This window comes from Typopeltis vanoorti, chromosome 3 (assembly GCF_054136105.1).
Source record: "Typopeltis vanoorti isolate ZY-2024b chromosome 3, IOZ_Tvanoo_1.0, whole genome shotgun sequence".
In the NCBI taxonomy this organism is placed as follows: domain Eukaryota; kingdom Metazoa; phylum Arthropoda; class Arachnida; order Uropygi; family Thelyphonidae; genus Typopeltis; species Typopeltis vanoorti.
This window is the reverse complement of record NC_143551.1, coordinates 85,347,744-85,491,922: the sequence shown is the minus strand read 5'-3', so window position 1 is coordinate 85,491,922 and position 144,179 is coordinate 85,347,744. Positions and strand designations below refer to the sequence as shown.

Here is a 144,179-nt window from a genome sequence, read left to right as displayed (position 1 = left end):
TCAGTTATCTGAGATGACTTCAATGAAATGGATAAGAAACAACACAAATTTATGCCGTACAAATATATCAGGTAGTTCTTCCTTTCATCATAAGGTGGCACCACAAATGTTTATTAAAATGTGATACAAGAATTTTTGTGAATCTATTTTAATCATGGACAACCGGGTATCGTACGGGAGAATGTTGGCCTCATATTATTCAACATTATTAAAAATCGAATCTCACCTTTCTTTTTTTTTTTTTTTTTTGTTGTTGTTGTATGAAAAAGGTCTCCAACGTTTCGTCAACGTTCCAGGATACGTAAACTATAATCAGAATACTTATAGTCCTTATAAGGACTGGCTTAAAGGGACGAAGCAAGAATACTTTTCATGTTCCCCGTTATCTGTAGAGGACAGTGTAGGGATAAGGTGTTATTGAGCTATTAAAGCTCTGATTATGGCAAGAGGGTAACAGCAATAGCCGAGCCTCAGTTAGAACTTCATTGGTGACAGCATTGCCATCCATTACCCTTCAAGGGTATTAATCATCCAGGTCAGTCCCATACCCCAGCATTGCCATTCTTATAAGGACTGGCTTAAAGGGGCGAAGCAAGAATGCTTTTCATCTTTCCCGTTATCTGTAGAGGACAATGTAGGGATAAGGTGTTATTGAGCTATTAAAGCTCTGATCATGGCAAGAGGGTACTTCATTGGCCACAGCATTGACATCCATTACCATCCGAGGGTATTAATCGCCGCATCTCACAGTCGATTAATTAATAATCGAATTTTTTGAGCATTGCCATCCTTATATAGGATGGCAATGCTCAAAAAATTCGATATTCTTGATTATAAAGGGTGTTCTATGAATTTCATTATTTTATCGCTTAATATTTGTAAGATGCTATATTATTTAAATTAACATTCTTAATTAACGAATTTTAAAGAATAATTAACGAAAATTTAAAAAAAAACGATATTAATTAATTTAATTATCATCCTGCGGATGTATTAAGCCTTCTTTACAAAAGAAATTTTAAGTATCCAATTCATTGAAGCCTTTTTATCATGTCCTCCCGCAGGAAGAGGTTAATATAATAATTAAACACTATCGTGCATGTATTTAAAAATTATCTTGTGCAACACATAATGATTCTAAAATATCCAGATCCCGAGGATAAAATCACAGCGCGTGCACACACACACACACACACACACACACTACAAAAAAATAAAAAAATAAAAATAAATAACAATAAAGCAATACAATATAAACGTAAGTACAATGGATGTAACTTATGAGTGAATAAATGCTTTCTAACACATACGTTTTCAAAATTATTAAAAATTATTTAAAAAAAATAAAATTAATTGATAACTTTGAAATAAAATTTTAAAAAATTAATTATTTCTCAAATTTTTAAAATTTTACAATACCAACACTAATGTTTTTAATGTAATTAATTGTTATACTTTAATATAAGGACTGTGTGAATTGGACAAATGGACGAGTTCAAAAGAAGAGAATGGTGTACCAATGAAGTTTAACTTCATTGGTACACCATTGAATAAGAATAGTATAGCCCCCCCCCGTCGATCCTGTCATCTGCTTTGCTACGTACCGGGACTCTGGGTATAGTAGTGGAGGCCAGCATCCCGAAAAGGACGTTAGCAAAAGCTCTGATGGATGCTGTTGGAGCTGAGAAGATTTTCGGCTTTACCCCGTATGGAGAAGGTCGATACCAAGTGGTAGTGAAAGATGCTGCCACAAGGGAGAAACTACTGCAAGGGTTAGATTGCCAAGGAAAGAGAGTGTTTCCATTTATAGTAGGCAGTATTCAGAAGACCTTAAAAATGAATAGAATCCCCCTAGAATACCTAGAGGAAGGGAACGACGTAATTAAAACAACATTCTCGAAATGGGGAATAGTAAGAGATGTCAAAGTGGCAAATGATCCAGATTTCCCAAATTGGAAGTCTGGAGAAGTCACCGCAGTAATCGAAATGAAGGCAGAAGTGCCAAATTTGTTTGTCATAGGATCGGCCAGGGTAATGGTCAATTACTCTGGTGTGAAGAAGCAATGCTTCCGATGTGGATCCTTCGACAATCTCGGAGCAAACTGCCCAAAACTTAGATGCAACAAGCCATGTTGCAACAAGCCATGCATTGGACAAATGTCAAATGGCTTGCCTAAAATGCGGATCCAAGGACCACAAAGTTAACACCTACCCGTATAGAACCTATGCAGAAAAGATGGGAGGTACTATCACGCCTGCCATGCAATCATCATCAGAAAACGAAAAAAATACAAACCAAGAAGATTTTCCAACCCTGAAGGAAAATGACAATACTGAACCCATAATGGTAACTCCAACAGAAGAAGGCGAAGCTACCAATGCGAACCCAGATATAGCCAATCCAGAGAATATAGAAGAAAACGAAGCAGAGGAGATGAAGGCAAACCCCAACACTTCGAAACGGCCATTAAGCCCACAGGAAGAGGAGTTAACTAAAACAAAAACAGCTAAAGCTTCGGAGTCCTCCCACCAAGAATTTCCCCAAGCAAAAGCAGGGCAAACTCTAACGTTCCTAATAAAAGACATCCCTGAGATCCCAGCCAAATTTAAACAAGCAATGGAGAGAATGGGGGAACCAGTACTCCTCCTCACAGGTAAACACAGTCCCAAGGTCGTAAGCGCCAAATGGGGCGACCTCTTCATAGAGGATATAAGAGAAATTAATCCAGAGGAGATACGGGGAACTCTGGATATAGAGGAAGAGGTGGAAATGGCCTTCATCACAGCTCTCCGTATGCTAGACCTGAACCGGTGAAGCAAGGTGGCCGATCAGATCTTAATAGCCCACAACAAACGGAAGTAAAGAGAATCTACTGTTGCTTTTCCTTTCAGTTCACAGAGAAGGGGGGTGGAGCTGAGAACCCGAGCAGCGAAGGCTTACAGCGAGGCGGTGCAGCTCCTTGTGAGCTGCATCACTCGGGCCAGATCCTTCCCCCACCTCTAAGTTTACCTTTTCCATTTCTTTGCTTTCTCTGTACTTCATGTTATTGTTTTTTTGTTACGTTTCCTTTTTAGGATTTTTCCTTTTTTTTTTTCAAAGTGAAAAATCAACGACCGTTTTAGAAACGCCCCTGGGGAGGCAAACAGCTAAAACAGGTCAACTGAGGCCTCTTTTACCTACTCTACCACTATGCACTCTATCTTTATTTCTTCTCCTACTATCTGCTGACTCTCAGCCTATCTTACTCTACAGGCCGATGATGAAGATTTGTTGAACTCACAAAATATATTTAACTGAGGTTCGGCTATTGCTGTTACCCCCTTGGACGCAGAGATTCGAAAGTTTGAGTTCGCTCTCTTAAGGTTTTTCCCTTAAGGGAGCAATTTGAGTCTCCGGAGAAAGTGCTCTCCGGCACGGCCCGCTGAGGGGCTTTGTCGGTGAATGCTTTTCTTCGGAATATGAGCGGTTCTGCTCGGTGGTGGTGTGTGGGTGGAAGGCCATCACTGAGTGGAACCAACGCTGAGTTGGACGGTCTTTCGACCACTATTGAGTGGTCTAGGGAACGTCTTAATTTTTAGAGATTGGCTTTACTTATGTATCACCGTGAGATGCGGCGATTAATTTGGAGGGTAATGGATGGCAATGCTGTAGCCAATGAAGTTCTAACTGAGGCGCGGCTATTTCTGTTACATTCCTGCCATGATCAGAGCATTAATAGCTCATTAACCTTATCCCTACACTGTCCTCTACAGATAACGGGGAAGATGAAAAGCATTCTTGCTTCGCCCCTTTAAGCCAGTCCTTATAAGGACTAAGGATGGCAATGCTGTAGTCAATGCAGTTCTAACTGAGGCTTGGCTATTGCTGTTACCTTCTTGCTATGATCAGAGCTTTAATAGCTCAATAACACCTTATCCCTACACTGGCCTCTATAGATAATGGGGAAGATGAAAAGCATTCTTGCTTCGTCCCTTTAAGCCAGTCCTTATAAGGACTGTGAATTATCAATTATTTGCGATTGGACCTGTTGCCACTAACTTTGTGTGGTATGCTTTCAAGAGCATTGCAAAGGAATTTATGAAAGAGTTGACTGCACATTCTACAGACTGGCCATAAAATAACTTTCACTCTTTGGAGGCATCTGTAGCTAAAGCCAATAAACGGAATGAGACCAAATTTTATACAGAGACTTTTTGAAGGCATGGGGAGGGGAGATGATTTTCTGCAAAAAAAAAAAAAAAAAAAAAAAAATTCAGTACCAAAATTCGTCGATAGGGGAAATTTTGGCGCTGACGGAGCCGAAAACAAGCAGATAATTACATTAAAGGCAGATAAAATGGAATAATAACATTTTGACAGTGTAAGCGACAGCCGCGTCACGAATTCCAGCTGGTTCCGAACTTGCATGTCTCGAAAGAGAACATAAAACGGGCTGTTTTGAACATCGAATCCGACTCCTTACGCTCAGCTGTAGAGCATGTCGCACACTGGATGCAATTTGTTGTACACAAGAAAGGTCAGCACATTGAAAATCGTGTATGTGGTCCAGGGGATCCTGATTCTGATGAATCAAGCATTATTTCCTGTGAGTTCAATCACTACATTAATTTCTGTGTCTCTCGCAAGTTGTTGTTTTAGTTGAATTATTATTATTCTTATTATCATTGTAACGCGCCACATATCCAGCTGGAATGAGTGACGCGGCTGTCGCTTACACCGTCGAAATGTTATTAATTCCATTTTATCTGTCTTTATTGTAATTATCCGCTTGTTTTAGGCTCCGCCAGCGCCAAAATTTCCCTGTCGGCGACTTTTGGTACTAAATCTGTTTTTCTTGTTCTAAATCTAAATCTTCAAAAGTCTCTGTATAAAATTTGATCTCATTCCGTTTATTGGTTTTAGCTACAGATGCCTCCAAAGAGGGAAAGTTATTTTATGGCCAACCTATATATATATATAGAGAGAGACAGAGAGACAGAGAGAGGAATATATATATATATATATATACATGTATATATTCCTCACATTACATCTCGCACTGTAAGCTGACTCCAGTAGCCTTGCAATCCTTGACAGCGTTCCTTAGTTGTGTGAAATTAAGTAATTACACGTGTAGGATCACGCGAATAAGAATCAAGGCATCAATGACCTGTATATTTAACCTTTATCTCCTCTTTTCTTTTTGAATTCTAAACCGGAACTGATGAATGACTCAATTTCCGGTTTTGGAGACAACTTTTCGAATTTGATCTTTCGATTCTCGTCGACGATTTTGAAAGAAGCGAGTTTGTACCCTGTGGTTAGAGTATCCCTTTAGGTAAGGAGCGAAACACGCACCAAAGTGACTGACCCATTGCTTCATGCTTCAGTCTCCTTGTGAGAACTTCTAGCTTGTGGCAGTGTCCAGTAAATCGGCTGCTCTGACAACAGTAATCGATCATTATTATAGCTACCAGTGAAACTGAAACCTCTCTCTATGTGTGTGTGTGTGTGTGGTACAATGGCACAAGAACTCAAGGAAGGTTTTTTTTTTTTTTTTTTGTAGCGTAATCAAAATTAACCACGGGAACTTGTTATTAAGAAGTGAAAACTGTCTTTATTTCGTTTTCTCTCTCTCTCTACATAAATTACCGACAGATGGCGCCTGTTGCATCATAACGATAAACCTTTTGTGGCATTCAAAGTTTCATGAATTTAATTTTTTTAATAAACCCAAGTAGTGTTTTGCATTATAATAAAAATAATAGATTAAATACTAAGGTTTTTTGTTCCCAAGTTACTACGTTATAATTCAAGTAACGTTAAGTTCCATCAACCCCTTGAGTATACCAAAAAAAAAAAAAAAAAAATTCAGGAGATCCCCTTTTAACCATGAACTCCCATTATTTGACCTTTGAACCACACCCGACGCTACCATTAAAATCTTCAGTTATATAGAGTTATATAGGCATCCCTGCAGATCTCATGCGTGTCCAGAAAATACGCGTATGTATGTGTGCGTGCGTGTGTGTAGTCATTTGTGGCCACCGAAGAAAACCTTTGTCTCCAACACGTTTCTTAGCTTTGCCTTCTAATCCTTCCATTTGTACGTAATACTCCCGTAGCGCGCGCGCGACTGAGTCCGGAAACTTTGGTGCGCATGCGTCGATTACACAGTACTGACCGTCAATAATGAACGCCATGACAGTGATTGATGATCCACAGCGGAACGCCGTCGTCTAGTCTTGCGGCCGGTATTGAGAGTGAATACACACCAGCGGACGCAGATGTCTTAGTTTGCAGGGTGACTTCCGACAGCTCGCGCACATCATCGCGTTTATGAATTAGGAGAGATATGGAAGGGATGGAGAGAGAGAGAGAGAGAGAGAGAGAGAGAGATAGAAGGGGGGTTGAAAGGAACGTGCATATATTCGGTAAATCATAGTTTTGTTTAGGTCTTTGTCTCTTGTGCAGCGGTGCACCTTGGGAATAATAGCGTAGGCGAAATGTAACCTAGGTTCACCTGCATGAGTTCCTCCCCCCCCCCATCTACTTCCTAATTTTTCATTAAAATACGTGTGTGTGACCTCCCTGTCAGTCAGAGAATCACGGATAAGGTGGTAGAAATATTGAATCCAGGTATACTGGAATGCATATCAGAGCGATAGAAAAAAAAAAAATACTCCCCTCGAGGCTTATCAAATTTCTCCCCCTCTCGGCATGGTTTATAAATCCCCTTGGTAAAATACTTCACGATTGGTGGATAGAAATCGTAGATACAACATTTTTATCTCGCCAAAGTTTAAAAAAAAAAAAAGAAATAAGAATAAAACCCATGAGTGAAACACACGCTTGTAGTATACTAAGGTGCATTTGTTTCTAACTCGGAGAAAACAAAGGTATTTGTTGCTCTTCCCCCCCCCCCCCTCTTAAAGTCACATATGATCTGTTTCATCGTTCAATAATGGACCAACACACTACTGTTTCATTGGGTAGTAACTTTCCAACGCATTCTCTAAAATCCTTTCTGAATGTTTGGGATCATGGATATATAAACAAGATTAAATAGCATCTCTATAAAGTGTGTGGCTCGTTACCATAGCAACACACTAGCAGATAGGCATTTCTGGTTTCTCTTTTATACAATGCCATCTAGTCGGTAGAGGGACGAATCTGTAGCTTTATGTCATTTAATCTTACTGGTGTTTTGACAAAAAAAAAAAAAAAAAAAACTTATTCATCAGAATGGAATGTCTAAATTTATCATTTAAACTGTTCATACATCGCTGCATGTACTTTTTTTTTTCTTTTCTTTTTTGCGACATTCTTTAGCTATTGCCTGTTTTACATACCAGTAAAGCAGTTGAATCCCCCCCCCGTTTTGTTGACAACAACAGAGCACGCGCATACATTAGCATTTTACTTTATAACGAATAACAATCAAACATTTGCATGACCCAACAATGAATCATCTCCATAACAAAAGGAATTGTGGTAAAATAATTATTGTCAAAGGAAGCCGCTAAATATTTACATTACACCAAATAGATTTAAAGCCGTGCATACTTTGGTCTTTCGTACTGTTTATCAACTCGACTGAGGTCATGTTGGTCTTAGTTCTCAGACTTCAACTGAGGCCTATCTGGAGTGATCTATGCACCGATTTAAATCAACAGCACATTCGCAGTGTTTATTGTCAAGACACTTGCTAAGACAGGTAATTATTCATGTGTTGGTCAAACTTCCTCGGTACGTGCTAGCCCCTTTATCCTGAGGGTTATATCGTGTTGGCCGCAACTCGTAGATCAAACTCTAGCAAAGGCAGCGCTATGCTAATCAGATAGTTTGAATTTCGACCAAATCTTCTCATACAAATATAGAAGTATGGAGAAATACCTTTAATCTTAATCAATCTTAATCTTATTAGCTCCTTAGCAATTCATTTAAACTTTATTTTACAGTTGACATTTAATTATTTATTATATTATATATATCTATATATTTATTTTATTAAAATATTATATTTATATACTTATATAATTATTTATTATATTATATATTTTTATTTTATTAAAATTTTTAAACTTATATTTAAAAATATTTATATTTAAACTTATATTTTATTAAAATATTATATTTATATACGTATATTATTAGTTCTTAAAAGAACTGGGCGATGGACTGAGTCCTTGACTCTTTATCCCGTCATCTGAATGAAGAATATCTCCGTGGATGGGGTGTTATTGAGCTAAAAGCTCCAGTCGTGGCTGGGTAACGGCAATAGCCGAGCCTCAGCATTGCCATTTGTTACCCTGGAAGTCATCATTGAATTCACTTACATTATCAGGGTCCTTATCCTTATAAGGACTGGCTTAAAGGGGCGAAGCAAGAATGCTTTTCATCTTCCCCGTTATCTGTAGAGAACAGTATAGGGATAAGGTGTTATTGAGCTATTAAAGCTCTGATCATGGCAGGAGGGTAACAGCAATAGCCGAGCCTCAGTGATAACTTCTTTGGCTATATAGCATTGCCATCCATTACCCTCCAGGAGTATGGTGTTCGAGGCTTTCCTTCAACCTACGTTATCAGGGTTGACAATTGACAATTGACATTTATGTCTTTAAGGGTGAAGCAAGATGCTTTTCATATTCCCCGCTATCTGTCGTGGTTACAGTGAGGGTAAAATTTACGAGCAGTTTGCTCGCCCTGAATGGGCATGGAGATTATGCATCGTTATAGGAGGCTAATATAGTTTTTGGTCTTCTATATTTGAATATGTCCGTTGGCTCATATGCTGCAGCTTGTTGAATCAAATCATTGGGGTGTGTGGACGTCTTTAGAAAAAACTTGGAAGCTAAGGATTGTAGATAAGAGAGAATATATGGAATATTTGTGTCTCTATGGAGCTGGCTGTTTCTAACATACCACGGGGCGTTCAGAATCATTCTCAAGCACTTGTTCTGCACACGCTGAATCTTGATAATGTTAGCGTTAGAGGTGTGGCTCCAGGCTGGAGAGGCATAGGTGATTATGGGACGAATCGTCATCTGGTAAAGTTGCAATTTGATTCTGTTGCTGAGCTTGCTATTTCTATTAATTAGCGGGTAAATCTGAGCTATGGCTTTAGATGCTTTTGCACATGCAGACTTGATATGTTGGTTGAAAGATAGCTTTTTGTCGAGAATTACACCCAGGTAATTTGTTTCTGTCTGCCAGGGAATTTTAGTATTGAATAGTAACACATCTCCTGCAGGAGACATTGGCCTTTTTGAGAAAAGAACCGCTGAGCTTTTCAGGGGGTTGACTTCCAATCTCCACCTAGAGAACCAACCCTCCAGCTTTAGAATGTTTTCTTGAAGCTTTCTAGTAACGAAGTGGGGTCTGAGGGATCTGGTTAGTATTGCCGTATCGTCCGCATACAGCGCTAAAATGGAAGTCATCGGATTGTGAGGGATGTCTGACATGTATACAGAAAACAGCAATGGAGCCAGTAGAGATCCCTGTGGCACTCCAGCAAAGATATGGCGCTGGGACGATATAGAACCGTTAATTTTAACTTGCATTGATCTATTCTGAAGATATGAACGGATTAGATGAACCATTTTTAGTGAGATGCCGGCTGAGTTATCAGGGTTCCTTATTCCTTATAAGGACTGGCTTAAAGGGGCGAAGCAAGAATGCTTTTCATCTTCCCCGTTATCTGTAGAGGACAGTGTATGGATAAGGTGTTATTGAGCATTTAAAGCTCTGATCATGGCAGGAGGGTAACAGCAATAGCCGAGCCTCAGATAGAACTTCATTGGCTACAGCATTGCCATCCATTACCCTCCAAGGATATTGGATTGAATGTGGTCCTGACCCGTTATCAGGGTTGCAATATACATATGTATATATATATAATATTTATTATAAATAAATTGGTGTTAGAATTAAAATTTAGAAATTAGGTGAATTTTGAAATATATTTTTAAAATTTTTATTTTATTAATTTCTTTATTTCATTTTTTAAAATTATTTTTAAATTAATATATTTTTATGAAATTTAAAAATTTTAAATGATTAAAAACGAACACAATAAATATCATTTCACAAAACTTACATCATTCATTTTAATTTTATTGTAAAACGAAAATATTAAAACAAAAAACGTGGAATAAATTCCAAGTTTATTTTCGTATAATTTTTATTCTCTGAATACGGAAAAGCTTAAGTTAACCAGTTTTCATTTGGTAGACCACAGTTTCAAGGTTTCGCATACATCGGCGATCTTGCATTGCTTTTTTCTCACAATATTTGTATCTGGTCAAGGCTTCTCACACAAGGTTATATTTATCTAATTTAAGTGAAATAACTAGCAAGTCAGTTATTGCGCTGTATATCAGCAAGGTTTTTCCTGCTATCAATGCTTCTATGACTTGGTTATTCGAGCATGCAATCATTAAACCCGCCTTCCTTCGGAAAAATAAAAATAAAAATAGAATAAAACAATAGCCACACCACCTAAACTTATGGAAGGTTCTGAATGGTTGTTTTGCATATGACGTAGTCCACGTGACTATATGTAATCAAATATTTATAAATACATTGAAGCTATAGTATAAGGAATAAAATTAATAAGATTAAATTAAAAAAAAAAACAACGAAAGAAATTTCTTTATCGGATTATAACCAGTGAAACGGGTTTTTTTTTCGGATTATTATGGTATTATTTTATTATTTTGTCTTCCCTGTTTCATTCTCACACTCCCACATGATTACATAAGTGCTGCCATCTATTGATAAAGATAATATTTATATTGCTTGATTAAAAAGCATTCGAAGGACAATTCTTCTCAATTCGCCGATTTCCCAATAATTTGATTGTGGAGGAAATCACGAAAATCTTGTTTTGATTGTACGTACGTTTAAAGAACATGTTTTTTAATGTTCAGTCGCACAAACGAAGATTCATAATTTAAATGTATTTGTCTATTACGTCAACCTTATTATTTACTTAAAAAATGCTGAATGGCATGAGATTAAAGTTAAGAAATATAAAATTGCACTTGAATTTTGAATATTTTCTTTTAATTCCTTTCGATGTGTAAAAATAAATGTACTGTTTTATTAGAGAAAGTTACAATTTCCCCTTCCCCCCCTTCAATCTGCTTATTAACCTTATTTTATATATAAAGTTTCGTTTATTTGAAATGGGTATGATATTAAGAATAATTCTTTCACTTTTCTAAGAAATATTAATGTAACTTATATTATTTAATTATTTTAAAATTTATTGCTTGTAATATTCAATAATATTTTTTAAAATAAAAAGAAATAGAATATACCTTTAAAAATTCTATGTCATGTTTATACAATTACTTTTATCAAAGACGTCTGGGTGTTACTTTGTGGAAAGTGATAATCAGTTAAAGTTTTGTTATGTAAAAATTCAATTAACGATATCGTGAAGTTTGGTTTCAACAGAGAAGAAATAAATGGCTTTTTTATGATGATTTATTTTTCGTATACTTTAGGCCAATGTGCCAAGAATATACTTTAGGCCAATGTGCCAAGAATAGTCAATTTATGCTGAAGGAGAGAAACAAATAAAGGATGTACATCGGTCACCAACACAAGAAATCACGTGCTTTATAAGTAATTTTTTCCAACTGTTGTACAATATTCTAATTTTCCGACGTAGAATAATAAACACTCATCCCACAAAACGCATTGATTACCCTAATATCGGAATGGATTCTCCTTCTGACATGCTCAGAAGGTTAGGATTACTCTAATGTCGGAAGGTCTCACACATCTGTGGGCGTACAGTACTTTTAGAATAATGAATATTAAGAGTGGTTTCATTTTTTTTTACTAATAAAAGTAGGTAATGAATATTTTTAGTACTAAGTATAGTATACATTTTTACGTGAATTTCAAAACTATATTTTTTATATATTAAGCGCCTCCGTAGCGCAATTGGAAGAACGACGGCACATTGCGCCCTTCGATTGGAATAGGCCTAAGTTCGATTCTCGTCGCGACGGGAGGAATCTTTATCTGGTCGATTTCAATCGAAGGTGAGTTAGCCGATCTCATATGGAGGTAGCAGGGTTTTTTCTCCCGGAAACTCGGGTTTTTCATCCCGCATACATACAAATCGGCCCATCAGAACACACGCAATTTACAGACAAAAATTACTAGTTGTGGTGGTGTTGGAAGTGGGCGGTAGATGGCGTTGATGGAGATGATTCGTAGTAGAGGTTAGGTGTAGAGAGAATTGTAGATGTCCTCCCACGATGAGTCTTCGGACTCCTTGGAGGTATCAGGAATAATAATAATAATAATAATAATAATAATAATAATAATAATAATAATAATAATAATAATAATATATTTTATGCCTTGTTGTCTGCTTTGCAAAAGAAAACTTGTTTGACATCAAGGGAAAAAAAAAAAAAGCAAATACTGTTGGTGAGCACAATAGAAGGCGTTGTGTGTAGTAGTACCTTCATGTGTTGATGGAGGATTAAGTAGTGGAGACAATGGATTCCTGGAGTGGAGAGTGTTCCCGCGATGAGTCCCTTGGGCTCCATGGAGGTGTCACGTGATAATAATACTTTACATCGGAAGTTACAGTGAATTTACTTTAGTGCCAAAATACAACTACTTATTATGAAGCGGTCGCAAATATTACCTGCACTAACTTAAACAAAAAAAATCAGGATAATTGGTCGAGGATTACATTTTGAAGCTGCTTTAATATTATGGAAAATTCAACAGCTGATGATATATAACTGGTTCGAAAAAAGTTGTGAATTAATATTGGTCCTACTACATTTCCTTTCGCCATTGGTTAAAGAAAATATTACACGTTTTTCACATATGCAATATCACTTATTGGAGGTCTGTTTTATAGGCTTAGAATTAAAATAAAAATAGATGTCATTACTTTTGCAGACCACGGTAGACCAAAGAAAATATTTCTTTGTTCTCGTTTTTTTTTTTTTTTTTTTTGCTAGATGGATGACGCAAAAAATGCTTTTCATCTTCCCCGTTACTGTACAAGAAAATGTATGGATGGGGTAATATAGGGCTATGAGCTCTGATCATGGCAGAAGGATAACAGCAATAGCCTCCCCTCAGTTAAAACTTCATTGGCTACAGCGTTGCCATCTATTACCCTCCCTGGATACCTATTTTAGTCGCCTCGTACGACATGCATGGGCTACAGTGGGGTTGGTATCCTACGAGTGGCGGAAAAACCGTCCAACTCAGCGTTGGTTCCACTCAGTGACGGGCCCCTCCGGAGAACACCCCCCCAGAAACTCAAAATGCTCTCTCAGGGCAAACCCCCCCCACCACCACTGGGAGCAAAATTCCGGAAGAAACCTAAGAGAGCGAAACTCTGCGTCCCATTTTAGTCGCCTTTTACGACATGCATGGGCTACAGTAGCGCTATTCTTATCCCGGCCACCACACGGGGTTGTTGTTCTCGTAATTTTTTTGGAACTTGGAACTCTTAACTGTGTTTATTTTTTGGTGTGGGAAAATATGTTTAAAATGCTTAAACAATTTTCAAGGAATTAAATAAGTCAACTATTTATGTTAAGATTTATCACTAGAATTCTAAGATTTTTCGAAATTTACAATTAAGAACTTAGGCATCTTAAATCTTATTATATATAGTTTTGAATTTACGGACGAAGCAATTCAGGCTATGACGTTAGTGGGTTATTTTATAATTGCGTGTATTCTTCTGGCCAGTGTGCGGGACGAAAGATCGTTTCTATTAAAATTCACTCCCTAAAAGTCGTTGCTTATCCACAAACTACAATTCGAATTCATTGCGAAAGTTGTGTGTATTCTGTGGCGCCATCTGGTATGAATAATTTAAACTATTTTCGTTATTCTTTATATCCATAACAAAAAGACAGAATGCAGAATAATGAAGGAGTAGGGTAAGGAATAGTGTTAATATATGCTGAGAATTGTCTAGAGAGGATCTAAATTACGAATAAAATTATGGGTTTTTACCATGTTATGTTTGATCTCTAGAGCAAAGTTTCGATTATTTAGCTATTAACCTATCCATAATATTAATGTTCGATTTTTTTTTTTTTTGCAATCCCTTTATGAGTTGAATTCATATAAAAAACTCAAAATTAGCGAAGAACACGAATGCTTGTTATAGTGTACAACACCGAATTACATTCAAACAAATGTCCGTTGCTCCATCTGGTGGCAAGCAAAAAGAGGAACTGAAAATATTCTCTCCATATTTAAATATAATTTAAAGTTTAGATTGTACAGCATTCCTTAGATTAAGAACCGCATACTTGGATAAATATGCTTACATATTTATCATATTTATTTATAAAATGTGTCACTTCACAACTATTTTAGCTGAAGGTGAATTGGTTACGTAATATGTAGATGAAGCTGATGAAAACTCACCATCAGCAGGCAAACGCATCCATGGTTCACAACACTCCGAAAATAGGTTTATTGGACAAGGTGTGAAGCGCCCTTTCGTGATGCGTCTAGTACTTATACTGTACATATATATTATGCCATCTTATATATGTATAAGTTGTTCGTAATGCAATGGAATTATTAAGGTAAAAATTAAGTAAGAAAAAACTTAAGCTTTTTCTGAAGGATTATTTTAATTTTCTTTTCTTTTTCTTTTCTTTATTTTGTATTTTCTTTTTCCTTTTTAAGGTTTTCGCTTTTCAAGTTATTTAATATTCCTTTAGTTGTTCAGTAGATGGCGCCACAGCACAACTTCAGAGCATTACTTGTCAATTAGCTTTTTTTTTCATGCAGAATATTAGTTAGCAGAATTAACCATGTGAAAAATCATACAAAGTGCATCGAATGAATGTGCCCATTGCTAAAAAAAAGTTATCTGATGTTATAATGCGATACGAGTAACAATATTTAGAGTAGTTTTTTTTTCTTTTTTTCGATTTTTAGTAGAGATATCAGAAGTTTTTTTCGTTTACAATATCATTTATTGAATTTTTTTCAAACAATTTATAAAATTTTCTAATCTAAAATCATGCGAAACATTTATATTCTTTCTTTCACATTTTTGACTTACTCCCGGTAAAATGAAATGATGTTTCTTTATTTCACCAGATGGAGCCACAATCAGTTGATTAGCGTGTGAATCAGTCGTTTAATTTTTGAAGTCGTAAAGCTTTTTCCCTCCATTCTGAGGAAGCTTTTACCCGCGGTATTTTAGTCCCGTATGTGCGTGTGAGCGTGTGTAAAAACTTGTTGCTCAGAATAATGCGAAGAAAGCTTTTTTTCATCTAATTTTTAATTATCCTTAGTCGTAATATTTAGCTGATAATTTTTTTTTAATAGCTCGCGCTCCATTCTTGCACTCTATTCTTTTTAACTTTTTTGTAAGGTAATTTGAAAAGAAATACAAAGGCGGTTTGAAATTAATTAATAGAAATATAATACGAAATTAATAAAGCATGGAAAAAACAAAAACGAATACTTGCTACAACATTACTAAATAAGGTAATACGAAAGTAATAATAAATATAAAATTAGTGATAACATGAAAAAACTAATTTTAATAATATTTTGTTTATTTTTATTAATTTTTAAGCTAATTTAATAAAAAAAATTAAAAAGAAATTTAATATTTTAATTTTTAAATAAATTTTAAAAGCTATTCTTTTATTACATTAATGTAATACTGTCTTTAACAATACAGTTTTTTTCTTTTTAGGATACTATAAGTAATACTATGAGCCATTAGATGGCGCCACTAGTGGCATTTTATTTCTTATATCAGTGCTTCCCAAACTTCTGGATGTCAAGAAAAATTAAAATATTTCACGGCCCCCCTCGAAAAAAAATCGTAAGATAGACATATATTATTATAAGATAGACATATATTATTATAATATTTATTGTATTTATATTCAATACAAAGCGTACACAGCGAATATTGCAAAAATCAAATGCATATATTACATTTTTAGCATCTTACATATTTGACATGGCGCATTATCTCATATTTTTATTTAGATAGATAGATAGATATATTGTTATTGTACATTTGCAGCACAAGCACATGAAACGGAAAACGAGTAGTAATAAAGAAAGAATTAAAAACATAAAAGTTTAATAACAATTTAATGTGATGGATGTGTTTCAATACTGCTACACAAAAAGTCAATATCAGGTGAAATATTTGAAACTGCAATTCTTAGATTTCTGCTTTGAAATCAAACTTATATGAATAAGCATACATTTACTAATATTTATTAAGCGCCGAAATACGCAGGAAGCAAAATTTGTGAACCAACACCAATGTGTGATTTTTTTCCCGTTAAAATATAAAAAATAACAAAATAAATAAATAATGAATAAAAATTAAATACGTTTCTTTTAAGATAAAAAAAATCTACTTAGTCTTAAAACATTTTAAATTTCTTTTCATTATTTCACGGTCCCCCCCAACAAAACCTACGGACCCCAAGGGGGCCGCGGCCCACAGTTCGGGAAGCGCTGTCTTATATGTCAAAAAAGTCTGAATTTGAATGCAAAACTCCTTGCAATATAAGCTTCCCATAACATTTCACTTTTCAAAGTGTTCATTTATTTCCAGTTCCTTTTTCTTTTTTTTTCATAATTTTCGTTTCATGAATTTTATTTTTATTTAGTAAATAACTCAACTTTTTTTTTTTTTTGCATTCAATTTTCTTGGTGCGCAGTGTTTCTTGATGGATAGTAGCAGTTGTGTATAGATGGAAAATTAAATAGTAGACGGTGGGTTCTGTAATGTGTTGCGTTGTGGAGTGTCCGCGATGAGTTCGTCCTTGGAGGTTACATAATCCTCGTTGTCGTCTTCTATCGTAACTGACCACTGTCATCAACAACCACAACAACAAAAACAACGATTATTATCTGATATTATTATTATAGAATGACTCGGGCCTGAGAGCAGCCATTGACAAGAGCTGAGTTCGATTTACAATTCTCTGACAAGTTACAGTTGATTAAATATATTTCTGTATTTATTATGGATTAATTGTAATATTTTAAATACGCCATTAATTTTCGATTGACTTTGTTCAGGTACCACTCTCCCCCATATGAAATTAGAGTTTGTTTGTTTGTTCTCCAGGAAAGTTAAATTTTTCGTCCCTCAAAAGAGGCAAACCTGTCTGTGAACACACATATATCTACAGACATACTAAGTGCGAGATGGAAGTGATTAGAGAACTTCGCCATCTTATCTTTCTCCTGCACGTATAGTGAAACATATCTGCTATCCAACTAATACACTGTGGGGTTGTACCTATGGCTGGATTCGAAATTGTTGCAAACATTCAGTCTTTAGGTGGAAGATGAATTTCATCACCCAATCTGAGACCACTGTCCGCTTATTGGAGGCTTGCAGTGAACCTTTTTTGAATTGCCTACAACAGTGTGTTGTACTGCAACACACTGTTGCAGGCAATAATATATTGTGTTAGGGTTAGGAATCACAATGGCGACACTTGTCTGCCACACTCTCCTCATCAAATGCCGCTTAGCATCGTTGTTAGTTTGGGCGGGCTGACGATAGAGACTGACCTTCCCTCTGTCGCCACAAGATAAAACTAAAACGATTCGCCTAATCTCTTTGACAATAAAAGGCGTTAGGGATTTATTATGATTATAAAAAATTCTTGCCCTACCTACAGTGCGAATGTACTATAGGTTTGCAAACAACCTTTCGTGGGTGGAAGTCACATAAAAAATGGGAAAGACTAGGTTCAAATCCTTTTTCTTAAAGTATTTTACGAAGTTGTAAAGTATATTTGTGGACAAGGCAATCGGAAAGACGGCTTTCGAGTGGGTTTTCCAAGTTCGAGAGAAGGCAGATAGTCTCGACTATTCCAAGCATTTAGAGGATTTTCATTTTAGTTTTAGCTGGTTAAATTTTGACTTAGGTGTCCTAGAGTGTTTAAGAGATAGTCTGCCAATGAAGGGAGGTATTTTGGTTAAGAAACATGTGAAGAAAAAAAAAAAAAAAAAATATATATATATATATATATATATTTTTTTTTTTTTAAAGGAAATACTAAAGTATAGAGTCAAAAGGCTTCAATTTGATATAAGTAACATATGAAGATGGAGGATATTATGGATCCATTTAGATTTTATAGCCAAATTTAGAAAGAAACTTAAAGCTTTCGAAAATTATCACATTGCCTATGAAATGTTCGTTTTATAAAATATGGATGGATCCTTAATATGATCCATCTGAACGCAATGAAATTTCTTGAAATCCTTACCGATGCTTAAATTCATGTCAGTATTTTTATTTATTTTTTTAATGTGAATCTCATTCAAGAAAGGTTGTAAAAATAATCAGGGCGGGCTCACACCAGGAGATAAAATTTATCTCCCATCTAAAAGGTGCTTTAACTTAGCAGTTTTTTTTTTGGGGGGGGGGTATAAGTACAGTATTTTGAATTTTTACTGCTGTTTATATTCTTCCTTCCTCTTTTCTGTGAATATAACTTATTTTAACAAAATAATTTGCATATATACGTAGTCGTTGGTATATAAGATTCACCTAGTAGCTCTATATTTAAGATTTTTTCCATCTTACCATAACATTTTCTTCTTTAACTCTGCAATCGCAAGCTTTTCTCTTATGTGGCTTAATTCGCTTCAGAATTACTAGTTATTCTGAAGCATATTTAATATCGCAAATAAAAACAACAGCATAAACAAAGCAAAACAGCAAATAAGATCATAGCTGCTTTATTTAATGGAAATGAACTTTTGTGTGAAAAATAACTTGCAGGCTGGTTTAAGGAATATCTGTGATATTTTGTATTTTTATAGCTTTGAACTTTTAGGTTTATGATTATTGAACATCCTTCCAATCTGAGTGCGGAAGAAGTAAAATTAATATTTTGATACTTTTTTCCCTTCCAGTCCATATATACTTCAGATTGAGAGGGAAGTTTACCACCCACTACTTTAAAAGAATGATTCTTCTCAACGAAGTATATTATAAACTGCAATATTCTAATATGATAAACAAAATATGCTTTTATTGGCATAAATTAATAAATTACTAAATTAGCCGCTTCAATTCATCTTGAAGAAAATTAACTTCTCCACTCTTTTCGAGCATTAGTAAACAAAATGCATGTTTACAATCACATCGCTTCACGATGTGAAGTAATTCTACAGCGTTGATTTCATTCTCAAATGAACAATCATATCGCTTGGAATTCTTCAGCAATAATATTTTAACATTGTTGATTTCATTCTGCAATGAACAATCATGTCGTTTGGAATTCTTCAACAATGATATTTTGGCATTGTTGATTTCATTCTGAAATGAACAATCACATCGCTTGGAATTCTTCAACAATAATATTTTAACATTGTTGATTTCATTCTGCAATGAACAATCATGTCGTTTGGAATTCTTCAACAATGATATTTTGGCATTGTTGATTTCATTCTGAAATGAACAATCACATCGCTTGGAATTCTTCAACAATAATATTTTAACATTGTTGATTTCATTCTCAAATGAACAATCATGTCGTTCGGAATTCTTCAACAATGATATTTTGGCATTGTTGATTTCATTCTGAAATGAACAATCATATCGCTTGGAATTCTTCAGCAATAATATTTTAACATTGTTGATTTCATTCTGAAATGAACAATCACATCGCTTGGAATTCTTCAACAATAATATTTTAACATTGTTGATTTCCTCCTGAAATGAATAATCATATCGCTTGGAATTCTTCTGCAATAATATTTTAACATTGTTGATTTCATTCTCAAATGAACAATCATATCGCTTGGAATTCTTCAGCAATAATATTTTAACATTGTTGATTTCATTCTGCAATGAACAATCATGTCGTTTGGAATTCTTCAACAATGATATTTTGGCATTGTTGATTTCATTCTGAAATGAACAATCACATCGCTTGGAATTCTTCAACAATAATATTTTAACATTGTTGATTTCATTCTCAAATGAACAATCATGTCGTTCGGAATTCTTCAACAATGATATTTTGGCATTGTTGATTTCATTCTGAAATGAACAATCATATCGCTTGGAATTCTTCAGCAATAATATTTTAACATTGTTGATTTCATTCTGAAATGAACAATCATATCACTTGGAATTCTTTAGCAATAATATTTTAACATTGTTGATTTCATTCTGAAATGAGTAATCATATCGCTTGGAATTCTTCAGCAATAATATTTTAACATTGTTGATTTCATTCTGCAATGAACAATCATGTCGTTTGGAATTCTTCAACAATGATATTTTGGCATTGTTGATTTCATTCTGAAATGAACAATCACATCGCTTGGAATTCTTCAACAATAATATTTTAACATTGTTGATTTCATTCTCAAATGAACAATCATGTCGTTCGGAATTCTTCAACAATGATATTTTGGCATTGTTGATTTCATTCTGAAATGAACAATCATATCGCTTGGAATTCTTCAGCAATAATATTTTAACATTGTTTACTTCATTCTGAAATGAACAATCATATCGCTTGGAATTCTTTAGCAATAATATTTTAACATTGTTGATTTCATTCTGAAATGAGTAATCATATCGCTTGGAATTCTTCAGCAATAATATTTTAACATTGTTGATTTCATCCTGAAATGAATAATCATATCGCTTGGAATTCTTCAGCAATAATATTTTAACATTGTTGATTTCATTCTGAAATGAACAATCATATTGCTTGGAATTCTTCAGCAATAATATTTTAACATTGTTTATTTCACTCTGAAATGAACAATCATATCGCTTGGAATTCTTTAGCAATAATATTTTAACATTGTTGATTTCATTCTGAAATGAACAATCATGTCGTTTGGAATTCTTCAACAATGATAATTTGGCATTGTTGATTTCATTCTGAAATGAACAATCACATCGCTTGGAATTCTTCAACAATAATATTTTAACATTGTTGATTTCATCCTGAAATGAATAATCATATCGCTTGGAATTCTTCAGCAATAATATTTTAACATTGTTGATTTCATTCTGAAATGAACAATCATATTGCTTGGAATTCTTCAGCAATAATATTTTAACATTGTTTATTTCACTCTGAAATGAACAATCATATCGCTTGGAATTCTTTAGCAATAATATTTTAACATTGTTGATTTCATTCTGAAATGAACAATCATGTCGTTTGGAATTCTTCAACAATGATAATTTGGCATTGTTGATTTCATTCTGAAATGAACAATCACATCGGTTGGAATTCTTCAACAATAATATTTTAACATTGTTGATTTCATTCTCAAATGAACAATCATGTCGTTTGGAATTCTTCAACAATGATATTTTGGCATTGTTGATTTCATTCTGAAATGAACAATCATATCGCTTGGAATTCTTTAGCAATAATATTTTAACATTGTTGATTTCATTCTGAAATGAGTAATCATATCGCTTGGAATTCTTCAGCAATAATATTTTAACATTGTTGATTTCATTCTGAAATGAATAATCGTATCGCTTGGAATTCTTCAGCAATAATATTTTAACATTGTTGATTTCATTCTGAAATGAACAATCACATCGCTTGGAATTTTTCAACAATAATATTTTAACATTGTTGATTTCATTCTGAAATGAGTAATCATATCGCTTGGAATTCTTCAGCAATAATATTTTAACATTGTTGATTTCATTCTGAAATGAACAATCATGTCGTTTGGAATTCTTCAGCAATGATATTTTGGCATTGTTGATTTCATTCTGAAATGAACAATCATATCGCTTGGAATTCTTCAGCAATAATATTTTAATATTGTATCGCTTGGAATTCTTCAACAATGATATTTTGGCATTGTTGATTTCATTCTGAAATGAACAATCATATCGCTTGGAATTCTTCAGCAATAATATTTTAACATTGTTGATTTCATTCTGAAATGAACAATCACATCGCTTGGAATTTTTCAACAATAATATTTTAACATTGTTGATTTCATTCTGAAATGAGTAATCATATCGCTTGGAATTCTTCAGCAATAATATTTTAACATTGTTGATTTCATTCTGAAATGAACAATCATGTCGTTTGGAATTCTTCAGCAATGATATTTTGGCATTGTTGATTTCATTCTGAAATGAACAATCATATCGCTTGGAATTCTTCAGCAATAATATTTTAATATTGTATCGCTTGGAATTCTTCAACAATGATATTTTGGCATTGTTGATTTCATTCTGAAATGAACAATCATATCGCTTGGAATTCTTCAGCAATAATATTTTAATATTGTATCGCTTGGAATTCTTCAACAATGATATTTTGGCATTGTTGATTTCATTCTGAAATGAACAATCATATCGATAAATTATTCTTCAACGTGGTCAGAATTTGTCAAGAAAAGGGTCTTCTTGACAATTGTCCTAATTCTGTGTTGTTTGCTCTCCCTCGCTCCAGATGTTCTATCTTGATTAGTTGATAGTCCCATGTTCATCTTCATCTTCCTTCACTTGTTAGGCCAAATAACTTTGCTTTATAGAAATGTAATTACTGCTCTGAATTACTACGCCTATTCTTTGAACGTTTTCGTTGTTCTGTTTTTTAAGAATGAAAAATCGGAGTTTCTGGAAAGAAAACCCCCTTTCACCACCGTATGAAACTGATTAACTCACCTCCAGTTGAAAAGCCCCGAGAAAGTTTCTTCGCGTCTAATTCAAGTCGCTTCATCTACGGATTACTTCACATTTCAATGGGTAGAAAATCCTACCCAAGATGAATCTGTGTGTTTTTGAAGTTAGTAACACATGTAAGAGCCTCCGTAGCTCATTTGGATTAGAAAAGTCCATTGGTTGTAAAAATCCCCTTCTGGTTCGAATCCCGTCTACGAGGCGAGGAACCTGTATCAGATGTTCTCAATTAAATTTGAATTAGGTGCCCTCATATGAGGTGGAGGGTTTTTCCTTCCGACAACTCGGGTTTTTCGTCCCTCAAAGAAGGCAAATCGGTTGAAGAACACACGCAATATGCAGATATTGGACAGCTGGGGGAATAAGGAGTAACCAATCTATTCCATCAGATTTGGTTTTGAATATTTGCATGGTAAAGTGCAGGTCTACGCATAAGCGTAAATCAGAAAGAAAGGAAGAAACTTAAGTAGCCACATCAAAGTGGCTTTTTTCTTGTAACACTTGTTGAGCGTTTTAATTGTTATGTATTTATGTGTAATGAGAAATAAACCCAATGCCTACTTCATAGCGGTTATAATTAAGATGATTACAGAAGCTATCAATAGAAAAGAAGACCGAACATTTAGAAATAGATAAATACGTGCAATGGAAAACTGTTGAATAAATATCACGATTTATTTCATAGAAAGTTTAAAATTATATTTACTAGGATTTAAGTTTTTTATTTTTTTATTTTTATGTGACTCCCATCCCCGAAAGTCCTTTGGAAAACAAATCGTTTTCAACCCCTTCAAACCTGCGAAAAATTGGTGATTGTGGTTTCACACACGGGAGATGACATTTATCTAAAGACATTCACAAACACCCATGTCTACTGTGGGACTGAAACTCAGTGGCGCACCCAGGGAAGGGGCCCTCCCCCCCCAAAAAAAAAGAAAAAGAAAAAAACACTAGAAAAATTTCAAATAATCTTTTCCTAATTAAAATTCGGTTTTTTTTTTTTTAAATTTATGTTGTGTCTTCTATTTCTATGCTACTTATGAATTAGCGGTCACATAAGGTAGGAATACCCCATAACTCTCGGGAATCGCGGCCACTGTGAACACAAGACGAACGAAGTAGTGCTCGGGCGGACTGAGCGCTACTTCGTTTGCTCGAGCCGGGCCAGTGGAGATCACGGGTATCATGTATTGACGATCACTGCAGGTGTTCAGTCATAGGTCGTATGCAATGTAATGTGCATTCTCAAATCGTCTAATCAACTCCCCCCACCCCAAGATTAAATCATGAGTGCGCTACTGCTGAAACCTATAACTAGGGGATGGAGAGCATATACGGTAATCACGAGCGATACTTTGAAATACTACATTCGAAGAAAGAACGCGGCGACCTAAAGATATTCTCAGCGAGTGATCTATTTAATATTATTTGAGCAAGTTATCATAGTTCGTAATTTTTGGTATGAGATGCCTTTCTGATGATCGGTGATTAATGTGAAGAATTGCTGTTCAGAAGAAAATTAGGAATGGCTAAAACAACAGTCAGAGACTTGTCTAAAACCTGGAAGGATGGATCTATCTCCATGGGAACAAAGCTGAGGATTTTGGATGCAGTTGTTTTTCCAACAGCGACTTATGGATGTGAGACTTGGGACCTAAAGAAGTCAGATAGGAACAGGAAAGCTGCTTTTGGGATGTGGTGTTACAGAAGGCTGTTGAGGATATCATACACTGAAAGGCGAACAAACGGGTGGGTGCAAGAAAGGATCGGAAGAACTTTAAGGCTCCTTAAGGATATTGACAGAAGAAAGTTAAAAATATTTTGAACACATTCAAAGAATGGAAGGAGGATTTCTCAGAACAGTAATAGAAGGTAAAGTTCCTGGAAAAAGAGGAAGGGCAGACCGTCAATGAGATGGATGGCGTGTGTGGAGTGACTCTTCAGAGAGTTGAAGCCTCCAGAAAAGCACGCAACAGGACCACTTGGAGAGGACTAGTGTGGGACATCACCGAGCATCGGAGTGACCATACAACATCTGTGGATGTCCAATAATGAATAAATGGATGGATAAATAGCTGATTTTATTGAACAAAGTTTTAATTTAATTTCATTAAATTAAATTATTATTATTATTAATTGCCTTCTCCATTTTTGTGTGCTTGCGTGTATTCTCAGACCGATTATTCTGTTTTGCTCGCAACTTTTGCAAGAGAAAATGCCACCATCTTCATATCAGATCAGCCAACTGCATTTCAAGTGAAAAATTCTAGACAATAAATATTCTTCATACCATCATTATTATCAGATTCAAACCCTTGGCATTTTCTAGTTAAAAAGGCACGTCGTCTTTCCAACTATTACAAGCAACATCCGTCCATACGCACCCCTTCCCGCCCTCTCCATTCCAACGGTACAATCAGAGAACAGGCACTTCAATACCGTTGTATAGAATATCGACTGATGTTATTTGTTTTACCATATCCAATTTCTACGCATGCGCATAATGTCACTTATTTGTACGTTACAGGTACAGTAATCCCTCGATTAATGCGCCCCCGATTAGTGCGTCATTTTTTTTCTATACCCAAATTGGATTAGTGCGTCTATATACATCTTAAAATTTAATGCTACAGATTTTTAAAATTTCTATCTATACATTTTTTATGGCTGACCATTTTAAAAAATCACTCACTAGAATGAAATAATTTAGTTACCGATTTAAAACATTTTTTGCAAAGTCATTTTTAATGGCCTACTACACTACTTCCATGTACGCTATATATAATATGTTCCAAATTTTTGCTCCAAAATTAATGTCGTCTGCTAATTACATAGCATTTTCCTGATCATATCTCGTACCTCCTTTGCAATTATTTTCCTTCCATTTTTTTTTATTTGAAAATATTTTCCCAACCTTTCATCATGAGTAAAAGAATTAGTGAGCAAAAAATTGAAAATGTGAAAATGATTCGAAAAGTGATCTCACTGGAAAAAAAACTTGAAATAATAAAGAAAGTGAACAAAGCGAGTCCAGAGCAAAGATAAGACAAGAACACAAAAATGGGTGAATCAACTATAAGAGCAATTTTAAGCAAAGCTGCTGAATACAAAGTATTATAATGATTGAATTGGAGAGACTTCTTTGTACATGGATCGAAGATTGTAACCAAAAACGGATCCTGCTAAGAACTGACCTTATTAAATCAAAAGCATTAAGTCTCTTCGCAACCTAAAAAAGAAAGGGCTATCAATGATGGAAAAGAAGAATTCAACGTTAGTGCTAGGTGGTTTGAGAAATAGCCTACATAATGTTCTAAATCACAGGCGAAGCTGCAAGTGCCGATATGGAGATGGCCGCAAATTACCCAGAGATTTGAAGAAAATTGTATAAGAAGGTGGCTATTGTGACCAATAAATAAATATTTAATGTCGATGAAACTAGCCTTTTTTTTGGAAGCCAATGCCTTCCAAGACTTTTCTGGCTAAATCAGAGAAATCTCAGCCTGGTTAAAAAGTCGCAAAGTTGAATAAAATTGCTGCTAGCAATATGCGATCCATTTGGAAGCACATTCTTCCACATTGTGCAAATGATTTTAGAGGCTTTTCAAATCAATCTAAGTTAATTAAATCTCATTCTGAGAAACTGAGTGATTCCGACCTGCTAAATTTAGATGCACAGCGGGAAGATTCTGAAGAATAAGAAGAAAATTTAATCACTGACAAACCCAAAGATATTTCACAGAAACAAATTTAAAATATTTTTCGTGCAACCGAAACTTTTAAGTAGCAGTGCTTAGAGACTGGCCCTTGTGAAGAGAGAGAGAAGCAGGAAAATTTGCAGAAGAGGCAGTTGTATGAAAAAAAGAAACAGAATGCCCGCCAGAATAATAGATTTATATTTTGAATATGTTTTATTGCCTTTCAGCTTCATAGTTTTCCTTTAACTAGGCCCTTAGACATACCCTAATTCTTTTATAAAAAAATCAAGGGTAAAAAAAGAAATTTGAGGAACGAATTATACTTTTTTCCATAGGTTATTATACTCGATTAGTGCGTTTTCGATTAATGCGCCTGTTTTAAAGAACGCATTAAGCGCATTAATCGAGGGATTGCTGTAATTTCATAAATTGCACAACACAATTTTTAAGTTTTACTATACCCCTTCGTGTTGTTACGACGTGCCATTTATAATCAAATGATGAACTCTTTACACACACACATACACTTCGACTTTCTTTTCGAAACATAAATTACGAAACATTTCGTAATTTATGGACGATCCCCTAAGAGCAATCGCTGTGGCATATATGACTAATAGCTACCAAACTACTGTAATTGACTTGAGAAATTGCAATTATTTTCTGTATACAGCTGTTTTAGCAGTTTTATTGAATCTTGGCATACTTCATTCTCTGGTAGAAAATATTCAACAAACCACGCAATCTGCTATAACACGATATGAATGATAGAAATCCCACTAGTGTGCAATCCCTAATTGTATTTAACTTGTTACGGACAGCGCAAGCCAATCCAAGAATATCATTAATTCCCGGAGTGCGAGGTAGTTAATGTGCCAACGACACACACACACACACTACTTAATATTCCATTGAAGATTCCTAAATTGGATAAAATATTCCCAAAGCAACGAAATTTGAAAACTACTCGAACTTTGGGCAGTGAAATTCATTACGTTAGCGTAATACATTGTATGTTAACAGAGATTAATGGTGGGTATTCCAGTATCCATTAATCATGAACTGGTCTGTAATTATAGGGTGCACTATACTCCCAATCTCTGCTTCGTCTTGCTCCTCATCGATATGTGCGGAGGATCTCACCTCCAGTGCAGATAACGGTGATAACATCGAGTAAGAATATCCCATGACCACATTCCGAGATATTGACAGAAATAAGTGCTTAAAATTGTTTGTTAAATAAACAGTCCTTCATTAATGCCACGATTCAGTGACTCGGTAATTTACTAATTTTTCTCAGTAAACAAATTCTCTGTCGTGCAGCCTGAGTTTAGATTGGCATGCTTGCATCAATCTTTTGAATACTAAAGACTTGTCGATTCATTGACAGATTTTTTTTATGCATTTTCTATAATTTATTTGATGCCGTTAATTCCCGAGAAAATGCGCGCGAATGCGATAAAAAATCTTTATCGTTGAGAATGCTTTTGTTTCACGTGATTCTTATTGAAACTGACTGCATAGTGTTAATTTCGTTATTGTTGACTTCATATCGAAATGGACAATCATACACGATGGAATTCTTCAACAATATTTTTTTAACATATTGATTTCTTTCTGAAATGAACAATCACATTGCTTGGAATTCTTCAATAATGATATTTTAACATTGTTGATTTCATTGTGAAATGAACAATCACATCGCTTGGAATTTTCAACAATAATATTTTAGCATTGTTGATTTCATTCTAAAATAAACAATCACTTGGAATTGCTTGGAATTCTTCAATAATGATATTTTCACATTTTTGATTTCACTCTGAAATGAAGAATTAAATCCTTGGAATTCTTCAATAATAATGTTTTAACAGTGTTGATTTCATTCTGAAATGAACAGTCATATCGCTTGGAATTTTTCAACAATAATATTTTAACATTGTTGATTTCATTCTGAAATGAACAATCATATGAACAATGACATTTTAGCATTGTTCATAATGAAATGGCCAACAAAATCGTGATTGGAATTATTCGCTTCAGCAATGATATTTTAACAATGAATTGCAATATATTTTTCTTTTTTTTAAATTAATTTTATTATAAAACATTATATTTTTTCTAACGAGTAATTGAAGAGCACGAAAAAACCGTGCAGACGAGTAAAAAATATTTTTTTATTTATATTCCTCTCAACCAATATTAGTTGGGTCAAGATGAGCAACACTTCATTTGTCTTGCGTGCTTTTCACGGTGCATTTCAAATCGAGTTCTGCTTTAGGCAGGTTAATTATTAGCTCTAATTAAGCAAGGATAATTAATTACCTACAGGACACTGAATACAAATACCATGTAATCGAATAGTTTCCTGTTATTTTTGGATGGAAACAGCTGTTCTAAAGATAGTTATCGAACATCTTTTAAGGAATCTAAATTTCACGATACTGCAATATACACTAAAATGATAAAAGTTTCTCTTTTTTTTTTTTAAATTTCTATTTTCATTTTATTGCTATTGTTGCTAACTTAACCACCAGATGGCGGTAATGAAGATAATGGTTTTTGTTCTTTCTATACATCTGTACAGGAATCGTAGGAAATTTTTGTCTCCGAAATTTCAACGTAACTACATAAAAAAATAAAGTGAAAAGAATAGCATGCTTTAATGTTGTACTATAATTAATATCATATTCGCCAACGAATGAGTATTTTATTTATTTAAAACAATATATTGTATATGTATATATATTTTTTTTTATTTCTTTACAATGATAGGATCTTATAAGAATCAGAAACACCATCAACTTACAACGTAGTTTATCCCTCAACTTAATTTTATAAAGCATTATTACTACTAATATGAAACACTGTTACAAATCTTTTTTAAACTCTTCTCCAAAATTTGTATAATACGATATGAAAGAAGCGGCTTTTGTATGCAAAAGAAAAATCTCATTGATAAAAGAAAGGGGGGGGGGTAATCTGAGGAATTTTAGTGGAAAGGGGTTAGTTAAATTTAACCGATGCAGGTAAAGCCACGAAGCGAATGCATTGTCTCAATATATTTTGACAGCCGATTTGTCTGTTCTATGGGAGGAAAACTAACCGCCTACGTCTGAGATTGGCTAACTCAGCTTGGCTCGCAAACGTTAAGAAAATGTTCATGACAGTCTCAGTAAGATTCAGATCGATGTATTTCCAACCAAATGACTTATAGTGTTCATTCGGCTATGTCATGGAGATAATTCATGCAGTTTATAGTTTAATAAATGTTGAGGAGCTCATGCCATACTATGAAAGTGCTTATCCTCCATTGGATGTTACAGTTAAATAACTTCAGGTACAATGAAGTAAAAATTATCCGTCCGATTGATTCATTTTGTCTTTTAAATGCCATATTTAAGTAAAAAAAAAAAAAAAAAAAAAAAAAAAAACAGATCGATGTTTTGAATAGTTTTTAAAAGAAAAGAAAAATGCGAAGGATATAACAAGAAAACAAAGCATTCTTTGCATTTCTGTCGTGTACCAGGAATTTCTCGGTTATTATAACCTGGCATGGTATTTGTGGTGTGGTGGGACGTTATTACTTGTGACTCAAGCGACGCTCACTGGTAGAAGAACAGGCCCAACACACCAATAGGGCTGCATTTGTTAGAGGTTTTTGCCAAAGCAACTCACGTAGTCCACCACTGACCACATACATAAGAACAGCATTGTTGTGTATGGAGGGGGGGGGGGAAGAAAAACCGGGTGGAGAATGAGACCGGGCGGGGGGGGGGGGGGGTTAGACCTATTACAGCTGTGAGCACGGGCTGTTACAGCTGTGAGCACCGACTCATCTGCTTTTATTGCTGGTCGTGTACAAAGAAGACAAGCCACTATTGATTTTGAACAAGATTTATGCAATCATCGCTACACAAGCAGGGAGTTGAGACACGTTCTCATAAATAGCCCCTGTGTATGCTCCGATCCGAGGGTGGATCACTGGGCATTCCACGACGGGGTTTTAGTGGGGAAGCAATTACAGCACGCGGCGACAGCCACTGCGTTTATTACCGACCTGGTGAGTCAGTGAGAAAGGATGCAAGTGTGTTACTCCCCTTGCATATTGAGACTGCCTCGACCGAGGCAAATGGCGCCCGACATGCTGATATTCTAATATTTAAACCGTGCTTCCGTATAGTTGTCGAGTTCCTATCCCTCCCCCCTCGTAACTCTGTTCTTATCTAGCTCCCCCCCCATCTCTCTCTCCACCTCCTCTGGTGATCAGGAAATGTATGAGATATGTAGAAGCCCGCCCCCTTACAATGGTGACATTGTGTGTGTTTATATAGCCTCCGAGTGACGTTAAGGAAAAAGGTAATTGTCGCTGATGGAACACAACATGCACACCGAACGCGATCCTTCAACAGGGTTAAAGGTCATTTGCGGTGCAAATAAAAAGCACGCATCTTGGAGGAGGAAAAATAAGATACTGTAAAGATGAGAGAGATGAGTAGAAATTAAAAAAAAAAGGAAATGTATAATCATTAAGGAAAAGAAATAATTAGAGAATAAAAATAGAAAGAATGAAGAATAAATCGAAATATAGCAACGAAAAATGGAGAGATGTTCAATTTTGATGGTTGTTATTTACAAATATTAAACAGAAAACGTCACAAATGTGTCAGAATGTAACTTGACTAAGTATTGTATAATTACATTGATTGCGTCAAAATTATGTCACTAAATAATCCCAAAAAGAGGAATATTGCATTTCAAAATCAATTAAATTAATGTATCTTGTAAATATCATACAGAATTTGAGTATTTTATTTATTATTATTAATTTTTTACGGATTATTATTTTTTATTTTTTTTTTGAAAGGCGACGATAAATAAATAGAAACATTAAAACACTTCCGGTTTGTCCTGATAGGAAGTTTCCTCCAGCTATTCAACAGTTTACTACTGTTAATTGTAGCCTGGCTTGCTGTTAATGGTTACGTGAATAGCCGGGAAGGATAGTAATCACATGGTAAGCGAAGTGTTAATAGCAATATTTTCCAGTCGTCAGACTTGTCCTAGTAATTTATAAATGCTTAATGAACTCACTAAAATTACTCACAATAAGGCAACCACCTTTATCAACAAAGTTCTTTGAAATATAAACAGTGGGCAATGTCTTCGAGTTTTCTAAAATAACAGATTTTTTTTTTTTTAAATATTTAAACAGCAAATAATTTTTTATTTAAGCAAAGTGGATATTAGAGCCAGCATTATTTCAATATTATTTTTTAGTAATTAATTTTTTTTTTATCGTTTGCAATAACGCTGTTGTACAATAAAATAACCTAGATTGTTGTACAATAACATAGATATTAGGCCTAACATTTTTATGCCGTATTTATTTTTATCCACACGTGCTTCCATTTCAGTTAGTGGCGCTGCTGCATGCGAATGTTGTCAAGGTAACCAAAAGTTTAATATGCGATTTCATTAGGCGTCTGCCACTAGACTCCGATAAATTCCGTGCAGAATTATTTTTGCATGTTTTCCGTTTATTTTTCATTAAGTGCTACTTTAAAAGTCAAGAGTTTAATTTATGCGTTTATTACATCTTCCGTTAGTTACCGGGCACTGTTTAAAGCGTAAAATCCTTTTATTACGTGACTGGTAACATTGAAAAGGTTGTAAAGTTGGTAAGAATACTTATATATATAAAAAACATAAAATAAAATAAAATAAAAAAACAGCTACTTGTGGTTAAAATTTTGTTTGAGTAGTGGTTTTTAATTAATTGTCTACAAAAAGAATGTAATTATATTAATAATTGAAAATATTAAGGAAAATTCTATATTCTTTGTTATTTCTTATAATATATTAGCTAAGATCGAAGTGCAGTGAAATGCGGCACATATATAAAAATTATTTAAAAGTGTTTTAATGTTTAAATTTAAAATCAAGTTCAGAAAACTTTATGTCGAGTTTTTTTTTTTTTTTTTTTTTTTGAGTCCTTTTAAGGACTTCCAGGTTAACGAATTGCAATGCTGTAGCCAAAGAAGTTTTAACTGAGGCTCGGCTATTGCCGTTACCCAGCCATGACTAGAGCTTTTAGCTCAATAACACCCCATCCACACAGATTTTCTTCATTCAGATGAAGGGATAAGAGTCAAGGACTCAGTCCATCTCCCAGTTCTTTTAAGAACTTTATGTTGATTTCCCGTGTGGTGGCCGGGAAAGAATAACCCTAATGTAAATCCATGCATGTCGTAAGAGGCGACTAAAACTGACGCTGAGTTTCGAGAGTTAGCTCTCTCAGGTTTCTTCCGGAATTTTTCTCCCGGTGAGGGGGGGGGGGAGCTTATTTCTGGGGAGCTGCCCTCGGAGAGCATTTTGAGTCTCTGGGGAAGGTGTTCTCCGGCGTGGCCCGTGAGGGGCTTCGTCAGTGGACGCTTTTCCCTGGAATATGAGCGGTTCTGCTCGGTGGTGGTGGTGGGGGGGCGTCACTGAGTAAAGCCAACGCTGAGTTGGACGATCTTTCGGCCACTATTGAGTGGTCTAGGGATCGTTCTAATTTTTATATAGGGCTTTACTTACTGTACGTATCAGCCCCAATGTAGCTGATGCATGTCGTACGACGTGACTAAAATGGGCATCCTGAGAAGGTAATGGATGGCAATGCTGTAGCCAATGAAGCTCTAACTGAGGCTTGGATATTGCTGTTACCTTCTTGCCATGATCAGAGCTTTAATAGCTCAATAACACCTTATCCTTACACTGTCCGCTACAGATATAACGGGGAAGATAAAAAGCATTCTTGCTTCGCCCCTTTAAGCCGGTCCTTATAAGGACTTTATGTCGATTATTTTGGGTATTTATGTATCTGTCATTTTCCCTGAGATTTCTTCGGATTCAAATCTAATAAAATAAAAATCTCCTGGGGTCTATCAGTACAGGAATAAATCTCGGAGGACGATTATACAACCAAAGATTAGTTGGAATTTCGATGGCATAATTAAGGACATGGGATCATTATATTATTCCTGTTTGTTGCATGTATGCTCTGGCAGCTTTGTCTATCCTGCAGGACGAAAAACCAGACTTTCTGAGAGGGGAAAAACTTTACCGCCTTTGTATGAGACCAGTTAACTCACCATCATTTGAAAATTCCCGATAAAGGTTCTGCGTGCCTTAGACAGAATCCGAACTGGAATCTTTCGCAGATTACGTGGAAAGATCGTAGGTCACATGTCGCCATTCGATAAGATAAGCTGATTTGCCACACAACAGACATCAGCTTCAAGGATGAAAGATTTACTCGATTTAAAAAAAAAAAAAAAAAAACGTGTAGACCTAGTATTGCAAAAGACTAACTAGTACTGCTTAAAACATAAGACAGTCCACATCCACTTTTTCATGTATAGTACCGTGTTTGCTATTAAACAGAATTAGATATTTCAGTTGATACCTCTGACAGAATAATGGATTTATTCACAAAACAGTATTTTGTTGTTTCTCTATATAATAAAACCGTATGAAGAAGAGACATGCGGCTTTCAGTTGTACAGGAACTGAGTTCAATTCTGGTCATGAAACGAAGAATCTTTATATCTGTTTTACATCTGAAGGTGGAGTTAGCCAGTCTGAATTGCTAGCTGAATAAAATATCGGAACAGTTATCAGTAGGATGGGCCTTATAGAAGTAGAGCTAAAGTGTGCTTAGAAAGCCGGTAAGATGGAGAAATAATGTTAGTGTGTGTCTGTCAGCATTCCTTATTATAGCTATAATCAAGCCGAGAGAAGTTCATACAATTCAGGCGATATTATTATTTTAATTATTATAACCGGAACTTTCAATATTTGGCAGGCAATTTTTTTTACGGTCAATGCAATAAGACATTTTTTTTTATTAAAGAAAATATGATATATCGAATATCCATTGTCTCCCCCATTAAGTTGAGTTTTCACAATAAAAATGCCCCTTCCATAAGATTCACTGTTGCGTAGCTGGGCTAATGTTAAAGTGTGCACGAGGCATGTAATTGTATAGCTGAGATTCAATAAAACTGTTTAACAATGGTATGTGGAATCATTGTTGGGTACTGTGGAAAAATTCTTCGTTGTGATGTGGTTTTTCAATACACATAAAGAGACCATTGTCATGCTAAAATACAATCAAAAATCCGGAGGTGGAGCCAACCGAATTCTTCTGTCAAAATTCATTCCAGTTACTGAAGCTCGTTTAATTTCACTCACCGAAATGTCTTATCAACGTGTTGTAAGATTGAGGATGATAAAAGAAGTTACTTAAGTGGCTTATTTTCTGATCTAGCCTGAGTGTATTGTTACCGTTGAGCAGCATTATAATCTAGTCTTTTCTTATTCTTGCTTCGTATTTCATCATCTTCAACTGCCCCTTTATATTTGTATAATGAGTCGTATTTGTTCTGCGGCAGGTGAATCTTTCTCCGCCACTTTTTTTTCTTTGTTATTCTACTTTGTTACTTTCATTATAAACAAAGGATGTAACAGATAACTTTTCTTCGTTACTATGGGGACGAGATGGACTTTAAATGAGGTGCATATTTTTGGGTGGTGGTGGAAAGTGTAATCCCCGTGTTGGAAACCCAGGTAGTAATTAAAGAGGGTGTCTAAAAGCATGTCTGCCGCAACCTTTTGTATCGACCGTACGAAGTCGGTCGGTAGGAGGCGGGAGGATTGCCGAAGGCCACCAGAGAGAGAGAGAGAGAGAGAGAGAGCTTGTGTACCAGTGGAGGGATTGCAATGAATTGCCCAATATCGTTATTCGAGAGATTAATCGTGGACGGGGGAACACAATATTTCTCATGCCTGCTTTACCTGAGTATCAAATCCTCGTAAGTGACAAGGGTGATGTTTTTACTCGAGCTGCTGCGAAGATTTTTTTTTTTGGGGGGGGAGAGGAGGATTGGAAGGAGCGGGGAACTTCCCCGTTTAAAGGAAAACCCTCTCTTCTTTGGTGGCCCAAAATGTGTCTAACGCCATTTACTAATTTTTTTTTAAGTAAAAAAGGAAATAAAGTTTCCTTCTTTTTCTGTCTCTCTTACTGTGAACTTTGTCCTTCTTGCTTTCTGGCTAATGTACCGTGGAGGCGAGAATTCTGACGCGTGTTATTGTGAGATGCACACACCTGTTCTATTACTTCCCTCCTCTACGTTTTTTTTTTTTCTTCTTCTTTTTTCCCTCTTCCTTTGGACTAGTTGGCGTGACCAGATGTCATTTGCTGCTTCACAACAAGTCTGCGGATCAACGGTGTGCAACGTTGGATGCCAGGTTTACCTGCTCTCTTTCTACCCCCCCCCCCCCACGTCTTTTTTTTTTACTCGTGTTCGAAGATTTTTATCACTGGCTTAGCTGTAAAACGAGTCTCGTAATGGGATGGTACTTACCGAAGTCGGGAAAGATGAAGGGCGGGGGGAAGAGTTAGCAGATTACTGTTCATTAGGCCAAGTCTTGCTGATAAGATGATTCAAACTGTTTCTTTTCTTCCCCCCCCCCCCACAAAAATTGTTTTCTTTAACCTCTTGGCACAAATCGTACTTCCAGAAGAGCATTGTGGAAATAAAATAATTCTTATACAAATAAAGTACTATTATAGCATCATCGTTTGGAACAAGAGTATACACAAACGACATTCTGTGTTTTTGATAATAAAATAACTTTATTTTAAGTACACACACACACACACTTGAATGTGAGTTTTCTTTGTTTGAGACAGATGTGAAGTCACACTAGGTGTAGCTGACGTGCTAGTGTCATCATCATCAAATTACTGATATTCATATCCTGGGGGAATGGACGACATATGATAGTATTACATGAAAAGATTATAGTTATATTGGAGTCCGAGTTCTTTTCAGTGCTCTTGAAAAGAGTAAACAAAGAAGCAAATCGCTTCCTTAAGACATCAGGCAATATTGGAAATAATAGTTTGGCAAATTGACTTTTAATTGTATTCGAAATCATAAAGGAAGAGGAGGGGGGAACACACACACACACAGAGAGAGAGATGGGATAGGAGTATGGATAGAACTGGCAACCAAGGTTGCGTTTTGTTCTTGCTGACATCATTGTGTATTACTTGCTAAATTGCTTTTTTTTTCTTCACCTCATAATTTCGTATTAACGCGATGAAGGACGTCGTTTTTTTTTTTAAATAAAATGTTTTGCTTGATAGCTTGATAAAGATGCGAGGTCATGCATTTGGTGAGATGAAAAATGTGTTTCCAAGAAGGGAAACCCTATCACCGCCGTATAAGACAGTAAGACATAACGAATGCTGCTATACACAACATTCAAAGGCTCTGCACCCAATTTTCTCAGACTTTTTTTCTTCTTCCCCACACCAAAAATGTCGGTCTTCTCAGATACAAGCCTGGATCTAATTCTGTTGTATACAGTGGATCTATTTAGCCGTAGTTTCTCAAAAATCCACTAGGTGGTAGATGATGTCGCTATATAATCATCACAGCTTATCAATATGACTTCATAAATGCTCTCAAACCAAAGAGAAAAGTATAGACCCAATAAGATACCTCACGTTCCTTATTTTCTAATTATTATTGTTTTGTTAATTTGAGTCAAATGTAGGAAAAGTTTTAAGCGCGCAATGACTGTTTCTACAGAATAAAATAACGGCACGTGCATTGGTCTTAGCTATTGTATGGATTTTAACATCGCTACGTTGAAAAAACCAATTGGAAAGACCCGAATTCCAAATGTGTCTAGGACACGAAGAATTTTATGTTTTTCGAGAAAAGGTGAGTTAGCCGGTCTCATGCGGTGGGTGAAGGATTTTTTTCTCCTGTCATCCCGTACAAAATAGTGTATGAGTGTATGGGTGTTCTGATAAGCCAATCGGAAGAACGCATGCAAGTGACAAATCAAAATTAAACTGGGCCTGTGTATGGAAGTAAAATAGCAACAGAAATGCTTGATATAATTAAAGAAATTTCAAGCGATCTTTAATAATATGCTAGAGAGAGAGAGAGAGAGAGAGAGAGAGTGAACCAGAATATACAAACAAAACATACGCATTATATAAGATAGGCGAAGTTGGACTAAAATAATCATGAATCAAACAAACTTTCTTAAAGCGAACTATACAGGCCATTAAATTAAGTTTTAAGAATATTTTCATTGAGAATTCGTTTCGTTCGTTTGTTAAGAATCTTGTTTCTGAAGATCTATCCAAAAGACTTGTTTGTGTTGTTAATATTTGTCATCTTGTTACCAAAAAAGTTGCTCATACATTGCGAGTGTACTTGCCTCCAAATAGTCCATCAGTTGCTGTTCATGTTTGTTATTTTTTACCTGAGTAGTTTTAACTTAGCAACAATGCTAATTATAGATATATAAATAAGATACTATTAAGACCAGCGTAATGATAAATGTTATTTGGATAGATTAGTCCACCATGGATTCTCCCTCTGGACAACGACTGCTCATGAAAAAAAAAAAAAAAAAAAAGGAAAAATCGAATGTTGAGGATGTACTAGGAAAGACCCCTTCTTTATGATCCTATTCGGTCTTCTCTCCTACTTGAGCACAGTTTTCAGCGTAGCGTATAGTTTCAAGGGCTCGTCCTCTGAGGGACGTATATTCGGTCCACTCTAGCTACGTTCCTAATTGAGAATGGGAGACACTAAACAAGCAGTGCCGTATCTACCCCATCATTAGAAACCCTCTGAACGTGTAATTTGCCGCCAAGGCGTGCGACTTCCGCTTGTGCCAGACACTCGGTGCGAAGGGAGGCAAGCATTATTAACTATCCCTAGCCTCAAGAAAACCGCTGCTATATCCTAAAGCGCTTTGTTGTTCGCCTTAAATGCGGGTGTGAGTAGCTTCTCTATTTCTCACGCAGCTTACAATAGCGGACGGATAATTACAAAAACCTTCGAGTCGATCATGTTTGTCTCCTGCCGTCATTTTGCTGCAGTTCTTCAAAACAATCGTATGTCACGAACAAATGCGATTTCCAATACACTCGATGAAGGATCCGACAAAATATCGAAACGATTGTGGATCTACTTTTTTTGAGCGGAAGAATACTTATCGCATTCTTTGTAGGCATGACCCATTGTAGATAATCTTCTGCTACTAATGTTTCTTATCGTGCATCAGTTTTTTTTTTACAAGTCTTTTGAGGAAAAAAAATGTCTGGATTGACATGCTGATGAGGACTAATATTGATAAAAGAGTTTTGATTGAGAGTATACTAAAAATGAGCTTACGAAAGACATTGAACGTATTCAAAACACTAATTATCTAAACCAGGATTGTACTTTAAGGGGCCAGGGCTTTGTATGAGTGGGGGGAAGGCGGGAAAATTGATAACACGGATCATATACTGAATACATTGTCTACCAAAACTAAGTCATTTCATGGATTCCGGAATATTTTAAATGCTTGATTGTATTTTATGGCAGATAACAAAAAATATTATCTGGATGTACAAAAATAAATAAAATAAAATAAATAATAGCACAGTCATTCACCCTGATCGGTTCTGTGGTCTGTGTTGATTTTATGCAACTACCGTAAAAATAGGGTCAAACATGCAATTAAGGAGGTCATAGGAAAAACAAGAACCAGTATAACAAACAGATGCCATCCTACTTTTGGTCTCTCATTCTTTTTTTTTTTTTTTTTTTTAATAAATCAAAGGAAAAACACGTTTTCATTCCCTCTGGTTACAGAAAATAATCTTCTACTATTACTATGCAGATTAAAGTACATTTAAAAAATGAGCTGATGTCCCAGAATATAAAATTATCGGAACTTTAATTTGTAAAAACAACTTGAATCAGGAATCAAGAAGCAAATTTAAAAAGTACTGCAATCAAGTGTCTAATACATCGCGAGTTTAAAGACCAAATTATTACATTGAAATAAATTTGGAATTTTTTCATTCAACAAAACGGTTATAAAATTTTCGATTTATTTATGAATGTAAAGATGCTCGTCCTAATATAACGAACTGATAATATTGCCCAAGTAAAGACTGTAGGAGACTAACCTCTCCCATCTTTTTCATTAAGACTTATAATAAATGGAAAAGCTTTGAATACGAATGCTAATACGCTTGGGGGAAATCAAATGATAATATTATTGATTTGTATCCGACTCTATAAACAACGGACTTTTATTTTGACCAAGGCCGTCAACATTTCTCTCCGGGTACTCCGAATATCTTTCGGGCACGAGTCAACAAACCGGAAATGCATTTATCCCTTAAAATAATACTTAACCCGTTACACACTATTCGATTTTTCATCCCAGATATCAACATTTCTTAGGCTAAAGACTGTGTTCAAGTTTTTTTTTTTTTTTTTTTTTGTACCGAGTCTCAGGTTACTCCACGGTTATTAAGCCGGACAGAACCCGGTTACCACAAAGCAAACAACGACATCCACACGAACATTTCACTCCGGGTTCTAAAAGAGAGAAAAACTGGATGTCTCTGTTGCAAGTCATTCTTCAAGGCAGTGAGTGCAGCACCTTTCCATTTTTGTCATACAACGCTTCGTTAAACTTCACCGCATCTATTCATTACCTCGGAGAGCTTTCAATAGATGCATTAGTGGTGTGCGATGTCCAAAGTTTCCTAACAGGGTACAGCTTTTGCCGCACACACGCGGTATTCACTGAGCAGTTTCCGCTGTTCGTGTGTATTTCGACTTCGGAAGGTGGTGCTTCATACTTATCCTCCTCCTCCACCACCTCCTCCTTCTACCCCCCCCCTCACGATGAAATAGCGTAGCGCTAGTTTTCAGACATCTATTCAGCATCTACTGACCGCGAGGCATGCAGTGTAAACCTCCTCCAAGTCTAAAGAATTCATTCTGGTCCATTAGATTTTACGTCATTAATATCGCTTGTGTCAGCCACACTGTTTCTACCGCCCTTTTGGAGGCCTGCTCTCTCTCTCTCTCTCTCTCTCTCTCACCGAGAAAGGTTAGATCCTTGCTTGCCTTCAGGGCCTCAAGATTGGAGTCTTACAGACGTCTGTACTTTTCTGGGAGATCGTTTGATGCTATGTGACGTTTTTGACTATTCGCAAAAGGGGGAACTGGAAATAAAAAAAAAAGTTTTTTTTTTATAGTTATCAAAAGAAGGGAGTTTATAATATTACCTTTACTGAGAGTGGTGGTTTTATAGAAATAGAGTTTTACTTCATGTAGGAAACTTGTTTGGGAGTTTGCTGCTTTCAGGAAACAAATAAAAAAAAAAAAGTAAAGCTAAAGACGAACAATACAAAGCATCAGATAGAACGAAAGAAAGAAAGAATAAAAACTTGATAATAATACAACTTATAAGTTTGACGTACCTTGTGTATGGTTTCAGTAATGATTATTTCTACTTTATTTCCAGTTTCCAAATGAAGTTTTGTCCTGCGTATAGGACAATATTGTTTTATAAAATCGCTAGAACAAAATCATCTTCTACATAGGACAAAACTTTAAACTGTTTTATATGTAGGACAAAAATTTTGTACTGCATATAAAAGTTTGTCCTATATATATAAACGCAAAATCACTTTAGAGGACAATTTTTTTGCTCCTAGAAGAAAATTTAATTTTTTTATATGTAGGACAAAATTCATTGTGCTGCGTTTAAAACAGTTTTTTCCATTCACAGGGAAAAAAATTCGTTTACATAAGACAAAACTGTAAATGTCTATATACGCAGAAAAAATGTTCTTGTGCCATATAGAACAGCTTTGTTCAGATTCTATAACAGAAAATTACTGCATAGGACAAAATTTTCCTCTACGTAGAAAAACTTTAATTTTTCTATATATAGGACAAAATTTATTGCACTGTGTATATTTTTTGCTTTACATAGGACAGAACTAAACGTTTTCTGTATTCAGAGCAGAATTTCTTGTACCGAGTACAGAACAGTTTTGTTCGGATTCTATAAGACAAATATTACTGCATAGGACAAAATTTTGTCTAGATACTTCTGTAAACACCATCGTTATTGGCAAATGGAAAAAAATCCCGAATGTTCAACAATATATCTTTAACTTTCCAAAAAATGCCCCTTATTGAAGTAACACCCCTCAATTCTAAACATCTGTTAGGTGGCTTTTTTTTGTCTAAATTTTTCTGGACGACCTTGGACGTTTGCGATATCAAGTTTAGTTGTGCATAATATACATTAACAGCACACACACCCAGGGTTACTGAGGACTCATGACTGTAATTCATAACCTCAACTGCAGGTTACGTCAGTAGATAACGACCAATAAGCTAGGATTATTGACGTCTGCTTAAAGCAATGAAATGATTTGTTTCTAAAGACGTCACTTATACCTTCCTGTAAAAACGGACGTCAATTCCTAATACGATACTTGATCAAGTTGTCCATAGATGGCGCTATCGAACACGTGGGAAGGTATCAAATTTCACGAGCGAGAAATTGTCGCTTATTATAGCATTTTGGGCTTTTTTTTTGTGACGTGTTTTTTTTTTTTAAAGGAGAGGGGGGGGGTTGGTTTATTTCATATCGTGGAAGCTAACGCCGTAGGGTGACAAAGAAGGGGGGGGGGATAAAACGTCTGTCAGCGCGTTTAGTAGGATACGTGACTGTCTCTCTAATAACGGTCGACAGACAGCTGTTCCCGTAGCGGGTCAGGTAAAAATGGGTTCGCAAGGAGTGCCGAGTGTAATAGTATTTGTAGGCCGTCATAATCAGAATTGGTGCCCAGAGGTTGAGTGCTATTAAGTCACGCGTCTTTGTCCCAACGACCAGCCTCCAGACCCCATTCACTAGCTTAGACAAGCGGATTCTCGACTTCTGTGTTCTACCAACAAGGAAAACTAATGACTACGTACGTAAATCATGTTTTCAGCTACACCTTACTTGTCACTTATCAACGTGCCCTTCACTAAGGGAATGGGAGTTATTAAACGTTCGAAAAACGAAAGGACAGGTGTCACTAGGTACGTTCTTTTCACCTCGCTTAAATTGCCTAAAATTCGATTCTGGCAAACGAATTCCGATAGAAAACGGTGGGTAATGGTAGCAATCCTCCCCCCCTAATCTCCCTCCTCAACCTTCCCTCTCGTAGAGCATTAATAAGTAGGGAAGATAAATCACATTAATTTATTTAAGGGTAGAACAAGAATGACGCAAGGGTTGCATACCAGAGGTCCCCGGCCATCATATTCCATTAATTCGTGTAAGGGATGAAGAGAATTATAAATAACGGCTACAGAATGAGTTCAAGAAGATCCGACAGGCGGATGAAGGAAGATATATATACGTTGTTCCTAAGCAAATGGCTTTGATAGTCGGGCTTTGGGTGGTCCTGAATAAAAGGGGTGGGCATGGTTAAGAGTCAAAGTAATAAAACTGCTCTTGTTACACTCTGCTTATTAAAGGCACGCATTTGTCAACCAACCATTCGCATAAAGAACAAGCAACAGTTTCACCTTCGAAGAGTTCTCATTTCTCTTGTAAGATGCCTCAAGGATATGTTCGTGTTGCATAAAAGATGGGTGTAGGGAAACTAAAAGGCGTCTGTGCACGCCGTATTCGAATGTATGAATTAATATTTCTGCTTTTTAATGTTTCGTTTAAAATCATTGGGTGGAAAAAATAAATGTCTGGCAGTTTAAGTAAGCGTGGTATCTGATTGGTTAGATTTTTGAAAACTACCCAATAGTTGTATATTTCACGAGACAGTCGAAAAATAAATGAGCAGTTTGCACGTGTCGATAGCAGCATTGTTAGAAATATTCAAATATTTGAAAACTACAAAAATGCAGTTTAAATAATGGTGATATCTAATTAACGACTTCTGAAATCTACCCAATGTGTTGTTGTCTATTTCTCGAGTGAGATTAATAAATAAACTACAAGTTATTATTTGTCGGTATCGGCATTGTTAGAAATATTGAAACAATTGAAATCTTATGTAATGAACAACAATCGTTATCACACATTATTCAAGATAACTGGAAATTCACCCAACACAGTCTTCTTTTTTTTTTTTTTTTACTTCTGCTCTAGTCACCAATACAAATATCTTCATTGGATAGTAGGACTCACACAAGTAAGGAAAAACACTGACCTAAATATAGCAACAATTCACGACAAGAATAGAAATGAATCGAACGCAGTTTGCTATCGAATTATACCTTCGGCTTACTTCAAAATGTTCCACGAAAAACTGCAAACATGTTTAAAATGACACCGATCCTTGGAGGCGGAGGAAACGGCATGTAGCGTATGAGTCAGGCATTTAAGTGCCCTCACTTGCAATCTGTCTTCGTGTAGAGACAGTTGTGTACAAAGCCAACAGTTCTTTTCTCTTTCCCCTGCGGTATTTCTTTTTTTTTTCCTGTCAGGAGGCTTAAGGCAGTTTAACTTTGAAGTTCCAAGCATTCCCTACATAATTTGTGTCTGCCATGGCATAACTGTTTGAGAACAAAGGCTCTACATGCATGGATCTTGTTGATAGACAAGCTTTATGCAAACCGTTTGTCGGGGTTAGTCACAGCAGCGCTATTATCCGAGTGCTCTTGAGAGAGAGAGAGAGTACAAATATCTAAAATGATCCTTTAAGAATCTATTAATCCCTGTAGTTGTATTCTCCCCAGTCAACAATCCTAATGTTAATTACCTTCAAATGCCTACAAAGCTTGTTTGTCGTCTGTTCTGTCAACAATGAATTCCCCTTCTGGTAATAACAATGGGACTTTTTTGACACTTGTGACGTAACAAAAGTTTATTATTACGTAGATATCAGTCTGATTTATCTTTTTTTTTTTAATCTGTTTTTTTTTAATGCAAATATTTGTTCATTTCTTCTGAGAAATGTACAAATACAAGAATTTGTTATTCTTCCAATTTAAATCGGAGAAATGTATAAATATTTGTACATTTCTCCGATAACTGTTTCTTTCCTGTTATTCTTCCAATTTAAATACAAGTATTTGTACATTTCTCAGAGAAATGTACAAATACAAGAATTTGTTATTCTTCCAATGTAAATCGGAGAAATGTACAAATATCTGTACATTTCTCCGATAACTGTTTCTTGTTATTCTTCCAATATCTATGCCTGAAAAAAATGCATAAAATATCATTGGAACTATTTTTAATCATAAAAAAAATGTCTTAGGTGATATTTTTTATATCTAGTGAGACAGCATAATACTCAAAGTTGAGAATTTTTCTGAGGACAAAAAGTCATAATAAGAGCTCTTTAAAACATCAACAGTATGTCTCAACGTCTTTTTTCTTTCTCTCTTTCTTTCTTTTACCATGCAGTATGAATGGGTTAGTTAAACTAATTACAAAATAGCCCAGTCAACGATCTGCTAACGTTGTCGCCAGATAGCAATCGACAACCATCTCCATGGCAACGAACAACAAGAAAACAAAAGTTCACATGTGAATTGTGGGTGATGATAAAAATATAAACAGATAAAATGAAATAAAACAAGCACTTCATCGCAACGTTATGGTACGGGTACATGCGTTTGGAACACGTACTTACGGATAAAGAAACAGGTTCCGTTCTGTTGACTTTAACCCTGAAACACTGCCATATTTAAACGATCTAAAGAAGCCTTGTACACGTGTTTATTCTGTGGAGGTTGGAAATGTCAATAAAGTTTGTATGCGCGTTGCAAACACTCCAATACAACCCGTATTATTTTGAAATTAGCCTCCGTTTTGGAGTATGCATTTCCTAACCTACTTTGGATATCATGCGTGAAGAAAAAATTTAATTTAATTAAAAAAAAAAAAAAAAAAGACGAATTATGACTTTTAAAAATTGTATTGCAGCGTTCAACCTTTGTTATGAATATTTAATCTATGCATTTTAAATTGGTGTTTCAAGATAAAAATAGCACTTCTTTAGTAACTATTCAAGACTGTATTATTTTTATTTGTTTATTTTTTAATACAATTTATTGCTCAAATTATATGGACTTAGCATGGACTTAACGTACTCCGACAAAGAAGTATCATCACATCGAACTATGTAAATTGTTTCAACTAAATACTGGAATTTGTAACAATTATGACAATTGAGATACTTTTAAACGCAAAAAAAAAAAAAAAAAAAAAGACCAAACAACAACAATTAACTGACTGAAGTTGTGTATTTCAACAAATTGATTCAATGTTACTAGGCAACAGTTAATTAACATTTAACAATTATGACATTTCACTTATGAAATAGATCTCTGTTTTGAAATATATTGTTTCGATTTAAACAATTCTTATATAATTTGTGATACGAATCACATTTCTTTTTTGCGATTAGACATTCTTAGAAGCTCAGAAAAACAATGTTTTATTATCCGAATGATATGTCCACATTACTAAACCGGGCTTAAACAAAATTAATGCTTCCATATGTTGGAATTATCAAATATTTGGCTAGCCAAATCGATCAATCGTTAATTATAAGTTATCTCTAGTCTGGTAAAGGGAATTCAGGTGGTTTTTGGGTATGATTATTTTAATTCTACGTACTTTGAACACGCCTTCTGTTTCAACACTAGGAAAAGTTGTCATCCCTTTCGGGTATCTAAGCACAATATAAGTAAACAGTTGCAGTGGTAATTATAGCTTTGTGTGTTGCCCCGAACACTATATGAGAACACAGTTCACGAACCCCCTAGACCAAGGCCTTTAAATGACTTCCCGCCTCTATCGTAAACCCCTACTTAGTCAGACAGGTGAGGTGATCTTCCTATAGCTCCTCTGCTTCTTTCAGACGCTCACTAGGCCCCCCCCCCTCTTCGCTCCCCCCTAAACTGTAAGTAGCAGAAGACACAGGACCCTCCGAACGCCGACTATGGTTCTATCTAGCCAATCAGAAGAGAATACTGGCTTTTGCGGTTGTCGTAAAAACTCTCGGGGTGTTCCCATTCGCTCTCCTGGCGTCGACGGCAGACCATCGGAGGCTGCGCTTCTGGTGCGCTTTGCTTAATGCTTATACCTGGTTTACAGGAGGGTAGCGTGTTAGTTTCGCTCGTGTGATGTTTACCGGATATGTCCTTTGTTGCTTATCGTAACCGTGATTTTTTACCTCGCTACCGTTTGTACAAATGTTTCTAAGGGACTGTTGAAGATTGCTTACAAATGTTTGTTTTGTGAAGAATGTCTTTATTAATGAGTAAACTGAGCTGCTTTTCAAAAGTTTTTCATTTCAATAGGTTCCTGGAAGCAATGTCCTGAGTTCTAGCCAGTGATGAGTGCAGTAGGGAGAATCACAACTCGTCTTAGTGTCATCCCTATCATTCTGAAGATATTTTAACCCTCCGGTAGACCACAGTGATGATCTGTCCTTTCGTTCAATGGGTCAACACCAAAAGAATCTCTCTGTCCAGTTTCACTTGAGTTGTCTTCAGGAATGAATCCGATAGAAAGTTGACAATGTCCATGATATACGAAGTCGTAGATGGATTGTAAGACTGTGTCCAGTACTGACTGTAGAGCATTTAGACGCTGACAGAAGTGTACAAAAGAGACAGCAGAGCGGCTACTTTCTGTATTTTGTGTGTGTGTGTGTCCAGTATCTTCAAACTCCAAAAACCACCGGCGACTCTCCCCCATGGAACACTCATGAAATTTGGACGATGACGGCTGTTGACGGAACCCAAAGGTACACCCGACTAGTCGTCGGCTGTGGCGCTGTCGTAATGTGGCTCGCAGTTCTGATTCTCCAATGCAGTCGGACGTCGGCTCTTGGTAACTGGATGTAAGTACTTTTTTGTATTTTTTAATTTTTTTTTTTGTATTCCATGACAGCACTGTTTTTATGTGGGTTTTCTGACTTCTTCCCTGCCCTTCTCCCGAGAACTGTCTAGACATGTGCAGACATCAAATGAAGCGATGACATACGTCGAGTAATTTGTGGAACTCCGGTGATGTACCACCACCAGTCGTCCATCTCATCTGTTACCTAGAAGTGGATGGCACTGTTCCACTGACATAAGCAATCATCCAGGGTGTTATTTAAGTTCAAAAACCTCGCACTCTTTCGTGGATAAGCAACACATTCATTAGCCCCCCCCCCCCCTCCTTGTGCTTTTTTTTTTTTTTAATTTTTTTTTGGTGTGTGTGTGTGTGTGTGTGTGTGTGTGCGCGCGCGTGACTATTTTTAGAGAACTTTTTCGTATTTACTTCCGCTTGTCTGTAGCTTCTTTAATGTTGGGAATTGGACACTATCCCGTTTCCTATTGTCTAGGGACAGAACTAAAACAACAACCGAAAAAAAAATCTTTCTCGGTAACTTTTTTATTTTTTTTTTTATTTTTTTTTTTTACAAGTGCAGAAATAGATGGCAGGACTTAAATAAAAGAAATGAGAAACATCAAATCGAAAGACAAATAAATATGGGGGGGAGAACGATAGATATAGTAGGGAAACACAAATTTAAAATGCGGGGAAACGTTCTTTACAGGGTGTGATGACAACACTTTTGTCATTCCTATATACTTTTGTAATACGCATAGATTTTTCCTTAATATTCAGAATTATTTTCGTTTTTAATTTATCTTTTTTACAGTCGTTAACGATCCAGTACAAGTCCCCCATTATTCTTGTACGCAATTGTTTTTAAAATCTTTTAAATGACGATTTAATTGGTGTGGTTCAAGTACCTACCATAAACGAACCGCACCCTTGTGTTTACGGGGGTTACCTTATTGCACATTGGCCCAAGAGAAGCTACCGATATAGACACATGTCAAATCGGAAAGGCTGTCAACCTTCCCAACAGCGTAGAAGACCCTGGTGTAATTGCTTTCCATTCTATGTCTTGTCTTCTACCTACGCAACGGTCTGAAAAACAACTGGATTAGTTCTTTGCACGTGTTTGGAATTCTTACCTTAGCACTAGAATCCCTTCGGTGTTATTTATGGGATTGGAAAAGCGCCCATCGTATTCATTTTTTATTTTTAGGTGGGCATTTTTCCGAGAATGTCTGAAACACGAGCTTCATAGTAGTCTTAAAATGGAATTAATACTTCCCGAATATGTAACCTTATTACAGTAACGCTGCTATGTCATCACAGGTATTTTATTTGCTCAACTTATTCTTTATTCTGTACTATGTTCTATGAATTGTGGATTATTTTCGGTGACTTGACACATCTGTCTGCAGTTCTTGGTTAGATTTCTGCTATGTCTGTTGTGCTTGTCTGCAGTGTTGACATCCTGATTTGGTTCTGACATCTAAAATGTTATTCTAGTCATTTCACTCCATTTCGTTGTGAGTAGTGTTAATTGTTATTATATTTAAGTTTGGATTCAAGCCAGAAACTTTTTAAAGAATTCTCTTATCGTGTGTTTATTATTACCAGATACTTTATTCTATACCTGGTTTTAACATTATTCTAATTGCATACAGAAGAAGTACATTCTTTCCGATATCCACGATCGCCAGTTATTCTATAGGCAGAATGTCTGAATCAATATCACACTCAAGAGAAGACTCCAGTTTAAGATGGACTGTTTACCGTAAATCATGCAACTATTGATCGGAATGACCCAGAAAAAGTTAAGAGAAAACGATAATTGGGATAAGAAACAAATTTTTCGTTTTTATCGCTGGATATAAAGCAGTTTTAATCCATCATTTGGGGAACGAAGTTGGCCTTAATGTCGTACGTTGAGAAACCCATGAAATGGAAATCGACAATCGGTAGCCACCTCCAACCACTTCTCAGCAGATTTAATACTCCCAGAATACGATGTAAATGCCAAATAAACAAAAGAAACAGAAATCTATAAGTTCCCACTTGAAATGTTGTTAAGGTCGTAATGGCATTTCTAATAAAAGTCTAGCTGCAATTGATTTCATATAAAATTACTTAAAAGGACGACTTGTGCAAATAATGCTCAAGGTATTGCACTCATCACGTTCCACTTCTCTATCCTCCTCTAGTTTAGGTTGACAAAGGAGATCTAAAGAATTTCTTGAAGAGCTGGCAAAACAGGTGGTAACGGAAGTCGAGTTAGGTTGATTGTATAAGCAAGGAACTTAACATTCCCAGTAATCAGGAGCGATGTTTGTGCGGAGAACTGTTAGTTAGTGCTCGGATTTGTTTAATATATCGCTATAGCTACGATGGAGTTTCTGAACTCTAGCTTTAGCAGTGTATTTATCGTGCTGCGAACTGTTAATGAACAAATAATTTTTCGATATTATGTTTTTATGCATCAGTAATTATCATTGAATATAATGAAAATTGTACAGACTGCTAAAACAGGAAAACCTGCTGTGGTTTCGCTCCACTTGAAATATTTGTAGAAAATTAACACAAACTTTGATTCATGGTGGGCGGTTGCACGGCAAAAAATGCACTCAATGCGTAAACGATATCACAAAGACCGAAAAAAAAAAAAAAACTCCAGGTTAACAACTTGAGAGGTTTTAATTCATCAATATTTCTTTATTTTATTTTATTTTTGTTTCTAATTCTCATGAATGTTTAACTCATTCCATTCAACGATTTTTTAAAAAAATTATTAATGTAATGGATATTAATAAGCCTGTGTCTACTGTAAACCTGGAGGCAGTTGTCGTAACTAATGCAGGATGATGCCATGTATATAATATTAGCTGGGAGGCCCTACTTTGTCTGGACCCAAATTAGATTCAATCAATATTTTGAACCCACCCCTTTCCTTAATAGCATTATTAAAATTGCTTTGACAGGGTATTTGGTGGGAGAATTAAACATGTTTGCAGTTAGTGAGATCACGTACGCCTAAATGGGTTTTTAAAAAAATTAATTTTCGGCTTTAGATATCATTAAAAGAGCTCTCATCCCTGATTCCTCCGTAATAATATCCTTAAATTATTTTTTTTCAATGTCTTTCTTTCATAGTAATATTTTAAAATGAGTGTTTTATTCATGTTCAATGACAATTTTTTAAATTATTTTAATATATAGGTTTTTTGAAGTTATTCATTCTCAATAGCGCCTCATCCTTTAAGGAAAAATTATAAGAAAGAGTAAAAAAAAAAAAAAAAGTGCAGGTGAAAATTTTGGAATTTGAACAGGTCCATAATCTGTGGTTGACCCCCAAACATAGGAATCATGTAGGAAGTCATAAAATATTAGTGGCGTTATACGTCAACAGTGCAAATATGTAAAGTTAACAGAAACAAACAGGCATTCATCTTTATAAGAGAAATACTTTTTTTTATTTATTTTTTATTTATTTTATTTTATTTTATTTTTTCAGATTCAGGAATTATTATGAATTGCAAATTCACATGTTTGGTTGGCCGAGCGGTTAAAGTAACCGCTATCCAACCAAAGAGGATGATACTAATATTAATACTAATACTAATCACCCATGGTACTAATATTAACGCACTTAGGTTTAACAGCCTTTTCGGAGAACGCACTGACATGAAAATAATGCAACACACCAGTTACCTTTTCGTTATATATGGTTGATATTTTGAACTTAATTGGGCGTCGTTCTTTTCATATATGTGGAGTATCTTGTGCAATGAAATTTTCGTTTGGTTGGCATTTACCGAATTGTTGTCAATTTTCATCGGTCGTGGGGGGGGGGATCTCTCGTTCCAAGTTTTCCAGTTGGAAGTTGTTCAGACCGAGAATCTGATCCAATAGTTATTTCCATAGAGGGCGAATCAATAGACATTCTGGATTTCTTAGAGGAGACGTTCATGAATTACAGTAGAAGCAATGAAGAGGACATTGTATTATGTTTTGTAATTCGTATTTGTGTTCCGTCCGGTTTGCTTGTTTACTCTCGTATAAGACCCGGTAACTCACCTTCATCGAAATAGCCTCGCATAGGATACAAAGAACCATCTAGATTCTTGCATCCTGTCTACGATTTATATGCTTACGTGTTTGATATTTGTGGGCTTACAATGTTATGGATAAGAGTGGCTATCCAAAACTATTAAAAATTTATTTAATTTTTTAAAAAATAAATTGCATATACTTTAAGTTATTTTTTTGGGAAAACAAAAATTGCTTATTTTTTGTAATTTTTCTCAAAAAATCTTATTTTATAAAGACACTTTTTTAATTTTTAAATAACTTATTTTAATATATTCTGTCGGAAAGTTAATTGTTGATGGTCCCCGTGTGGTTGCCGCATTTTTTACCGTTCATTATCTTTCTTGGTTGACCACTCGATTGCATGCCCTTTTGTCATTTTTTTTTTTTTTTTGTCAACTGGAGGTTAGAATCTCATCTGTTGGTAGGTGAAGAACTCCTTACCTTGGTGCTGAAAGGTTAATCACCTGTCAGTTAGAGAATGTGGGAGCGCAATCATGCGAATTATTACCATCTACGTGAATTACCGATAAAGCGAAAAAGATTTGTAAGATTTGTCCCGTTTTTAATATATTTACATTTTCAGAGCTATATATCTAAAAAGCAAAAGTACAAAACCAATTAAAAGTGCTGCTCTTGATCATCTGTAATAGATAAAAATATAAACTTCTCTTATGGTTTTGATCAATTCTATCACACTTAGGAATGATAGCTTTCTCCACGGCTTTTTTTTTTTATCTCAGGAAATCTTTTTATAGTACGTTTAGATTATTTGAATATAGGTTTATTACTGTTTGAGGAGAATGATTAGCTAAATATTAAAATAACATAACAAAGAAGATTTGTTTAAACCATTTGTGCTGATTTTTATGTATATTGGGATACTGATTACATTTTGATGTTTCATCTATCACACACTATTTTTTTTTTCATAAAACTAGTTTTTTTTTTTTTTTTTTTTTTCAGAAATGTTTATTACTGACGTTGTGCTAAACTCTTGCAATTCGTTTGTAAAGGGTCTTCTGGACAGTATTTTGTTCATGACAGTTTTTATTAATGATTGTAAATTGATAACACATTCATATTTTTTCTCTCCCTTAAAATCTCTATTTCCGTTCTACTGTTATCTTAAAGGATAAAACTCGAATTTCCTAGTGGTAAAACCTTTTCACCTCCGTACGAGACCAGCTCACTCACCTTCAGAAGAAAAAACTTTATCCAGGTTCTTTGCATCCCTGGTCTTTCCAACTAAAGATCATCGTGGATACCGAATAAGCTATGGAGATCAGTGGAGGAAAGATTTTTGATGTGTGTGTGCGCGCATGCTGGACTGAGAAGCAATTTATATGGAGTACTTAATCTTGTTTTTTTGCGCTTCAGGTGGTGTTCGCTTACAAAATGCATAATACAATTTTGCGGTGATCTTTTTTATAGATGGTAGTATTTATTCTAAAAGTTACAATTATGTTCTGCCATTTGTTACATTAGAATTTTTTTTATAGTAACACAATCCGTTATTTACCTTATACAGAATATCCAATGTGGAATCTGATAAGTTTCAGACGCCTGAGTAGTTTTAAACGGGGGGGGGGGTAGTTAATGATCCGGATGGTGATATGGCAGTTATAATAACAAAAATAAATAAGTAGAAATGATTAAAAGCGATATTTTGGTTAAAAAAAATCTGCTGATGCCTTTTATTCGGCAAAGGGAGTGTAGAGTAGGTGATGCCCTAAGTAACTTTTGGACGCCTCAGGGTCCCTAATACTGTATATTTCTTCAATTAACACGAAAAAACACACACGGAAATAAGTAATATCCACGCTACCGGCCAAGACGTCTATAGACGTCAAGTTTATCAAGGATGCGAAGTGCATATTAAAATTGTAATACCATTGATATTACATTGAAATATGTGATGGATACGAAGTATGACGATGCATATTTGATCCATAATGGCGGTGAGGTGAATATTATTCATTTAAGGCCATATATTTCAGCCTGAATATTAACAGGCCATCATCAATGGCGACAATGGTTAATTACAAAGTAGAACGCTAGCAACGGATTGATTTGAAAAAGTAAGAGCCGCGTGATGTCATATATAAAACAACGCAATGCTATAACAGAAAAAAACCCTACTAGGTGGCCTCTCTCTATCTAAGATTTGGGAAAGTCTTATTCTAATCACGCATCAATCATTTTTAATAGCTAACGAATGATCAATATTGCAATATTTCCTCAGTTAAACGATTGCGTTGTTTTGTGTATAACATCACGCGACTCTTACTTTTTTCAAATCAATTCATAGTTCGCGTTCTCCTTTGCAATTAACTATTGTCTCTACCGATGATAGCCTGTAATATTCGGGCTGAAATATTATTGCCTTAAATGAACAGTATTACTTATTCCCTTGTATTTTTTTCGTGTTAATTGAAGAAACCTCTCGTGGCACAAGTATCTCCTTAAATAACAACACTGTATATTATTGTCTTAAATCTAGGTTAGATTTCGTGGATTTGGGGGATTAAAAACTCAAGTTTCCTGGAAGGGAAAACCCTACATTTTCGAGATCTACTAATACTGGAACCGGTTGAAAAACAGTTGGCGACGAGTAAAATCGAAATTCTTTCTGGCCATCAACAGTTGATGTAAACGCCACTTCTATAGGCTGACCCGATATTCCTATTTATTTATTATTTTAATTAAAAGTTTAAAAATTTAATATCTTAAAACTTATGTCCAAAATCAATTTCAGAAAGCGAATTTCAACGAAGCTCTTATAATAGTTATTGAAAAATATTTGTTTGCTTAGTGGGTAATATTAGTGAATCATGACAATTTTTCTCTCTCTCTCTCTCTCTCTCTATTGTTTGCCTCTGACATTTCAAATGTAATCAGCAGAGTCCCAACTTTTCCGACACATTGTATCCCTATCGTCAAACTTTTGCGTATACATTAAGGCTTTCTTATTATCTCAGATGCAAGTCTAAAAAGGTTAATGGGGAGATCCAGCGTCACCGCCAATCCATCAATAGGGACAAAAAAAGAGGTCAAATAATCGGAAGCGTGTCGGAAGGAAATGCGATGGAGATCTATCTGGATGGAAATACACACGAGGTCGCATCAGCATAAGTAACAACCCCGGCAGCTCGTTTTGCAAAGATTTAAACTATGTTTCCGATCGTTCAACACGTAACTCACGGTACAATTAATTAGACCCTATAATGCAGACCCAGCACATCTAAACATATATATATATATATATATCGAAAATCTGCCTTTGATATTCGTTGTAACCCCCTCCATGAGCATTTCTACGAGCCCATAAATACTCATTGAAGTATTGTTCATTCCATCTCACGTGATTTCATCAGAGAATAAAGTGTACATGTACAGATCAGATTTTTCAAGTACGTAATGCCAAATTTTCACTCGCTGCTCATGATCTTCCTCCTCAAAGTGCTCCTCTACTCCTGCACATGGTGTGGATATAAGCGAATCCAAATACATTTTTTTTTTTTTGATTTAATAAAGACTTATTCGAAACATTCTGTGTAATCTTTGTAAGCCGTAAAAATTGGCTTACAAAGATCAGTCAACAAACATAAAGGTTGATTTTACGCTAAAAATGGTTGATGTACTCCTATACAGTAATAGGATGCGTACATACAGTATATTCATATCAGAATATATAATACAGAATATGCTGTAATGTGAAAATGATGAGGACAGATAAAAACAATAACAACAACAAAATATTAATAATCAACGTCTTGTTTTTCAACCAATAGTTTGCGATTTCGAATCCCGCTGTGGACAGGAATGTTTGAGGTTGTCTTTAGATGGGAGATGAACTTCATTGCCCGGTTTGAAGATCACCGCCCCGCTTGCCCTTCTTAGTTCACCCACGGTATTAAAAGTACTAGTGTTATCATTACAAGCATGCTATTTTACAATATTTCTTCGTCAAGATCGTGAATAATATACAATTATCGTCAAATATGGTTTTTACTACAAAATTATGAAGTTATCTTGTTATTCAGTTGTCTATGTGTGAAAAACAAACTAAGGAAGATAAGGATCTCCTCATTTTAAGTTTGCTTCCTCGATTTTTTAAACGGTTATTGCAAAAGCGATAACATTAAGACATTTTTAAGCATCTGATAGGGCGATCCGTTTATATTCTTACGGCTGTCGAATTCCTGATCTTCGGAAACCACACTTCGAAGATCACTTCCGATAATAAAGTCACGTCATCATAGTCGCAGTAACACTAACATTATTCTGAAATCGTTTCCAGAATTTTCAAGCTACATGTTGTAGAGAACGTTTGCCTGATTTTCAGGTATCTTCCAAGCAATATTTTTCTTAAGTTTATTCACTGGATTACGTTATCGGATGGCGCTGACTGTCGCGTCTCGGGAAAGAAAATCCATTCACAGGATGCTGTACACATATTAGAACATCGTTATGCTTATTTTTCTCCCTGGTGGGACTATTTGAGTTTTTCTGATACCTCCGTGTCATAGTAACATACCAAAGCTAAGGTCCTCATCACCAATGATCATTTCGTTCAGGGATATTCCATTCTTGTCTTACTAAATCAGATGCTCATAACAGAGTCTCACATCTATGGATTTGTGGTGTTCATTCAACTGTCTCGGAACCCAATATATTGACATTCATATATCAAAGATTCAAACGTACATTTTGGACTATACGACATCTTACTTAATCCTCCTCTTTGACCTTTTACGGTGTTGAAGTTTTTCCCAACTGTTCTTGGACCTTGCAACCGCAACCGTAACTCGAGGACAAGCTGGTTAGTCCTATGCCTACCAGTGTGTCCTATGTCTGTAGATGCGTGAGTTCACGGGACCGGTTTGCCTATTCTCTGGGACGAATCCCCCCCCCCATCTCCGTATTAGACCGGATAACTCACCTTTAGTCGAAGGAAACCAGATAAAGGTTTCTCACGTCATGGACGGGAATCGAACCCAGGTCTTTCCGACCAAAGGGCTTCTTCTGTATATCGACTGAGCTACGGAGGATCCTTACACGGCTGGGTTTCCCAAACTTTTTCGATAACGGAACACTTCACAAATCCTGAAATTTTCACGGAACACCTTGGTTATTTAGTAATGTATTAATTAATAATTAATTGTTAATTTAGCCGATTTATTTATTATTAATCAATAATTGGCCATTAATTATTAATTAATAATCAATTAAACATTAATTAAACGTAAACATCGTTAAATTAATTTGTGGTGATTTTCACTGACATATCGCATTCTGATCACCAAATATATTTATATTATTATTATAAGTACTTACGAGTGAAGCAGACTTTTTCTCCTGAGTGCTGGTAGTTTTCCTCTCCTTTTGTACATCCTGGAGATCGCTTTGTAGGCTAGTGGTGGATGACTGTTGCGTCACAAACAACTTCAATAAGAGATTTCTTAACACCAAAATTAAACAAAGCCCCTCGTCTCTTATTCGTATTAAAATTTGAATCTGTAGGCCTATTACTTTTAAAAAATCACGGCACTCCCGTTTCGAAACTTTCACCCTACAATACGAACTTGCGAAGAACGTATTCAGTATTACTAGATTTGAGAACCAGAGTCACCTTGATCTTCAATTTCAGTGGAAAAATTTTCTTTATACTTCCTTGCTGATTGGTCACTAATATTTGCAACACAGATTATATATTTCTTTCAGTTTTGAGAACAGAGGATACGCCGCCCATTGTTGTAATCCGCTTGCAGGCAATTTTTATGATCGGTCATAAACAGCGGTATTCCCTTTCCCGATTGTTGAAAGATTTCGAAGTGTGAAAATTAACGATAATTCATGAATATTTCCATGTTTCAAAATATGCCTCTTGGTCACTGACATTTGCTACACAGATGTCATTTCCTTCAGTTTTGAGAACAGAGGATTCACGAATATTATTCTTCTCAGAATATTTCTACTATAAAATATTTATTCATGAAAAATGCTTAGAAAACTAAAATGACAAATTCCAGGAGAACTCGCAGAACTTTGGGGGAACCCTGCTATACGCCATCACAGACAACTAATTTCGTGTTTATCACTCACTCTAAAGATCTTAGTGTAATTCAAGTTCAGCGAGTTTTTTTCTTCTTCTTTGCATGCAAAAATAAGTCGCACACGTTATCCGTATGTTGGTTCAACTTTTTTTTTTTTCAGTTTTATACCTGCAGATTCAGCTTAGTCTTAAAATTACTTTTTTATGTCTAACCGCTATTAGATAATTCATATTATTTTTAACATGTATTCGCTGCAAGTTATGCTGTATGTGTAAACCTTTTGAAAAATGACTATCTTTAGTTCAGTATGCTTCTCATGTAGCCATGGATGAACGAGCATTTTTTAACAATATGTTTCTGTTAATTTTCCGAGAAATTTTAGCAACAAGGAATCAAATGCATTTGTTGCCAATAACAATAATGGTTCATAACAAACAAACAAAAAAGTACATAAAATATTATAACAAACGAGAGCGATAAACTTATGGGAAAGAAAGATATGAGGAAGAAGATGAGTTCGAATTGCATCTAGGATGGAGAAGAAACTTTATAAGGAACTGAAGTTGAGTTAATCTCTATTGGTTAACCTTAAGACATTCACAATACAACACGTGTGGGATCGTAGCACATCCTTGTTTAAAAAAGTAGTACCATCCAGTGTTTTTTACGGAAGAATACGAACTGTCGTCATTTTTTTTTTCATTACCCACAAATAAAAACGTTTTCCTAGAACTTTTCAATAACTTCTAAAACAAGATTCAAACAGTTGTAAGCATATGTCCTTTTCCTTAAGATCGTGTGAGAGGTGTGTGTGTGTGTGTGTGTGTGTTTGGGGGTTCGTATTTCGTGTACCGTCACAGGCTACAGTTAAGGTGATCAAGCAAGAGAGTGACAACAGCAGTGATGGATATGACAGTTGTTATCTAAGTGACACTGATAACGAGATGGGTCGCGACAACATCCTAAATATGGAAACTGAATCAGGGCCAACACAGCTACACAATGTGCTGTGTCGAGCACCCTTTTTTTTTATGCGCTTTAGGCGCTGTCAGTTAGGCTAATGATAGTTTTTTTTTAAGACACCCAGACACAATTAAAGGATAAAGAAAGAAACGGAAGTGTGATGATGAAAATAGACTCTATATTCATAATCGTAGACTGCATTTATCATTCTAACAGATATGCAAACGAACTTCATTGAGTTTTCCCATCCGGTGATTAAGCATTGGTTACTTACAGATGAATAAATTCTGGGTCATCTTGCTTGATCACGCGGGAACAAAGCACTTCTTGGCTCCTGCAAACTTTCCAGAACGTTTTTTGAGCAATTATATTTGCATGAAACTAGAATAATTCTGTACATATTAAAGGAGATGAGTAGCATTGAGAACAACCAACTCAAAACATGTTCGTCTTGGAGGCTCAATTTCACATGAATCACACGCACGCAGTTTGTCCATAGAAGAGTCCAGATTTCTGAAACCTTTTTTAAGAAGAGTGTTGTCCGATTTTTTTCTCACAAGATAAATCTTCAACATCTATACCTTCCGTACTTTATCTTCTTAGAAGTCATTGGACCACAATGATATTATTTATTAAAAATCAAAAATCACGACTGAAAATCAAACAGATCCTTCTTGGATCACACCGAACAGTTGACAATAAAAGGCCACAGAAATGTATTTGTATTTCTGCTTGAGTGCAGTGATAACACCTGGAGAGAGGAGGAGTGGGGAGACTATCCTTCACCTGCTTCGATTCAGATAAGCTCCGAGATGACCACAGTTTCCCCCTCAGAAGACTTGCAAGATTGTTTATATGAGACAGACATTATTTTAATCACGATGTCAGTCAGCGAAATGGTTGAGAAATAATCTACATGGTCTGTTATTCTCTTACTACGTAATAAGCCTGTGAGATCCAACAATCAATATTAAAATTCTATAAGTTCATTGTTATGTGCATTGTCTCATCAAAAAACCAGATTTCCAAGGCAAATTCAATAGGAGGATAACAACAAAAAGTCTTCTAGAAGCCATGTTTTATAAACTCTAAATCTCTTCATAAACAACACATACAAAGATGGCTGTAGTTATTACTTATTTTTATTTATTTGGCTGTTTTGTTGTACGAGCTCGATAAAATAATCTAAGAAAATGAAATTCTGAGGGAACTTGGTTCTCAGAGAAAGACGATGGTTCTAGTATGGAAAAAAAATAAAGTCCAAATTTCCGGTGGGAAGATCCCTTTCCACATAATAAGAACACTTACAGAGATTCGTAATACACGAGCTTCGACGTAGGGTATCTAGAAAAAGAACCCCCCCCCATTCCCCCCTCAAACTTTGAGGTAGACCACCCCATAAGGACTGAATCTCTTTGAAGTAGCCCACCTGACAGAAATATTCAACTCGACTCAGAGAGAGAGAGAGAGAGAGAGAGAGAGATTGAGTTGTCCTTCAGCGTTCTGTGACAGCGTCTATTGTCCCGCTAGTAGCCTGTGGCGTTTCTTGTAGCAGGGCGCCGTTGAACGAGCCACTTACCGAAGAGACACGCTCTCATGGGCCTTATTACGGTAAGTTGACGACAGGCGACGTGGTGTTGGGCCATTAGCGTTCACTCCATGTCTTGTGGCCTGGTGCTGTTGCGGACAACGTTGCAAAGTCCTATCGCATGTGTGTGTGTGTGTGCGCGCGCGCGTAGCAGGCGCGTTCCGCTCTGCCGACCACCTTTAGTGTTCCTTTATGCCTGCTGACTACTATAGATCTTTACATAGTCAAAGACAGACGTTTGCTCTAAGCTCAAAGACATAAGTCCTGTATGACAGTAAAGGAATACATAAGGGAGATTTTTTTTTTTTTTCTTATCTCCCCACGTGATATCGGAGATGGGAGTTCTTCGAACTCGATACCCCAGTTTCCCGTTCATTGTATTGTGATTTATGGTGTTCTGGTTTTCAGGTATTATACAATTAATCAACTTCGATCATGTTACGGTAATGCTATGAAATAGTTCGACCGTTTACAAAGTAAAAATTTCATTATTCTCACTATTGAAATATTGTTATCCCATTGAATTGCTCGCTTCATTTGAAAACTGTTGCTTTTATCGTACCGTAAAAAAAGTTCAAACACAACATAATTGACACCAGATGGGGCTATTGGAAAATGTATATGTGGTTATTGGGTTATGGTGGTGGTTTATCCCTTTCAGTCATTTCCGACCCTACGTGACTTGTAGGCTTGCCCACAAAGTGTTCTTGGATAGATTTTTTTTTTAATACTGGGAAGTTCACCATTGCTTTCCCCCCCTCCCTAATTTTATCCGGGCTCGAGACCGGCATATGGCTGGGACGTATTCATAACTGTAATCCATGTGTGCTCACGGAGCCGGTTTGCCTGTTACGGGGGACAAAAAAACCCGAGTTTCCGGGTGAAAAAGCTCCCTACCCCCGATGAGACCGGCTAACTCACCTTTAGTCGAAAGAGATCAGATAAAGGTTCCTCACCTCACGGACGGGAATCTAACCTAGGTCTTTCCGACAAGGCTTCGTCTATACTGACTGAGTTACGGAGGTTCTATTGAGTTATAAGGGTCATATTTTCCGTGATGATCAAAAACAAGGTCAAGGGTCAATAAGAACTGTTCTTTCATCAGCCAATTCCCCCCCCCCTCAAGAAATGCGGTAAATAAAGTTTTGTATATATAGAGTCATGTTCTTCTGAAGGTTATTACGAAACTCGAAGACGTAATCAAGAATGTCATAATGTTCGCTACAATATTCAAACTGTTATAGATCGGAAGTTGTGTAGAAATAAAATGTTTTAGAAGGATCTAAGAATCACTTATAGAATTATAATTTTACTCAAACAGAAAACTTTTTTTTTTCTTTCATAGGAGACCAAAAATTCTCACGTGTTTCTGGCCTTGGCTCTTTCGAATTACTCCTGTTGTCTTCTGCGCCTCCTCAGAACTACTTTCGACAGGGTTCCAGTCAGAGCCAACCCACATTGAAACATTGTCATAGAATGATTCTGAATATTTCCCAGAGTGTGCATTCCCATGAGAAGCTGCTCGTGATCTCATGGGAATCGCGAGTTTGCTTACAATATCACTCGACCATTTACCAATCAAAAGCTCTCGTGAATTAGGACCGCATAGCCCACTGTCATTGATCAGCCGTCCAAATTCTATGCTCTTAACACCGTTATTGATAGATGGCGCTTTTTGTTATAAAAAATGCTGACGCCTACGAACTTCTATTGACATCTTTGGCGATTACTGCTTTGAAGATGATCGTTTATATTATGTCTGTTAATTGCACGTGTTCTATTGTCGGCTTGATTCCTTTTTGCAGAAGGAAAAACCAGAATTTCGGGCATAAAATACTCCACTACTGCTTCCGTATAAGGCTAACCCAACTTGAGTTCAAAAGTCATTGTTGAGTCATGTCACCTATCACACTATGAGATCTTTCCTCATCGAACTGGGTGGGGGGGGGGAAGGAGCAACGACCGAGAAAACTCAGCCTATGAGGTCAGTATATTATGTTTGTTAACTTAGGACCGTTTTTTTTCGGGGGGGGGGGATAAACACTATGTAGTTACTGCTTTTCGGAGTCACTTACGAGTGTATATATATTTATAAAACTTTTTTGTGGTTGCGTGTGTTCTTTGGTCGATTTTTCCGTATGCGAGATGGAAAATGCAAGTTTCCGACAGGGAAAATTCCTGCTACCTCAAATCGAGTAATTCGCCTTTCATCGAGAGGGCTAAGACGCGGTAAACGTTACAGAGACATGTCATCCATAGTCTCCGTTATGTGGAATAATTAACGTGAGGCCAATATACATCTTCTGGTTACCTTAAGGAGTTCCGGGAACTCATTATCTTATGAGTCACATCTCTTGATACTCTTGATCCTTCAGGGCCCTAAGAACTCTACTAATTATCATTTCACGTGTGTGATATAAACTGAGGTTGAAATTTGCCGCACCTTAGTCCCTCAGACTGCCTTGTTAATGACCGACATTTCAATATTAGTGGTGGTGGGGGGGAAGCAAATTCATAATTAACATCTGCTGAAAAACAACCACTAATCACGATCAATATTGTAGGCCACCATAAAGTAATAATATCTGTAAGATTTGAAGATATTATTAGTTTATGGTGGCCTACAATATTACTGTGATTGGTTGAGAGGCTTGTCCATTGTTAAAACCTTACAATCGAATCTAACAACAGATCTAGCAACAATTTACGTTATATTTGTACTTTGCAGTATATTTATCCATTGTTGTTTTTCAATCGCTTGCTGTTTGATTGGTTTGCGTGCTCATTGTTGTTTTCAACAATAAAACTCAACAATATATAATATTATAGATCATTTCTAGCTTCAAATTATACACAGATATTAGCTTATCGCGTAACCATGACCGGCTCCTATAAAATTAGCTGTCTTTTCGTATTGATCAGCGTACGAGTCATAAATAACGTTGTCTAAGGTTAATAAGAGTTCATTACTGCTAGCACAATACTTAAATTCATTGCGAGTACCAAAACATTCTCAAATTCTTCATGAATTCACTCTCATCAGCGCCAATTACTGTGATAACGAATAGGAAAGTGCATGTTTAATGCACTTAGTATTTCAAGGAGGGTTACGTGTAGCGATATTTTGTGCTTTTAAGACTAGTGAAGTAATGGTACGTGATCAAGTAGTAAGAGATGACTTGCATCTCGTGCCATTAAGGATCCAGTCGGATCCTGAGTGGGGGAAGTGATCATCATTATCGCCAGAACACATTCGACATTGCCTTTTAACTCATGCTTTACAAAATTCTCTGCTTATTCATGTGATTAAAATAGTTTGGATGCCTCGTGGGCACGTACTCCATGTTTTCAAATCTGTTAGGTTGATGTTGCGTACTTCATTGTCCCAAAACGAAAACTCTTATATTGCGTGTTTGAAATCTTGATGTCGTCTTTATATGAAATAGAGTAGTGAGATGGTGTCGAGATATACAAAAGAAAACAGATAATGGTTATCCGAATGAGTATTTGGCTTAAAAGTAGGCCTAAAAGTATACCAAGGCATGCTTGAACATTTTACTTTCAACAATTATTATAAAAATCAACAATGTAACGGTTTAATGTATTGTTACAGATTTTTACCTTCAGTATATTTAACAATATATCGACTTTAATTTCATACTAATAAATATACGAACAGAATTTTGATTATTTTGAATAGCAATATCTGAACTAGGGCTAACACAGTGTACATCTTAACGTATCTTGGGACGTTAACTTAGCTATTCTCACATTCGCTGTCGAGAGGTCAAAGTAATTAGTTTGATGGCGAAAAGTGTTCAGGTTGATAAATGTTCTTTTCGGACTTTCCCTAAAAGAACTTTAATGAGTTTAACGAAGATAACAAAAAACGTCACTTTAAATAGAAAATAACAGTTAACATTCCGCGACTGTTTACACCATTTGTTTCTTCTTCATCAAGACTTAATTGAGTTCTTTGTGCTTATCAATGCCGTTCAAGATCCCACGGTTCTATCATTGAGGTTTAATGAGGAACCACCCCTTGTTTCTTTGCGGAAGCTTAGCCTTGACAAGTACCTCTAATGACTTGATATCTTTCCTTTTATAATCGCATTAATTTTCGAGGTAGAACTCCGTGTACAAGTGACCACATTACCTCCAAGCGACCACCCAAACTTACGTCACGAGGTGATTTCCTCCATCTGTTACGTTGGTGGTGCATCGAGGAGCAGCCATTTGTCGCCTTTTTATTTTTATTTTGAGGTTAACCTTCGGTCCTAGTTGAAGCGATATAATGCGTTTTTTGTAAGGCTGATATGTTTTTATTCTTTATTATTGCTAAGCTATGAACGTCTTGAGCTCCCTTTTCTATGTAACAGATAACTAGTTACAGATCTGTTGCTAACCAAAATAAATAAATAAATAAATAAATTAATTAATAATAACAATAATAATAATTATTATTATTATTATCATCATCCTTATTATTATCAGTTAAGGTATTGTGACTTGGAAGTGCGGTGATTGGTTAATGAGGATTATTTGATTAAACCATGCCATTCCCACCTGCTTAAAGCTAGGGTTAGCTTTTATGAAGAGAGTGGAATTAGCATACGCTATGTTTGGTATTTTTTATGGGTGGAAAAGCAGGCGTTGCGTTGGATGCTGGTGGTTTGCGAAGTGAAAATAGGTGTGAGTGCAATGTTAATTGTGTTGGCATAGCTTCCACAGTTCGTGTTTTAATATTCTGTAATTGTCTGTGTGTTTTACATTTTGTGGTAGGTTGTTGAGTACGTTGTGTAATAAGGCTGTTGAATAATCATAATAATAAAAGCTCTTTAACCATATCAGTGTCTATATTATCACTTGAAGATAATTGTGTTATATTGCATTTATATGCAATATATTATTATTATTATTATTATTATTATTATTATTATTATTATTATTATTATTATTATTATTATTATTATTATTATTATCAATATATTATGCATTTATTTATTACTTTTTTAAAACAATGTCTAATTTCGATCGATTGTCTAATAATGGAAAGCTAATCACTTGATATATTGTTGTGTAAAACAATATATCAACTATATAAAAATATATCAACTATATAAAAAACTCAGTACCTCTTAAAATAAATTATTACAGGCGTCTTTTTTTTTTTGTCCCTTTTCTAATATACAAGTGTGAGAGGACATTGTGAATTGTGCCCAAATGTTACGCACCCAACTTAAATAAAATGGTTCTCATTGTTAAGCCTACTCAAACTATAAACTCCTCTTTGTTTTTTACACTAAGCTTTTTCTTTAAGTTTCTTGGAAAGGCTAATTACATTTTGTAGTTTTGCTGGTAGGACTCGTTTTAGTACCGCTGGCAAAATTCCTCGCACAGTGAACTCAGTAATCTCACAGTTTCCGCTTGGATGATAATTCCATCTGTAGAACTCTCTCGGCTTTACCAGACATGTGTCAGCTTCGCATCTTATCACTTCTTCTACACTGATTGTAAACACTTTTCTCCCTGTGTGTGCGTGTTCTTGTGATGGTTTAATTATGTATGAATTTTATTCGGCACGTCTGCGCTACACTAGTGCCACCTATGCACACTTATTTCGTTATCTCTATAGGTTTTGTTGAATAAAAAACAAAATTTACAATTTTGCATTATTATAGGTAGACCAGAACAGAACACACACACACACACAAACACACACACTTTTTGAAAATTAAAAAACATTACATGATGTTAATGTAAGTGTATGATTCTATTAAAAATAAGTATTTTGTTTATTTTTTTAAGGAAAAAAAACTCCTTAGAGATACTTTGGCGTTCACAAATATAGGTTTTGCTTGCGTTTATCATGTACACAGGACAATTTGCATCGTCAAGAACGAAATAGGCGACAGTTCGTGGCTCAATGCTAAGTGCTCGCCATTATTTCAAGACACCCTGCTTTCAAATCCAATTGTGCTAGAAATACGCAGACCGAGCTGTTAAAAAATGAAATATTTTTTTATAAAGATTTTTCGCACAATCCTAATAAATATCTTAAATAAACAATCTTAAAACCATTCAGAAGATTGTTGAGATTGCGAATCCGAATGCTTTTGATTTTATCTATGGAGAGAAATTAATTAAAAATTTGTATTTGTAACGATTGCATTAAAAAAAAAAACAATAAAAAAACATAATTCTTTCGCTGATACAAATAATTAATCTTTAACAATGGCTATTTGCACACATTTTTTTTTTTTTAAATAATAATAATATTCATAGGATGAATTCATAATAGTAATTGCGTCTTACTGGTGTGATGGCCGGGATAAGAATAGCTCCACTGTAGCCCATGCATGTTGTACGAGGCGACTAAAATGGGTACCCAGCAGGGGCGAATGCTGGTCTTAAAATTCAGGCTTGCTCTTGTTATCATTCAGGGAGTGAGAGGTGTGATTGAAGTCTGATTAGGGGAATAATGAATTACTGACCATTTAAAACTATATATTAAGAAATTTATGTACATTTAATCATACGAATACAACATTTATTTTACAAATGATATTCTATCTTTTTCAATTTAGCTACTTGAATACAAATTCTACCGTACGGATCTTCTTTATGAACTGGTCAATAACATCGTCATAAAAGGTTGGTTGTAACTTAATTTTCCCAAGCAACACGCACACTTGTAAAGGCTGGCTGAAGCTCACTGGCTAGAGCTACTTTGACTGCGTATGGCCTGTGTTTAAGACGACGTGAAGGGAGCGGAAATGGCTATGCGCGCGCATGAGATCACAGTGCTGCTGCGAGGACCTGAAAGTTCCTACAACCGAGCAAGCCAATTTAGCTTTGACTAGACGAGCAAGCATCGGCCTTCGATACACAAAGCAAAGCTCAATTATTGCCGCGCAAGCTTAAGACGTCTTCTGTCTACAAAAATAAAAGCCTAAATGGAATGCTTATAAATGCATGCATTTATTAACAAATAAATATTACTTCTTTCTCAATTAATGAGCTTGCGCAGCAAGCATGGAGAATTCGCCCCCTGGTACCCAAGGAGGGTAATGGATGCTGTACACTTCATTCGCCCACTATTTGTAGATCTCTCCTTGGCATTTTGCCAAGAATAGTCGATTCATGCTGAAGGATGTACGAATTGGTCGCCAACATGCGAAATCACGTGCTTTCTTGTCTGTCGCTACTAGTTTTTGTCGTCGCTTTTTTGCATTACTTTTTTATTATTAATTTGTTTGATGGATCCAATACATCAACAAGTTCTGTTGCTAAACGTTTCGGTGGCTCTTGCAAAAGAATATTGAATAATGCTGACATTTTGCGAAAAAGAATTGTCAGAAGGCCGTCTTCTTGTTCCCCTTTCTCAATTCATAAAACGTGCAATTGCGGGCGTATCGTGGTCGACTGTTAAAAGAATTCGTAGGGAATCAAAAGGTGAAGGTAAGCCAAAATTTAAATCTCCTAAAAAAAAGCGCCAGAGCAAAGAAAATCATCGAAACCGTAGCTTTGAATGATTTTGATGTAGACGTTATAAGCAGAACTATTCACGAATTTTACGTGGTCGAGAAAAGAGTGCCAACTGTTCCGAAATTGATTCCTGTGCTTAAAGAAAAAAATAATTTTCCTTAGAAAAAAGAAACTTTAAGGAAAATACTTCATGAAATCAGATTTTGTTTCAAAAGTCCCAGAATAAAAGGAAGCTTATCATGGAGCGATGTGACATTGTTTTTTCTAGAACGCAGCATTTGAGAGCAATAAGACGTTTCAGGGAGGAGAAAAAACCGATTGTGTATCTAGATGAAACTTGGATTGGTAGTAATTTAATTATGGAAAATGTTGGCAGTCTAAAGAAGAATGTGGAGTGCTACAAACCGGAAATGAATTCTACGATCTTCGAAAAGTGGGCAGAAGAAAAACCGATTCCAAACCTTCCTAAAAATGCTGTTGTTATAATTGATAACGCTTCATATCACTCTATTCGATTAAACAAAGTTCCAAATTGGTCTAATAAGAAGCAAGTTCTTATGGATTGGCTCTCTGCAAATAACATTTTTCATTCCCCAGATATGCGAAAAATTGAATTGCTTAATTTGGTCAAAAGAAACTCGCCCACAACTAAGCTATTTAAATTCGACACGATGCTCAAAGAGCATGGATTTCTAGCTTTGAGGCTACTACCATATCATTGCGATAATAATGCTATTGAGTATGTTTGGGCAGAAGTGAAAAGTTTCATTCGCCATCGCAACGTAACTGGAGATGTTGACATGTCGAAACTTTTTGAGCTTTCAGAACAGGCGATTGAAAGTATTACAGTTCAAAACTGGGGAAAATATTGCTTTCATGTCACCTCATTGGAAAATATGTATTGGGACAGAGACGGAATTATCGAAGAATTACGCGAACCTTTGGTGATCAGTTTAAGTGAAAGTGATGGCGATTCGGACACCGATTTAGATGACTCTGAAGATTAAAAGGATTTGATAATGGTATTTTTTTCCAACCTTTTTTTGCATGGGTTTGTTAAAAGAGTCACAACAAGTCATAAATAGTTAATCGGTTAGGACATTAAAGTGTCTCAGTTCTCTCAACTGTAAGTTTAGAATATCTAAGTTCATTTGAAAAAATTTCTTATGTTTTTCTGTATAATTCTTTTTATTTTATAGAAAACTTTCTTAAAAATAAACTTAGTTAAATTTTTGTTTTATGCTATACCTTTTTTAATTTTGTTAACACTCTACGTACATTTTTCCAACTGTTATACAAGCAAAATAGTTACACTTTAAAAACTACAATGTTCGTAAAAGAAAAGCTAAATTTTCCGACCTGTAATAATAAACAAACATATCTATCCCAAAAGACAGATTGATTACCCTATTATCGGAATGAATTCTCCTTTTTCTGACATGCACAGAAGTGTCGAGGGACCTCTAATCGCTGGACGAACTATACCCTCCCCTGCCATGATCAGAGCTTATAGCTCTATATTACCCCATCCATACATTTTCTTCTACAGATAACGGGGAATATGAAAGACATTCTTGCTTCACCCATCTAGCAAAAAAAAAAAAAAAAAAAGAAAAAAGTAATTGCGTTTAACATTTTATTCAAACAATACTGGATCACTCAGTCAGTGATTGTATAACTGACGTGTTATCCTGGACTGCTGTATTATTGATTATTATAAGCAAGTACGTGAAATATTATCCTATTCTCAGATGAATGACATCTCATACGTTCAGGAGTGATCGTTTGCCATATTAGATTTAAAAAAAAATTACAGAATTTATTTATTTTTCAAAACGTGGTGGTCCTCCTCTCAAAAAATGGGTTCGTTAAGACTTCAATTTATAGACTGCAGTGTTTTAACTTATAATATTCCCCTTGACCTTCTGCTCGCTAGAAAATCTTATCTTCAATCTGTTAATTTGTCTTTGGCTTACAACTGCCCCTTTAATGTATAAGTTGATGGATCACTCTTCATTTACACGAAGAAATATAGCAGAGTTTGCTTAAGGCGTATTATAGGGAGGACAAAATTCGACATTGCTTGATCGTGAGGAGTTCTTTAACGCCATCTTATCTACAACGCTAATCTTAAGCTTATGCTTGAATTAAAAGAGGACGCGGAAAACGGTATAAAAAGACCTGCCAGAAGGTGGCGCTTTAATCATTTTATAATGCGATTGAATAATAGTAGGGACAAAAAAAAAAAAAAAGGCAAGTAATAGGTAACCCCCAGAATTAACACCATCAAGGCGTAGATAATGACCTTTACTCTTACCAACCCCCCGTGTGATTTATTAATAAGGTTCGTAAGATATCTTCTAGGGGGACTTTTTGTTATCTTGTACGTCAAAACAGATTAATGACCAAGTTCCTTTATCTCATCGAGTATTTGAATTTCTACTTACTAATATTTCGAGTATATCCTTGGCTTAATTATAGTGAAGTGATCATTTTTTTTTCCAGCCAACACTGTAATTTCCTATTCCAATAGTGGTTAACGCAGTCTGGTGACACTAGGCGGGGTTAAAGGAATGTAAGGAGTTTGCGTGTAAATGATAAAGATTAAGTGGGAAAAGGAGTGAACAAAGAAAGGGATGTTCTTACCTTTTACCACTTCAACAGAAGCTTGTCAAGCCCATATAGGGATACCTGTATCCACTAGGTGGCGTTTGCTTCGAAATTATCTTAGTTTCAAGTTTACAATCGTTTAGAATACTGTTAACTAAAAGGGCCGATAGGTGGCGTAGCGAACCGTTTCCGAAGAAATTAAAAACAAATGCTAACTCCTTAAAAATTTCTGAAGAAATTAAAAAAAAAAATGCTAACACCTTAACCAAGAAATTTTAATCCTTTTCCCAAGTAAGCAAAACAAAGTTTATAATTGACAATTATGACTTAAGGGGTGAAGCGAAAAGCTTTTCATATTCCCTGTTGTCTGTTACGGTCACAGTGCAGGGAAATATATTATGAGCTGTTTGCTCACCCAGAATGGGCATGGAGATTCTACATCACTGAAGGAAGTTAAAATGGCTTTTGGTCTTTTGTGTTGGAGTGTATCCGTAGGCTCATGGGCTACAGCTTGCTGAACTAGATCATTGGGATGAGTGGACGTCTTTAGGAAGAACTTTGCAGCTAAAGTTTGTAGGAAGGAGAAGGTATAAGGAATATTTGTTATCTCGGTGAAGTTGATGATTTCTGACGAACCATGGGGCGTTTAGGATCATTCTCAAGCATTTGTTCTGAACCCGTTGCAATTTGATAATATTTGTAGTGGAGGTGTGGCTCCAGGCTGGAGAAGCATAAGTGACTATAAGACGAATCGTCAGCTGGTATAAAAGCAGTTTGATTCTAATGTTTAGCTTGCTGCTTCTGTTTATTAGGGGGTAGATCTGAGCGATGGCTTTAGATGCCTTTGTACATGTAGCCTTGATGTGTTGGTTAAAAGTTAATTTTTTGTAGAGGACGACACCTAAGTAATTTATTTCCGTCTGCCAGGAAATTTTGGTGTTGAATAATAAGATGTCTCTTACAGGAGATATCGACCTTTTTGCGAAGAGAATAGCTGAACTTTTTAGGGGATTTACTTGCAGTCTGCATTTGGAGAACCATCTTTCTAATTTTAGAAGGTTTTCTTGAAGTTTTCTAGTAACGAAATGTGGTCGGAGAGATCTGACTAAGAATGCTGTGTCATCTGCATACAGGGCCATGATGGATGACATTGGGTTGTGCGGGATATCAGACATGTATACAGAGAACAGCAATGGAGCCAGTAGTGATCCCTGAGGCACTCCTGCCAAGATGGGTCTCTGAGATGAGGTAGTGCCGTTAATCTTGACTTGCATGGTCCTGTTTTGCAGATATGAACCAACTAAATGTGTCAATTTCATTGAGATACAAGCTGAGATAAATTTATGTAGCAATCCAAAGTGCCATATTTTGTCAAATGCTTTGGATAGGTCAAGGAAAACAGCTCCCGTGTATTGACGTCAGTTGTAGCTGGTAGTAATGTATTCCACTATTCTGTAGATTTGGTGAGTGGTACTGTGGTATTGCCGAAAACCGAACTGCTCTTTAGGAAAGATGTCTAGTTCATTTATTGAGGCTTGAAGACGTGCGAGGATGACCCTCACCGCAATCTTACGTAGGTTGGAGATGAGACTGATTGGACGATAATTTTGAAGAGGTGAGGATCCTTGCCCAGCTTATGTATAGGAATTACATCGGCCAATTTCCAGGTGAAAGGAAAATAGTGAAGACTTAGGATTACATTTATAATTATGGTCAGGTGCACTGCTGCTTTTCGGGGCAGAGGTTTGATCACCCGATTAGTAATGCCGTCTGGCCCAGGAACATTTTGGTTCTTTTTTTTTCAAATGTTGTTCAACAAACTTCATCATTGGCCTGTAGAGTAAGATAGGCTGAGAGTCAGCAGATAGTAGGAGAGGAAATAAAGATAGAGTGCATAGTGGTAGGGTAGGTAAAAGAGGCCTCAGTTGACCTGTTTTAGCTGTTTGCCCCCCCCCCCCCAGGGGCGCTTCTAAAACGGTCGTTGATTTTTCACTTAAAAAAAAGGAAAAATCCTAAAAAGGAAACATGTAACAAAACAAAGAGAGAATAAATTTGGAGAAGCAATGGAAAGGTAAACTTAGAGGTGGAGGAAGGATCTGGCCCGAGTGATGCAGCTCACAAGGAACTGCACCGCCTAGCTGCTCGGGTTCTCAGGTCCTCCCCCACCTGTGGGAACTAAAAACCAGTGAGGCTGAGTACAGAAATCCACCAGGTGGTTACTGTTCCTTTCTTTTGTTGTGGGCTGTTATGATTCTTTTGGCCATGTCTAGTTTGCAGAGAGCTATGTAGAATGCCGAAGCTGCCTCCTCGTCTATATCCAGGGCTACCTCTACTTGCTCAGGGGTGATTTTGCTGATGTCATCAACGAAAATATCACCCCATTTTGCATTGACGATGTCGGGTCCATATTTCCCTGTGAGGAGGAGTTCAGGTTCTCCTACTTTATCTATTGCCTCTTTAAACTTTTCTGCCACCCCGGGCATACCTCTAAGGAGATGTTTTAGAGTCTCCCCTGCTTTTGCATGAGGGACTTCTGGGTGTTCGGTTTCAGATACTTTTGCTGTTTTGAGATTTGTCAGCTCTTCTTCCTGCGGACTTAATGGCCGTTTGGAAGTTTTGGTGTTCGTCTCCATCTCTACTTCAGCTTCTTCTACTGTATCTGAATTGGCGATGTCTATATTGGCAGTGGTAGCTCCGCTTTCGTCCGTGGGAGTTACCATGATGGTTTCTGCATTGTCAGTCTCTTCTGTTGGGATCGTATTGCTGGTCTCTGCAATGCTGGTAGGTTTCCCTCCCTTACGGGACCTGTTCGTTGTCTTAGACATGGTGGCATGATCAGGAGTGGCCTCAAGAGGCAGAAACTCTTCCTGTGTTGTGACTTTTTCATTACTTGGTTTTGTTGCTGATGTGATTGCACCACCCATCCTCTCTGCCAGGGTTCTGGATGGGCAGGTGTCGACTCTGTGGTCAGTGACCCCACATTTCAAACAAGCTGCCTCACATTTTTCTTGGTTGTGGCCAATTTTTAGGCAGTTCTTGCATTTTATGCAAGGGCAGTCTCCCCCAAGATGATTGAAGGCACCACATCTAAAGCATTGCTTTTTGACACCTGGGTAATTTACCATTACCCGGGCAGATCCTATGAAGACAAAGTTAGGAACTTCGGTCCTCATTTCAAGAGAGATAGTTACCTCCCCTGACTTCCACTCAGGATTGTCTGCGTCATTGTGAACCTGGATTTCCCGTACAACTCCCCACTTAGAGAATACGTTGTGAATTATATCGTTGTTCTCTGCATATTCTAGGGGAAATCGTGGTATCTTAAGGGTTCTCAGGATGCTCCCAACCATGAAGGGAGATACTTTTACTTTACCACAGTCAAACCCTTGGAGAAGCTTTTCTCTAGTCTCCATATTTTTGGTCACTACCTGGTATCTTCCTCCCCCATAAGGGGTAAATCCAAAAATGTTCTCTGTGCCGACGCAGTCTATGATGGCTTTCGCCATCGCCCTTGCCGGTATTGTGGCGTCAACCTCAATGCTGAAGGTACGCACACGCGGCAGAATGTAGGACTTGATCAGATGGGGGGAGCTTAACTATTCCCACCACCAAGTGTTTGATATTTCTCCAGTCCGGGGTTTACGAAGTTCTGTAAATTTCCGGTTAAATATCGTGAAACCCGATGAGACTCGTACCGATATTAACGGTTAAGAACAGAAACTATACACTTTATCTAAGCCAAACGGCCGAGAAGCAAAAGATGAACGTCAGGAAATAAAATTCCATTTTAATAATGTCATATACCTCATACCTCAACAGATACAAAGTTTTACATAAGTAATGTAGAAATCATATATATCTCATATACAAGTAGACAAAAGGTGCCTAATCTTATTAACAACAATTTCTAGATAAAACAAAGACATAGAAAGTTTTTCAACTTGAGTGTATTTTACATTAAAGATAACAAGAAATGTTATACTTGGTTTTAATTCTTTTCCCAAGTAAGCACTTAGACGTGAAATATATTCACGTCTGAGTTTCTTGTATATAGAGGCTAATGACTTTCTATCACTTGCCTTAGTATGTATCCCATAATGCAAAGCACCCCCCCCCCCCCCACACACACACCTTTTGAGAGTGTGTAATGCAATGCATGATAGGGAGGGCCACTACCGGTTTCGATCTTTATTGAGAACTCATCAGCGGGAGCCAGACCCGGGAGAGATAATAACCCCAAATAAAGGTCGAAACCGGTCTGGGTAGTAGCCCTTCCCATTTACATTGCATTATACACGCCCAAATGAGGGGGGGGGATGCTTTGCATTATGGGATACATACTAAGGCAAGTGATATGAAGTCATTAACGTATAATACACCCAAGGTAAAAAAAAAACTTTCAACAAATGCTAACGCTTTCGATGTTCTAGTATATTAGTATACTTTACAAGACAAAAATGAAGGGAAATTGGCCCGTAAGTGTTTAGCTGTAAAGAGTGAAGACGTTGGTTCAATTGTTCCCTATTTGTAGCTGTCACATCAAACACAATGAATGCAATTATGCTACAACACAACTCCTCCAAGTCATGTCTAAATGATCGGGATATAATCTTTCGCAGCATTCCTGAGATTGCGTTTCTGTAAAGTAAAATTAGCTACAGAGTCATTGCTGGAGAGACGCTGATGTTTGTGCGTCACACAACAAAAGCAACTTTTTTTTTTTTTTTTTTTTTTTTTTATGTAATCCTGGCCCAGACCGTTGAACACGCCTCATCTCTTCGCCTAGGCGACGCCCCACATATGATGGTTCCCTGCTCGGTTTACGACCGGCTTTCTTTTCATTGTTAACTGCGGGGGATCCTGTTAGAATAACGGGGGCTGCATGTTACTCTCTGTGTGTGTGGAAAGGTCGGGCACGTAGATACACTTGTGGAATAGCTGTGGGATGTACAATGTCTTTCATAACAGCATCTGTGGCACTGCTACCTTTGCACAGATGCTTCCTCCCCCCCCCTCCCCCCACTCCGAGTTAAACAGTTGTTATCTTGTAGAGGGGAAAAACCCCTTCGTGTTGACTATTAATTCACTTACCAGTAAACGGATCAGGGGATGGCGAAGGGCAAGGGTGCTCGCTTATGGCATTTCGGATTCACCGCAGTTATAAATCCAGGGCGGTCGCCAGTACGCAGTCGATAACGCATTAACAGCGTTAATGTCCCTTCATTAAGCTCCTTTACACGTGCATTTTCCGACTTTACACTCTACTACTAACGCTACCAGCATGTATCAAAACCTAAAGTTTATTTCGTTATTCGTATAAGAAGTCAGAATTGTGCAAATCTGTTTTTTACAAGCTATTTACAAAGACATGGAGTGCTGCCTACTGAAGCACACTTTACGAGGATATTAAAAAAAGCTTTAAAATGTAAAATAAATAGGCGTTGCCTACAAAATCTAAACCATATGGCTTATAACTACACCCTCTATAGTGTTTTTGGCCTTAGGACAAGGGACAAGTTTTTTTTTTTTTTACTTCCCTCTTCAACTCTGTTTTATGGTAATTGTATCACTTCGCGAGTTCTCTCTCGTTCTTTTTTTTTTTTTTTTTTTAAATCAGGCGTGAAGTATTTCCGCCACGATCAACAGTTCCCACACTTATCATACCAAGAGGGTTCTCAGTTTTCTGAATAGAAGGGATTACTTATTTTTTATTTTTTATTTTTTTGAAAAAGGCCACACCATCCACTATGTGGCTATAATGTCTCGTTTCTGGATACATGTCAGGGTAATGTTTCCATACACGTGTCCTCTTTGCCCTCTGAATGTTATCAGTCTCTAGAGATGACACTGGCATGGAGAAAAACCATATTTCATTCCTCTCAGCTGACTAGGAGGCGTAACTTTTAGACGCGACACTTGAAAACCACCCATTGTTTAACCACTATGTTTGCCACGAGGACTCATGCCGTGAGATTAAGCATCTGGTAATGTCCATGACGCCTCCTGCTGGGATTCAGGTTGGCCGCGCCATCAGTGAACAACCACAAACGAATAATGGGCAAACAGATTTTTTTTCACTATTGTTATTGTTCTTACCATTGAACATCCCCGAAGAGAAAGATGGAGAAAGAGAGACACTGGTTTATATAAATTATTTAACACAAAACATTATATTCATTCATAATGATGACTGAAATTCTTAACATTTTAAGCAGGGAGTTTGGAATTATTGACTACACAATCGGAAACAGACAGCATGAACTTCCTCATTCTCTAGTTCAGGGTTTCCCAAACTGGTATTCCGCGGAAGATGAATAAGTGTTCCGCGAGACGTTCTCCTGGAATTTGTCATTTTAGTATTTCTAAGCATTTTTTATGAATAAATATTTTCTAGAGGAAATATTCCGAGGAGAATAATATTCGTGAATATGCCGAAAAGCTCAGACCCAGAACGCCTAATAACATCTGCGCATCGTTAATTTTCACACATCGAAACCTTTCAACATTTGGAAAAGGGAATACCGCTGTTTATGACCGATCATAAAAATTGCCTGCAAACGGATTATAACAATGGGTGGCATATCCTCTGTTCTCAAAACTGAAGGAAATGACATCTGAGTAGCAAATGCCAGTAACCAAGCGGCATATTTTTAAACATGGAAATATTCATGAATTATCGTTCATTTTCACACTTCGAAATCTTTCAACAATCGGGAAAGCGAATACCGCCGTTTATGACCGATCATAAAAATTGCCTGCAAGCCGATTACAACAATGGGCGGCGTATCCTCTGTTCTCAAAACTGAAAGAAATAACATCTCTGTTGCAAATGTCAGTGACCAATCAGCAAGGAAGTATAAAGAAAATTTTTCCACTGAAATTGAAGATCAAGGTGGTCTGTATCTGATTCTAAGATCTAGTAATACTGAATACTTTCTTCGCAAGTTCGTATTGTAGGATGAAAGTTTCGAAACCTCAGTGCCGTGATTTTTTAAAGGTAATAGGCCTGCAGATTTAAATTTTAATACGAATAAGAGACAAGGGACTTTGTTTAATTTTGGTGTTAAGAAATCTCTTATCCAAGGTGTTTGTGATGCAACAGATAGTGATTCATCCACCTCCAGCCTACAAAGCGATCTCCAGGATGTACAAAAGGAGGGGAAAACTACCAGCACTCAGGAGAAAAAGTCTGTGTATTCACTCGTAAGTACTTAAAATAATATTATAAATATATTTGGTGATCAGAATAGGATATGTCAATGAAAATCAGCACAAATTAATTTAATGATGTTGGCCTGAGGAAACTATAATATGCTACAAGATTTCATTAGTTCAGTGATTGATAATTGATTTAAATGTAATTTTATATTTGTCAACATGTCGCACCGTATACATAAGTGTACTAATACTCTTTATGATTATACCATAATTAATTATTAATACTGTAATGCGCTAATAATTAATATTAATTAATAATTGATACATTACAAAATAACCAAGGTGTTCTGTTAAAATTTCAGGATTTGTGAAATGTTCCGTCGTAGGAAAAGTTTGGGAAACGCTGCTCTAGTTATAGAGGTTCCTAGTGAAACCGAAATTCTTGAAGCAACATGAAATATCTTCCAGTAGTACGGCAGAGATTCGTTAAAATGAGAATTCACAACGGAAGAAAGATAATATTGTTATGATGAATGCTCGTTATAGGCAATTTTTATATTCATGGTAGTACAAGAATGAGAATGAATCCATTGAGAAGAATAACTATTGAAAATTAATTCTAGCGCAGGATGGACAAACACAAAGAATAAATTCAAATGAAATATTTTGTCATTTATTGATCGTAAAGTCTGCTTCGCGGAGCAGTTATTTCATATTTAGAAACTTCAATTGTCAATCAACTAGAGAAGCAATTGAATCTAAAAAGAGCACAGTAAATGAAGTGAGACAAGCAATATATCATTTGAAACATGTATATACCTACGCTAAGTGTAATACTCCGAATGATGTCGATGCACTTTTTGCCAGAGGAATCTTTTGACACAAACTGTTATTTAACATTACATTATATCATATATCATGCAAATTAATAACTAATCCATTTTTATTTGAACAGAATGTTAAGTTCACAAATCAAAGATCACAAATCTTTGCTAATTTTACTTAAAAAAAAATGGCTAGATGGGTGAAGTAAGAATGTTTTTCATATTCCCTGTTATCTGTAGAAGAAAATTTTTGGATGGGGTGTCATTGAGCTATAAGCTCTGATCATGGCGGGTAACGGTAATAGCCGAGCCTCAGTTAAACTTCATTGGCTACACCATTGCCATCCCACGTTGCTAATTTTGCTAGTTTTAACTATGATTGATTTATGATTGCATATTGAATTCAAATATTGGTTTGGGAATATATATATATATATATATATAAGTTTTACAAGTTTCTAATGATTAATAAGTACAAACTTCGGAGTAAAAAGATAAATCTTTTGCTTAATTTGATTTAATTTGAATTTTATTATATTTTATTTTTCTTTTCTTTTATTTGTTTATCTTTTATTTAATAATATTTTTGATCAAAAATATAGAAAACAATTTTGGAATCTAACTTCTCGTAATTGGGTGTTTTATAGCTGGAACACTTGTTTGTTAAGGTCAAGGGTTCAGATGGTCGATTACGCGTAAAAAAACGTCAAAGCCGACATACCAATCCCACTGCATTTTGATAATTAGTCAGTAATAAATTCTTGGGAGACAGTTCTTATTACCTGGAGATAAAAGATTTCAAAAACGTAAATGAGTTTTTGAAACACTTAAGATGCTACTTTTTATGATCATTAATGAGAAAAGAGTTACTTAAAAAAAAAAATAAGAAGCGTGAATCTTTCCTAAGAAAAGTTGCACACCATGTGCATGCCGGAGGATGGTTTAAGGATTTAGATAAAGAGAGAGAGAGAGATATTATGTTTAGAAGACCAAATAACTTTTTTTTTATCCTATGTCGGGTCTCTAGCGCAAGGTGGTAGTGCTGTCACACCGGGCGGTGAAAATCATCGACCACGCTTAAGTACGTATCTTACAAAAATATCACTAAGGGAAAAAAAAAATTGAATTGTTGCGTCAAGTTATTCTCGGCTACACGGCAAAGAGCAAAAAGGTATATTCAGTAATACTTCGCCCCCCCCTCTATTTGTTGGTAGTTGGGATTATTAGCATTTTCAAAAGCCAAGTATGCACGACGAATCCCAAGTCACATACTTGCCGTCAAACAAGAGCAACGTATTAAACGATTCTCCCTGATAGACCGCGGTTTTCTAGAGCCACAACACTTCTTCAAGATCATTACAAACAACCCTGAACTCCGTGAACCCGACCGTCTGTCCGGTTCAAAGAGCTTGGTACTATTTTCGGATCATACTGGTCTTCCTTTCTCCTGCCCTTTTCTTTTAGAGAGAGAGATTGAAGGAACGGGGAAAAAAAAAAAAAGCAGTGGTGGTGAACTATGGGGTACAGTGGCTGTCCAGGTATATGATGCGTTCTTACAGAGGTAATCTAACTATTAAGTACGTCTCAGTAAGCCTTAAGAATGGTTCGCTATCGTCAAGGTCTCACGGCCTTAAAGGCGTCCTTTGAAAATCCGGATTTTAAACTTTACGGTGCTGTCTCTTTTCACAATCTCTCTCTCTCTCTCTCACGCACATAATTTTCAACCCCCCCCCTCTTTTTTTCTGTGTGCGGTACAGAAATGGAATGATGATGTGGATCTTACCAGAGAAGCATTCGTCACGTGGACATTCCTAATCCTTAACTAGTAAAATGTACCTCAACAGGATTTTATGCATTTACACTCGGAGGTGACTTCTCGTTCTATGCTGTCCAGTATTCTTTGATACACTGAGAATTAGCTTTCCAACGTGGAGCCATCTTGAATTCATAAGTTGCAAGTATGAATTCATTTTTTTCCTTATACTTTAAGGATGGGGTGTCAAAGTTCTCAGGTTAGTTTACATTTGGGATTCTTTTGAACTAAGACTAGTGTGAACTAATCTGGTTTAAATTAATATCGCATTTCTATTTTTAAAAGAGAGATTATCTTCAAAACATAATCCAATCTAGAAATAAGAAATCATGTTTTTTTTTTATTTATTATTATTTTTTTTTTCATTCAGTGGCTCATATCCATAACCTAGGAAGGATGTTTCCCATCCATAGGACGCATACGCCCTGTGGGATGGAAAAGACCTGGGTTCCATTCTAGTCACTGACGGTCAAATTCTCTGAAATAAATTTTATTTATTTTTTAAAAAAAACTGAACGTGATTTAGCCTGTCTTATACCAAGATGGCAAGGTTTTAGGGATAAAACCGTGCATCTTCCGATCTCCCTTTCATCTTTCTCTCCTTTTTTTTTTTTTTTATCTCGCAAAGAGACAAACTGATATTCGAACACACAACAAAATTCATTCAACACTTGAATGTAAAATAAGCCATTTTAAAGGATGTGAATGCGGAGTACTGATTAAGAACAGTATAAGGGATATGGTGACTCGAATCAAGGGTTTCATTATGGCATCTCGGACCTGGATTTAGAGGCTGAGAAAATGTCAGAAAACCAGCTTAACAGCAACGAGGCCCTGGTTGTAGATGGAATCCAGGCAGAGTTAATTAAGGTCACAGGGGATTGGAGGGATGAGTGTTTCATAGCTTGATTACAAGGATATAGGAAACAGGATCGTGGTCTATAAAAAGGGAGAAGTCCTTTTTCCTACCAACTACACAAGAAGGGAAATAAAGGATTATTAGAACTATACAACCATTAGTTTAATCTCTCATGCAAATAAGATTTTATTAAACGTCATTGTAAATAAGATTGAGGCCAAAGTCAGGGCAGAGATGCCTGAGGAACATGCAGGTTTTAGGAAAGGTAAGGGCATCAAGAGATCAGATTCTTTGTTTTAGAAAGATCATAGAAAAGTATAAAACATTTAGATTCCCTGTGTCTTAGACTACTCTAAAGCACTTGACGGTATTCAGCATGTGAAACTGGGAAGTAATAGAAAGAATGGGTTTTCCTCAACACAATATCAGGTTGATGAGTAACTTATACAGAGAGCAAGAAGCCACGGAAAGAACATGTGTTGAATTGACTGATTGGTTTCAGGTTGGAAAAGGGGAGAAGGCAAGGATGTCTCTTTTCTCCTCACTTGTTTATTATCCACGTTGAGGACATCATGCGTGTAGCATTGGATGAGCTTAAGACAGGAATTAGGATAGATGGTAGATCGATGAGTAATCTGAAGTATGCTGATGATATTGTACTCCACTGTAATGACGAGGAAGAGCTAGGACAAATTCCTGACAAAGTCAATAAGATCAGTAAAAACAGAGGACTTCAACTCAATCCTAGAAAGATAAAGATTATGGTTCTCAAAGGAAATACAAACGGAGAAGCTCTTGAGAAACAAGTGTACCTTAATGGAGAAAGAATTGAGGAAGTCAGCAAGTTTGAGTACCTGAGATCCATTATTAATGAAGAATTGCTGTTCAGAAGAAGATTAGGAATGGTCAGGCCTGTCTAAAATCTGCAAAGATGTCTCCATGAGAACAAAGGTGAGGATTTTGGATGCAGTTGTTTTTCTAAAAGCGACTTATATATGTGAGACTTGGAACCTAAAGAAGTCTTTAGGTTCCAAGGATATGGGAAACAGGATCGTGGATAGCAGTGACCATACGGCATCTGATGTCAAATGATATCTGCTTTTGAGATGTGGTGTTACAGAAGGCTGTCGAGGATATCATATACTGAAAGGCGTACAAATGAATGGGTGTTAGAAAAGATCAGTACAACTTTAAGACTCCTTAAGGATATTGACAGAAGAAGTTAATATATTTGGACACATAGAAAGGATGGAAAGAGGACTTTCCAGAACAGTAAGAGAAGGTAAAGTTCCTGGAAAAAGAGGCAGGGGTAGATCATCAATGAGATGGATGAATGGCGTGTGTGGAGTGACTGATCTTCAGAGAGTTGAAGCCTCCAGAAAAGCATACAACAGGACTACATGTCGAGGAATGGAGTGGAACATCACCAAGGATAGCAGTGACCATATGGCATCTGATTTAAAATGAATAGATGGAAATATCGGTATCTTGAATAGGTAGGTGCCTGACAAGTGACACTGAAAGAAGGCGTTAAGAAAAATATTCTCCCACCCCTATAACAAACAACCAACCTTTTGTGTTCAGAACTAATTGCATTCCCATGCTACAGAGACTTCTGTAGGACGTTATTAAATATTTCACGCCATAAAATGCATTCCTGGTATTAGAGAGAGAGAGAGAGAGAGAGAGAGAGAGAGATCACCCGTTAGTTGTTGCATCTTTTTTTTTCTTTTTTTCGTTGCAATACTACTTGGCCCCCTTAAACAGTCATTCCGTCTATTATTATGTTCACTTCCTACTGCCTTTTTCTCTGTTTTCTTCTTTTACTTTTCTTGTCCAACTCTTGTTTTCTTTATTTTCCTTGCTCCTGTTATTCATCTTTGTATCTTTTCTATTATCTTCTTATTCTTTTATATGCTATCCTCTTTCTTTCTCAGTCTTTTCGATATTTTCTCTCTTTTTTTTACTCTTTCTATGCTACTGTTTGTCTTTTCTCTCTCTCTCTCTCTCTCTCCACTGTATTCTCTTATTTTTTATGCGCGTTTTATTTTCTTTGTTTTTATTTCTTTCTCTCACTTTCTTTTTCCTTCCTTGCCATTTTCCTTTTTTTTTCTTTTTCTCTTAAACTTTCATTGCCTTTCGTTATTTTTCACTTTCTTCTCTCCTTTTCCCATCATTCTTTCTTTCTCACTCACACGCCCTTTCTTCACAGAAGCCATTGACCCATCCATTCCATCTACGTAACCAGATGGAGTCGAAGAAATGCAAGTCACTGCGCGAGTTTATTATAAACCACATTACTAATACGTCACCCTCCCATATTTCCGCTGCAGAATATCTCTAACACAATGTTGTGTGGGGAAAAAAAAAATTACTTTGTAATATTTCAAATCCATACTTTATAATTAATTAATTTCAGTTATTACGAAGATAGATTAAGATGAAAATATTACCAATAAACCTTCGTAATGCTAATGACTAAACTAAAACAGATGAGATTAAAAATAGGGTACTTAAACGATTAGCTTCTTCAACCCACAGTTGAACTGACGCATTCTAGCTGTCAACTAGATCGTTAATTCGAACTAACGAGTTTAGTTCGAATTAACAATTTTTTCTCGATCCTACAGAAACTTCTGAATAAATCAACAAATATAGGAAATTCATATATTTAATGATTTGTGTCATGATATGGTAATGGTAATCTATTTACCTTTGTAAAATTTCTAAATAAAATAAATTCCAACTTAGAGATAAGCAGCACGCGCGTTTTATATTCTTTTTTAAATAATTTCTATTAGTTATTCCTTTATATAAAGGAGGTAACAGAAATGAAATAAGACATTACGGACCAATATCTATACTATTAACAGTGTCAGGTTATTGAAATCCTAATGAAAAAAAAAAAAAAGATTAAATAGCTATCTAAATACCATTTCCTTTTGCGCATCTAATCAATATGAGTTTTGATCGGGATTCAATACCGAAAGAGCGCTGTTAAAGTGCCATAAAACAGTTTACAGGGGAATAAATAAAGGAATGTACACAGCAACCGTTTTTCTTGATATATCTAAGGCGTTTGACTGTGTTCATTATGACTACTACTACTACTGAAAATGTCTAGTTACGGCATTAGAGGAGTTACTAAAGACTAGTTCAAAGGCTATCTGAGTAATAGAAAACAATATACCTGCTACGGCACATTCAATAGCGCAACAAAAATAATAAAATACGGAGTCCCGCAAGGTTCAGTGCTAGGACACATCCTATTTTTAATATATGTTAAGGATCTGTGTAAATACGTTGGCAAAATGTTATCGTTCGCTGACGATACGGCATTAGTAAACACTGAAATGACCCTTGAGGATCTAGAAAATCAGATTAACCATGATATGTTGAAACTAAATAAGTGGCTTACCAATAATGGTCTTAAAATTAATACCGATGAAACGAAATATATGTACTTCACGTTAACAGATAAGCTAGATCACAACACAACCATAAAATGGCATGAAATTAGATGTAGTGATATCCAAAATTGTAACTGTAGCTTAGTAAAAAAAAAAAAAAAAAAAAAAAAAAAAGTCAAGTATTTGGGCCTGCACATCGACAGCAATCTGAAATGGAACTCCCACCTCACATTTTTAACAAATTAGTTGAGGTTTACAATTAACAGAATATATTATGTTAAATGCAGCATTCTTAAGATGCTTTTATACTATTCCTGGGTAAATTCCCTACTGCAATATGGTATCACCTGTTGGGGTGGAGATTACAACAATCTGCTTTCATTGATACGAATACAAAACAGAATAATTAGAGCTATAGCTATTACTGACTTAGCACATTCAACCAACGAACTGTTTGCCATTCATGATATTTTGCCATTACAGAAACCCTATCGCTATGGCTGTATATTATATGTAATAGAGAACGTTGTAACTTTTTCAGTATATAATGTAGACCAGAGTGTTTCTCAACCTGTAGTCCGCAGGCAGACTTAAATTAATTAAATAAATATATATTTTTTAATTATCTAAACAAATTAAAATTGAATAAGTAAGTAAAAATTATTGAAATCAAACGGAGACTTAAAAACAACAACAAATATCGTCAAATGTTCAAAGCGGAAGTAATAAAACTATATTGTTGTTCACTTCACCCCTCTTTTATTATTCATCATTCTGCCGTTAAATTTGTAGCGGCAGAATCACAATAATAAAAGAGGGGTGAAGTGAACATGTGTTATCCCCATTTCAACCAATGGATCGCTGTTTATTGATTTCCATTATTGAAGGTTTTTTCCTTCCTTCAACTAAGGCTCAGTATATCTTGAGAAGTGGTAAGTGATACTTGGACAAAGTGTGTCGTGCCCAGTATTATATATTTATATATTTTTCGGAAACGTTTTTTAATAATGGAAAAGTAGCTTAGAACTAAGACTTTGAAAAAGAAGGACAAATGAAACAGTTGATGCTAACCCTAATTGTGATACAAGTGTTGTAACGGCGAGTAAATCTGATACTATTAAAGTAGAAGAAACAAGCAGTTCAAAGAAAAACTACAATAAGAAATAGAACAGTTCATATTAGGAATTCGGAGTGAATAGAAACCTCAAATGTGTTTTGTGTTATGAAGTGTTGTCGAACGGGTGCATGAAACCTGCGAAACTCCGACGACATTTAGAAACTAAACATTGGGATGTGAAAAATAACCCAAATTAATTTTTTCAGCGACGTTCAGGGACATTAAATCATGGGAAAGATATAGTTTCGGCCATGGGTTCGAGTAATAGCAAGGCACTGGAAGCATCTTATCTCTTGAGTTTGCTCATAGCGAAAACAGGGAAACCTCATTCTATCGGGGAAAATTTGCTACTTCCAGCTATAAAAGATGTGGTAAAAACGATGTTTGGCAACAAGTTACTAAAAGATGTTGATTTGATTCCTCTTTCAAATGACACTGTCGGTCGCAGAATTAATGATATGGCAGGTGACGTAGAAACTCAGTTAATCGAAAGAGTTAAAAAGAACTCTTATTATGTTACAAATAGACGAGACTACTGATGTTACAAGTGATGCGCAGTTAATATGATACGTAAGATATGCGCATGATAACAACATTCATGACGACATTCTGTTTTGTAGAACTTTGCCATCCCGAACAACTGGGAAAGGAACAGTTCACATTCTCAATAATTACATAATACACAAAGGGATCCAGTGGGGAAAATTTATAGGCTTCTGTTCGGATGGAGCTCGCGCCCTTACAGGCAGGCATAGTGGGGTTGTTTCTAAGGTCAAGGAAGTAGCTCCGGATATGAATTGGGTGCATTGTTTCATACATAGGAAAGCGTTAGCCTCCAAAGGAATGCCACCAGAATTTAAAACTGTACTATATAACGCTATAAAGCTAGTTAATTTTATTAAAGCTCGACCGTTAAATAACTGGTTATTTTCAGTACTCTGCGATGAAATGGGCAGGCAGTGAATATATACAACTTTTGCTTCATTCTGAAATTCGCTGGCTTTCCAGGGGAAAAGTACTAACAAGGTCATTTCAATTAAGGCACGAAGTTTTATTGTTTGTAAATGAACGTATTTCTAATTTTGCATCACTACTCATTGAGGAAGCATGATTATCAACGCTATCCTACTTTTCAGACATTTTTTTCGAAATTAAATGAACTAAATCTCTCCCTTCAGGAAAATTCTTTAACTGTTCTTGCTGCCTACGACAAAATAAAGGCATTCGAGAAAAAACTGGTTTTATGGATTAATTATGCAAAAGACAAACAATTTGCACCTTTTCCAACATTGGAATCCTTTTTAGTGGAAAATGATATTTTTGTTGATTCTGAGTTTCTGGAAAGGGTTTGTGACCACCTCAAAACTCTGAAACAGAATTTGGAAACATATTTTCCGAATAACTTTTATAAGAAATTTCTGTGGGGTTCGCGATCCATTTCAGGCTTGCAGTCACGAGAACGACCTTTCGTTATCGTAAAAAGAAAAGTTAATTGAGCTTTCAAGTGACAGTGGGCTTAAAATGCAATTCTGTGATCTTGGTTTGGCTCGATTTTGGATCTCGCCTTCAGTGAGAAGTGAATTTCCCGAATTATCTGAAGAAGCATTGAAAATCGTCATGCAGTTCTTACAACTTAACTTTGTGAAGAAGGATTTTCATCGCTCCTTCAAATAAGAACAAAATACAGAAATCGTCTTAGTGTGTGTGCCGATCTTCGACTGAAGTTGACCAATATTGAGCGAGATATCCAGCAACTCTGCAAGGGCCGAGAAGCTCAACCATCTCATTAAAAGTAAGTAGTAACATAATTATATCATCTTATTTATTTGTTTAATAAAAATTAAAACTTTGTTCAATGATGATACACTTTTAATCGTTTACTTCCAATTTAATTAATTATGTTTACATGTATTCAAAACATTCTTTTAGATTTATTATGTTATAAATGGCAGTTTTTCTCAAATGTTGGTAATTCCTACATAGGTTTTTAAAAAAAATTACGAAAAGTCAAAACAACGTATAGGGAAATAAATTAAAAACACTATGTTAATTTTTGAAGTAAACTTTAATTCCAACATTCTAAAATATTATTTTTCATGCTTTTCTGTTCGCAAAATCTTCGATGACATTGTCGAAGTCTATGTCATCACTCAGTTGCTGTTTCATACAGTATATGAGAAGATTTCTTAAACGCCAAAAAAGTGCCACCCAGGGTGGATCGCTCCCCTCCCCAGTTACGCCTTTGTAACTTAGTGGTCCGTAGAATTGTTTTCAGCATTTTACTGGTCCTTGGTTGAGAGAAAGGTTGAGAAACGCTGATGTAGACTATGGTTTACGCTGTGGCCGGAACTTACTGGTAGTACCCAAGGCAAACAACGAAATCTTTCATAAATCCTTTGAATACCTAGCAACAAACAGCTACAATAAACTCCCAAATGAAATCCCAAATGAAAAATTAGTGATTTTTTATAATATATATATATATATATATTATAAAAAATCACTAATTTATTTTAAACATTTGTGTAGACTACGAAAACTATCTGATACTATATTCTATTTGTTTATAAAAAACAATCAGTCCAAAATAAATGTAAAAATCAACGGAAAATGTTGATAGTATACCTGAATTGTATATTTCTAAATATTATGTATATGTGATGAGAATAATAAACATAATGATATTTTTCCCATCTAGATCCAATACAGCAGCATTTACTTTCAGATAGAGAGCTTTGTTCCTGTTTGAAATGCGATAACAAATCCGTAATTTGTCAGATGATAAGCTACGTAAATACCCCCTATAAAGAGGCACAAGTTTGTTGCTAAACAGCCCGTTGTTTGGATGCCATTCTCTGTTGGGCATCCTGATAAAGTCCACAGGTATCACTCGACACTATTATAAGTCCAACTAACTTCGTTAGCATCAGATCTCTCACCAGTACGTCTTCTTTAAGGGATTGAATGTGACTGAAATGAAATAAGTTGTTAAATTGCTGCACATTCCATAGAGAAAGCTTTAATTGGTTAAGTTTTGAAACTCAGGGTTGTATGAAGGAATAAAAGGCAACCTTTATTGTTGTTGTTGTTTGTTTATGATGTATTAGCTAAAACTTCCAACAATGAATTTTTGTAGTTAATTGCCTTCTCATTGTTGACCTCATTTATTCTTTATTTGTTGTTTTCCAATTACTGTTATCCAAGTATTGTTGCGTAAAGACATGAAAAAAAAAAAAAAGGATAAATGCAGAAGACTTTAAACAATGGACACGTGACAAAACACGCAATCAAAAGGAAATTCACAATTGTTATGAAACCTACATGAATTTGTAGACAAAATTTATATGAATATATTTTTTCCCTTTTTTCCCCCACCACATAAAATATATTTTTACTTGCCATTGATTATTAAAGAGGGCCTGTTCCGGTTAAGTAGACTGCCGATGTAATCTGCTATTAGGATTTCTACCTCAGATGAGGTAATCAATTTGTCATAGCCGTAGGTTTGTATGTGAGACAGTTTTCTGCCACTTCTAAGCAGGGTGTCCATAATATTCCAACCACAGAAAGATAGCAGGGTTAGATGGAATTTAAAAGCACATTCTTTGTACTCCGCCCTATAGGTGTTTCCTTTAATGACTAAGAATAAGTGACACGCCTATGGAAGCCGAATGTGTCGGCAGGTCATCAGCTGACGATAGTGCAGCGGGTATTAATTTGCGGGTGGTGGTGTGGAGCTTAAAAGATTCTTGATAAATCTTTGTGGTTTGGGTGATTTCTAAAGCGGAATTTACTTGGCTCATACCGAGTAGTGACAAAGATATCTTAGGTGCAGTCTAAGACGGCAGCATAAGATGTATTAGATGCGGTTTATGACAGGGGGATAAGATAAGGGAAAACGTCAAGAGGAAGTACGACTCCTTGCTGTTACCTTTTTGCATTTCCATGGTCTAGCAAAAGTCGTCAACTTTACGACACTACGCAGATAAGGTTAATTACCGAACGAACTTCTTCGTATCGAAATGGCTAACATTAGTTGTGATTTACGGCCAAGGATTGAAGCTTTGAGTGCAACTTACAACATTGAATGGTCGCTTCATTAACTGCAGATTATCACCCAGGAATAAGATAAAGATGTTTATGATCATAGTTTATTATTTCTGGATAACCCCAATGTCTTCTACAAGTGGTAGCTAGCTATTAATATTTCATTTTATTACGAATAACGTACAGTTGCTATTACAAGTAAGAAAAACTTCCTCGATATATTTTAGTGTGTTTAAACTATACATGTTCATACCTATGCAATCAAATTTGTATCTCCTGTGTTCAAATAATAAAATGGTTAATTGCTATGTTATTAAATACTTGTGAGTAAAGAGAAATATATTTTTTTATTTGAATTATATAATATATTATAAATAACAAGAAATTTTTTATTTGAACACTTTATATATTCCTACGAAAATCAAGGTTTACGCGTGAAATATCTTCACGACTGATCTATTTGTATATAAAAGCTGTTGACTTCCCATCAATTGCCTTGAATATTTTATAATCTAAAAGCGTTATGAGAAGATTGAGTTTCATATATTTCAGTAAATTGTTAAAAATGTAATATAATTTCTTATTATTTAAAATGTATTCAAAAATTAATGAAAATATCTTAAGTAGTTTAAAGTGATTACAAATATGGTGATACACCATTTTTAACTTTGTATAATGGAGTTACTTCATTTCCAACTGGCCTTCAAGGATGGTTTCAATCCAATACCCTTGGAGGGTAATGGATGGCAATGCTGTAGCCAATGAAGTTCTAACTGAGGCTCGGCTATTGCTGTTACCCTCCTGCCATGATCAGAGCTTTAATAGCTCAATACCACCTTATTCCTACACTGTCCTCTACAGATAACGGGGAAGATGAAAAGCATTCTTGCTTCGCCCCTTTAAGCCAGTCCTTATAAGGACTATAAGGATGGTTGTCAGGTGGGTGAAAAGTGAGAACCACCATATCCTTGGAGGGTAATGGATGGCAATGCTGTAGCCAATGAAGTTCTAACTGAGGCTCGGCTATTGCTGTTACCCTCAGGCCATGATCAGAGCTTTAATTGCTCAATAACACCTTATCCCTACACTGTCCTCTACAGATAACGGGGAATATGAAAAGCATTCTTGCTTCGCCCCTTTAAGCCAGTCCTTATAAGGATGGTTGGATGAATCAATCGACCGTGAGATGCGGTGATTGACTCATTCAATCCAATACCCTTGGAGGGTAATGGATGGCAATGCTGTATCCAATGAAGTTCTAACTGAGGCTCGGCTATTGCTGTTACCCTCCGGCCATGATCAGAGCTTTAATATCCAATGAAGTTCTAACTGAGGCTCGGCTATTGCTGTTACCCTCCGGCCATGATCAGAGCTTTAATAGCTCAATAACACCTTATCCCTACACTGTCCTCTACAGATAACGGGGAAGATGAAAAGCATTCTTGCTTCGCCCCTTTAAGCCTGTCCTTATAAGGACTATAAGGAACCGCATCTAGGATTTGAGAAATCTATCGACCGTGAGATGCGGTGATTGATTTTATATGAGATGCCCATATAGGGTAACGGATGGCAATGCTGAACCAATGAAATTTAACTGAGGTTCGGCTGTTGCTGTTATCCTGGGTAAATGAGTTCGCTCTCTTAGGTTTTGCCCTAAGGGAGCACTTTGAGTCTCCGGGGAAAGTGTTCTCCGGCACGGCCCGCTGAGGGGTACTTGCCGGTGAATTATTTTCCTCGGAATATGAGCGGTTCTGCTCAGTGGTCGGGGAGACCGTCACTGAGTGGAACCAACGCTGAGATTAGGACGGTCTTTCGTCCGCTATGGAGTGGCCTAGAGATCGTCCGTATTTTTGAGATTTCACCTTTACTTACATAGTCGGTGATTGATTCATTAATGCCCTTGGAGGTAATGGATGGCAACAATGCAATGCTGTACCAATGAAGTTTAACTGAGGTTCGGCTGTTGCTGTTACCCCCTCGGGCGATGAGTTTTTGAGTTCGCTCCCTTAAGGTTTTTGCCTTAAGGGAGCAATTTGAGTCTCTGGGGAAGGTGTTCTCCGGCACGGCCCGCTGAGGGGCTTTGTCGGTGAATTATTTTCCTCGGAATTTGAGCGATTCCGCTGGGTGGTGGGGGAGCCCGTCACTGAGTGGAACCAACGCTGAGATATGGACGGTCTTTCGCCCACTATGGAATGGCCTAGAGATCGTCCGATTTTTTGAGATTTCACCTTTGCTTACATAGTCGGTGATTGATTCATTCAATCCAATACCCTTGGAGGGTAATGGATGCCAGTGCTGTAGCTAATGAAGTTCTAACTGAGGCTCGGCTATTGCTGTTACTCTCCTGCTATGATCAGAGCTTTAATTGCTCAATAACACCTTATCCCTACACTCTCCTCTACAGATAACGGGGAAGATGAAAAGCATTCTTGCTTCGTCCCTTTAAGGGTATGTTGTTGGAGGAACCAAGACGTTATCTTGCTGTCCATGTTTTTAGAGTTGGCTTTACTTAAACATCATAAGAATTTACATTATAAGGTTAATCGTTAAAACCTTAAAAATATTTTTATTATGAAATATTCTCGTAAATTTTAAAATTCCTAACATAGTTGGAGTATCTCCCTTCTTTTAGTTGAGTAGTGATGACTTAAGGAGGTTGACTGAGCAAACTTCCGGAAAAACTTGACCCACCCATCTACTCTGACCAGCAATTACAAACATCAAGTTTGATAAATGAAGGATATCTCGATGAAGGATCATTTTGGGCCACCTGCTAAACATCATGTGGTTACACGGCCACCTGACTGATATCTGAAGGCAGTTTATTCTTAGACTGCACGAACCCATTATTAGTTTTATTAATTGGAATTTTTGAATTTTGATTACGAAATATCCGTCCCTTGTAAATATATTTAAGTAACACTTTTCACAATACATAAATTTTATCAAATTATTTTAAATAAAATCAAGCTTATTTTCTTCCATTATAAAATATTTCGAACTGTTTCTCCTCTTTTTTTTTTTTTTTTTTTTAAATAGGAATCTTGGTCTACAAGGCGTTGATGTACTGAGGAATCCCCAAGCTTATTTATTGGGTGCTCAACCTCTCTGCACCCAGCTGAAAGGACTCTCTCGAGGACAGACCAAACTCTGTTATCTCTACCAAGACCACATGGCCCAAGTAGGAAGGGGTGCCCGTTTAGGGATCAACGAGTGTCAGTGGCAATTTAGACATCGGCGTTGGAACTGCTCCACTGTTCAAGATTCCAGTGTCTTTGGAGCCGTCCTGAATATAGGTATGTTTCCAGCTGTTTTTTTTTTCCAATTTTACTTTCTTATTCCTATCATTAGAGCTTTATTGATGGTTGACACGAAACATCCAACTTCAGCATCGGTGACGTCACACATTGGTAGGCGCATGCGCATTCTCACTGTTGGCATTCCGATGCCAGCAACGAGATTTTAATCCACTGTGACTGTAAAGCTCAGTATAACTAATGCGGCTTTTAGTGTGGGTTACAAGGGCCCTTATACGTGACCATGTATAAGGGCCCTTGTACGCTTTACATGGTCACCTTTTATAGAGGGAGGTCCCAAATTTAAAGGGGTACAAAGCGTAATAAAATTCATTTAACTAATTGGGAATTTTTCGATTTTTTTGTGTTTATTTTGGAAGTGTTTGTAATGGCCTTTCGAAATCTTGAAATATAAGGGAGTTAAAATTTCCCTTCATGATGATAAAGCTATTTTAACCACAGTTAATTAGCAACTGGGACACACAACAATTTAACGTTTCAACTGGGACAACAACTTCGCTTATTATTGATGCTAAGAGGGAAAGGATACAGAGGAGTTTTCCTCACACACACACATGATACTAGAGAAAGAGGAAACGCTTGATTGGTTGAGACGTAATAAGCCCTTCTTGGTATGTTGTCGTTAGAGTGGAACTCTGGCATTTACTTCTACAGTCTCGCATGCCGCTCATTAATGAAATTGTCTAGCGCGCGCGCACACACGCACACATGATGCACGACAGTCTTGCGGAGCGAATAACTCATTTTTGTTGTGTGCTTACACGTGGCACATGTTGTCGAGGCTACCGAGGAAAGAGAGAGATGCTAGAAACGGGGGATGGGGGGGGAGAGAAACCACACTGGCGCCTTTGGTTTCCGACTCGCTAGCAAATCAATGACGACCATTTGTTGCCGTGGCCGCTAGTGGTCACATCTGTCTCGAGGCCCACTATTAACACGTCATCTTTACCCCATTACGGCGGTTACATCTAAGAGAAAACTTACCGCATTGGAAGCTTTCTCTCTCTCTCTCTCTCTCTTTCTTTCTTTCTCTCTCTTTTGCAGCGAACGGTAATCTGATTTGGGCAAAGAGTTCGCACACGGAGAAAGACAGAAGATGAGAGATCTCTGCCGTTCCCTTATTTGCAGTTGTCAACACGATTGACCTCTGTAAAAAAAGACCATGCGAAGGAATCTTCATGGTGGTATGCGATTACATTGCGCATGCGTGAAACTTATGATGCCCCGGATGGAATCTTTTGAATATAAGCTCGGAAAGTGGTTACGAATGAATTTCTAGTTGTCCTTCTTTCACAGCCATTTGAAACTTGAGGTTTGTTTTGTTTGTCCGTATGTATATTATGAACGGATAGATTTTAATCGAACTGGGAGTCTTTGCCACTCAGTTTTGGTTTCGATCGGATCATTTGTAATGGCAGAATTAGGCAAAAGTCTGTCTTTTCCATATGAAATCTGAAGTCAACGAATAAATTGTCTCTGTTGAATGATCCACAATCGGCTTAGGTTAACTTGTTGCACTAATAAATGGCGTCACAAGCAGAACGTTTGCGAAACCGCCTTTTTTATGTGTGTGTTGGATCATTTTTTTCATGGTAATTTCTATCTTTCTTTCTTTTTTTTCGCGTATTTGTTTCCAATTTCTTATCTAGTGTGTTTCTTTATACTTTAAATCATAAAAGAAGATACGTCACCTCCGATCACCTGATTTTTTTTTTTTTTTTTTTTTTTTTGTTTATATCGAGTAGTCATGACTGGATTATTTACGATGACATCATTGTTAATCTAAGGGTGTGAGACGAGTATTTGGGGCTTTAACTGGGCCTGTTCGCAGACCAGCTTGAGTGTTTTGTTAGAAGAAAGATTGCCATGTTCCAAGGAGAGAGAGAGAGAGAGAGAGAGAGAGATCGCATCCTTCTTCGTGAACGATGCGAGATCTCTGGAATTTTTGTGTCGAAAATTCCTAAATCAACAATGTTATGCATTTCTTTCTTAACTTTCTGTTGACCCAAGTGTGAACTTTCAACTGCTTATAGTATTACATTATTAACAAAAACAGTATACGAAAGAAACTTTCGAACGATGTAGGTATCGTCACAATCTTTTCATTAATGAAGTAATTAAGAGAGAACCTTTCTCTCCCGACAATCTCATGCCTTGCTTGAACTATTTCAGGAAAGTGGGACTTACTTTAACCCTCAATTTCTAGAACAATCTCTTTGCATTAATTCCCATCATTTTGTCCGCTACACTTGCAATAGGTTTTTCTTTTTTTTTTTTTTTTTCTTTCGTTCCTTAGCCATTCTAGTTCATTCCCATTGTTAGTTTTGCCTGCTAAATATTATTATTACATGTTGGACAGTGGTGGTTTTGTGTGCATTTAACTGCACGAATTGTGCTTAGCGTGCGATGCTCGTTCAAACAGTAGCTTCTCGTGTATTCTAACGACACCTTTACGTGATGTAAGTTGTTATGCAACACGGTATGCCAGGACGTGATGCGTGCAAATAATACGAAACGGGAGCACGCAAAGGTGCGGCAAAGATACACATTTTAACACTTTTGTTGGTAGTCCGCTATTATATGGTTTTATCAGTTGGATAATTCCACATTTTAAAAAAAATTTTTTTTTAGAAACTTTGCTTAATTTTAAAATCTACATTAACTCACGAGCAAATATGAAAACTTTATTTAATTTTTAAAATTTTTTTAAAGTCTGATATGAGAACTTATTCGGAATAATCAGCTAAAATTAGATCCCCATAATAATGATTTTTAAGTATTGTATTGTGAACCAACTAGACAAAATAACGTCCGGAAGGTAGGAGGGGGGGGTCAGTTACTGAACGAGATACACGGCGAACTTTGTGACACCGGGTGTTGTCTTGCTATCCCGATACATCGGGCTACATCGTTACCATGTGGCCCTATAAATGGTTCGAAACAATCCCTAGATACGAAATAGTAGTCTAAGTGTGTTCACTGGGGGTGGGGGGGGATTAGAGGACCCCAACGATGTCTTTTAGCACAATCCCCATACGGATACGGTCTATTTCCGATCAGCCATGGTCGGAAACAGAGCCGTTTGGTTTAAGAGTGTATGTGTTTTATATTCTTAAAGATATTTTTTAAATATATATTTAAGAGTTTTTAAATTTTTCTTATTAAAACAAATACAATTTCTTTGGTATCTGTAATCTGATTAGGCCCACTAAAGTTTAGATATATCGTATACTGTCTGAGATCCGTAATAAGAAAAATTTTAAAATTTAGCGATCATCTTTTATTATTTATTATTACTGTATTTTTTTTTTTTTTTTCATCTCAAAGTTTTCAGTTTAATGCCAGGAAAAAAAAAATGAAAGTTCAGGCATTAAGAATTGTTAGTAATAATAATAATAATAATAATAATTAAAGGATAGGTATCGCAATATCATTCTTGTATTCATCATTTATCACAATAATGAAATGAAAATCGAGTCTGTCTTATATACTGTACTGTATATATATCTAAAATTTTATTTGCCGAATTTTGCCTTTAAAAATAGTTTGACTGAAACTAAAATTAAAATGACTTGATATCACCATAACACTAATTAGGTATAGACCATATTGGTCTGTTCCGGTCTCATTATCCATCCAATATCCTCTTTTGAGGTCTACCCTGCCTTCTCTTTCCAATTGGCTTATAGTTTAGTATTTGGATGTCTGGTGTTGACCATTTCGGTTTACATGTTCAATCCATTTTTGTTTATAATTGTTTAGTTTTTCTTCTATTGATTTTGTTTTTAGTTCTTTTAAAATGTCTTCGTTCCTTTTTTGATCTAATAATGTGTATTTTGCAGTTCTTCTCATAAATCTCATTTCACTTGTTTTTATTCTTTGTTAATCTTGTTTGATTATTGCCCAAATTTCACTGCCATATAATAATGTGGGCACTGCTAAAGTATTGTATATTTTCAAGCGTGTTTCTTTTTGTACTATATTTGGGTTGAGTGTTCTATTTATCAGGCCTATAATCTGTAAAAAAGTTTGAAATTTTTAATTTTTGATATAAATTCCATATTTCTCCATCCAGTGCAGAATTATTTTTTATCCTATTTCATTTTACTAAATTTTTCCACTAAAATAGCCCGATTATAACCCAAATCCAGATACCCCCCCCCCCCTCAGCATATTTAGTAATGATCTACCAAAATTTAATAAAATTCCTGCAATCAAAGTTCAAGAATTCTAGACATACGAATAGACCGATAAAATGATTGAAATAGGCGTAGTGATTTTGCGGAAGAATAATTCCATGACCGTCGACTTCCCTCCAACCTCTAAGAAGGAAAAAGGAACTAGTGAAGATATTATCAATCCTTGAAAACGAGGAAGTCTATTAAGTAAGGGTAAAGTACTGAGGACGTACGTGTTTGGGATTAAGCAGTATATAACGATCGGGTTGCCTCATAGTGCAACGAAGATAGGTCACGTGATTTATTTTTATTTGAATACGAGACCAACAAATAATAGACTTTAAAATCACCTATTCTACTTCATTTAGGCAATGATTTTAAGACCTTTTCTAAATTCTTTTTTTTTTTTTCCCTTCTCCGACGTTGTGTTCTTCGCGCACATCACCAACTAATCTTCTTAGAGCCATTACTTTTCTTCCACTGCAACGAATTACTTTCTGTGTGACTGCCGGCGCAAACTCGCGCGTCTGCTGACAGAGGGGACACTTGAAGAATTGCTTTCTGACATCTCTAGCACAGTTCAAGATGCTCTTACAACCGACGATCTTGTCAAAGAATGCAAGTTCGGTGAGAAGCCCCTATCCATCAAGAAAGACAAATTTTCCTAATGAAGGAGACCTCTGTCTTTGGGATCACGTGATAGATTCGAGGTTCAGTCATTAGAAGCCATTAAGAGGCGATAATGTGCGCCTAGTACGCGTCATCAATCTTACATATCGTCGATGCTGTCGTCGCCCAGTGGAAATTACAGGTCTGAATCCCTGACTCGTGGTCTTTCGTCGGAATGTTTGTTTTTCAACCCCCCCCCCATACACACACACACATACGTAATAGAAGCCGAGTGATCTTTTTGTTCTTTCAGTGTGACCGGAAATTGTCAGCTATTAATGAAGATGTTTCCTGTCGTAAGTTTGTATCGGCCCTAATAGTTTCTCATTGACGTATGGCCCGGAACGAGTTAACCGAGTGCCACTTTGGCTCCCCCCCCCCCGTTACCATGGAAGGATTGCAATTAATTTAGTCGACACAATGATTTGAAGAGGCCAATTTGTTTCTCTTTTGCTGCAACTTTATCCGATAGGTCTCGTTTTTTTTCATCTTCTTTTTTCTACGTACGTTAAATGGTTCTAATTGATGAGGACGATTTGTTTGAGTCTTCGTTATACTGGTTTCGTTTGCTAGACTTTAATAATAACTATTCGCCTTTGCCGAGAAGGTATGTTACTGGCCTTTTTTCCCTCCGGCTTTGGAGGTATACGAAAATGGAGGATTAGTATTTAGATCATCCCCTAAAACGTGGGTTTTTTCCTGGGGTAAGGGGAATTTTGAACTTTTTCTCTTTTATTAAAGTCTTTAGAACCATCTAATCTTATTTCTTTTAATTTTTGAAAGTGGAAAATAATGCAAAAACATAACGCATTTATCCTAAAGTATTCTCCTTACTTGGCTATCGACACTCAGTAACCAGATTATCAGATAAATCCCTATTATCAGTAGGATCCATCTCTTCATTTAATTATATGTACTTTCATACTATATAAACAAATACTGAGTGCGTTACACATGTAAATCAACGAGATAATGAATCATTAACACAACCAAAGTGACTTTAAGTGTGATGTGATAATTGCTGCCAATGCAATAATAACTGAACTTTTCGTCAAACGTCTCCTGAAAAGTTTCACAAACAGCAGTGTCGGGAGTGTACTCATAATGATTCAATATTTAGAAAGTATCCATCCAACGGCAGTCCTTTAGCCGGAGAGTACTTCATATGAGAATAATATACTGGATGAGACGAATTGTGCAGACTAGCTGAAGCCCACATTCGATCAAATGAAAACCCATCACCAGGGTATTCTGCAAATGAACACTGGAATACGTATTGCATAGTCATGTATGGGATTGGTAGCACATGACCTCACTGAATTGATTCTTCTCAGTCAGAAACAAAACAGTACGAGTTCGGTCAGCACGTCACTAATGATGGATACTTCAGCAGTGGAAAAAAAGATTTCTAACCTTACCAATCCTGGTTCCAGCTGTTCTGTGCCGAAGCCAATCCGGGATGTGACACACACCCACTTTCCTTGATTGGAAAGACATGGATTTGAATCCGTTGAATGCTTTCCAGGCCTTTTCAATCGTATTTGCATAACCTGTCTCAGACGGAGCATTAGGGATATTTTCTTCGGAAAAGCAAATCTCGGGTCGACGTTATATATTAACGTCCAATAGCCTTAGTAAATGGAACTGTTAGATGAAGGAAAGGGAGGAGAAGGTGATCGAAGAAAAAACAAAATAATGCATTCTGTTAATTAAAAATGAATATATAATAAGTGAAAAATGAAGTTTATAAAAGCAAGATTGTTTCTTATCAGGAAAAATCCACAAACAACATTGTGAACTTTACCATTTTTTTATTTTTATTTTTATTTGTATTAAAATCATTTTGGAAAGTAAAAGGTGTTCGAATTGTGTATTATAAAATTATGTTTTGACTTGATAAAACTAAATAATATTTCGAATTCTAGAAAGTAATTAAGAATTAACTTAGTTTTTAATCAAAATTTATTTTATTTAAATTGATAAACAAATATGAAGTTTAATAATATTTGGCCATTTACGATCTTCATTAGTATTTGTCAATTTTGATTCTAGTTAGATAATTTGTAGTGGCAAAAATCTAAAATTATATGCGTAGAGTATATTAAGAGTTCAAAACAGGTAAGCATGTCATAAACAGCACTAATTTTTGCCACATTAACCGGATTTTTGCAAAAGTACCATCAATCAATAGAGTTCTTTGAATAACGCACATCTGTTACAGACATTTTTTAAACAAAACAATGGAGACAATTGAAAATTCAACTCCGATCCATAGAATTCAACATTGTAGATAAACAATTATAAGAGCCTACAAGCGAGATTTGTGTTGGATCGCGTGGTCCATGGCTTAGTGGTAAGAGACTTATCTTATCGAGTGAAACGCGATAAGAACGACAAAGTTCTTCGCGTCTTAGACGGAATTCGAACCCAGGTCTTTCCAACCAAAGGGCTTCGTCTACCGAGCTATGGAGAATCTGTTTTAGTTATAGTATTAAAATTTAATTAAGGAATGTGGAGAAGGAAACTTGAAAATCTTAGTTAACTTACACTCTATTCAAACTGACTTGCTTTTTGAACCTCTACATTGAAAAATGTTCTAAAGGTCTTACGTAACGCGAAAAAAAGCTATTATAGTATTCTTTTTCACGCTTTGTTAGCCGAGTTAATAGATTTGTTTACACTCAAACGTTTGGTAAGTCTAGAAAGTGTTTTATTTTTATTAAAACCATTCTAGTTCTCTTAAAAAAAAGAAAAGAAAGAAACTTGCTTGTTATCTTTTAGGCATGCCATTACTTGTCTTCGTTGTTGTATCCAATTCTATGCCTTTCTCTTTAATAGAGATTTATCTTTACTTCCTTATTCCATGTCAGATGTTTTAAATGCTAATGATGTAAAGATTACTGCTAATTTGGAACACTGGAAAAAAAATATTCCAGGAATTATATTACGCAACAAAGAAATGAACATTTTTTTATATGTAAAACAACGAAATGTACTTTTTTAATCAGTGAAATAAACAATTAGCAACAGACATATCACGTGGCGACAATAAAGATTCCAAACTGTTGTCATAGTAACATGAGCTTAGACAATGTGCCACAATCGCTTTATTGTTAGCGCAGCAATCTATCGTCTTATCAATCAGAAATCAATTGAAAATAGAATAAATAATTTCTTTATATTAATGACGCTCTATTTATTTCATGTGTGTCACTGAAATATCTTTATTTCCACTCTCTCCCAGCCAGTCGGGAAGCTGCCTTCACCCATGCCATCGCCGCAGCCGGAGTCGTGCATACCATTGCTCGCGCGTGTCGAGATGGTCAGTTGTCAAATTGCGGATGCAGTCGGGCCATGAGGCCGAAAACCCTTCATCGCGATTGGATTTGGGGCGGCTGCGGAGACAACATCGAATACGGCTATCGCTTCACCGAAGGGTTCGTCGATGTACGGGAAAGGGAGAATAACTACCCCAGAGGATCCAAAGAACAGGGTCGGAAGCTTATGAACCTTCACAACAATGAAGCCGGAAGACGAGTAAGTGATCTTAAGATATTTTTATCATTTTCTTACAAGATTAACAATACATTTTTTTTTTTTGGGATATTTCCTTATATTTAAAATCGTCGGTCCTTTTAACTCCAAGAAAAATCGGAAAATTCATTTCCGTAAAGTTCTGCTTCGTTTATTTCATTTTTTTTTTTTTTCTTATAGAAAACCATAAAAGTAATTAATGAGGAAAATCGTTAAACTGAGAAATTGGTTTTACAATCGCAGTTATTCTCATTAAATGAGAACCGATGGAATTGGACGTGCACTGAAAAAGCGTTTAAAAACATTGATTTGGATTTGGGGTTTAAAATGAGATTTCATTTCGTTTACATTTCAAATACATTTCCTGTTTCGACTGGGCTTCAACAAACCGAACAGGATTATCATTTGTAATTCGTCATTATAAGGAAAACAATAAAGAAAGGGCAAAAACAACTCTAAGCGTGCACTTCTTTAAAGGCGACTCAACTATCACTACCACTGAAAATTACTTAGGGAAATCGAATATTTACAGATTAGTACTAATTATCTTTTACTTCGTACACGAACGATTCATGTCCCGAAATTCCCTTCATTCGGATAATAGCAAATAATGCACACGCATGCGTACAAGGTTTGACTGATTCATTCGATGTAGATTTCAACTGAGTGTTAGATTTCAAATTGTTCAATTTTAGATTTCATCACGTTCGTGCTAAATTTTCAACCGAGTGTTAGATTTCATCTTTTGTTTGCAAAACTCGTAATGGTAACTAAAAGAAGCATTGCTATAGATTCGTCACAATCTTGGAGTTCCACGTTTTACTTGAAAAAGAAAACCAATTCATTGTTATAAGATTAGCAATATCTAGAAGAAGAGATATATCTCGTCACAATACTTATTTGTTGCAAGACTTCTTAACTACTTGTTTTAGGCTTAATAAGTTACGAATGAAGACAAGAAGTTTAAACATAGTTCGGAATCTGAATATGCAATGGGTAAAGTCTTTGAACGCTTGGGATGGCATAGCTGTTAGCCATAAATCTTATTGTGTGAAAGAAAATAAATGACAATTTCAGAAACATTCTATTAAACTTAACTCCAGGCTGGTGGTGGCGGTGTGTGTGTGGGGGGGAAGACCTCGTGTGGTATCTGTACGACATTCCGCACTTCTGGTTACAATGAAAGGAACGGAGATGACTGTCGACCGTGCCGGAGTTATGTCGGCGGAGAAGTAAATGGTGATAAGCCGCTGACAAACGGGCATGTCCAGCAAAAGTCACAGAGAGGTGCAAAAGGTTTTTATCAGTATACAACTTCTGATACATAACACAGTAGGGGAGAGATCAGGGGGAGGGGTTCGACTGATTTATGAACAGTATTCAACCAGAGCTAGTGCCCCGTGTTGCCCACAAAGGAAATCCTGCAGCTTTCCCAGCGGTCAGCCATTATAGTTACCGTACAAAAAAAAAAAAAAAAAAAAAAAAAAAAAAAAAAAAAATCAGCAGTCGAGAGGCGGATGCGATACGACACCCAACTACAAAATGGGGGGGGGGGGGAAGGGAGGGAACTGAATGAGGATTGGGATGCGGGGAGGTTTTTAGGAGGAATAAAGCTCAGACTCGTGGAGTATTTGTACAGCCTGTATTCAGTTGTTTGTGTAGTATTCTCCCCGTACAAATGTAGCCCCGATCGCTGTGTCGCACAAAGGTCGACTCCGATGTCTGTGTTAGTGACGGAGACAATAGGCACTCGATGGATGGCACCGAAGCCGCCTATGTGTGTTCAGGGGGTTGGCGGGACTTGGAGAACTCTCTAAAACCTCTCGAGGAATGTTGTTAACGTCGGGTTGGTTTGTAGTTTCGCTTCTTAGAAAGAGTATATTTGCAGCCAAGAGTAAAATTAGTCGCGTCCTCTTGCCGAGTACTATTGTCGGATGCTTGTTCTTAATCTTGTGACATCCGCCCATTGTCAGGGATGGGTAGGTGCTTTTTTTTTTTTTTTTTGTTCCACGGCACTGGCTCGGAATGCACTCGAAAACGAACATGGCCGCTTTTTTTTTTTTTTTACCCTTCTTTATTAATACTGTCATTTAGCAGTAAATGATTCGTTATTTAAGTTAACGAGTAACTAACAGGAGTTAAAACTCTCGGATTGAAGTATATAGCCAATAACTAGCAGTTAGAAGGGTGCTATACCCATAATCCATTCAATTCTCGTAATCAACAGGACAGCTGTAGAGTAAATTTTAAAAGAATAAAAGAAAAGAAAATCGTTTTAGAGAAGAAACACTATAAGGAAAGGCAATTCATATTTTTTTTTAAAAAAATGAGGATGCATTAATGATCATTTGCAATTAAACAAACTTCCCCAAATAAATAGTGTTGCTGACCACAATTCAATTTCGAAACAAGGATATTGTAAATTTGCGATGTTAATAAAGGGAGTGGGGAGGGGGTCAGAGAAAGGATTAGACTTCTTGACAATATCGCTAACTCTCTTTGGCGAGTCCTTTGTCATATTTATAAAACACTGTAATACTTCTGTGTACATACATTTCCATAGGCAGTCGATAACTCAATATTAATTTAAATAATAATCATAACATATGTAAAATTATCGCTGTGTTACCTATTATATTATAATAATATCTACTATAATATGTAATATAAATTTTAACACGAGCTATTTTACGGTTCTGTCTGGCTTCTGAGGAGTACCAACAACTTCGAAACAGCATAGTCAGTTCACACTCTTCGGAGATTTGTTTTTTAAGTAGTATAATAGAAGACCACTCATGCCAAGATTCTGTGTATACAGAATCGTGTATGGGCGCAACAGAAAAAAAAAATACTTAGTGGAAAGTGATGAGATGATAATTTTTACTGAAAACAAAAAAGACAAATTTAGAGTTCGAGTAACAACATTGGTCTTACTGAAACCTCCTACTTTAACCACATTTATATTCATTCGAATATACAAACTGTATAATACACGATTCTTACGCTAGTTCCTTATAGCGTATTCACTTTTCTGTTGTTCAATCATCCTCTTCTCGTATATCGTCGCACCGTAATATGATCAAAGCTCAGGTGATATTGCAGGCTCGGATTCATGAGTGCTTTCGATACATGCTACTGGATCAGAGAAAGAGAGATGAAAGAAAGCTTTACATGGGGGGGGGGGAAACAGGGAGGGTAGAGAATTAATGAAAGAGTCCCTTGACAGATTGGCCTCTTTACCAGTCCACTATATTGAACTCGTAATACTCCGCAATCTAGAAGAGCCTTTTACGGGGGCACATTGCCCATGCACGCAGAAGCTTTCCGGCTCTTGCCCAGAAATTAAATAACATAAAAATATTATCTCCCTGTTGCCGCTGTGACCGCTGCTGCTCTCCCCCCCCCACCCCCTCAGTTACCCATCCTTTCCCCCCATGGCTGAGCGACGACGGCACGCAGATGTTCCCGTGGTTTCCTCCGGCGTTCCGCTCCTTGTGCTGTCTTGCCGGCAATTTGCCAACTCAGCGAACTGTGTCCCTATCATAGGAGACCAATCGGTAGGAATCGGGATGGATCACCCTCCCCACCACTCCTGCCTTTTTTTTTTTTTTCTTTTTTTTCCCCCTCCCAGCTTACTGACAAGAGCTGTTTGTGAAATATGGCGAACTTCATTCATAGGGCAAAGAGAAGTTCGGTTTGAATCCGTAAAGCGGCTTTTAAAACTTGCTTCTGCTGACCCCTTTCAAGTTTGGTGAGGCATTTTTAAGTACTGCTGACAGACCGGTCCTAAAAAGGTTTTGTGTTTTCCAAGAAGAATATTGGTTGTGATAACTTAATAGGTTCCTCTAGTGGTGTAGGATTTCAAGTACATGCATCTGCACAAAATCTCCGCGCTTTGGAAAGGGATGATTGGCTAGATAGGAAGCATCTTACTGCGTAGTAATTCCACTTTGTCTTAAGAAACCATCGAGTCTGATTGTACTTGGAAGAGAAAGAAAGAGAAAAAAAAAGTACGGTTCTCCACTGTTGTAGTGCTTGTATAAGGGGGATCCTAGGCCCTACTCGCTTTATGGCGTCTACCACGGTATAAAAGAGGTCAACTTCGGGTGTCATACTTAGCGCAATTTATAGTTTTTTAAATCTTAACAACGTCACCGGTGAATGTAGAACGATGATCTCTGTTTGTGACTATGTACAATGTAGATTCAATATAATAGGATTAATTAAGAATAAATTAACATATAAAAATTGAAACATGTGATGTATCAATATATATTGATCACGAAGAATACAATACATTTTAAAACATCATCGATTTATTATTATCATCGCCTCTGAACGTATAGATGAAATGGTTTGTTATTACAGTCAAGTACCTTGGCTTGATATAAAACCTAATTAATGTTCTGAAAGGGAGATTAATCTCTTTTCTGCTTTGTTGCATGTATTATTCTTATCATGGGACACTTCCAAGAAATCCAAGGGCGCATTGTGATAGGACACTCCACACAGTAGGGCTATCTATCTACTATGTTACTATCCATCATCCACACGAACGCCATCTACCGCCCACCAATAGTATTTTTATCTAAAAAAAATGTATGTGTACGCTGGATGAAAAATTCCTCCACCTCCGTACGAGACCGGTTCTTTCGTGTTCGCTTGAATAGCCTTTATAAAGGTTCGCGTCATAAAATGAATGTTATCTGAAATATATTTAAATAGTTTTTAAACGATACTAAGGTAAACGAATATAAATTACTGTATAAAACTAATTCTTTAAAACAGTATATTTTTTATTCTTATTTATTCGTTGCAGAATCATACTCGGTACTCTGGGAGGAGACATTTCCATTACCCGCCGTATGTTCAACCCCGTTATAACACGGTCGCTGTGTTCCGTTCTGACAAAACACATTCTCTGCTAAAATATTAACTGTAAGGTACTTTGACCTAAAAAAAAGAAAAAAAAAAGAATTAAAGTTTAACCCCCTTCCCTCTCTTCACGAGCCCAACACTTTTCCCCCATCTCTCTTTAACATCTCGGTTAATGTGATTGCGTCTCGTACTGTTCAAGTTCCAAGAGGGCCAAGCAGCAACATTTCACTAACCAACAATGTTCGTATTGTTTATTGGCTGCGAACCGTCACCTTCTCATGAAAGGATTGCTTCTGACTCATGTCGCCTCTACTAATGTGTTTATGCACACATACACGAGAACGTTAAGCACCTTCATAGACGTAGTTCATAACTAGCAAACTTTGCGGGCTTGAGACTTTGCCTTGAATTTTTTTATTTATTATTATTTTTTATTTTTTGAGGAAACAGCGTCATCACGATAACGCTGTATTTTACGTGAAAATGCATTTATTTATTTAAATATATTATGATGGCAAGAACTTCTAACTTTACTTGTAAATTTCAGTGAAATTTACACTGTAAATTACACTGAAATCCGTAGTCATTAACTTTTTTTGAAATCTACACCCCTCAAAAATTTTAACTCGACTTACAGCGCCCTTATACACAACAATGGAAACTTAAAAACAACAAGGTTGATTACTCAATTGAAATCACTTGTTTCAATGTCCATTGTTGACATTACCTAACAATGATAACGTTGCCTGCTTAAATAAAGATGAAGACTGATTGTCAGCAGCGATTCATATAACGAGCCACTTAGGTATTCCAAACCAACCTATTGAATACATTCTATTTTAAAACAGTCGCGTGTTCTTTTTTTTTTTGAAGTAAAAAGCTGCTATTATCCATTAGTTCCCGTGGGAATTGAGCTCCCAACCAGAGCTGAACACGAGTAGAAAGAGAGGGGTAAGTGGTGCAGTCATTAACTTCTTTGAACAAACACTGCAGGCCATTGTTGGAGCGATGACTTCGTGCAAATTGAAATACCCTACCGTAGTCTCATCGGGAAACAAAAGAAAACATTAAGAAGGAGAGTTGAGCACACATTTTGATCACTAATGAATCAGTTTATTCAAAAAATTCACTCTTAACTTTTTCTTACTGCAAAGTAATCTTGAAATCATCGCATAATTCTTTGGAACACAGAAATCGATGACTAACTCAGTTCTTTGCCTTCCGTTTCCCATTCTTTGTTATTAAAGATAATAAGGAGCGATTCTCTCCTCCATCCCCTTCCGGCCAAACACCGCCAATGTCTAAACCTATTAGTTAAAAGCCGTAGTCATTTGGCCCTTCTCATAAAAAGTCTTAAACACACTTGACCTTTAGGTACGACCCTATTATTTCACGGACAACTACGACATTTCGAAATTTTCTTACACGCCGATCTCCTCTGAAGAGAACAATTGTACACCTCATACATTTCGTGGCTTCCTTGACGCTCGAGTCGACTAACAAGTTAATGGGCGAAATGCCGTCGGGTACTTCCTTCTAGAAATGGCGGAGTCTACACTAGATCCGCAGCTATTAGCATCGTTTGTAAGGAAGCGTCTGTTGCTAATTTATTGAGAAGGGAAGAACGGATAGGGAAAGACACTCCCCCCCTCCTCCTAGCTCTTTTGTACTCCCCATTAGCTATGGGGGGAAAGACGGAAAAAAATGTCGAAAATATTTTAAGATCGGGACTTTCCTTGTAAGTTACCACGTTTCTGTCACTATGAAGAATTTTTATGTGTGGATGCGTATAGATTGGGGAAAAACGTGCAGAATTCTCTCAACACTTCCCTGTATGCATTTAGATAAATGTGTAGTAACGTCCTGCTATTATACATTGAAACACGCCCTCATAGAAACAATAACTTAGTAGAATTTAACCCTAAAGTCATTTACTTTTGAAATATTCCGTTCTAAGCAGACAGATGATGAACCCTTCAGGTAAGTGCTACGTACTGCTCAACCGTCGTTTAAAATAAAGGCCAGAGAATAATAACTGGCCCTGAAGTGTCATAAAACACAGTTTGATTGGGGTTAAACTATAAAATACCGAACTATGGAGTGAAGGTGCTTGCAAGGCTATGAATAATTCAGGGATAATATTAGCCGTCTGGTGCCCTTACAAGTGGTAAATAATTTGAATAAGTGCAAAATTACAATAAACGACACGCCATATTTCTTTGGCTTCTTGCCAGGGGAGACTTAAGAAGTCGTTAAGATGGTATTCAAATAGTCCGGAGTCTCGCTTACTCAGCACTTACTTGCTAGAGAAGCAGGGATGAAGTGGAACGCTAGTTTAAATGGTGAGTCTCGGTTTAGAATATTTGGGATGTTATTAATTCTTGAACTGTTTAGATGATGGGATTGTACTAATGGAACGACTTTTATCGACGACTGCTTCCTTGAGGAGAGGAATCTAATTCCCATACACACAATTGTTTCGAATGAGACTCTTTTGGGAATCCATTAAAACGAACACGATGTCGCACCCTATTCGAATGACACAAAGTCCTCTGTATTGAACCTTGTATAGAAGGATAAACATATTAATAGAAACAAGAATATAATTTCTTGTCAAGTATAATTAGCCATTAAATTCTGACCTTCGGGTTCCTAATTTATAAATTAAAAGTGAATTTGGTGTTTTTTTTTTTCAAGCTTTTTGTCACCATAAGTTTAAAAAGTCCAGCTGGTTTGTTTTGTTGGTTTAGATGACGTGAAAATAACTAAAATCACGAGACCAGAGTACGAAACGGGGTGGGGGAGGGGTGTCTGGAAAGTTCAGTAAACGCCGAGAACAATAATAATATTAAAGCAAGTGATATAACCACAAGAAAGAGCATACGAGGATATACTCGTAAGAATATAAGAACGTAAGTTACCTTCATAGCTCTGCTACTACTATGCTCTTGCTTGTAGTTATATTAGTTGCTTTAATATCATTTTATTTGGCAGATTTATCTAGGCTCTGCAGTTATACCCCCCCCCCCTCTTGATGAGACAGACTAACTCATCTATTTTTCATAAGTCGTCAGGCAGTCCACATATACCATACAGACAGACAGACTTGGTGATCGAAAAAAAAAAATCTTCGGTTAGTTTTCCTAGCTGGAAAACGATAGTGTTTCTTTGACTTTATTCTCATTCTTACTGCGTAACAAACAAAGAAGCATTTAAGTTTTAAAATTTTAAATATTAAAATCAAACTTATCGTGGTTACTTTTAAATATAAATCTGTATAATATATAATGAAATCTTTTTAAACAAATCAGTTACCTATTAAATAATGAAATGTAAAATAAACAGGGTTTATTTAGATGTAAAATAATGCAGATACAGAATAGTTTCTGAAAGAGACTTTCGTCTAATCCAGTGGGAAAATGAAGAAAAGGAAATGATGTAGTTTGGGGGGTGGGGTGGGGGAATATGATATCCGCAATTGCTCAGTTATTACTCAAAATTATTGTCATTGTCAGGTTGGAATTGCTTGTAACACGTGCGCTTTCAACGCCCGGATCATACATCAGCACTAATTTGACTATGATTGGCTGATATGATAGGTCTGAACAGTGAAAATGGCAAGTTGAGGGATGGATTGGTCGGGGATGACACAACGCTATAGAGGGACCAAGAACGGGAGGAGGGGGGGGGACTCCTGACATAATAGTAATGTTAGAAAGCTCTGATTAATGTGCCTGGCACAGGAGGATGGAATGAGCACAGATCGGAAACGATGGCGAAATGATTTTTAAATTTCAGGCTATCTCGACGAGCGAGCATGAAATATCCGATTGTAATACCAACGTCAAGGACAGATTTGGGAATCGGACATGATCTATGCTCTTGTCAAAAGCAAGAAGAAACACACCCACCTTTGTGCCAGTGTCCAAATTGAAATTTATTTCAATTAAGGGATTTCTGAAACTGGGGAGAGGGGGGGGGGGTCTTTTTAAGGACACTTTTGACAAGGACAGGAGGCGATCGATGAAGAGAGAAAACAAAAAATGAATTTAAAAAAAATGAAAGGAATATAGATTTGTTAAGACGTTTATCGTGGTAATTGATACGAGAAAATGGGCCCCATGATGTTGTATTCCCTTGTCAGGATTGGGTCAATTAAACAGCTGTCAGAAAATAGACTAACTAATTACTTCAAGCATTACAAACGATTCTTTGTTGACTTGGTATTTAGGGTATTCGTGCTTTAAAAGCTAAAAAGAAATTACGTTTTCTCTCCTCTTACAAAACTGTGTAGGAGTGTTGGGTTATGTACACAGTCTTGTCTGATAATGATGACAGATGTTGCTGGCAGATGGCGTTACGGTTCAACTTTATATATATTTTTTTCAAACATTATTTAAGCATAGTAATGAAACGTAAATTTAATATAGAAAACGGTAATTTCAAATGGTCTTTGTAGATTTGGGGTGGGGGGGGGGGGCAAGGGAAACTGCGGATAATGTACGATAATTCTTAAGCGAAGAGTGAAAATACGTAAATCGATTGGAGCGATATACTCCATTATAGATCTGCCATTCACACAAGGTCGGAATGATAGATGGAGCCAATACTTAGCATGTGTTTTAGCTTGGTCATTTGTTTCTGCCTCCTAATGACTACGGAATTACAAAATGTGCTCGTTTTGTCATTCCCCCCCCCCCCCCTTCCTCCCACTAAATATACGGGTACCGTATATACACTATTTTTTTTAATACCGAGACTTAAAACACGAAACAACAGCGCCATCTGGATAATTGAAGTGACGCATTGACAACAATGAACTTATTGTTAACAAAAGCATTCCGGTTGGAGGTTAAAAACAGATTGACTTTTTAATGTATTGAGATTAAGATATTTGTTTTTTTTTCCATTAATACTCGCGAAAGCTTTTGTATATAATAAATGAAATTAAAATTAAAAAAAAAAAAAAAACAGCGTACAAGGCAGACTATACCGCAGTTGCTGGCAAGAGAGACTGAATACAGCGACTGACCTTCCATACATGCGTCATTGGCCGGCAGACAGATAGACGGCAACACGATAAAAGTTCTTACTCACTGAGGCGGTTCCGTTTGACTCTCGTATCCTAGCGCCGTAATAAGACTTCATCGATGCGAAGAGGTTATTAAGATTAAGTAGGAAGATAGCGATGGGAACTAATAATCCTACGTCACCTTGCTACTGACAATATTCTTATCAGGGTCAAGGACTAGCAGTGCAAGTTCGTGTTTGTTCGGCTACTGTTAATTGGTAAACGTAGTAGAGTAATCAGATAATTACTCACTAGCCCAAGGAGTATTTAGCTTTTGTTTTGTTTTGTATCATTTCACGTGATATCTGCAGGCTATGTACGAAAAAAAATAGTAAGTATTTGAACGCGTATCAAATAATGGATTTAAGAATAATAAAACAAGACAGGTAAGAATCGTTTGGTTTGTTATACAATACTTTGTTGCGTCACTTCAATTGTTGTATCGTAGCTAACAATACAGCCAAAGTCGTTCATAGATCAATGATTGCTATTCTGAACACAACCTATGGTACTTAATTAATACAAAAGCGTGTGAAGCTCTTGAACACAATAGAATTTGATAACAAGACAAATATAATTACATGCAATTAACTTGTTATCAGTGACGAAAGTAGATAATAGGAGAACAATAGATCGGATGATAGCATATCATGTTAGTTAAAATTTTTATATTTCACTTCCTTGTAATGTGACGTTGTTAATAGAAAAGATATTCATTCTAGAGGATTTCGCACGAAATCCCAAATTTTACAAGTACAGAAAAAAAAAAGTTGCTTTTATTTTTTAAAGCCATTGAGAACCTTATAATTCGATATGTCTACAAATATGTTGCTGTTATTTAGGTATAGAAGTAATATTTATAACGTAATTATCTCAACAATTTATATATGGAATATATTTTATTTTTCTCTGAAATAATAACGTAATTTAAATTAACTTTGTAAATAATTATGAGAATTTTATATAATTCATAATTATTTTCTAAGATTCTAAAATTATAACATATACCTTTTTAACTTTTTATATGATGATAATATAACTATTTGATAGAAAGGAAGTCCGATTAGCATGAATTGAAAATGAATGTTGTTAGTGATAAATATAAGAACTCTTGGCTACAGGAAAATTGTAGTATCTGTTATGTTATGTTATATGTTATTTCTATAACAAGAGATACCAAGTAGTATCTGTTCAATTCAATTCAATACAGAACTAAACAAGTCCTAAAGGACCCATAAACCCCGGCCTGGGGCAAGGTTAAACACAATTTTTTTTCAGAGGTGCACGCTAAAATCACATTGCACCGGCTCCATCCCAGCCTTAAACCCTAAATGATCTCATTTTGTAGGGAGATAGGTAAATTAGGCTGAGGCCGAGTGAGGACACTGCACCCCCCCCCCCCCTCTCTCCCAACACTACGCGTTCCCGGCTAGGTTTTTCGGTCTTTCCGGATGGCTCCTTTCTCTTCTGGCCGACCGAACACCTTGCAGTTCCAGGTGCCGGGAGAAGACAGCGTCAACGAAACTGATCTTCTAAAAGAAATTATTAGCACTATCGGAAATGAAGTCACCTGGATTACCAGGTAACAGGTTTCAGATCACAGTAAGTCCAAAAGCCAGAGATGCCCTATTAGAAGGTTTCACCTACAAAGGTAGAACAATTTTCCCTGATAGAGTAGGCGTACCTCGAAAGCTAATTAGAATCCAGAGAGTCCCTCTTGAACTAAAGGAAGAGTGGATTAAAGAAACCTTAGCCAAGTATGGCCGTGAAATAAGTATAAGACGGCAAACTCATAAAGATTTCCCTGCCATTTTTACAGCGGACATAACCATGCTAATGGATAAACAAGTTCCGAATATAGTAACAGTAGCTGGGTGGAAGCTAGTACTAAACTACTCAGGTGTAGTACGCGCCAATGCACAAGGTTTAGTGCTACTGACCACCTAAGCACAGACTGCCCGAAAAAAAGAGATAACAAAGTCGGGACAAATCTCAGAAATGAGGGAATGAAAACAGGAACTGTAGAAGAGGCAAGGAGCACGATACCTCTGGAGGAACCCCCAGAAAAAGAACCAGATACAGGAAATAGGGCAACTGAAGTAGAAGAAAAGGATGCAAGAAGTACTGCAGACTCTTAAGAAACAGAAATAGAAGAAGAAAATGAAGCATCCCCTGTAGAAAGCCAAGAATCAGAAATGGGAGAAGATCCTGCCGCCACATATGGCGAAATCTCACCTATACAAACACGTCAACAGAGGCTAAATTCCTCAAGTCCAGAAAATATAACGATACCAATGAATGAGGATGCATTCTGGGAGTCGTTTTGCAAAGGAATAAACAAACCTTTTGCAACTGCCATAAAGCAAAATAATGGTACCTATTCATTATTCTTTGAATGGGAAGGAAACCGATGCAAAATGGACGAGAATATAAACCAAAATGTTTACGGATTATGCAGAAGCTTTTTGTATGAAACCAAACCCTGAGATGCTAGAAGTAGTAAAAACTTATTAAGGCTATTAACTTTTCCTTATAAGGAGACGGAGCTCAAAAGACTAAACCCAAGCAGAAGAATGCTTGGTTTACAGGAGCCACCATGAAAATGTTCGAATAAAAGTATTTTCTTCCTTTCGAATAACAATATGAGAGTTTAATATTTTTCTCTTCTCCTACCTTCCCATATGTCACCATTCAGCGACACAAGCATGATTTCTTTTTATTACCCTTGTCACTGTTCTCCAACCTTCACTCCCCGATCCCATACTCACGCAATCTGACTGGCATTAACCAATGAAAATATATTCAAACACTTCTCGCGCGTTATTATAAGATCATTACAATAAAAACAAGTGGGAAAATTAAATATAATAGAATAAAATTATATATTAATATGAGTAACCACCTTTTTATTGATGTACAGCATAATTTGGACCCCATTATGTAAAAATTTTGCTCCACGTTTAAAACCTAGCACACAACACTGTTAACTGTTATGACGAGATGGATGACATTCCCGTGGATTTTTATTCCTTCATCGCTTAGAAGTTGATTACGTAGAGGAAAGTTTATCGAGGGCTGTGTGCGTGAGAGCTCGTGTACCGATGAGCAGAGTTGCCTTGGTGAGTTTGTGTTTCCCATCTGTCGTTTTCGATGCAACTGGATGACTCTTGAACGAGTTGGTTTGGATGAAGAGCTGCCTGTAAAAAGTATTTGGAGGCAACATCATGAAGTAACGTAGAGATATTTGGTATGGCTGCATCTGGATGGAGGAGAACATTTCTGACAAACCACGGGGCATCAAAGATCATTCGGAGGCATTTGTTTTGTAGAACTTGCAGTTTTTTTATGTTATTCGGGGAAGTGTGACCCCAAGCAGGTGATCCATAGGTTAAAGTAGGTCTGATGATTGTTTTATAGATGCACAGCTTGTTCTCGGTGCTAATTTGGCTTCTCCGGTTGATGAGAGGATAGAGTTGGTCAATTGCTAAATTGGTTTCATTATAAGTTGAAGCGACTGTCTAGTTGTATCCGTAGGTATTTGACTTTGGTTTGCCATGGGATAGCAACATTGAACATTTAAATTACCCCCGTGATGCGATGTTTCTCTTGTAAAAAAAAAAGTATAGTGGAGCTTTTGTCAGCAATGACGTCTATTCTCCATTTCCAGAACCATTTTTCAAGGTTTATTGCAGCGTTTTGCAATCGCTGCGTTGCTATGTGGACCTGAGTGATCTGGTCATAATTGCCATGTCGTCCGCATAGAAAGCCATTGTGGTTGATACTGTGCTTGGGACATCCGCAATATAGATGTTGAAAAGTAGCAGGGAGCCTTGTCGGATACCTGCTGTGATTCTTCTCGTAGAGGATCGGAGCCCACGCAATTTAATTTGGAATTTTCGGTTTTTCAAGTAAGAATCAATGAGCTTGGCGAGATATAATGGAAAATCAACAGTTATTTGGCACAAAGGCCTCTTTGTGCCAAACCTTATCCAAGGCTTTTTCCACATCAAGAAAGATTGCGCCTGTATGTTACTTCCAGTTAAACCCAGTTGTAATGCATTCTATTAATCTGTGGACCTGTTGTTGAATTGTGCTTTGACCTGTACGAAATCCGAATTGCTTTTTAGGGAAAAGGTTGGTTTTGTGTCACCTCTTGCAGACAGTTAAGGATTATTTTTCCCAGGCATGATAGGAGGCGGATGGATCTGTAGTTGTGAGGGAGCTGAGGTGCTTTCCTAGGATTATGTCTGCCAGTTTCCAACGAGTGGAGAAGTAACTGAACCTTAGCATTGCATTAACAATGCTACTGCATGCATGACAGCTTTATGAGGGAGTGCTTTTATTACTTCGTTGGATATCTCATCAGGTCCTGGGTCTCTTTGTTATTAAGTTTCCTGATAACAGAATATACTTCCTTAGGGAAAGTATGACATATATTTTCACAGCTGCTGGAGTGGTGAAGTGCGCAACGAACGTGCCGGTAAATTTTTTTTCGATGAATAGTAAGTCCGCATGCGTGTAGTTAGAGTTGCATAACTCCAGGGCTCAGTGAAAGCATCTGCTTTTTCGTCATTATATAGCACCCAACAATTCCATTGTTGGGATATTTAAACTGTTAGATGTTTTAAACATTTCCAACTTCATCAAGATACAATCGATGTTGTACGAATGCATCAATTAGGAAAGTACATAAACGAATCATTGAAAGTGAAGATCTCAACCAGCCCTTCCCACTCACAAGAAACCACTTCTCACCCAGGTAATTCAGATAAAAGAGAAAGTGGTGCTAATTATGATTCAAATTCAGGTTTACAAGGTTCATCTAAAAAGACCAACAAACATATAAGCAAAAATTCAAAGAAGACTGGTTGGAGGATCCCATTCTTAAATCCTGGATCAGTTCAGGTAAAAGTAAAGGATACACTGCTTATTGTAAATTTTGTGATAAAAGCATTAATGGTAGCAAAAGTCTAACGATTCGTCATGCAAACACTCCAAAACACAAGCAGAATCTAAAAGAAGCACACCAACTATAATTTCGTTGTTTAAATCCAGTTCCAAATACCAGTCGGAAACACAAATTAAAGAGACAGAATTAAGATTATGTGCATATGTTGCAGAACACAATCTGCTTTTGAGGCTTATGGATACTCTTCCAACTCTATTGAAAACAATTGCCCCGGATAGTGAAATTGCTAAGAAAATACAGTGTGGACGCACTAAATGTAACTGTCTTATAAAAAAAAAAAATGTTTTGGTTGTAGATTCACTCAATGAAATCTCAAAAAAAACTTCAAATTACTTATTTTTGTTTAATTATTGATGAGTCAACTGACATTACAGCAAATGTCTAGCAGTTGTGGTTCGTTACTATGATTTTTAAATATCATTGATGTTAGTGACGAAACGAGTTCAGCTTTGTTTGAAGCTCTAATAGAACGATTAAACAAGCTGAAAGTGCTTCTTGCCAACTTATTAGGCTTTGCTTCAGTTATGATGAGACAACATTCTGGCATTCAGGCTCGCCTTAAATCATTAAATGAACGTTTATAAGTCGCCAGATGCATATGTCGCAGCTTTAATTTATGTGCAGCTGAAGCATGTAAAAAATGACCAAATTCATTAGAAGACCTATGTGCAGATGTTTACAATTCATACAAAGGAAACCTAAAAGATTAACAGAAGTTAAACAAATTCAGAAACTATCCAACTTAAAACCACATAATTGGCTGAGGTTGGGTAAAACTCGTTGGCTTTCAATGCTGTGCAAAGAATAGTAGAACAAAAATGGAATGCTTTGGTTTCATACTTTATCTTGAGCACAATAGAAGATGGAATTGAGCAAGCCAAATCAGTTTTAACTGCACTACAAAACCATACAATAATAAATTGCAAAGATCTTGTATTAAAACGTTTAGCGATGCTGAATTCCGAAATGTGCAAATCGGACTGTTTTTACAGTAGAATGCCACTTGCTGTAAATTTTCCTAATGTTATTGAAGAAAATAGTTATGAAGACCTCGATAGAGAATGGCAACTATCGAAGACTGTAGAAGCATTGGAAAAAGGTCAAGAATTCATGTTTTTTTGGAATAAAGTTTTTTGAAATGAAAAATGCGGTAGGAGAAAAAATATTTCCTAATTGAACAACATTAGATAAAGCTGTACCGTGCCTCCCTCATTCATCAGCAGCAACTGAAAGAATATTTACAACAGTGATAATAAATAAGAATAAAATAAGAAATCGACTACAAACTCCCTTGATGAATGGACTCCTTTTGACAAAAGAAGAACCGAAACATTCACCAGCTACAGACTTGACTATTTCTGAAGAGTTAACTAATTTAGCAAAATCTGTTAAAAATAATGAATAAATACTTCCAGTGTTTTTCTTGTGTGTGGGAAAACTCCCGTATATATGTAAACAGTATATTAAATAACTGAAATGTTACATTATTTACATAAAATGTTACATAAAAATCGAGTACTTTTTTTTTCTTTCAGATTTAGTACCTTTTTCTTGCATAAGTTGGTACAAAATATTTTTGTTGGGTGATCACCCTGGTGTGTGTGTCAAATTAGAGCGAGTGACGTCAAGGAACATTCTTTATCACAAAGGGGATAAAAGTATTTTATTAGCCTGTTAAGACTGAACCCTTTTCCATTCTTTATGGTTTTCTATCAGGAATCTGCTCTTGTGTAGGAAGAACAGTTTTTTTTTTTCCAAAAGGACTGTTTAGCGGATCTAGCATATTCCTGCCAAACTGCTCTGTTAATAGTACTTGATGCAGTTGATTCTTCTTCTTTTTTTTGCAGTTGATTATGATCGTCCAGAATGACCAAAGTATGACAAACCACAAGATTATGGAATCTGGTAAACGCGTGGGAAGGACAGAGCAGGGAAGTTTTGTTCTTTGCTAATTGGGAGAGGAAACTTGTGAGAAATTCGTAAAGCTAATTAAATATTAAGAGGCTTAATATTTTAATCCGATCCTACATTAAATCGGATCGGTTGACTAAATAAGATTATAGACGGAATCTCCTGTTGGGATGAAGAATTTGAGAAAAAAGTTAACACCTTTCATGGACATATCCCAGGCTATAGTCTTCTTAGGATCCATCTCTCTCTCTCTCTCTCCCTCCTAGATCTCGCTCTTCGTCTTTATATGGCCTCCTACTCATTTTAAGAACAGTAGATTTTAAAGAGATCAGTGGACTTGGTCCTTCTGACACAATGACCTATTTGGATGCTCTTTATCAACATACCTTCATAGGAAACTACGGATTACATTTTGTTCTTCAAATTCTTTGATTTTGTTGTTCATTTCGGAAAAATTAGTTGCTAAGAGAAGGTTTACCAGCAAGTAAAAACTACAGCTAAGAGAAGAATTCTTCTTTCTCCACTGCTTGCTAATTTTTTTTCATGGCTCATTATGTTCTTCTCCGTAACAGTCTTCGCTAACTGACCTTCAGTTGAAAACCCCCGATAAAAGATTCGAATTCAAGTCTTTCCAACCAAAGAGCATTGACAAAGATTAATGCTATCCATCTAAGGATTAAAGTTCACTTGATTCATTTCATCCCCCCCGCATATCCACCGAGCCCTTGTTACATCAGGAAATAGAACAATCCATTTTATTATTCAGTTTTGCCCACAAACGCATCGAGTTACATCCGTTTTCTTCCTCTTAGGGGAGGGGAGTTGCATTTCCGCCCCTTATAAAGCGAGTAACTCTTCGACCCATCCACAAGATGGGTCAAACTCGATCCACATTACTTTTATGCTTTTCGTAAAAGAACATAAAAATGACAGCAAGTACTTTGAAGCTGAGCAATCTGACCTTGCTGAACATGCCATCTCAGCGGATTACTTATAGAAAACTATAAAAGGGAGTTTGGGAGATTGCGTTTAGCGTAATCCTTACACGTCTGATGAGCTATCCCCGTTGTGTCAGTGCTTCTCGATTCTCATAATAAATTTTTTTTTTTATTATTTTTTACTTATTTTTATACATTAGAAATAAGTTTATTTAGAAATAACTTTCACTGACCACTGTTGCTCTAACGAGTCTTATTGCATTATTGAATTTCTGTCACGTGTGTGGGATTGCTCTTTTGGTGCAGTCATTTCATGAAGATGCTTATGAAAGTCGGCTAACATTTTATGAATTAAAATAAAATACTGATTAATAGATAAATCCAATTTAACAAACTACATTAAAAATAGAATAAATATTTAATTTCGTGGCGGAAGAACGCTCGTAAAAACAACAGTGACCATCTTAGCCTAAAACATCGACATAATTTCTTTAGGAGGAGTTTCGCCGACCGAACGTGCTTCAAACCCCACCTCCACCACCACCACCCCCGGACAGTAGTACATGAAGTGGGGGAGGAGAAGGACAGCTGAAGAACAAAAACGTGTCTTTACGCTGTCTGCGACCACAGATCAACACCGGGCGATCAAAGGTCCCGAAGGTTGTGTGCGGATTGAAAATCCAAACACGGTTCACGTTTCCCCCCCCTTTAACCGTTCCCTTTTAGCGATGATCAGATGGGCAGGAAGGCGGCGAGGGTGCACAGACGTCCCAGGAGGTCCACATTCCTACTTGACTACACTGGGCCGCCACCGTGACACATTACTCGCTTGTTTGCGGCAGACGACAGGTGCTTCCGTGGCGTACACGTTTCGTCGCTACACATCGGCAAGAGAATGTCTTTTTAGTCACGTAGAAGCCCTCGCACTTCGGGCATCAACATTCATAGATTTTTATTTCACTTTACTCAAACAAATTTTACGGTTTTTTTTTTTTTTTTTTGTCAGTAATAGCTTATACGGCGCATGCGTGAACAGGGAAGCAGGTGAGCGATTCGGTCAGACGCCATCGACTGGCACACACCAGGAGAATGGAGGCGTGTGGTTTGTGTTACGTAAGATCCTTGGCGAAGTTTGCGTAGGTTTCGTTCCCCGATAAACTCTATCGTAGAACTTCCCGGATGATTTGCCTAGCACGAGAGTGTTGTCCACCCACTTATTAGGTATAAGGAAAGGTAGGTTAAAAAAAAAAAAAAATAGAGGAAATGTGAAGCACGAACTAGTATAAATGTCACTCACTTGTCCACCCACCGTAAACATTTTGCCACATGCGGGTTACGGGAATGGACTGTTTGGATGCATTTACTACGTGTGAAAGGCTCTCAACTCACTCGAAGTGAATACAAAATATCATTATGGATAAAATATACAAAGAATGGTCGGGGTTCAGTATTCGTTTTGTCCAATGTGACGGTATCCTTAGAGTATTAAAGAATACTCTGAATGACGTGTTTCCGAGCAGCATTCCTCCACTCATCATCAAGAGAGAGACAGTCTTGACGAGGTGTGAAATTCCCCACATACCTCCCTTCAATACAGAATATGTCAAAGTGTTGTAAAATTCAACATTTGTTTTCAAATGTTGGTGGGATGTTTCGGGTTTATTCACTGACAGGATCTGGACGCTAAGAAGAAGAAGAAATACGAAACGTGCAGTTCATCAACTGGATCTTCATCAGCAGTGATGAGTTCAAGGCGTTGGCTTAAAAAAAAAAAAATTAAAAATCACCCCTGAACAGTTTATATCCTACAAGGTTTTTGTTGTTCGCTATTAGAAATAAAATTTTCTGGCGAAGTTTTCTTTCTTCTTTTTAAATCCAAAATGATAATTAAGCCTAACCAAGGCGTGTGAGTTTTTTTTTTTTTTTTTCCTCTCAAACCAGCCAAAAGAAAGTTAACTAAATACGCGAGCCTCACAGCCTTAACCGCTTCTGTGGTAATTCCGAACAACACAGTTCACACCGTTCTGTTCACGCTTGCCACGAACAATTTCATCAACCCTTTTTTTTTTTTTTTTGTTGTTGAAATGTTTAGTTCCATGGCTGTTTAATGCGTTCACATTCTTTAAGTTCCTTGAACTCGGGTTTAAGGACTAGTCCAAGATGTCATCCAACTTGGATGAACATGGTTCGTCATTCGGGTCAACACGTCCGTTTTGCAATGAACATCACCCAGAAACTAGTTTCCAAACTCTCACGCGTTCACCACACACACACACACACACACGAAAGAGCTCATTGGGAATTCAGGCGAGTGTTTTCTTCTTTTGCATCCAGTTAATTATATTATGAATCACATCTCTCGCCTCCAGGTTAGTTCAACTGTCCACTTGAGCAGCTATTTTGTTCTCATTTTTACATATTTAGCATTTTACAGACATAATGCAAATACTTCAGAGCCGTACTAACCAACTAAACTTTACTCTTTCGAATAATATTGTTTGCATCTGAACCATCAATATGATTGGTAGTCATCTAATCAATAAAAATAGGTAATTTTTCCTATAAGAAATTTGAATAAGAAAAATCTCGTATAGTTCTATTTCATATTTTGCTTCATGCTTCACCAGAGGTCAGCACAATCTTCATTTACTATCATAAGAATGTTCTGACCATCACATTCCCCACACTTCTTCCCCAGGCGATCTTTTTGTTTACTTCACTTACCCCAATCATCGATCTATTAGTTGGTATCTGGTAGGGCTTCTCAAGCTGCTAAAGTTGGTTTGTTTTTATCTTCCATCTCACACATGCGCAGTGCAGTTTAAATAAATTAGCAAGCGATTATGCTAACAATAGATGTTTATGCGTGTTGTTTTCTTGGAACTTATTCTATTACAGTCATTTAATAACTAAATTTTGTACGCATGCTTAGAAGAACCAAACTTTCAATAATTGCAATTTATTATAGAACACTTTGAAGTTCATTAACTTTATATTTTCTTTATTTTTTCTCATTTTTTTTTTTTAAAGGCAGTTATTCGGAAGACCCGAGTGACGTGCAAGTGTCATGGAGTTTCCGGATCCTGTTCTCTGGTCACATGTTGGCAACAGTTGGCCAGTTTCCGTGAAGTAGGAGATTACTTGAAAGACAAGTACGATGGAGCTACGGAAGTGAAAATCAACCGACGGGGGAAACTTCAGATAAAAGATCCCCGTTTCAACTTGCCGACAGCGGAAGATTTGGTGTACGTAGATGAATCTCCCGATTACTGTTTATCCAACGAGACCACGGGTTCGCTGGGAACTCAAGGACGAGCCTGCAATAGGACCTCTGCAAGTACAGACGGCTGTAATCTGATGTGTTGCGGCAGGGGTTACAACACACACAAAGCGACGATGAAGGAAAGGTGCAAATGCAAGTTCCACTGGTGCTGTTACGTCGAGTGCAAGATGTGCGTGTATGTCCTGGACATGCAGACCTGCAAGTAGGAACACTATCTGCGCAGTCGCAGTTTCGCACACCAATGTAAACTGTGACGTCATCTGCCACTTTAATCAAGAAATGACTTACTGTCCACCATTTTTTTTTGCCCTCCTTCTTTTTTTGCAGATAAAAGCGAGATCCATTGGACTTCGAAGTCGTGAACAATTTAAACGGGTTCTAATTGGTGTGTTGATGGATTAAAGAAACTCAAGTGAATCCGACTAGCTATTCAACCAGCTACGACTTCCTCCTCATCCCTTGGCGTAGAAGCAATTCCCAAGCCTCAATGCAAAAACAGCATTCTGTAGTCGTTTAGTAGAAAGTTTCTAGTTAAAATGCTGAATCTTTGTTTTCGTTTGTAACAAAGTATACACAGATTTAGTTCTGTAATGCTTCCCTAGTTTAATATCCTTTTTTTTTTTTTTTTTTTTTTTTTCACTCTTATTCTAGAATAGGATCAATACCGTACCTGCCTTTACGCACACTGGAACTAAACAGAAATGGAAACTCTACTTAAACTAGCCAGGAAGTTGTGGACTGAGTTTCGGTTGGTTTATTTTATAAAAGTTGTGTATTTATTTAATGTGAACGAAGGAAAAACGAAAAAACAATCGATTTTTTTTTGTTTTACTAACCTCTCCCAAGAAACAAATAAATATAGTGGAACTTGGGCATCATTATTGTTACTTGTAAAAGTCGACCACACATTTCTCATCAATCTTAAAATCGTACACCTAATATCAGGAAATATTGTAGTGTTATGAAATATAGTGCTGCCATCTAGTGCGGAAATATGAAATGGTAAATACGTACATTATACGTTTGTTTTTTCGTCTACATCTTTAAATATTCCCATCGATCCTGAATGCCTTGAAAAGAATTATTGAAAATAATAATAATTTTCTTCTAGAAAACTATTTTAGTATCAACACGCTTTTTCGATAATAAAAGAAATATAAAACAGAATGACATAAAAGGGAAAGTAAAAATAATAATAAAAATGAGTAGTCAAAGTCTGACAACGGTAAAATATACCTAGTTGGCTACACCGATTCTCAATCTTTAATTTAAGGATTTTTTATTATTAGGTGTCAAATTATTGGAACCCATTTTTTTATAGAAAAGATGAAAAAAAAACCTTAATAGCAAATCAAAAGAATCAGTCGATGAAAGGGAAAAAAAAAATGCGTGTGACAGAGATCATGTCACACCATGATCCTACTCATCTACACCATCTATTTAATCTGGAAACAAACAACCAAAATTCCATTAACATAGATTATCTGACAAAGTAACCAAATAAAAATTATTTGGTTACTTTGAATAAAGTATTACAAAATAAATAATTTTGTTGTTTTTTTTGTATAAGTGATTTCCAAAATACTCTTAAAAGTAAGTAATTGTATAAAGCAAAAGCCTTAGTCAATTAAACACATCGCAATAACATAAAGCAGTTTAGAAACGTTAGAATTCTCCATTTAAGATACCAGCAACACGCGAAGCTCTTATATGTATTGTATTTATATGGGTGGTATAAAAAAACAAATTCCTCTCAAAAGAACCTACAAGTTTTGTGGTCTTGTTTTAAGAAGTTCGGTAGGGCAGTCACACTCCAATCGTTTAAAATCCTGCAATAAAAATTTAATCGAAAACTTTGAAATAAATTACGAAAGTATTCTTAATTAGAAGATAATTCTTGAAGGATGGAGAGAAGTGATCAGAAAGGCTCATAAATTTTAAGGATCTCTTAGAGTATTGAGACTCACTCCCAACATGAATTTTTATCGCCTATGTGAAACTACCATCTTACTTTTCGAAGAACAGCTTCTGTTTAAACAACCTTCCATGTTTCGTAATCTAGATAAAACCTTTAGCTCATCCACGGTACTCAATTATAGATAAGTTTGCAAACCTTTCTTAGTTGGGATTCGCATAAGAAAAATTGCAAGCGGAAGGGCCACAGTCCTTATATTTCTTCTTATAACGCTTAGTTGTCTCCTGCAACTTGGGACTCGCACTAAACGCTCCTGTCTTTATTTCAAGAACAAGAAAGAAGGTTGCAAAGATCATTTATATAAATAATTCACAAAATTTTTACGCACTTTCAGCTTAAATGAGGTTTTCCTATTTATTTTTTTAAAAAATGTTCGTTCGAGTGAATATTAGCACGTAATGAGACAGATAGCTGCTTAAAAATATAATAATGCTGCAATTCAAAAAAGCAGTGGAAACTAAATAAAATAAACATAATAAATGAGCCGATAGCCACTGAAGGTTTCTTGCTTTATTTAGAATAACGTTATTATTATTGTTGTTATTATTATTACATATGGCACCTCCATGGGATCTGTAGACTCATCGCGGATGTCCATTTTAAAAACAATACCTGTACAATATTTGTCATGTTTTGCCGTGAAATCATTCACTTTGAAATGAAAGCGCACACACACAAATGACTCTGGCAATCTATTCCACTCGTTCACAATTTTCCAAGCAAAAAAGCTGGTCCTCACTCCCTTGCTAACCACACTCTTACTCAAATTACATGGATGACCTTTAGTTTTCCTTCAGATTCTTCGAGTACTGAAAAATTCCTTCCACATCAATCCTATAAACCTCTAAGAAACTTATGTCTCTATCATATCCCCCCTATCCGCCGATCATCTAGCTTTTGTAACCCATAAATCTTCAACTTTTCCTCATGTTGAGCATCACGCAGTCCTGCCACCATCTTAGTTACTCGCCTTTGAATCTGCTCCACCTCCTCCCCATCTCTACGAAACCTGGGCGAGGAAATCTGTGCTTCAATAATCCAGTTTGAGGCCTTATAAAGAGGAATAATAAACTTCTTATCTCTGCTTGTCAGGGTGTCTTCAGTAACCAGGTAATTCTACGAGCTGTTTTAGCCACATTTGCAATATGTCCCCTGAATTTCAACTGCCTGCCACCAACATCCTCAGACTTCTGGCTTCGTCAATTTCCTGAAATACAGTCCCATCAATATGGTATACAGCTGGTAATCTTTTCACCCCAAAATGCACAACCTTACTCTTTGCCACATTGAATTGGCATGCATTCTTTGACTATACATACCGCCAGTCTATTTAAATTATCCTGTAATATATCAACATCATCTTTATTGACTATTGCTCTACCTGATCATCTTCAAACAACTGAATATTTTCCCTCAGACCATTTCCTATATCATTAATAAACAAATTAAATGGTAGTGGCCTAAGTACAGAGTCCTGTGGCACGCCACTACTCACAGGCCTTCTGCAGGACAATGCACCTCTATAAACTACTGACTGATATTCCCCCCCCCCCCCTTTCAACGACCCTGTTATCCACATCACCGGCTTCGTTTCGATATTCATTTGATGTAATTTATATATGAGAATTCATTGCGGTATCCTATCAAACGCCTTTGTGAAGCCCAACAGTATGAAAAGTAAGTTACGGAAGCATGCCTTTACAAAGCCATGCTACCCCCCCCCCATACAATATTCCATTTCTATCCACTCACCCCTGAATTTTATCTTTAACCAACTTCTCTAATACTTTGATCATCACTTCTGAAATTCCAATTGGTCTATAATTAGCTACTTCAGTCTTGGAACCACCTTTATGCAATGGAACTATTTTTATCTCCTTCCATTCTTTGAGACTCTACTCAAATGCGCCTACAAGAATAAAGTTCAATACTTGAATGGAAATGTATTCAAAATGCGTAACCATTTCAACCTGAATTTTCTTTTAATTCCAAATGAAGATCCCAATAATTTGAACATTTTCTTTAAAATGTTTTCCCGTCAAAAAACAATGTGGGGAGTTGCACGAAGGCTGACTTAAAGAATACTTCGCCAAAAAACCGACAAGGGAGAAATCAGTGAGATGAAATTTTTGACCGACTTAGAAATCAGTTTAAATCCATGACAGATTTCATTATTGATTTCTGATTGGATCATTCCCCGCGCCCCGGCAGACATTTCGACCATCTGTTATCAGTCACCTACAAAACTACGTTCACGGTTGGATTCAAATACAAGACCTATCGGTTGAAAAAAGTAGAACCGCAAAACTTCCTTCACAAATCGATATACTCTAGCGCCCTCTATGATTTGATGGATTTGTAGTCATTAATTTCATTTCTGTACCGTCAAGGTATCCATGACAAGCAAAGAAACTACCGTGTGTGAAAAAAAGGAAGAAACTAAATCGAGGAAGTTGAAAAAGAAAAAAAAAGGGGGGGGGGAAGGTCAGTTTTATGCGAAGGACTTTATTCTACCATAGAAGCCCTTGGGTTGGCAGGACCTGCGTTCGAATTGCGTTTACGAGTCGAAGAACCTATATAACGGGTTTTCAAATGAAGGTGTCCAATCACATAGAGAGAGAGGTTACAAGAGATCTGTTTTGTTAGACCAAAACCGTCTTTCATTCAATATGCATGTAACAGTGGATAGGTTTGTATCGAAATTTTGTAGCTGGATTGTTGACTTATCTTTGTTTTGGTTTAAATCTTTGTAGTGACAAAATTTGACAAATTATTCAAAATTATTCAGAAACGCTTTTGATGATTATCTCCAATCATCTCCATCTTTTTCGTGAGGACAAAGCTTCAAAACGATATTACCGCTCTGATTTGATATTCATAAGAAACGTTTGCGTCTCTGCCAAAGATCTAAACACACACATAATGGGGAGACACGCATTTTTGAGAAATCCGTCTCAATCTTTGATAGATTGGATTCTAAATGATACAGACAAGGATACCGTAATTGAGATCATTTGTCTGTGTATTTCATTGAATGGATGAGCAACTATATTATATAGAATACAATAGGTAGAATAATATAAAAGTTAATATTAATATAGACATGTAAATGTGTTTAATACATGTATTGATGCCTGTTCAAAATGTTATATATGAATCATGAATTTTTTTTGTCTATATAAACACGATAAAAACCAAAATTGTCTCCAGAGCTACAGCGAACACATTAGCGAGACCCATGCGGCTCGCGAGACGGCATTTGATCCCCTTACAAACCAGTCTGATGATAATACATTAATGAACAACTTTAAAAATAACTTAATAGGGAGAATAATCTATACTTGTCATAAATTAATAAAATTCTGTGGATTTTTTTAACTCAAAAACTCTCTTGGACTGTCCATTCTAACTTATTATCGGCGATAGAGATTTATTGAGTTGGTCCACGAACAAATTTGAATGCGTGTTGTTTGCCTGTAAGCGAAGTAGGTTATGCATTGTTTAGTAATGCATCAATGATACTAACGTCCAAACCAATGGAAGTGGTACCATGGCACGAAGTATGTTTTTGGTAGTAAGTATCATTGGTGCATTGCGGAACATGTTTCGCCTACAGGCGGCTCAAAACAGACCACACGCGCTCTTTTTTGATGGGCCTTTGCAAGACGATTACGTGCATGTCATCGAGTCCAAGCTAAAGCAACATATGAACAAAGGGTCCTTCGACTTGTGTAGTTTTTCTGTACATGTAACCGCCAATCTAAGTGACACAGCAGGAACTTCGACTCATCGAACCAGCCTACATCTTTCCACTTCTTCAGGGTACAACTTGCAGTGGAGGTACATGACGTTCGGGTCTCTACAATCATATCCTTTTCGAACTCGGTGGTATTGTTATTGTTACATTTTTCACTGAATACAAGTTCATCACTCTGGTTTGCACAACATAACATCCAGTTATGAAGGCTTCATAATGATATGAATTGGGATGTTGCATTCCGGATAAGAGTAATCATACTTCGATGTTAAGACACTGCATGCGTATAGCAATATTTCTTTTCATCTTTACTGAAATCAGTGAACTGTTTGGGCGGTCTTAGGCGAAGTATTTTTGAAAGAACTGAGATCACTCAGCAACAGCTAAGTTGAACTAGATTCTTGCCAATATCTAATTGAAAACAAGTGCCTGAACAACTGGGAGAAAGGAAATTATTATTCAATCCTGCTTACAAACGAGTGCGGCGACATGTTAAAAAATAATGAAACTTCCAAAATACAGTGGCATATTGAAAAATGTCTTCCTTATCCAGCAAACAAACAAACAACAACAACAAAAAAAAACTGTAGGAATTTTGTAGCGAAGCTTCTTAACCATGAGGTTTGTACTGCTACTCAAACACAGGGAGCTTACGTAGCTCAGTAGGTGTTGACAACGTCTTTTAGTTGGAAAGACACCACTTTGAATCTCGTCTAGGACGCGAAAAATCTTTCAAGAAGGCTTTTGAAGTGAGATGCAGTTAGCCGGTGTTATACGGAGATCGGAGAGTTTTTTATTCCACACACACACAAAGACAAACCGACAAGAAGATTCAGCTAGCAGGTTAATTACTTGCCTCTTAGTTTAGCTGCTTCCTTCGTAATTTCAACGAAATCAAATCAAACCGAACCAAACCCATGACACAGAGCCCTTTATCATTATCAGTAAGCTATTAAAAGGATATAAACTGTTAGCCTCGATTCAACTCTATTTGAAAGTCTTGCCACATGCAGATCTAATAATATTCAGGTCATCAAAGAGATATATAGTTCTGACATGAGCTGGACACAGTGTACATATTCCTACCAACGGCAGTGTTTTCGAACAACTGGTTTGCGTAAGTTAACGAGTTTGTTGTTGTATATATATATATTTAAGGCATTTGACATTTTGGAGTTGCAGATTCCGAGTTTATTTTTATTCCTTTAGTATATCAAGCATCCAACGAACTTCAGTAAGCTCTAAGTCGCAGTGGAGGCTGTATTTTTGCAAATAAAACGCGAAAAGTTTTTTACTTCTCATGGCACTGAGCACATACAGAGATACCGTTCATATTAGAAAGATCATAATAAAATCTTAGAAAGATATATTTTAATATTAAAATATCAAATGAAATACTTCTAAGATCTCTGTTTTTGTACAAACTTCTCAAGATCTACCACTTTCTTCGTCCAAACACAATACCAACCCACAAGCGCAGTTTACTTACTCATTTATGAGCGATAATTCAAACAACTGCTGTGGTTTCTTGCCCAATTCATATTACGAACTGGTCCCATGTTTACTAATTCTAGAGAAGACCAAGTAACCGCTGAACAACTAAAATGGTCAACTTATGAATAACACGTGTAAAGTTATTCAGCTTAATGCTTAGTAAGCTGAATAACTTACTAAGATAACTTATTAAAAATGTCTGCCTAAATGATTTTTTTAGGCAGGCATTTAGTGATATCGCTACCAGCCTGAAAATTTATTTAGGCAGGAAAAGCATAAATTTTGAACAAAGAAATTGTTATGACAAAATATTGCAGCTTTATTTCCTAGTAAACGATAATGGATTGTCTTCTATAAGAATTGATTCTTAAAACAGACAGAAAAAAAAAAAAAAGGTTTGGTACTTGAACGAAAGGTAATCCTAGTTCATAATTAAAGTTCACTTATTCAGTAATAGTTTCTGTTAAAATAAAACTGCGGATTCACATTGCAGTCAACCACGGATCGAGGCATTAGCCATATAAAGAGGAGTAGTCAAGTCAGTATAATATTAATTTAGCATTCGGATGCACAGCACTCAAACTGGAGTTGTAAGAATATGGAGAAGAATTATGTATAATCTCAGTTTGCTATTGGATGCACATCGTTATAGAAGTCGCTCACAAAGAAATGGACGTGTGTGTGTGTGTGTGTGTGTGCGTGCGGATGGTGTACAAAACTCACCAAAAACAAGTCGCAAGTTTGTTTTGAACTGCGTATGGTAGAAGCAAGTATGAGGTAATATAGGTAATATATTTTTAAAGCCTTCGTCGCTCAGTGGTTTTCGACGATGTTCTTTCGTTGGAAAGACCTGGGTTCGAATCTCATCTAGTATGCAAAAAAAATCTTTTAAAGTGATGCAGAATTATTCGGTCTCATACGGAGATGGGAGAGTTTTTCGTCCTACAAGCAGACAAACCGTCCATCAGAACACAACGTAACTGACAGACAAAAATACATTAAAACCAATAGCTCTACGCTGATATATATATATATATATATATATATATATATATCAGTGGCGTCGCGTGCTCATTTCAGTCGGGTGTGCTGTCGTGGCTTATGCAACCCGCGCCTACAAAATCCACGTCGATTTGATTGTATGAATGCATTTTTAGCGATATATGAAAGTAGTGCATAGCACATCAGGACTCATGTTAATTGGTCCAATGCAATTAATTGTAGGATAACTTGGAATATTTTAATTTTCAATTAATTATAACCAAATCTACGTAGATTGGAAGCCAATGCGTTTGTTTTAAGATGTATTAGAAAATAATGATGAAGGAGAAAGCTATATTTGATAGATATATTTGTATTACTCAAAGGAGTAAATATAATAGTAAATTTGGAAGAGGAAGACAAGTATAACAACCCCCTCCCATTGTCAACACTGTTTCCCATTGCAAAAATGTTATGTTATTTATCGAAAATTATATATTAAAACTTGTCTGTATCGGTGTCCTGAACAGTCAGTTCATACACTTCACGTACGCAAAAGAGATGAAACTCAGAAAACAAAATCAGCAACTCATGACAAATGATAACATTCAATTGGAGTGGTTGACACAATAACCAATCACAGCCACTGATTTCTAGGTGCTACTGTCTTAGCGCACACCCTGCCTTGCCTTTGGGAGGTTTTAAACCACTGGGACGCTAAGAATTTGATTTGACCCGCTGTGTCATCTCTATGTCTTCAAAGGGCTCAAAGGTGTTCGAGTTTATGGCCGCACCCCCCCCGGAGTATTAACGCGAATTGTGATGTGATGGAATATTTACAGGTGGAAAAGTGTCCTTTTCATGGAGCATTAGTATATTGTGTTTAGTTTTAGGAATCACTCGAAGCTAGGAAACAATTAGGGGAGTCTTTAACAGGAATAAATGCAAAAATATAATATCGGTGACGTTACTAGGGTGTGCTAGGTGTGCACCGCACACCTAGCACACACTGAATATACGCCCCTGATCATCATCATCATCATTTCAGGCCAGGTGGCCTGCTCCGGTCTCTTTCCATCTTTTCCTTGGTCATCCCTGACTTCTCTATCCTCCAACGGAGTAATTTTTGGGTCATCTTGAGCTGTCTATTCTTTCGATATGTTTAATCCACTTCTTTTCGTATTCATACCCTCTGTTCAATACTGAGTCTATTTTTAGTTCTTTGCGTATTTTTATGCTTCCTTTATCCCAGAGAGTATAGCCTGTTGTCCTTCGTAGGAATTTCATTTATTTAGTTTCTATTCTTTTTTTCTTCAGCAGTTTTTATGGTCCATAATTCACACAGTAGAAAAGGGCTTGCAAAACTTTATAAACTCTTATTTTTGCATGTTTTTGAACTTGGTTAGGTTTGAAAATATCATTGATCATTGCTTATCTTTAGAAAGTTTGAAATTTTGATGTCATTGTAAGCTTGTTTTGTATATGACATAGCACATCCAAGGTATTTGAAGTAATTCATTTGTTCTAAAATTATGATCGAAAATATCATGATTTTACTTCGATCTGGAGATGGTTCTTTAAAAGCCATGATTTTTGTTTTGTCTGTTGATATTTGCATCCCAATTTTTTTTTGCACTTATGTTAAAGGAATAGATTGATTTTTGGAGTTCATCTTCACTTCTTGCTATATTTGATCATCTGCAAACAAAAGGGTATTAAGTAGAGTTCCACGATCCCATTTAAATGCGGGTTTTATATTTTCCTTCCATTCCTTTACTAATTAATCTATACAGAGATTAAATAACAGTGGTTACATTGAGCATCCTTAACAGACCGCCCCTTATATTGATTTCCATTCTGTAACTTTTTCATCGATTCTTACGACGAAAGAAGCTGATTTGCAATGTTTAGATTCTTGAGTATGGTCCAGTTTGTTCCTTAAGACTCTGTCAAAGGCTCTCTGATAGTCTACAAATGCTACGTGCGTTTCTATGTTGTAATCGTAATGTATTTTATTTCCATTAAGATTTTTAATGTAAAAGCTGGGTCAATGCACGAAGGTTCTTTTCGCAAGCCATTTTGTTCTCGCAAAGTTTATCTTCCACGATTTTAGTTTTGAAGTTAATATGCGTGCATATAACTTATAACCGTATTTAGAAGTTTTATTCTTCTGTTCTTTTCAGATATCAGATATATATAAAAAAATATATATAAAAATATAATATATATATATATATATATATATTTTTATATATATTTTTTATATATATTTTCAGATTTTTTATATATATATATATAAAAAATCTGAAAACTAAATATATATATCAGATATATATATATATATAAAAATATATATATATATATATATATATATATATTTTTATATATATTTTTTATATATATTTTATATATATTTTCAGATTTTTTATATATATATATATAAAAAATCTGAAAACTAAATATATATCAGATATATATATATAAAAAAAAGGTGTGAAGTGCAACTTCACACCTTTTTTATATATTCGGATGACAAGTGCCTTTTTCCAACTTTCTAGGATTTTTCCTTACTGCCAGATATTGTTAAATAATTTTAAAAGTCGTTTGATGAATAGGATGCCTGCATATTTTATAAGTTCTATATTTATTCTATCTTCTGCAAAGGATTTTTCTGATTTGCTTTACTGTATTGCGTATAGGATTTCTTGTAAGGTTATTTCTTACACTGTATAAGTATACAGTAGTAAGCATTATTTCAATTTTAGATTCGTTACTATCTTGCCATATGTTTTTGAAAGAATTGCAGACAGATTTTTCTCTTGGATTATTTCAAATTTCATTTTTCGTTTATCTCCTTCATCGAATAACAGAAATGATTTAAATTATTGGAAAATTCTTTTGTCTTGCCTTAAAACTTCGCAAACAAATGCTACTATCTAACCACACCATTTAGAGAAATATATCCAATAATTATAATTTAAAAAAAAAATGGCTGTTTTATTAAAATATTAAATATAAGCAGATTTATTTATATTTATATTTATTTAGCGTATGCAATCTACATGAGTTATAAAGGTACATAAGTCAAAATAAATATATAGAAAGTAAGTGACAAACAATTAGAATAAAACAAAGACACTTATACTTTCAACAAACAAAACACTTATAGGTTAAGATCAAATTGTCTGATCCAGTCTATAACAGGCGGTGTCGCCTCCAGGAAGTCGTTTCTTTGGCCCGTGTATGCACCGCCAAAATCAATCAATCCACCACATCTCAGTAGAGATGTGGTGGATTGATTGATTCGGGTGCCCCCAATCATATTCTGGTGAGGGAATTTTTCCCCACTTGTGCAGAGAGCTTGCACATCTTTCATGTCCGGTGCGAATCCTGTTCAGCGTTGTCCAAGTCTTTCGGCTCAGTTCCATACCCGGGATGTCGAGACGATGCCTATCAAACCAAAGTTTGGAGTCGAGTATTGATATTTATGCTCCATTGCTCTTTGGTGTTGTAGTTGGTCGTTCTCAGGTGTTTAGCTGCACAGAGAGGGGGTGGGGGCTGTCTTGATTTCAGTCTGTTGAGCTGTAGTATGTCATTGTGTATAGGCAATTCAGTATTTTCTGAATATTTTATCATATTCACGTAGTAGAACATCACGTCTTCGTAGGTTTCGTAGCATCATGTCTTCGTAGTAACATAACGTAGGTGGTGTTATGTTACTCAGCATCGGAAGCCAGTAAATAGGTTGTTTTATGGTTCCAGTGATAAGTCGCATTGTGGTGTTAAGCTGGCGGTCAATTAGTTTGGTAGGGCAGCTGTTGAGCCAAACAGCTATTGAGATGGAATGTTGACACTTCAGTTTTACTTTGGCTTGGTTGCAGTCTCCAGTTTTTAAGGTAGTTCTGCATAGCAGCAAGGTCATTTGTGACAGTTTCCTCCGTCCGTCTTAGTTCTCTATTTCTGGTGGCTAACGCTATGTCATCCGCATAGCATAAATAAGCAGAAGTTGCCGTTCATTGAAGGCCGATAGAATTCCAGCATCATGGTAACGACTGAGTGCGTGCGTGTGCATAAATGGCAAAAGGCAAAATATATTTCGGTTGTCATGTAAAATAGCAGTCGTTGTTCATCAAATATTTATTTTACAATTAAATAAAATCTAAGTTAAAAAATAAAAATAAGGCATTAACAACCTCTTTGATTGCTATGTTATAGTCCACTAGATGGGTTTACCGGCTGGTTTGTCTGTTTTGCTGGAATGGTTTCCGGAAGAACCCTCTGAGAGTGTTAAACACTTAGAAAAATGGTTCTTTTAATTCTACTTGACGTTATTTGACCCGCAGATCTTTCCGACCAAAGACTTTTTTTCCCCCCAACTGCATCGCAGGCTTTGTCGTGAAGGAAAAAGGAAGCTAGTCAAAAGGGAACGCCAGCTATCTGTTGACAGATTCACTTGTACGCCCTGATGGATAGGCCTCTTTAAAATAAAATAATAATAAAAAAGCAATAGAGCAAGAGATGAATTTTATTGTTCTCTTAGTCAAATTCTTCGGTCTTGTAGATTAAATGTTGTCTAAATACAATTGTGGGTGTTAACTGCTTTATTCAAATAAAAAAATAAATAAATAAAGATATTTCAAAGGCTATTTTGGCACACAGAAATCTCAAGCACCGCAAACAATGCTGTTGTTTTGACCAAGAGAGTCCTTGGTCTTGAGGCTTTCTTTTGAATTTTATGTAAATACTGCATTTGGGAGAAAAAAAGTAAGGGATAGAGGGAAAGGAAAACAATAATCGAGCCTTCTATTTCTCTATCTCTCTCTCACTAAGGAATTCTTCTTTACGTATCCGCTCTCTGAATTGCCCACACACGACTAATCTGTTACAGGTCTTGTGACCTTTCCTGTGTGGGTCAGATACGTAAAAGTAACCCACCAACTGCTCCTTCCCCAGGAATAATAAAACAACAACAACAAATTCTTAATGATGGTACTCCAAAACAAATCGCTTCGCTGTCGCCTCTCTGCAAGCCGTAAGTTGCAAAAACCCATACAAATACTTTTACCATTAAAGATCTTTTTCTATTTTAATTGGTATTAAAAACGAATGCCAACCTGCTTGGCCGAGTGTACACGGTCTCTATCAACCGGGCTATGGGTTTGAATCCCAGTGTGGCGTTGATGTACCGATGATTTTCATTAACTGGTGTGAAGCGACCACCTTGTTTATTCGAAGAGAAAAAAAAAGGTAGAATTTTAAAAAAAAAAATATTGTGTATTCTATAATGTAAAAATGTTTATTGTTTTGTTTTTATCTCTTGTTTTAAGTAAATATTCTTCGGAGTATGGCATTTCAATACACCCTCTGTCCAAAAAGATACCGAACTTTTCGAAACTAGTGGCGCCACTTGTTTTATCTTTTTGTTGTCGAAAGCGGCAACCTTCATTAGCGTTGTGTCAACTGTTTATGACATTTTTTTCATTGGACCTAGTTATTATAGTGCCAAGAGTGACAGTGTGTTTTGACGAACGATCGGTCGTCACGATATTCATGCCGTACGCGAAGAATTCTCTCTATCAATCGCTTCAAATGTTCGAGATAAAACTCACCATTGACCGTTTGGCCAGGCGGAACGAATTCTTTGTGGATAATGTCCTTGGAATCGTAGAAACAACTCAGCATTGTCTTTACTTTTGACTTCTCCGAGGATTTTTTTTTTTTTTTTTTCGATGCTCTTCTTCTGGTGGTCTCCACTCAGCACTCTGGCGCTTGGTTTCGGGCTCATTCAAAACACCACGTTTCGTCACCAGTAACGATCGTTTCAAGGACTCAAAGTTTGAGTCCTTACGAGCGGTTTTAATGAGGTCCTTGCAGTGTTGAATTCGATACATTTTTTGGTCGTCGGTCAACTTGTGGGGAACAAATCGCGAATTCAAATTACGAAGGCCTAAACTCTCGGTCAAAATGTTGTGCACAGTTGATTTTGGAATCCCCAATTCATCTGCAATCAATCTCACGGACGATTTCGGGTTTCCTTGGATGAAATCACGCACTTTTTTTAATGTTACCTTCGCTCAGCCCAATTTTTGGAAGGCCAGGCTTTTCGTCGTCCTCAAGCGTCTCACGATTACTTTGAAAGCGCTTAAACCACTCGTAAACTTGAGTACGGGATAAGGATTCATCACCGTATGCTTTTTGAAGCATTTGGTGCGTTTCGGTAAAACTTTTAACACAAAAGTCAATCGCAACTCTCTGTTTGAAACTCATTTTCAGACCGTTCGTCAAAACACGCTGGCACTCTTGGCACTATGACTCGGCTTCTAATGAAACAAATGTCATAAACAGTTGACACAACGCTAATGAAGGTTGCCGCTCTCGACAACAAAAAGATACAACAGGTGGCGTCACTATTTTAGAAAAGTTCGGTTTCTTTTTGCACAGAGGGTGTATATTAAACATGTAAATAGCATTTACATTCACTTTTGCACATATTGGAAAAAATTCCTATTTTTTCCTGTTTTTTGTGGATGAGGCCTGAGTGTGATTAAAAACATATTTCACATATGCGTATGAAAAAAAAAGGTTCTTTATTTTCACACACACACACACACACACACACACACACACACACACACACACACACACACACACACACACACACACACACACACACACACACACACACACACACACACACAGAGAGAGAGAGAGGCTTTATTGCACTGTTGTCCAATAGTGCACAACAGTGCGATAACGAAATATCTTCTTTAAGTGTTCACAATGGGATTATGCGCTGGAAGGTCTAACCTTTGATATCCTGTTTCTTCAAACTATGTCACAACATCCTTGCAATGTGATATCCTTTATTATTATGGTGATATTTAGTTGCATCGTTTCCACAGAACTGGCACAGTATAATTAACCCTAACATTGTCTAGAAAGTCCATATAAACGTCTTGTGTTCAGTTTTAAGAGAAGTGGAGGTGAGAGGGATTTCTTATTCCAACTGGAAGCATCCCCGCACCATAATAGTATCGACATTCCAATTTGACAAGTGTGGCCGCGATGGCGAACATCATTTTCCGTCTGGTAAAGAAGTATTTTGTTTGTCCTCTAGAGTCTAGAGGACAAACATCTAGAGTACGGTTTCAGAATTATGTAAAAAATAAAAAAATTAATAAATTTATTAATAAAATTATAAAAAAAAAGTCTTAGTCCCACCATGGTAGTAATGTACCTTAGGGTTATAACCTTTCGTGTGGGAGAGTTACATAAAAAAAAATTCTTCGAAAAAAAAAAAAAGGGAGGAAGGACTATTTTATGGAGCGCAAGTAAACCGTAGTTTTTCTCCTTCATAATTTAATTAAGTACATCATAAATTTTTTGAAACAAACAACGTTTCAAGGAATGCAAAAAAGAAAATGCCAAGAATAAATAAAACTTCATCACGCTCTGGTTTTTCTCTCAGTGTTTACTGCATGAAACGTAAAAATGCTACTTTAGCGCCATCTAGTGCATCTTTAGCTTACTTTGATAACTAATAAAATTGCCATTATTATACAGAATCGAATTAAAGTGGCGATATATTTTAATCGAAAGTTTTCACAGAAATATATATGTATTGATTCATATAAATATGAACAAATAAAAATAAATAAATAATGTTATTAAATCTAGATTATAGAAATAGCATTTGATATAAAATTATAATGAAATTAAATACGATTGAAACTCAAAATGCGGCAATGGAATTTGAAGCCGATTCTAAATTTGAGGCCACTTGGATCGAAAGTTTTTTTCTAGTAATAACCACAATAATAGGTTTAAAATTGAGCTTGATTTCACTTTTATAAAGGAATGTTTGAATCTCAAATGAATTGTTATCATTATTATACAGCACTTCCATGGACTCACAGGGAACTGGGCAAAAACTCCACAACACTAATTTACCTCGTGTGGTCACTCCCACTACGCTATCTGACTTTAAAAGTTATATTTCCAGAATTAGGGAAACAGAAATGTAATTTAACCATAACAAGTTTGAAATGATTACAAATAGTATTACAAAGGAGCTCCGTCTACTCCTTTTGAACAATAAAAGTCGTTAGATATTATAATTTTATTTATTTATAAATGTTACTCTGCTTCTATCTACCTTAAATACAATGAACTGTCCGTATTTTTAAAAGTGCATATATTTCATTTAACAATTATTACACTAGATGGCAGCACACGCCAATGAATATTTCATAACAGTTGGCGGCATTATAACTTGAGAAAAAAGCACTTTAAAAAAAAAAAAATAAAATAAAATAAAATAAAATATATATATATATAGAGAGAGAGAGAGAGAAATTCGAATTTTTAATACCTCAAATCAACACACACACACACATAAAGATAATACGAATAAATATTAATTAGGATAAAATTATCGTCTCTTATCTAACACGCTGAAGAAATGGCCTGAAGATTGGTGGATGAGAGAAGGGGACCCTGCCGACCCATTTCTAAAATAAAGAGTTAGAAATGAAAGAAGTGCCAACTACTTTAGAGAATAAAAATGCGTTAACGCATTTTCATTCTATAAAGTAGAGAGAGAATGAAAATGCGTTAACGGATTATTTCTTTTCTTATTAATATTTTATTCATGTAAGTAAACACTTAATGAAACAACTACAAAATGAAGAAACAAACTAATAAATGTTTCGAAATCGTCCTTTCAATCTTCCTCGAAAACTGAACGATGGATCGGTTGCTGAGAACTCCTGAGGTTACAAAGTGTATGCAGAAGAATCTTTGAATGACTAATAGAAAGTGGAACAGAATACTCAGAAATGGAGATCGTTGACTTGCTAAAGCTTTCTCTTTTTCAAGATTAATGAAGAAGTTCCTGTATTATATTTATACTTAGAAAGAAAGAATCTTTTCTCCAAGGAGAAAAATCGACTTCTTTGATTGGAGATACAAAGAAGTCATGGTCGTTGGTTATGGCAAAATTGTTTGCGAAGAGTATGCTTATCCAATGAGTATACTATCATTGATATTGGCAATGATAGTATACTATCATTGCTAATATCGTGGATTAGAGTGATTCAGTCGGGTAGAGAAGATAACTGGCATTCAGAGAAAGAGACAGAAGAGTAAAGAGAGATACTTTTGTAGTTACGAAATTTGAGGAGAGGCACAATCAAATAATTAGAATCAGAAAAATTCTGAGAGTCTCAGAATTTTTAATGGAAATGGCTGGCCATATGCACGAAATTTTGTTTTAACCTGACTGATTTAAACTATATTGGTGGCCAATAATTATCATTGCAGTAGTTTGTGTTTTCCCAGACATGGAAGTGATGTATTATAGAAATCTGAATTATTTATTGGACCGAAACGAGTGCACTAGTGGGATAAGTTTGCTGTTAAGTAATGTTTACAATTTGGGGACATACAGGATTTGGTGGATTTCCAAACTTAAGGATAAATGCCAATAAAAGTAAACTAAACTTTCATTTCAAAGATAACAAAATTGAAGAGACAACTTTTGAGAATGATTGAAGGAGAAGATGGTTTAGTTTGCGGACTAGTTAATATTTGTTTGAAATCTTGCTAGAAAAGGATTAGAGAGAGTATTTTATGCATCGTATTTGGTATACGAGGCACAATACATCACTTAAAACCTGGCAGTACATTAGGAAGATAACTTTGCTCTTGCCATTCTATTATGTTTTTCTTCTCTTCACTAACAAACAAACAAACAAACAAAAAAAAAAAAAACAAGGAAGATATCCGGAAAGTAGTTTTGTTCTTACGTCATACAGTAATAAAATTAAGCAGATGCAAAGAAGTTAAAACGGAGGGCAAGCAAAACTTACGATATTGTTTGACTGTTTGTAGCAGCTTATTATAGAAAAAAGCGAAATATGTTATATATAACCACAGTGGCATAGCTACAGCTGTTGCCGCCCAGGGCGATTCTTGAGTTTGCCGCCCCTCTCAATACACACGAAAAATATAAAAAGTCAAAACGACGTATGGGGAAATAAATTAAAACACTACGTTTATTTTTGAAGTAAAACTTTAATTCCAACATTCTAAAATGTTATTTTTCTTGCTTTTCTGTTAGCACAATCGTCGATGACATTGGCGAAATCTATTTCATAGTAATGTAGGTAATTCTTAATCAATTTTATTTAGAAAAACTCCTCTCACAACTAGCAACACTTACAGCAATTGTGAGGAAAATTCGCTGTGGTATTACAATATTTGAAAATGAGTTCTCGAGACTGTATTGTAGAATTAACTGCAAAAGTTCAAAAAGGTTCCAAGTGCCGCCAGAGGCGGACCACCCCCTGCGCACCCCCCCCCCCCCTCCCCTAACTACGCCACTGTATAACCAGGAGGTTTTTGTACTTAAGTATAGTGGCGTACTTGTGGCAAAAAAATAAAAATAAAAAAAAAAATGAGAATCATGTTGTTCTATACGATCAGCTTTTACATATTTCTCATTTTACTGATTGTGATATTCGAGTTTACTTTTTTTGAGTAAACTGCCTGGTTCCAGTGGTAAGCTGGGTCTTTTTGAGGTACATTTTACATTACTGTAGCAAAAAAAAAAAAAAAAGACTTTTTTTGACAGCCATATTAAATTTTCAAAATTAAAAACTGTATTTCATATTTTGTATTTAAACTATGTTAAAATACGAAAGAATCTCGCAGTAGGACGTGTGATATATGCTTTCTATGGAAATACTGGGCACCGAGTTCCCGTCTATGAGAAAATGATCTTTATAAGAACATTTCAAATAGAAGATTAGTTAGCCGGTCTCATACGGAGGTAGAAGGTTTTTTTTTTCTTTCTTTTTTCTCCGAAAGGTCGAATTTTTCATACTGCAAGACAAACTAGCCACAAGAATACATACAATTAAAGGACATAATTATTATTGGACTAAGTAACCGTCTTATAATGGTCTGTGTTCTCATAGCCTTTAAAATATCATTAAAACAATTGAAGAATTTAAAACCACAAATTCTTTCTCACTTACATTCCAGACCTCATCATTAGACCTCGGTGATTACTACTTCCTTTTTTTCTTTCTTCTTCTATTTATTTTTTTTAATGAAAATGCGTTATCGAGTGATAAATGTATCACTCGAATATAACGAAGTTCAAGTAGAGGTGCATGCACATTCGCAAGAACAACCGCAAACAATTTTTTTTTTCAGTTAAAAGGAGGTAAGAAGTTTGTGGAGTGATTTAATAAATCTTTAAAAAACCCAAATTTGAAAAAATAACTAAGAATGTAAATATTTCGTAAATCTAAATATAATAAAACACAAAATGCATTTAAAAAAAATTAGATTTCTACTTTAGGCCTTCCAATTCAAATTAACTTCCATTGCTCAATCGGTAATGATACCTTTTGGTTGAAAAGACACTTGGATCTTCCCTCTCGTAAAAGAGGCGATCGTCCTAAAGAACACATGAAATAAACTGACACAAATATATTTGAGGTGCAGATTAGTTGTGGAGTGGCCTCCTGCGATGAGTCCTGAGATTATATGAAAATGCGGAATAATAATAATAATAATAATAATAATAATAATAATAATAATAATCAAAGCTGGATATATTCATAGACGATCTTAGGAATTCAATTGTAAAGAAATAAACGCATTTTATTCAGTAGTTCTTTTACAGAGGTGCTTTAAGATATATCACGCTTATTAACTTAAAAGAATAAAACATGAAAATAAAATAATATAAAAATTTAAAAAAATATTATATAGCAATTAAAAGTATCACATGCATATAAATAAGAATATTTATGTCTATAACTTTTATTTGACCTTGTAGATGAAGGCACAGTGACCCAGTTTAGTTTATGATTTCTTTATGCGACACTTACATAAGTGACTTTTTTTTTTTTTAACTATGAAAAAAATCCGCATGTATCGGTCATAAAATGAACTACATACCTTCGTATCCAGCTATAAACGAGTTCATTCCACTGAGCTGCCCTCTACCGATTGGAATTAAAAACTGTCCTAATGACATTTTAAATTAGTGTTATAAGTTGTCATTTGCATTGCCGAATTCAACTAAGTGGACACAATAATTAATAGCGACTTGTCGGATTTGTTGTTTGACTATTCTAAACTATGGCACTTTGTTAGACCGACTACCAGCAATAAACAGACTTCTACAGAGAGAAAATACACAACCGAGAAACGCAAAACGGCAATATAGCATAGAAATTATTACCAATTGAAGATGTCAGACTAGCATTAAGGATACGACCAAGACGTTCATCAAGATGGACAGCTAAAGTAAGTTAAAAACGCATAAGGAGGGCAAAACAAACACCTGGATCGGAGAAACATATAATTAAGAAGGACATTACACATACGAAAGGAAAAGTATGTTGATAATGATGACAGTGCACGAAGTATAGTGATTACACAGGGGACAGTATGAAAGGGACGAGGCAATGTTGTTGTGGGGAGAAGAAAAAGAGAAAGAGAGAATGTGAGGGGGGGGGTATGAATTCTATGGGAGAAAAATTGTTCTTGTTTTTGTATCGGTTGGAATTTTCTGTGAGTAGAATTGCAGTAATTACAACAACCAGTGACTGGCTATGTATATAAACATATGGAGTAGCCCTTGCGGGGGGGGGGGGGTTAAGTTTGCTTTGATGTATTAAGTTTGGTAAGAAATTATAGCTTTAATGGTCGTGTTTTTATATAATAGTATCAGTGGATTTAGATAAATTGTTTGTACGTGAGGCGGATCGCTAGTTGCCTGATGCTTTTGCATACACGTATCGAAACAGAGATGTGAGTTGAAAAAAAAATTGTATTGTAATTAAGTATCAAAAGTTGGGAGTGGTTTATTAATTTCCTATGGCTCTGCCTACAGGATAACAACTTTTCCTGGGGATTATCCCAAGGCACTTACAATATTTCTATGTATTATAGTGAATCAACGTGGAGTATAGGAAGCTAACAGGGCAACGCATAAAAAAAGCGTGGACTATAATAACTTTTGACAGTAACTATAGCAACAGTCAACCTAGCATGACAGGTAAATTACTGCTAATTCAGAAGCTATATTCAAAGTGTCGTCAATGTGGCCATGATAACGAAAATATTGTTAATTTTTAGATGGTGGCGTGGTAGTAGTGGCGCTGCTAATAATTTAAATCATTCATTATTCTTAATGTTATATTTAACTCGAGAGTATCTGGACACCAGGAAAGATTACTAGATAATATGTGATCTGTTTATGTTCGTGCACACAAACGAAATCGACATTTCCACATTCAACGAAAATCCACAGTCACGTGATCTTGTTATTTATTTATCTGGATAAACTGAGAAGCTGGTGATATTCAAATAAATGAACAACAAAAATCACGTGATTCCTTTTTTTTAAGGGAATGTAGATTTGATCGTCTGCGCATTGAATGAAGTCCTGAAAATGCCTTTTTTTTTTCTTTTTAATTTGAAGCTTGGTTAACGAAGATGTCACTGATTCAATGTAGAAAATTCTCAGGTGTTTTTTTTTTTTTTTTTTCGTGTACCCTTTCATTAGAACTGTGTTCCTCTATAACCTTGGCCTCAGGCTGAGGACACTTTAGTGACAAATAGTTGTCGTAGTGGTACTCGGGCGACATTTTAGCTGTCACGTTCTTGATCGTAACAGCTACAATGACCCCTGTCACGATAGCCTGGTGGCTATAAAAGCTACTATTTGATGTGACAGTGCCGTAAGTTAAAAAAAGTAGTTAAAAATAAAATTCCAGAACAAAAAAAAAAAATCTTTCGAGTAGTAGATTTTTAATTGATTTATTTTCTTAAATTGTAACGATAGGACAGACATCATTTATACACACTGCCACTAATATTTTAAACGAATTTCTTGAAGAAACTTGTGTTGGACTTTTGAATTAAAAAAAAAAAAAAAAACTACAGCAGGCATTGAAGACAAATAAAAATGCGATACTTTTCATATGGGTGTGAACTGAAGCTCTGTCCTGTTTTGTAAACGGGAAGATCAAAAAGTGGTACATCTTTT

General features: G+C 36.2%; 1 protein-coding gene and 1 non-coding gene across 2 annotated transcripts; one reads left to right on the top strand and one right to left on the bottom strand.

Moving 5' to 3' along the window:
* Positions 1 to 46,356: 46,356 nt before the first annotated feature.
* Positions 46,357 to 122,668, top strand: LOC150108345 (protein Wnt-5b-like). The gene is made up of 4 exons (XM_090415749.1): positions 46,357 to 47,144; positions 92,193 to 92,449; positions 100,562 to 100,854; positions 121,649 to 122,668. The coding sequence occupies exons 1-4, from the start codon at positions 47,023 to 47,025 to the stop codon at positions 122,105 to 122,107; spliced, it is 1,131 nt and encodes a 376-aa protein (XP_090271875.1). The 5' UTR covers positions 46,357 to 47,022; the 3' UTR covers positions 122,108 to 122,668.
* LOC150108346 (U2 spliceosomal RNA) lies at positions 73,490 to 73,683 on the bottom strand. Its single transcript, XR_016548151.1, has one exon. It is a non-coding gene; the product is annotated as a U2 spliceosomal RNA (small nuclear RNA).
* Positions 122,669 to 144,179: the final 21,511 nt, after the last annotated feature.

Coding starts and splice junctions, on each gene's coding strand:
- LOC150108345 (XM_090415749.1), top strand. CDS start 47,023: ATGACGGCTGTTGACGGAACCCAAAGGTACACCCGACTAGTCGTCGGC. Junction 92,450..100,561: donor TGGAGCCGTCCTGAATATAG/GTATGTTTCCAG, acceptor ACTCTCTCCCAG/CCAGTCGGGAAGCTGCCTTC. Junction 100,855..121,648: donor ACAATGAAGCCGGAAGACGA/GTAAGTGATCTT, acceptor TTTTTTTTAAAG/GCAGTTATTCGGAAGACCCG.